General features: G+C 36.3%; 8 protein-coding genes across 9 annotated transcripts; all 8 read right to left on the reverse strand.

The window, feature by feature from the left end:
* Positions 1 to 15,046: 15,046 nt before the first annotated feature.
* LOC127419853 (homeobox protein Hox-C4a-like) lies at positions 15,047 to 79,647 on the reverse strand. Of its 2 annotated transcripts, XM_051661622.1 has the most exons (4): positions 77,942 to 79,647; positions 74,453 to 75,746; positions 33,340 to 33,390; positions 15,096 to 15,235 (listed from the first exon to the last, which is right to left on the reverse strand). In XM_051661622.1, exons 1-2 carry the CDS (start codon positions 78,672 to 78,674, stop codon positions 75,472 to 75,474), a joined length of 1,008 nt encoding a protein of 335 aa, XP_051517582.1. In that variant the 5' UTR covers positions 78,675 to 79,647; the 3' UTR covers positions 15,096 to 15,235; positions 33,340 to 33,390; positions 74,453 to 75,471. The 2 variants fall into 2 exon arrangements, with proteins under 2 accessions (XP_051517583.1, XP_051517582.1); XM_051661623.1 differs by lacking the exons at positions 33,340 to 33,390; positions 74,453 to 75,746; positions 77,942 to 79,647 and adding exons at positions 28,874 to 29,240; positions 29,746 to 31,016 and having other exon boundaries at positions 15,047 to 15,235.
* LOC127419858 (homeobox protein Hox-C5a-like) lies at positions 38,756 to 42,034 on the reverse strand. Its single transcript, XM_051661628.1, has 2 exons — positions 41,376 to 42,034; positions 38,756 to 40,461 (listed from the first exon to the last, which is right to left on the reverse strand). Exons 1-2 carry the CDS (start codon positions 41,863 to 41,865, stop codon positions 40,247 to 40,249), a joined length of 705 nt encoding a protein of 234 aa, XP_051517588.1. The 5' UTR covers positions 41,866 to 42,034; the 3' UTR covers positions 38,756 to 40,246.
* On the reverse strand, positions 43,226 to 45,941 carry LOC127419859 (homeobox protein Hox-C6a-like). The gene is made up of 2 exons (XM_051661629.1): positions 44,929 to 45,941; positions 43,226 to 44,319 (listed from the first exon to the last, which is right to left on the reverse strand). The coding sequence occupies exons 1-2, from the start codon at positions 45,326 to 45,328 to the stop codon at positions 44,018 to 44,020; spliced, it is 702 nt and encodes a 233-aa protein (XP_051517589.1). The 5' UTR covers positions 45,329 to 45,941; the 3' UTR covers positions 43,226 to 44,017.
* LOC127419857 (homeobox protein Hox-C8a) lies at positions 55,860 to 59,817 on the reverse strand. The gene is made up of 2 exons (XM_051661627.1): positions 59,094 to 59,817; positions 55,860 to 57,582 (listed from the first exon to the last, which is right to left on the reverse strand). Exons 1-2 carry the CDS (start codon positions 59,527 to 59,529, stop codon positions 57,266 to 57,268), a joined length of 753 nt encoding a protein of 250 aa, XP_051517587.1. The 5' UTR covers positions 59,530 to 59,817; the 3' UTR covers positions 55,860 to 57,265.
* Positions 62,748 to 65,970, reverse strand: LOC127419856 (homeobox protein Hox-C9a). The gene is made up of 2 exons (XM_051661626.1): positions 65,062 to 65,970; positions 62,748 to 63,939 (listed from the first exon to the last, which is right to left on the reverse strand). The coding sequence occupies exons 1-2, from the start codon at positions 65,627 to 65,629 to the stop codon at positions 63,695 to 63,697; spliced, it is 813 nt and encodes a 270-aa protein (XP_051517586.1). The 5' UTR covers positions 65,630 to 65,970; the 3' UTR covers positions 62,748 to 63,694.
* Positions 79,648 to 86,074: 6,427 nt separating the features above from the next.
* On the reverse strand, positions 86,075 to 89,082 carry LOC127419852 (homeobox protein Hox-C11a). The gene is made up of 2 exons (XM_051661621.1): positions 88,244 to 89,082; positions 86,075 to 87,029 (listed from the first exon to the last, which is right to left on the reverse strand). Exons 1-2 carry the CDS (start codon positions 89,073 to 89,075, stop codon positions 86,797 to 86,799), a joined length of 1,065 nt encoding a protein of 354 aa, XP_051517581.1. The 5' UTR covers positions 89,076 to 89,082; the 3' UTR covers positions 86,075 to 86,796.
* A 9,882-nt stretch (positions 89,083 to 98,964) lies between these two features.
* LOC127419855 (homeobox protein Hox-C12a-like) lies at positions 98,965 to 100,580 on the reverse strand. The gene is made up of 2 exons (XM_051661625.1): positions 99,979 to 100,580; positions 98,965 to 99,205 (listed from the first exon to the last, which is right to left on the reverse strand). The coding sequence occupies exons 1-2, from the start codon at positions 100,578 to 100,580 to the stop codon at positions 98,965 to 98,967; spliced, it is 843 nt and encodes a 280-aa protein (XP_051517585.1).
* A 7,847-nt stretch (positions 100,581 to 108,427) lies between these two features.
* On the reverse strand, positions 108,428 to 111,891 carry LOC127420155 (homeobox protein Hox-C13a-like). The gene is made up of 2 exons (XM_051662205.1): positions 111,228 to 111,891; positions 108,428 to 108,684 (listed from the first exon to the last, which is right to left on the reverse strand). The coding sequence occupies exons 1-2, from the start codon at positions 111,889 to 111,891 to the stop codon at positions 108,428 to 108,430; spliced, it is 921 nt and encodes a 306-aa protein (XP_051518165.1).
* Positions 111,892 to 144,179: the final 32,288 nt, after the last annotated feature.

Below are 144,179 nucleotides of genomic sequence, written 5' to 3' on the forward strand. Positions count from 1 at the left end.
AAGTCCTTCATTTCATCTGTTGTTGATTGCTCAATTGGAAACATTTTATTCTCAGATCACGCCCTGGTATGTTTAGAGGTGTTGCCACATATGGAGAAAAGGAAATCATATAGTTGGCGCTTTAATGTGCCCTTTTGCAAAATCCTGAATTCCAACAAATGTTAAAGGCTGAAATCAGTGTTAATATGGAGACAAACTGGTCCTCAGTATCCTCTGTGGGTGTGGCTTAGGAGGCACTTAAGGCGGTTCTTAGGGGTCGGATCATACAGTATGCATCATTCACCAAAAACTCCAAAGCACAAGAACTCGTGGAATTGGAAGGGAATATTAAAAGTGCCGAGGCAGAGCTGAAGCGCCAAATGTCATCTAATGGCCTCAGAGAATTGACATGACTGAAATACAGATATAATACTATTTGGTCGCAGAAGGTGGAGTTTTTCTATTCAGGGCAAACAGTCATACTTTGAGTCTGGGGACAAGGCAGGAACAATTCTGGCTAGATATATAAAACAGAGAGAGTCTTTTTCTACATTCCCTCAATGAAATCTGCTGGTGGTGAAATATTTACCTCAGCCATTGATAATAATAATGCTTTTAAAGAATTCTATCTTGATCTCTATATTTCCACGTCTTCATCTACTGATGAGGATATTAGAAACTTTGTGGAACCATTAGTTTAGAACCAACTTTCTAAACTGACGTCTGAGCAAAAAAATTCTCTTGATTCAGAGATAACCTTGGAGGAGCTTGGCGAGGTAATTAAGGCCTTGCCTACAGGCAAGTCTCTGGGGCCAGATGGCTTTGCCGCTGAGTTTTTTAGATCTAATGCTACAGAATTGGCTCCACTTTTGCTAGAAGTTTATATGGAATCATTAAAGAATGGAAAGCTTCCGCCAAACATGATGCAAGCCCAGATCAGTCTGATTCTTAAAAAGATCCAAGCGAGTGTAAGAGTCACCGTCCAATTTTGTTAAAATATTGTCAAAAACTGATTAAGTAAAGTTATGACATTTCTTATACATATAGATCAGGTGGGGTTTGTTTGGGGCCGTAGCTCTTCAGATAACATTAGGCATTTCATCAATATCATGTGGTCAGTGGCGAATGATCAGACTCTGGCCGAAAAGGCATTTGATATGGTAGAATGGGATTATCTTTTAAAGATTTTGGAAATGTACGGGTTCAGGAATACTTTTATTGGTTGGAGTAAGTTACTTTATAGACACCCGCGGTACAAACGAATGGATTAATTTCAGATTATTTTACTCTGGATAGGGGCACCCGGCAGGGTTGCCCTCTTTCCCCATTATTGTTCTGTCTTGCCCTGGAACCATTAGCAGCTGCAATAAGAAAAGAGGATGATTTTCCAGGGGTGGTGGCGGGAGGTGTGGCACATAAGCTTTTGCTTTATGCAGATTATATTTTATTATTTGTCTCGGACCCCACTAGATCTATGCCTTGCCTCCACAGAATTATTAATTCCTTTTCTAAATTCTTGGGATACAGAGTTAATTTGTCTAAATCCGAAGCTTTGGCTCTGATTATGCCCGGTAACAGCTTTTCAGCCGGGTGCCTTCCAGTGGCCCAAACAGGGCATTAAGTATTTGGGTATTTTATTCCCAGCAAATTTGTGTGATTTAATTTTGACCCTTTAATAAAAAGGTTTTCGAGCGATGTGGGCAGGTGGGCTTCATTACATTTATCTATGATTGATTAAGTTAATGTTATTAAAATGAATTGTATTCCAAAATTCATCTACCTGCTACAATCTCTCCCTATAGATGTCCCCCTCTCTTATTTCATGCAATTTGATAGCATAGCGAAGTCCTTCATTAGGAATGGTAAACGTCCCAGATTACATTTCAGTAAGTTGCATAGGCCGACTGACAAAGGTGGGCTAGACCTACACAAGATTTTGTTTTATTATTATGCATTCGGCTCAAACATTTGGATCATTGGTCACTTCCACCTGAGGGAGCCCCTCCCTGGTTTTGTATTGAACAGGAGGTTCTTGCCTCTATTTTGCCATTGCAAAGCCTTTCTATTAAACTAACCGGAGAAGTTACACCCCGTTATCTCGTATTTGCACTCGGTATGGACAAAAATGTCCGGAGTGTTTAATTTGGATATTCATTTATTTACATGTTGCCTCGAGCATATGGCTGAACCCAAAATTATGTACGTATTAATAAGTCCCCTTTCTGTTGGTCAAGTCAAGTCACTTTTATTTGTATAGCGCCTTTCACAACACGCATCGTTTCAAAGCAGCTTTACAGAAGATCAGGCATTAACAGAAGATAAAACTGTAATATCTATAATGTGTAGTTTCTACTGGTTGTTTAGATCAGTTTTACTATCAGAAATAACTAATAATTATTTCTTTAGTTATTTATTAATATTTAAATTAAATAATAGAATCTAACTCATTAAAGCCTCATACGGGGCACCAGTAAATGTAGTGGGCTACATTCAGGAGTGGGTTTGGTTATTAACAATAATTAATAATTATCAAAGATAATCATCAGTTATTAAAATCAATAGAACACTGATTTGAATCAATGTTAGCTCTTTTAATCCTTCACATCAACAAAGATAACCATCAAATTCAATAGAATATTAATTATTATCAAAGATAATCATTAATTATTAAAATCAATGGAACATTGATTAGAATTAACACTAGCTTACTGATCCTTCAAATTCAACAATCATAAAAGATAATTATCAATTATCAAAATCAATAGAATATTAATAAGGATTAATATTCCTGGGGCACCACCCTGGAATCAGGGACTAATAACCATACAGTATAACAGTCTCAATATTAGATTGTTCTCTTCAGAAAATCGACATTCAAAAGGAAACAATGAAGGCTTGAATCCGAGCACTGACATTTTATGTGTGACGCACACAAAATGGCGGACGTGACTCTCATGGAGAGTACGTCACGCGAGATTTCCGACCAGAGAATATGGCCGTGAATGTGGGCGGAGAGAAGCCGGTTAATGGCGTCTGCCCGTTTACCGCGTGTCTCCGCTTGTACGATAACTTAGGGACAAAGCTGAGCTTTATCACGAAGTTATCTACTAGCCAAAAGTGTGTGCGAGAATGTTTGTGAGGGGTCGCGTGTGTGTGTGGTTAGTACGAGAGAGAGAGAGAGAATAAAGTGGCGGCACTAAAGCTGGTTTCGCGATTGTGGGAGAGAAAGCAGCTGTTAGTTTATCACTTAGAGATGGAACACGCGTGGATGGATCATAAACCGTCCCGCGGTCTTTGGTTCTTTAATGGATAAACTCAGTGTGCCGGTCTCACCCGCGATTGCGGAAATACACAACAGTCCAATGTGGTTGGACTACAACACAGCAGATTTTTATTCGTGCTAACAGTACATTACAGTAATACCTTGAGTATTATTAGCAGCAATGAGCGGACTCGGCGGTCCGTAAACTGTACAAGCAATAACCTTGATACACAAGAATAACACACTATAATATTCTATCTCTGCCCAGACGTAAACCTCTTACTTGAATCGCATGAGGATGCAGAATGTGTGTTCATCCGTCCTTTAACTCCGACTCAGTTCCTCGAGGCTCGGGTGATGACGGGAGGCTGTTTCCTCGCTCTGTCGGCGGGTGGTACGGCTGCTGATTCTCGGCGGGCTGGTGGAGAAATCAACGACGTCGACTTGATTGAAGAGGGAAGAGAAATCTTTTTCTCTTCACTTCTGCAGGCAAACGGATGAAGATGCGGATTGCTCGGCAGTCTCCTTTGGATCCATTAGAGTGTTCGGTGGAACACAGAGTAATCTCAACTCATCCAGCAAGGTGGAGATTGTATGGCCACAGTTTCAAGTTGGATGTTACTTCCTTGTGCCACCTGCGTCTACACAGGAAGAGCAAAGTTGCTGGAAGCAATGCCCGGAAGGGTCTCAGAGTAATTTCTACTTCCGTTGACGTCATAGTTGAGGGCCGTTCTGTTGTGTGCCTCATCCAGTAGGAGTTGAGAGTTTAATCCTTTAGTGAGCAAGGCTTCGTGGGATTTGTAGTCTGTTTTGGACTCCCTTTGTTTGATTTTGGCGCGGTTTTTATCAGTAAGATTTATGACAGTGTGTGGGCCTCACTCAGGTTTTACAACTGTGTTAGGCCTGCCTTTGTCTTCTATCTGAATACATGAGGCCCAACAAATGTCTTAGAGTCATCATTGTGTAGTTTGAGAAAATACAATTGTGAATTGTTTAAAAATAAGTAATTAAATAATAATTGTATTTATAACCCCAGTGAGCAAGATGAAGGCGACGGTGGCAAGGAACACAAAACTCCATAAGATGTTGGTTAATGGAGAAAAATAACCTTGGTTGAAATCAGACTCACTGTGGGAGCCAGTTCCCCTCTGGCTAAACAGCATGAATATAATGCCAATATTACTTATGTATAGTGCAAGTAATGGTTTAAAATTATTAAACTAAGTAAGTTTTAAGGGTCAGTGTTTAAAACAAAGATTTTGTATGAACTGTAAGATTAATGACTAATGTCTTTGAAGTTCATCCTGGATTAACTGCAGAAGTTCACATAGATGCAATTGTCCTTGTTAGTTGTCTGATGAAGGGTTTTGTTGGCAATTAATTGATAGTCTATGTATTCCATTTCAAGAGTGTAGTCCATCATTAGACCGTGTTGATGTAGGCAGAGATCAGTTAGGTGCATCGCAGTTCAACCTGGCCGGTAATTTCGGTGAGGTCTATCCTATGTCCAAGGTTCAGGCTATGGCATATGAAGTATCCTGTGTCTTATGGTTGGACTTGGCATTAGTTCATCCTCTGAAGTCCATCATAATAAACTGAAGTGATGTTTGGCTAGCACCGGCTGCTTTTAGTCATCATCACACTGCAACATGTAGCAGTGGAGTCCAACACCAAGCAGGAACGGAGCTGGATCTGGCCGGTTCTGGTGACCTCAGTATAGGAGTCCCGAGGTTGAGACAGGGAAACAAATAAAATAATATTAGCATAGATGCCATTCAATTTATTGCAGAGTTATAGATCATGATCACTGTTTCTGGTTCCGGCAGACCTAACTAAAGCAGCCTAATTGTGAGTTGAAGGATAAATTAGGTGTATGCCTGGCTAAATAGATGTGTCTTTAGTCTAGACTTAAACTGAGTGAGTGTGTCTGCATCTCGAACAGTATTAGGGAGACTATTCCATAGTTTAGGAGCCAAATATGAAAAGGATCTACCTCCTTTTGTGGATTTTGATATTTTAGGAACTATTAACAGACCAGAATTTTGCGATCGTAATGAATGTGATGGAATATAGCGTGGTAGAAGGTCACTTAAGTGCTGCGGAGCTAGAGCATTCAAAGCTTTGTACGTAGTTAACATAATTTTAAAATTAATACGAAATTTAACAGGTAGCCAATGTAACGATGATAAAATGGGGCTAATATGATCATATTTCTTGGTTCTCGTCGGCACTCTGGCTGCTGCATTTTGAACCAATTGAAGTTTATTTATTGATCTTGCTGGACATCCTCCCAGTAATGCATTACAATAATCTAATCTTGAGGTCATGAACACATGAATTAGTTTTTCGGCATCAGCAACAGAGAGCATGTGTCATAAATTAGCAATATTTCTTAGGTGGAAGAATGCTGTTCTACAAACATTGGTAATTTGATTTTCAAAGGACAGATTGGTATCAAATATAACACCTAAGTTCTTCGCTATTAAAGACGATGAAACAGTACATCCATCGAGAGTCAAATTATTATTTTTTTTTAATTAACATTTTTTATTCAATCTTATAATAACAAGAAACACACATACTGTATATATATATATATATATATATATATATATATATATATATATATATATATATATATACACACAACATTTAAACCCCACAACCCCCCTCCCCATCCCCCAACCCCGCCTCCCCAAAAAACAATCCTGTGGTCACACATAAGTAAATATATACATACACATACACATACACATATATATATATATATATATACATACACACATACACACACATACATATACACACATAATAATCATACTCACTTAAAAACTATACTACAATACTCTCTCCACACCCCACCCGGGAGCCCCCCCAAAAATTCCAAATACCTGCCCCATTTCTGGACAAACATCTCTAAATCATCCCGTCTTCCCAATGACACCTCTTCATAAGCTGCTACCCTCCCCATCTCCGTGCACCACTCCGGATATGGGGGCACACCAGCTGACCTCCAAACCCTCAAAATAACCTGTCTGGCGATCATCACACAGGTCAGAACCCAGTTCTAAATATGGCCATCCCCCACATCGATGACCGCCCCATCACCCAGAACACAATTTCTGGGGCAAAACGAAACCCGAGTGCCCACCACGTTGCACACAAAATTCTGAACCTTCGACCAGAATTTCTGGATCTCGACACACCACCAAAAAACATGGGCCATGTCTCCATCCTCCGATTGGCATCTCCAGCAGGTGGGTGTATATTTAAGACCAAGCCTATACAGTCTAGAGGGGGTCCAATAAAATCTATGCAAACTTTTGAATTGTATAAGACGCACCCTTGCATCTCTAGATGCAGACTTAACATTTTTAAGAATCTTAGCCCACACTCCTTCCTCCAATGCCAAGTTGAAATCTTTTTCCCATACTCTCTTGAGAGAAGTTAAGGCTCCATCCCCGAGACTCTGAATTTACAGGGAGTAGTACACTGATGCCTCATGACCTTTTCCAAAAGCCGCAATCACCTCTCCCAAAACATCTGCCTCCTTAGGGGGGTGTGTGCTACTCCCAAAAATAGTACAAAGCAAGTGGCGCAGTTGTAAATACCTATAAAACTGAGGTCTGGGGATCCCAAAATGTTGGACCAAGTTTTCAAACGATCTCAACACTCCACTTTCATATAGGTCACCGATTGTAGCAACTCCCCTCACAATCCACTCTGGCCAGCAGAAAGGGGACTTGCCAATACACAATCTTGGGTTCAGCCATATGCTCGAGGCAACATTTAAATAAGTGTCCAATTTAAACAATCTGGACTCTTTAGTCCATACCAAGTGTAAATGCGAAATAACGGGGTGTAACTTTTCCGATTAGTTTGATAGAGATGCTTTGTAATGGCAAAATAGAGGCAAGAACTGCCTGTTCAATAACAAACCAGGGAAGGGCTATCTCAGGTGGAAGTGACCAATGAGACAAATGTCTGAGACTGAACACATAGTAATAAAACAAAATCTTGGGTAGGCCTAGCCCACCTTTGTCTATCGGCCTATGTAACTTATTAAAATGCAATCTGGGACGTTTACCATTCCAAATGAAGGACTATCATGCTATCAAATTACTTGAAATAAGAGAGGGGGACATCTACAGGGAGAGATTGTAGCAGGTAGTTACATTTTGGAATACAATTCATTTTAATAACATTAACCTTCCCAATCATCGATAGATGTAATGAAGCCCACCTGCCCACATCGCTCGAAAACCTTTTTATTAAAGGGTCAAAATTAACACTAACTAAATCAGTTTGCTGGGAATAAAATCCCCAAATATTTAATGCCCTGTTTGGGCCACTGGAAGGCACCCGGCTGGAAAGCCGTTACTGGACAGTGCGCTGTCAGAGCCAAAGCTTCGCATTTAGACCAATTGACTTTGTATCCTGAGAATTTGGAGAAGGAATTAATAATTCTGTGGAGGCAGGGCATAGATCTAATGGGGTTGGAGACGAATAATAAAATATCATCAGCGTAAAGCAAAAGCTTATGCCCCACACCTCCTGCCACCACCCCTGGAAAATCATCCTCCTTTCTTATCACGGCTGCTAACCCTGCCAGGTGCCCCTATCCAGAGTAAAATAATCTGAAATTAATCAATTTGTTTGTACCGCTGCTACAGGGTGTCTATAAAGTAACTTAATCCAACCAATAAATGTACTCCCGAACCCATACATTTCCAAAATCTTAAAAAGATAATCCCATTCTACATATCAAACGCCTTTTCGGCGTCAAGTGAGATGGCAGTGATCGGAGACTTATCATTCGCTACTGACCACATGATATTGATGAGACGCCTGATGTTATCAGAAGAGCTGTGGCCCCGAATAAACCCCACCTGATCTATATGTATAAAAGATGTCATAACCTTACTTAATCGGTTAGCCAAAATTTTTGACAACATTTTTACATCTAGTTGGATCAGGGAGATTGGATGGTAACTTTTACACTCACTTGGATCTTTGTCCTTTTTAAGAATCAGACTGATCCAGGCTTGAGCCATGGTTCGAGGAAGCATTCCATTCTTTAATGTTTCAGTATAAACTTCTAACAAAAGTGGAGCCAGTTCTGTAGCATAGGATCTAAAAAATTCTGCGGCAAAACCATCTGGCCCTGGAGTCTTGCCAGTAGATAGGGACTTAATTACCTCATCAAGCTCCTCCAAGGTTATCTCAGAATCAAGAGAGTTTTTTTGCTCAGTCTTCAGTTTAGGAAGATCTAATGGTTCCACAAATTTTCTAATATCTTCATCAGTAGACAAAGATGTGGAACTATAAAGATCAAGATAGAATTCTTTAAAAGCATTATTAATATCAAAGGCTGAGGTAAAAATTTCACCACCAGCAGATTTCACTGAGGGAATGATAGAAAGAGACTCTCTCTGCTTTATATATCTAGCCAAAAGCTTCCCTGCTTTGTCCCCCAACTCAAAGTATGACTGTCTTGCCCTGAATAACCAAAACTCCACTTTCTGCAACAAAATAGTATTATATCTATATTTCAATCGGGTCAATTCTCTGAGGCCATCAGATGACATACGGCACTTCAGCTCTGCTTCTGCACTTTTAATATTTCCTTCCAACTGAAGGAAATATGCTGAAGCAACCCCAGATCATCACCGATCCTCCAACTGGTTGTCTTATGATTAAATGGAGACCTGGAGAGGCCTTCAAGCCACAGGGTCTCACACCCACTGTGAAATTTGGTGGAGGATCGGTGATGATCTGGGGGTGCTTCAGCAAGGTTGGAATCGGGCAGATTCGTCTTTGTGAAGGACGCATGAATCAAGCCACGTACAAGGATATCCTGGAAGAATACATGCTTCCTTCTGCTCTGACAATGTCCCCAAAGTCTGAGGACTGGTTTATCTAACAGGACAATACTCCATGCCACACAGTCAGGTCAATAAAGGTGTGGATGGAGGACCACCGGATCAAGATCCTGTCATGGCTAGCCCAATCTCCTGACCTGAACCCCATCGAAAACTTCTGGAATGTGATCAAGAGGAAGATGGATGGCCACAAGCCATCAAACAAAGCCGAGCTGCTTGAATTTTTGCACCAGGAGTGGCATAAACTCATCCAACAGCAATGTGAAAGACTGATAGAGAGCATGCCAAGACGCATGAAAGCTGCGATTGAAATTCCACCAAATATTGATTTCTGAACTCTTCCCAAGTTAAAACATTAGTATTGTGTCGTTTAAAAAAGAATTTGAACTTGTTTTCTTTGCATTATTCGAGGTCTGAAAACACTACATCTTTTTTGTTGTTTTAACCAGTTGTAATTTTCTGCAGATAAATGCTCTAAATGACAATATTTTTATTTGGAATTTGGGAGAAATGTTGTCAGTACTTTATAGAATAAAACAAAAATGTTCAAACACATACCTATATCTCTGGATTTACCAGAGAAACTGATAATTTTGCAGTGGTCTCTTAATTTTATCCAGAGAGCTGTATATATATATATATATATATATATATATATATATATATATATATATACACTGGTGGCCAAAAGTTTGGAATAATGTACAGATTTTGCTCTTATGGAAATAAAAATTGGTACTTTTATTCACCAAAGTGGCACTCAACTGATCACAATGTATAGTCAGGACATTAATAACGTGAAAAATTACTATTACAATTTGAAAAAAAAAATTCAGAACTTCTTAAACTACTTCAAAGATTTCTCATCAAAAAATCCTCCACGTGCAGCAATGACAGCAATGCAGATCCTTGACATTCTAGCTGTCAGTTTGTCCAAATACTTAAGTGACATTTCACCCCACGCTTCCTGTAGCACTTGTCAGGCATTTCTCACGCACCTTACAGTCTAGCTGATCCCACAAAAGCTCAATGGGGGTTAAGATCCATAACACTCTTTTCCAATTATTTGTTGTCCAATGTCTGTTTCTTTGCCCACTCTAACCTTTTATTTTTGTTTTTCTGTTTCAAAAGTGGCTTTTTCTTTGCAATTCTTCCCACAAGGCCTGCACCCCTGAGTCTTCTCTTTACTGTTGTACATGAAACTGGTGTTGAGCGGGTAGAATTCAATGAAGCCGTCAGCTGAGGACATGCGAGGCATCTATTTCTCAAACTAGAGACTCTGATGTATTTATCCTCTTGTTTAGTTGAACATCTGGCCTTCCACATCTCTTTCTGTCCTTGTTAGAGCCAGTTGTCCTTTGTCTTTGAAGACTGTAGTGTACACCTTTGTATGAAATCTTCAGTTTTTTTTAACCAAATTAACAATTTAGCGTGATTTCTCAAGGATAATGTGTTGAGTGATGGCTGCTGGAAATGGGGCCTGTCTAGATTTGATCAAAAATTATTTTTATAATTATTTTATATTATTTTTTGAAGAAATCCTCACTATGCAACATTTTTCCCAAGTGCCTAAAACTTTTGCCCAGAATTGTATATATGATTATTAAATATACTACTACTACCGCTACTACTACTACTACTACTACTAATAATAATTATTATTATTAGTGATGTTGGAAAGCTCAACATGGCTAACCTACACATTTAAACGTTATTTCCTGCTTGTGCAGAAGTTTTATATTCTACGCTACAAAGGAAGTAGGCTAGGTTAGATACAGTTTAAACAACAGTAAAGCACTCAGCATTTCGTTTAGTTGCACTAAGGGGCCACCGGGAGGCCAACTCCTATTTTGCATATGGAACACTGCCGCGTGGTGATGGATGATAAATTCAGCAGCACAGAAGGTGTTTCATGCTCTGGTGGCCACTCGAATAAAATACGTTAGCACACTTAGCTGCGAAATACAATAACACATTATTTGTTTCTATGTTTAAATATATATTTAGAATGAAATTCAAATTGAAATAATCACATGCACATAAGCACATGAATGGTATAAAGGGCTCCAAATCTTTTAATTATAGATGCAACCAGGAAACAACCAGCCTAAGAATTTCAACGCTTTAGCCAGTGATTTATCATGTAATGTTGGTAATAGTCCTGCAATCAATTAGGCTACCAATTATATTGGGTCTAGATTGATCTACGACCGAGATTGGCCGAAATGAAATTGCTCAATTAGTTAAAATTTCAGCCGAAATTAATATTTTTGAAAAGGTAGATTTTTTGCTTTTCCTTGCTTAGCTTATAAAATGACACACGGTCGACATCCTAATTAAACATAATTAATCAAAATGAGTCATCGCCTACCCTGCCAGGGGCGGTGCCCACAAGCGATTTCACGGATAGCGTTACTGTAGTCCTATTATGCTATAATGTAACAATAGATACTCTTTGTAAGAAATGAGAAACCCAGATCTGTTTTATTTGGTTGTGATTCAACCCATATGCTGAAGAAAAGTGCGTTAGAAGGGTGGAAGATAAGAGCACTGCCTGTCACTACGCCCAGCGGGTTGAACGCTTGGAGAGAGAGAGAGAGAGAGAGAGAGAGAGAGAGAGAGAGAGAGAGAGAGAGAGAGAGAGAGAGAGAGAGAGAGAGAGAGAGAGAGAGAGAGAGAGAGAGAGGGCTTGTCTAAATGATTAATGTGTGAGGTTGGTAGGCGGGGGCGGAGGAAGGCATATATGTAAGGTTATGTTTTAAGAATACAAAGTACAGTATTGCTTAATGCAAAAAGTATCACAGTAAAAATCAGAGAGACAATTTTAAGATAAATTAAGATTAACTCTCAGTGGTTTTCAAGGTAATCCTGCTTTGACCAAACCAACAAAGAAAAAAAGAAAAAGAATGACAACATTGGGACAGATTATTTTATTGACTTACCAGAGGGCCTTAATTAGTATGCAGCTACCACTTTTCAGTTTTTATATCCATGCTTTCAATCCGATGTGGCCAATTCTGATCACTCATCATGTATATTAAATAAAGATGGCAATAAATAGCAATGTATAAAACAATTTACATTCCAGTTCTACATTTACATGTACATGAATGTAATGACTGCATAGGTATGATATAAACAATATACATTATAAATGCAAGGATACAGTACATTCTGATATTGTTGTGGCTTTGGGACATAGTGGATTTCTCTTTTGTTGCTGGAGAGATTTTCATAAATTCAGATTTAGATGAATAGTACTTTCAATATCATGCAACAACAGCAAACTTGAATTCCACACTAAAGAAGTTGTGTGAAGTCAAACTCAAAATAGAGCAGCATTAATATGAGAACAAGTCAGTGGGATTCAACATGGTTTGAATATTTAAATATTTCTCACCATTGTAATCAACATTCTCTTGGGAAAAGTCTCAGCACATGCCTTGGGAAAAATAGCATATAATTGTGGAGTAATAAAAATATGAACTTACAAAATTTAAGAGGATTTTCATGCTATGTTAATGGCCATTCAAAGTCACTAGTGCCCTTTCAAAATTTTACTTTCTGTGCCTAGGAGATAAACTTGCATCCATGGGTAATAAATCTTGGTGCTTTGCAGAGATATTACTCTAGAAGTATATGCACAATGTAAACCAACTCTGTTGTACCATGTACTGGCTGATAATAGGTAATCTGGTTCTTTGCCTGTCAGACTGATAGACTTATAGAGTGAACTTGGCTTTGCAACTCTTCCAGGTTAAATTTTCCTGGAAAAAAGCCTGAATACGACATTACATTTTGACTTATGCACATAATGTAAGAGAGCGTTACATTGGGAGCAATGACCAGCATTAGAACACGTATGTGTAGTGGTGTAAAAGTTTCTTATTTCATTCTTATAGAGTTCATAGTGTCAGAAGACATTCATTTCCTTGAGAGTTGACAGAGGTCATGTTTGAATCATACATATGTTAGTTCTGAATTACCATTTGTCTGTAGTGTAGACATGACACAAGAGAAGCACAGCTTAATTCTGAAAGCAGAAGTCAGTCGCTGGTTGTTTGAATTGTTGTAGTTTCACCAGTGGCTCTGAGAACAGTTTATAATGGACATTGGCGGTCTCTCATTGATGTATTGGAATTTTGATGGCACTGGCACAACACTGCCACTAAACACACAGGGCTGGTTACCTATGTCTTGGCAGGAGTAGGAGTAGGACCATGCCTTTGATCTTTGCTTGTGATCTTTCTTGTACTTCATACGACGATTTTGGAACCAGATTTTAATCTGGTGGTCAGTGAGCTTCAGGAGAGCAGCCATTTCAAGCCTGCGTGAGCGACACAGGTAAGCGCTAAAGTGAAACTCCTTCTCTAGCTCAAGCAGCTGGGAAGAGGTGAATGCTACACGTGGCCGTTTACTGTTACAAAAACCACCATCCCTTACTCTCTTTAGAGAACTTGCTTCACCAATGCTGTACCTGGAATCACCTGGAAAACATGCAGATAAAAGCAACTGTAGAATTACGGCATGTCTGACATTGGACAAATATGCATTGAGTAAATGTTCTCCTCCCAGGCTCAGAAAGTGAACAGAACTCTCATCCCAAACTATTAACCACGATAATAAGCTTCAGACTGTAATAAGAACAAATTACAGATGTATAGCATAGTCTTTCTTGTTGTCTGAACTATGGTGAAAAAATGTAGCATGACATCCTACATACAAATCCAGTTTAAACCCCCAGTGATAAATCAGCATACTGAGAATACAGCACACTATCTGTGGGCAGACCACTGTTGGTAGACTAATCACTCAGTTAATTATCCATTCCCTATTATTTCTACTGTGGTTGGATTCCTAATGATTTGTGCATGGATTATTTTTCATTCATTGTCCTAATTATCAGTGTAAGTTTTTCAAGTAGTGACCTGAAATCCATCTTAATTGTCAAAATGTTCTATTACTGTACAGTTTGATTGAAATCCTCCCATACTTATATTTACCATGTCAATATTTTTTCAGTGACATTCTGTACACTGCGTGCACCACCTCAGCCTAATTTAAAAAATATATATATATTTTGGAGAACTTATTCACCAATGTGAATGTATGGATGTAGCTTAGGCTAAAAAATTATTTGTCTTATCTTTGTACATTATTTTCTTTGTGACCCAGAAGAGCTTAGCTTCAGACAATTTCAAATGAAGACTTTTTTAATGCTCTTTAGTAAAGTTTAAACTTAACCAAGTTTAGAGAACATCTGGCTGTCTCAAGAAAATATTATTTCCTTACAAGTGCTCTTCTTCTTTTTCAAAATATGTTTCACACACTGAAACATTATAACTACTGTTTGGCAACATTTCAAATTCTCTGTAGTTCAGAGATATTTGTTTCATTGTATTTACAGTTCTGTCAATAAGTGATAAGCATTTATGAATGTATAAATGCCAATTTCTTGTGTTTACTCATCTTTAAATTAAAATAACCTTAATTGATCAAAATGGATCTTAGCTTTAGACAAGGCTTAGGTGTTGGAATGCATACTTAGCCAAGTTTGAATTTTTGCCTATACTTCTGAGCTCATTTTCAATTTAAGAGGGAAGGAAAAACACTGATAATTGATTAATCACTGTGGTTCTCATTGATTTCAGTCTTTGACATCAGTGTCTAAGTGACAAATCACATTGACATACAACCAAATCTGACAAAGTTGTTATTTGTTATCGACTAAAATATGGCCGACTGATCAGATTAACTGTATTTATAAACATTACAAATCAATACCTAATTTTAATCCAAAACGAGTTCTCTCACCTGATTCCCTAACATTAATGGAGCTCAAGGGTATAGCTGGTTGTGCCTCTCTCATCTGCTTGGTTGAAAAGCAGAAAGTTGACAGCTTGTCCCCCTTGTCTCTTTCCATAGTATTCACATAAAAAGGTCCTCCCTTCTCCATGTCCACGGAACTGATGTTAGGTGCTTCATTCGTGGGGTGGATGACATCAGCAGAGGGGAAATAGGAAGGTTTTTGAAAGTTCCACACATGGCCTTCATAATGTCTTGTCAAATGCTTGTTTTCTTCACCAGGTTGTGTCCATACAGAGCTGCTCTCCTGCAGAACACAAGGGGAGAATTGTTGCTCCATGAAAAGATGAGATTTATTGCAATATATCTTGTGCAAGTTGGCATTGTTAATGAGATATTCGTGAGAAAAAACCTTTTGCATCTCTAAAAGTCCTGATCACTCGGGTTGGATTATTGATCACACAAGGTGTAGGAAAAACATAAACGTTCACTCACTCGAGTCTTTGATGTTTTTTTTTTTTTTTTTTTTTTTTGCCAACAAGGGTAAACAACGTAGTCACGTGAGTGTCGCCTCCAATAGCCTCGCGCACACAGGGCTTAAGTTGTGAAGTGCTCGAAAGCAACCAAACGAGGATTCAGTTTTCCCACTGCACTCTTCAACTATTTTGCGAAACCAGAAGTTATACCAGCAATGCTCAGGCATTGGGAGGGGGGCAGAGAGAGAGAGAGAGAGAGATCCAGTTAAAAAGAAAAAAGGCGGGCATGTCTGGGATCGCTTTTCCTTATTTTCGCCACAATGGATTGCAGAAAACAAACTTCGTTTCTGTGATAATGCATTTATAATGAGTGTTTGTAACCTTGAAAGACTGACTTTTCAGTCCTCTTGTGGTAGGTATTTAAAAATAATCGACTTTTTTTTTATATCGATTTTAACTAATTATTCCTATAATACACTGCACAAACCAGCAGCACCATAAGTGTTGTGTTATGTATTTTTTTATTTATTTTTTTCTTTTAGTTTGCAATCAGCCATGAAGAGGAGTTAGCAATGGTTCTTATTTTTTTAAATTGACAGCAGTGTACTACATTGTTTGTTTTTCTCCGTCGTCACTGATGTATTATGAAAAGCATAACGGTCTGTGAATTCTGCTCGAAAAAATCCAGCACACATGTTAAGCGTTACAAGTTAATGCTAAGGACGTTTTTAAACATTTACTGACGTGCTGCGACAGTTCTTTTCGTTTTTGCATGGTGAAAATCCACATCAATAAAATCATGGGTGTGGTCAAACAAAGGGATTTTGACTATCACTGCTGAACTGATAATGCATGTAAAAAATAATCATGTCTTAAAGAGTAATGATATTATTGACTTTTCCAGTGAGAGAAAACAGCTGCAAAGACTGCCCTCGTGTAACCAAAGCAATAATTTCGATTGGTCATCTATAGTTAGAATTGCATTATCTACTATTTAAAGCAATGCCTTGATGAACAAAGAGCAGTAACAGCCCAGATTTGCCCTAAACAGGGAATAATAGGGCAATACAAAGGACTTCAGAAACTTGTTAAAGTCGAGTAATGTGTTGTTTCAAAGTAACGTTAAACAATTTGTCACAAAACCAAATAGCTTTAATTTCACAATATAAATAGCCTTTGTTCTCTGACGTCATATAGCGGATGGAATGGAAGGACGAGGGTCATTACTGAAGGTTTACTATTCAGCACCTAAGCTGCCCGGGCAGCTGTAAGGATTTACTTTTAGCCCATTACGCGAATTAAAACAACTCCTTAATTAATACACTATAGCCTACATAAAACATTCACGTTGATGTTAGTATCCCCGTAGTAAAGGGTAACAAAATTCTGTGTGAAATGAGTCTTAACATGAAAGACATCACCCATCGTTACAGCAATGTGAAATCTGTGTCTCGAACTTGTGATTAATTGTGCACAAGGACTAGTCCCTTTTCATTTACTCTCCCAGTGCCTTGTTTAAATATTTACTCAGACACTCAGCTATGTCAACGACATGTCTAACGTATTTTTTAAAAATTCTCTCAACGATTCACTCTGTTTCTTTTAATTTAGGCATAGTATTTGTTCAGGTTTATAAAGAGCTTAGAGGTAGGATTAGGTTGGGAGCTAAGAGCTTCCAAGACTCTAGTGTGGAGGAGCAAGTTCAGTATGGGCAGGTAGCACATGTGCAAGGTTAACTTGGACACTCTATAAAAACAATCACATGTAAATTTGGAGTGTAAGGACAGCGCCAATCGCTTAAACACGCACAGTCTTCTCGCCTCTGAACATGTAAAAGGCTTATCTTTCATTTGGAATACATGTAGTCAGGCCATAACGAACCGTTCATATGCTGTTTATTAAAGAAGAATATCAAGAAGCCATGGGCTATCCTCTTTGGTTGTAAGGCAAAATCAATCTTGTTTTAAGAACGATTTGTTATTTTGAGTTCAGTGAATTGCTGTCACAAGCCTTGTCAAATAGAAGCATTCACTATGCATATTACAAGTCCGGCATCTGCCGAGCTGCAGCGCCATTAACATGAAATATTACTGCGTCCGAGTGTGCATGGAATGCAAGTGTACTCATACTATAACCACAGATGAATTATATATCCAATAAATGCTATTAAAACCATCTTCGATGATGTTGACCAACATGCTTCTGTGTTCTATTGTTATGTGGTCTAACAAATAATACAAATGTTTATTATTATGATGATTATTATTATCGATGTTCATGGTGGTGTAGGTTAAGGGAAGGGTTTTTTTTATCCCTTGTACCTTTCATATTTCTAACTCTTACCGTATTGTTTGAAAGTCGTCTGTGATCTTGGGAATTTTCCAATTAAGGTAAGTTTGTTCCCTTGTCTCATGCCGCTGGGTCCATTCACTAAATCTAAAAAGGAATCTTTGATGTAGTGGCTCAGCAAGACCATAACTCAGCGCCTCCGCCGGTACACTACAATTCTCAGTGAACTCTGTTTGAACCACGTTGCTAGCAATAAATCATTTTTCTTTCTGTCACAAAAGCGCGCCGGTCGCTCTGGGTGTCAACCTTTTTATAATTCCTCCCTACCTTCTGCGCTCTTGTGGTTGCTGATACAAACAGCTGCATAAAACATCGATAAAAACATCGCTGTAGCAATTTAATGCAAAAATATCTCATCTAAAGAGGCTAAAAACGAGAATAAGGCAAAAGTGGGTAATAATAGACAAATGAAGCGAATGCACATAGGGCCATGGGTTGTGACGTAACCTAAAATTGTTTGAGGAAAAAAAAAAGCCTCAACTTCTGTATGGGTTGATCTGATCTTAGAATGAATGTAAGCTGGCTGGTAATTTTGAAACTCTGTACTGGAGGGTAGAGTTTAAAAAAATAAAAAATAATGGTATTCTTTAATCAGTTTTTTTTTCCATTAGTACGTAGGTACATTTGAAATCCACAAGTACCTTAATACTTTTGCTTTTCATAAAAGCATCACAGTCTTCTCATTGTTTCTGCGCAACGCAACGGATTAATTTATTCAATAAACATTAGTAATATAATGAGATTTTGAAGCAGCATAGGAGAGATAAGAGAGTGAATCTAGGAAAGGGTTTTAACGAGCAGAGGATGTTGTCGGTTATAACGATGCATACAAATGGGCCTATCTCTGAAGAGCAGAAAATTGATGTATATCTTCGGTGCCCTGCGTTGCTGTAAACAATCTGTACCTAAATAAAAGGACTGAAATTTACATTGATCTCTGAAGTATTCCTGAGACTTGAGCTGCGGCCATTTTTTTTTTTTTTTTAAAAAGAGCTTCAGTTGAGGGTCTGCTGCTCAGTTAGCTCAATTATAATTGTTCATTATTGTTTCCCCCTTTTCTTACTTTCAAGTGGACCATGTTCCCAGTATCCAGTGATGCCAAATTACTCGACAGCTCACACCACGTCAATTTAGTCGACTATTAAAAACATAAAAGTAGGAAATATGGAAAATGAATAGGCTACAATCCATACAATGTCACAATTTGTTAAAAGTTATCTTGATAATGTACGACATAACTCTACCAAGTATACTTTAGCTTTAAATGTAGTTGTTTCTGCACATTCAAGACAGAACAAACTCTGGTGAACTCATAGATAAAATGATACCTGCCACTATGTATGTCAATGGGTCTTTGTTGAAATACAAAGTTTTGCGTTTTATTTTTGAGTAATCTACACCTTTACCAATTCTTATAAGCAATTGAACTGAATATTGAATTACTGTCATTGTCTGAGTTGTGGCTGTGCTCACACCAAATATCAGACAAATGTCATGGATGCTGGCGTTGAGGAACAGGAGCTCATTTCTAATAAAGTAACTATTGTTTAAAAAGTAATTGAACATTTCTCTTTGTCCATCCCAAGCTAAAGTTGTCCAACGGCTTTGCGCATGAATGAGCTGTGAGGTTTACCGTTGGCAATTAAATATTGTCAATAAGATCTACGAATATCCAAACTACGAATGCCATTTCTCTTTAGAAAAGATGACATTAATCATTGCGACGCAGCAGCACGTCTAGTGACCTTCTCATGACCGCATATGTTTAGACACATTGCAGACACCCCGGAGGCCTGGACAATAGCCTCAATAACACAATTCTACATCTATACCGTGACACTGGGAACTTCTCAGTTGCACCAAGGGAATCTTTCTTTTAGGCTTTGAGAGCAGTCAGCCAATGTGATTTGACAATGAATATAGAGTTTTAAATTTATAACTCTCACACTAAATAATTGTTTATTTGTGTATTTATTTATTTATAAACTACTAAAACTGGGTGAACATAATTTTTCTCAATGTCATGGTATCACATGTGGCTACTTAGAGTGCCCCTTTGTATTATTGGGTGTTATAGATTCATCCTGAAACACAACATGTAACAACGTCACATTAGATTTGGATGAGTAGGAGAAGTGATTTTACATAACTTTCAAGATTCTTCCGTCTTGTTGCAAATGTGTCATGGGACCTGTAACCTGTGTTAACACTAGATGAGAACACTCTGAAATATCAGCTCTTACATTCATTTTCCCACCTCTAGTTGTCCTTTAGGCCCGTTTACTTTAGTTAAAAGGACGGAAGTTTAAGAGCAAACCAGTCTCATGAAAAGGCATTAAGATTAATGCTTATTAATATTATGCCCTTACCTAAACCCCTTATCTAAACCTAGCCGATCAGTAGAGTGTGTAAACAAGACTGGAAGCTGTTGTGTGTGACAGAAGCAAGTAATAGCGACGTCATTGGCTGTAGTGAAAGTCGTACGAATTCATACGAGTGCAGTCCTGCTATATCATACAAATAAGCCATATTTAGAAAAGTCACATGAATCCTTACGATTTCGCTGTGAGAGTGTGTAGGAAAGAGAGCACTTAAAACACCAGATGCTCACAGGTGGCCCTTCATCCATATGTCGACCCTTCTGAGTTTTAAACTGCATGTGCCACTCGTTTCTGTGCCAGATACATAGAGATTTGATTCTTCATGTGTAGTGCAACTTTAGAGACGGAGATAAAGGCTACAGACTTGATAAAAAACTAATTTGATAAAATCTTCTGTAAAATTCTAACCTTTTTTGTAGGTAAGGGATGTTTTACTCAGGGATGCAGACTACTCACCTTTCAGCTAAAACCACCTTTTCTGAAGCTAAGTTGCTCAAATTGCTTGGTAAAATTTTCAAAAATTTTCTTAAAATCACTTGAAACGTGTTACTTTAAGCTTAAAAACTTAAAAAAAGCTTTAAATACAACAAACAAATCAACTAAAAATTCACATCTGGAACACCTGCTATGGTTTTCTCACCTTTTTTTCCTCTCATGAGTTTGCATGCCTGTTTACTATTCCGTAAACGACTCTCCTGGCAACTTGAACCAATCACAGTATCACTCATCTCTCTCAAGACACTTATCTTCAATAATCCAGTAATAAATAAATATATAGTTTATTTAAGAATAAAAATAATTATGTGTCTGTGATGAATAGTTATTTTTGTAATAATAAACAGTCAGTAGCCTCATTAAAGACTATCTTCAAACCGATTTTTATTTCAATATGTTGAGGCAGTAGTGATCTAAAGTTTTAGTGTAACCTTTGTCGGGAATAATGTACGTTTTACCAGCTATTGGTCGGGTTTCCCAAAAAATGCTGAAAATCAGGCTATACGTTATTGTACGAAGGGACAAAAAAAAAAAAAAAAAAAAGGAAGAAAAGAAAACAAAGACCAAGAACAGTCACTCAAACAGGGTCATTCAAATTTCAGGTGTTAACATTTATTTATTTATTAAAAAATAAAAAATAAAATAAAAACTGTTGCAGGATCTCAAATTATTTACTTATGCTTATTAAAGTATCCATGTATAAAGTTATATCCTGTCTGTCTGGTAATTTTAGGGGCCTATCACGTGGTATGCATAAACTGCGCTGTCCTTTAAAGGCTATTTTTGCAAACGATTTTTTGTTGTTCTCCGAAATAGTGGCTTTGCAATAATCATAATGCATTGTTTATATTGTTTGTGTATTTTGTCTCCGAATAAACTGTGAAGGCAAGCGAAAAGACCCAGATCCAAAGATTAAGTTACACGTAGTTAGGAGTAATCAAGGGCTCTCGTTAATTTACGAACGTTTTCGCGTACTAAATAACGGAAACGTGCTTTAGAGATTAGTTACTACTGACGCGCTACTAACGTTCTAGAGCTTCGGAAACCCGGACCTTGTTAATGACAATAAATAAAATAAAAATTGTTGGGTTCACTGAACACTCCAAAGAAGACTCAAGAAATTATCTTTGCCAATGTCGCAAACCTTCCACCACTTTAGTGGTGCGTTTTCTGTAGCTGCAGAAATCGACGTGAATCTATCCACGAAGTTTTCATCCGGGCATATAAGATATTTTAGAATGAAAATCACAGAGCCGTTTTCCTTGGCCTAGCCAAACTGTGGAATGTTTTGAATTTTTGTCCTGTGGTCCTCTCTCTCGGTCTGCTTTCGTTTGAGTAGCCATTAGGCATAGCTTCTGAGGTCATGTTGAGGGTAAAGGTTAAGGGGCAAGACATCAGAACAAAGATTATGGAGATGAGCCCTATGCAGACAATCTATACTCATGCTTTTCGTTTGAGTAAAATATAGATAAAACATCACAAAAAGTGCGAAAGTTTAATGCATGGATAGGCAATGGCATAGGACGCCTATCCATGGAAAAGATGTATATTTACCAGTTCATGAGTAAAGCGTACAGTCAATATCAGGGCTGCTACCTTTCTGCAAAATAACACGATGACCCCGGATTAAACCTTTTTGCGTCGTTTACCACGTCTCAGTTTACACAGAGTACCTCGTAACAATGCTAAGAACTGAGACCTTTCATCACTAACTTAATTACATTGAGAAGACACTTATCTTACAAAAGGGGTTGACAAAATGTATTTTAGAATAAAAAGACAAATAAGAATATATTCAGTGGGCTGCTTTATAGAACAATTACTTATACACGTGGTTACACCTTTTGTATTGTTCTGGGAGTGTTGTTTATTAATAAAAGATGTATAACAGTGGTTCTCAATCCTGGTCCGGGAGTACCACAGTATTGTGGTATCTGACACCCAGTTTAGTTTATGGGTCACTTACTAATGAGCTGATGAGATGAATCTAGTGTGTTAAATAAGGGAGACATTCAAAATGTGTCCACGCCAAGAACACTCGCTTTGAGTGGGTGTTTCAGTACTGTGAAATCACAACTCCACTCCATTTTACGACTGCATAAGTCTCTTAAGGTTGCATCAGTATTTGTTTTTGAGATTCAGTTAATGGATGCGATTTTAAGACTTTCCACAGATTCGACGGCAATAAATAACACCAAAATACCAGACTGTGTATTTAATATCATAACTCACTGAACGATGAATTCCTCTCCGATTCTTATTTTAGCACTTGTTGCTTTGAAACGATGCTTGTTATATGCTGCTTATATTCGGTAAATTGTATAGATACTGTGTCACTAACTTTACAAGTGTGAGAAAGACACTGGTGAAACTTGAAAATCCCAATCAGCGACAGAGACCCTGTAAAAAGTCAAACTGTGCAGTTAACCTATTGTTGCAGGAGCTGGTTCTTCCTGATCTGACCTTAAACGATTTATTTCATTGATGCAATCTTTTTTAAGTTAGGTTGATTCAGTCATATTAATTTTTTTTTTTTTTTTATTTTTTTTTACTTGAATAAAATCAATTCATTCACATGTTAGCACATGGAGCACATTTTTGGTTACCCGACAAACATTTTTACAGTGCAGGTTAGGACCAAAAGCCCAATTCACACTAATTAGCTACCTCATGTCATCAGTTACAAAGTCTCTGATGTTTTACAATACCAGCCAATACAGAATCCGTCAGCTATTCTCATATCAAATGTATGTCTTGTGGTGTTATTAACATTGTTACAATTACAGTATATAATTGGCAGTGTCAGGATCAGCATACACGCAGAAGAAAGTGTATTGATTAATTTCCCATGTCGTTGAAGTTTTGTTTCTTTGCCCAGTGGCTCGAAAGTAGAACTTCAGTGTGTACGTGCTATTATATTTTTAAGGTATGTTTCCATAAACCTCCTTACCTGAGTTGCACGCTAAATGTTAGATTAAATTAATGAGAACTTTTAACCACTCGTTGGACTGTAACATGTAAGTATAAATAGACCCTTCCGCATCAGTGTACTGAAAAAAAAAAAAAAAAAAAAAAAAATGACTCAATGCACTTTACAAATGTGAACACTGCAAAGTGAATAAAAGCCATAATGTAGGCCTAAACAATGTTTACTATATTTAAAAGCAAATAGTTGATAATTTAGTCTACAGACAATAAGTTTAAATCTTACATGTCATAACGAATCATAACCAACACAATGAAAGGGGATAGATATTTTAATAAATGAATAATATATTCATTTGTGATCATCGTTGTGTTTTACACTAACTAACTAACTAACTGACTAACTAACTAACTAACTAACTAACTAAATTCGATAGAGCGGGTGGAGAGCCTCGATTCTGCAGACAGGTGAGTATCTTGTTGTTCAGTCTCTTCCTCCTCTTCTTCCTACAAAAGAAGGTCTAAAAGCCTAAGCACAACAATTGCTGCATGGCAGTCACAGCACTTGGACGGGACAAATCATCAATCATTCAGGTGATGTATGGACACACATAAAGAAATGTCCACCTCCTCAGCGATACAGTTCACTACAGTGCGAATGTGGTCGTAATTGTAGCCCTCTACTGTGTCCTTCTGTGATTTTTTATAAAGGGGGTTATAAAAAATGTGAAATGCCCACATTAAATGATCGTTACTGGGCTTCTTGACAATGATAACGTAACATTCAACATCATTGTGTGTTGAACTTTAATGTAGCCTTCACTGCTGATTATCAGCTGTCCATCCAAAGGAACACAGCTTTGAGTAAGAAATGCAAACGTTATAAGAATCCACGCTGAGTTAGTTAAAAATGTGCAATTTCTAGGGCTCACAGTCATTAATATCCGTTAAGTTTTACATTTGAACATTTACATTCACTTTAACACTCCATACTTTTCTTCATTTATTCATTCACCAATTCTTTGTCACTTTCAGCGACTCAAAAATAAGACAGCCTCTATAACACGACCGTGTTGAGATTTGTTTGTTTCGCAGTGTTTTCACCTTATCGCACTACTTCAGGTTGGGTCTCGAGGTTGTGGCGAAAGAGCACCATTGGGTCTGACAGCTCTTGATCGGTGTCTTTTTGTTCAGTGTTATAAGCAACGACCAAAGCGCTGGTTTTGGATACGATACTACCCCATCATTAAATAATATTCGATATAACTTAAAATGAACGTAAAAGAGTGATTTGCAACTTTATCAGAAAACTTAACTTTTTGCGCCATGTTGTTCACCCTGCTTAAATCACATAATTGGGATAAATCTGTCCTCTATATTTGTACACTTGTTTCATTACTGCATCCAAAGGCGTTTGATCAGTTATGAGATGAAGCAGAATCCCTACAATTTAACAAAACACCTATACCAAACTTTCTTAAAGCATTTCTTAAATGACTGTCTCAAATCATTTCAAATAATCAAGTGTAAAATATAGGACTCTCTTAACATAAAATCTTAAAATATTTGGAATATTTAACATAAGTCTGCTTGTAATCTGATTTAGGCTACATATTTCAGCAACTAAATACAAAATAATATAAGCATTGCAGCATAGATCCCTAAAGTAGTGTACTATCTGCCTTATCAAATCATAAAACTATGTTCCCCAAGCTAGGAAATCCATTCATATTTTAACATTAACTTTTTTTTTGTCCGAACCTATTATACGTTAGGATCTTCTGCAAGTTACACACTTTTAGCAACCACGGCTCATTGCTTAAAAAAAAAAAAGTTTTGTCCGGTAACCTTATATAGTGCTTCAAGTGGTAATATGATTGAATGACCGGTTTTAGTCAATTTAAAAATAAAATTGAATATGACTGACAACCTGACTAAATTCGAATACACCAACGAAAGTACTTTCAAGGGCCAAAACAGGTAGAAATAGATCATTAAGGTAACAATTTCACGTTTTCGCTTTTACAGTGCTGTGTCTAGCAACTAAAATATAACGTATAGATACGTTTCTTTTACTTTTCTATTACTGTGTAATTTTTAGCGACAGAGAAGTGGCTTTACATCTGCCAAAAATCAAAAGAGCATAGGCAGTCAGTCAGTGGCGACGCTCCCCCATAATGAGAGGATTCTCACATTTTCAATACTGCTATTGTCTCATTAAACAGGTTTCACTTGGGCTAAAAATATCATGCGTTTAAAAGTTGTCATACCTGTTTGCCTATCACTGTAATCGAGCAAAAAACGAATGAAAGACCTCTCAGTAAAAACTAGTATAAAATAGGCCTAGTTATTAGTGGATGACAATCTATTTGTACACATAAGTTACAATTATTTCGTCCACTTTGTGCGTGATAATTTGTTAATGGCCATATGCCGATTTAGTCTTCATCTTTAAGAGCAAAATGTTCTTCTCTACTCAAGTATTTAAATCTTACATTACAAACACACTCAGTATGACTTAGTTTAACACGTTACACCAACAGTCTTTCGAACAACTGATGCCCCCTAAAGAAAAAATTACAAGATCACACGCTAAAGAAGAGTCTTGTTCTAGAGTTCACCAATGTCGTAGGTTATTCGGTGCAAAGCATCAAAGGAGAAACACATTCAGATGTCCTTCGTCTGTTTGCACATCGATATAATAAATAAATAAAATCACAATGAAAGCTAGAGACCCTAGTAGGCCTGTGAGGGTGCACACAAAAGTACACGTTGAGAGAGCTAGTGGGGTCACGGGGTGGGAGAGGTCGGTCGACCCGGCTGAAATGAAACTAATGGGACAGAAAATGTGTCCCCAAATTGAACTCGACTTTTCTCAGTTGCCACAAACTTTAATAAAGTATCTTTTCAACCTCGCGACATGGAGGCGACAGCATCTCGAAAGAAACTGCCGGGATGCTACAATTTAGGCGTACACATTCATTTCTCTCTGCTGTTTAGTCACATAATGGTCTCTGAATGCACCTATTTTTTCAAGTGCCTTTCCAAAGTCATGGCCAAGCTGAAGCGATGGCCAATGCCTTTCTATTCATTTAGGTTTGGACAAACTATCCACTGAAACATATTTTGGTGTGACGCTTTTGTGCACAATTTAGTGCCTGCACAACTTAATACATTAGAAGTACAATTGACTATTGCTGGCGGACTTGATTGATGGTTTAAAATGACTCACTCCTTTGTGCTTCTCAGCCCCCCACTTAGCAAACCGTTGTGTAATCTTCATTCAAGTCTGGCAGATTTTCAATTATTCAAACAAATGTATTGTTTTCTGTACATTTTTGTGTATCAATAGAGAGACTGAAATGTTCTAAATAATTTAATAAAATAAAAATCTGTGCATTTACAACTCAGTATTCAGCATTAAAAATCGATCGAATGTCACAAAAAGGCTACCAAAAATTCACAGTGGAGCATCCTCTCCATTCCGCATCGTAACTGTAGATTTTGGATCTGTGTGTCTAGTTCTCAAAATCTGATATGGCGATGACGTTGCTTCGAACATAATCTAGCGCCACTTTTAAAAAAAGGCACAAAAGGAGTGGCCTGAACCATAACTTTGAAGTACACCAAGGGAGGATATTTTACCGTATATAAATGACTTATTTTAAAACACCAGTATGGACATAGTCTATAGCCTACCTGACCGATAATTCAAAATTACGGAACAACTTCGAAAGGACGTTTTTACACCTATTGTTTCCATTGGTCTTTTGACACACGTATACACACGTTTTGCCACCATATGTATGTATGATGGTTAGTGTGTGGCAGTTCGAGCCAGACTATGAAGCAACTGAATCTATCCAGATTTATTAGCATTTCTTTTAAATAATAGCGAATTCCAAATAGCTATTACGAACAGCTTAATTGTAAATTAAGCTCAGCATGATCATCGTAACATTTTCAAATATTTGTGTAAGACCTGTAAATGCTCAGTGAATCTCTCAAATTAGCCAGAAGTTCATAATACACATTAAATGTTTAAACAAAATATTTTGATTAATAACTTATTCTCATATTGAGTTTACCTGTGAAAATACGGTGTTTGGGGAGATATAGAAATGAGTTTGTTATGATAGCGCGCATGTTAAAGATAGTCAGTGAAAAGTGCTAAGAAATGCAGGAAGTGCATAACTGGACTAAACGCTATAATTAATTTCTTGAATACCGGAACTGATTTTCAGAGACATTTGTAGCCATGTTGATATCAGTAATAAACAGTCATCCTCCGGAATGAAGTGGTCCCCACTGAAAAGGCCCGAATTACGTGGCACGTTAATCGAATGCGTGAGATAGTACACAATGATGATGAGTAGACAACCTATACTAATGGAGCGCTCAGATATGAGAGACCCAGTTGTAGATATTACAAACAGTTTGCAATAAATAAAATGGTCCATTCATTCTCTGCAAGAAAGAATGTTTTAAAATAAAAACTAACCCCACTCAGGACCACTGGTGTACAGTTTGCTCTTAAATGTAGATATAACATGATTTTACTTTTGGGCCTACGTTCGAATTTTCAGCTGTCTACTAAAATGTAAATCTTTACATCTCCTGTTAAAATATGGAGAAAACATTTCGCTATTTATGCGCGCATTTTCAGTCTACATTGTGCATTAATAAAAATTCACCCAAGTCTAGGTAAAACTAATAGACACTTACGTTTTATTGACCAATATAACTAGCACAAATACACTAAACTGGTTTTATTGCATCTCACAACAATCTGCTGTTAATAGCCTAAACACAACGCCAACACAACAAAACGAAATGATAATTTAAAATCGTAAACTTTCCATACGACAGATAACCCACAGCATGTTGTACTTTTAAGAAAAACAAATACGTTTAAGATCTATCGATATCCACGATAGTGTTTTTCATTTACAGTACAAAAAAGTATCCCCTCTCTCGAGTAAGAAATAAATAGATTAGTTGTGCACTTCATCTTGGCAGCTGGGCTAAGAAGGGCCCACAAATAACATTTGAATAAATTGTCCATAACCTGCTTCGTCCGAAACACTCCTCCTGGAAAAAACATCATATTGATTCAGTTTTAGATAAATTAAACCCTGTTTCGCGTAAAAAATAATCCATAGGTATTCGCAGTAATCCATGCTATATAACATGCATTTTATATAACTGTGGACTTAAAGGAACCCCCTTTACGCACAAGATACCTACGAAAACAAAATATATTATATTTTATAAATAATCAGTCATTTTGATCTTTCCTTGAAATAGTTCTCTTATAACCTTGTAATATCCTCGCCACGCTCGGTTCCGGAGAGGTCCTCGGAGGCTGACATGGTGTTAGTGGTGGAAGCTGCCGCCACAACGCCAACCGATGAGCTTGTGTTGGACCCAGAGGAAATGCCCGTAGAAGACGAGGATCTGACTTTGGTGTTTGGCAGCCTATGGTCTTTTTTCCACTTCATCCTGCGGTTCTGAAACCAAATTTTGATTTGCCTCTCCGAGAGGACCAAGGAATGAGCAATCTCGATTCGTCTTCGCCGTGTTAAGTACCGATTATAGTGGAATTCCTTCTCCAATTCTAAGACTTGCTGGCGAGTGTAAGCAGTTCTAGACCGCTTGGGTTCCGCTCCATTGTAACTAGAGTTCACTGGAAAGAGGAGAAGCAAAGGGAAAGAAAGAATAGAAAAGAAGCAGCAAGGGAAGGATAGGGTAAACAAGCGTGACTTTAACTGAGAAATGGTGGCGACAGAGCGGGGCGAGGGTGGGTTAAAATATCTCAAACTTATGTAGCTTTCTACAATAAGGCTAAAATCACTTTGGACTCAGCACTGAATTATTAATTTAACATTATAAAGCTTAGTTTTTCTCTGGTCCCAGGTCTCTCTCACTCTCTCACACACTCATAACAAGAGAAGCCACATGGTGATACGACTGCCCAGAGTATACCTCGGCTATAAAATTTATGGTGGGTGTAATTACCAATGCCTAGTCGTAAATCCGCCTCAATTGTGCCATTTCAAAGGCTTCTATCCTATCGTAGCAGAGGCTGGCCAGGGGATGAGTGTAAAAAGGAGTGAGGCAGACGGAGAGAGAGAGTTAGAATGAGGGGCGAGCTTTATAGTGCTTAAGAGAAATACACTCAAGTTGCCTACCGGTGCTGACGTGAATTTTCTTCATCCATGGGTACACCACGGGTTGTTTGGCAGAGGCTGAGCTGTTGGGATGCTCCGGGGTGGCTTGATTGCAGGCGGAGGATGCAGCCGGAGGAGTGGCAGGAGAGAGGGGTAACGGTGGGGGCTCACAAGAGGCAGATTGCCCTTTTCCGAGCAGGTGCCCCGCATGAGGCAATCCATGTCCTCTTTGAGTATCAGGTTCAGGGATGCTTGCACAGTTGTACTGACGCTCCTGGTAGCTTGCCCGTGGAGGGTATAACTCCTGGTGGTGATGCTGGTAGCCACTGTCTCTTGCACGGCTGAAATATTCGGGGCTATGTTCGGGAATGTAGCTATTTTGCGAATATTCCTCGCAAGGAGGAAATTTCGGATCGATGTAGTTAGAGTCCATCAAATACGAGCTCATGATCATTAATTTCTGGAGTGGAAAATAATTTTTCTAGCTTTGTCGTTTTTCTGCTCCATAAAGCCCTCCTACTAGCGAGCAACCCTGTAAAGTTACTTTTACCACGTGATATGATGGCCCAATGGCATGGGGCGATGTAGTCCCCGGATAAGGAACCAGAGCATTCGCCAGAGCATTCGCCAGTATACCTTCAATTTTCCGCCATTGTGCGAAATCTCTCTCTCTCTCTCTCTCTCTCTCTCTCTCTCTCTCACACACACACACACACACACACACACACACGCACGCATACACACAATGGGCAAATCCTCTCGTTTCTGTTTCTAGAGTTAACTAAAGGAGTTTCATCACTGACATATTTCGAAATAAGAAATAAGCCTACTTTAACTTAAATAACGGATCTACACTACTCTTACTGCTAATAATGATAATAAATGGTCAAATGCTATTTCTGACACGTTTTATTGCTGCAATCCAGGCAGGTATCCATTAGAATTAGCAGGATATATTTGTAGGTATCTCAAGAAAACGTGTAATTCCATAGGCATGTCTCACTCGACGGTTTATCGAATTTTTTTGTACGTAATTGGTGTTGTAGCCAATTAAAAACTTAAGAAATTATGTTTGGACCTCAGGCAGTTGAATTATTTTATTGGGGAGCATTTGGTGTTTTATTAGGCTATAAAAGCTTTAAATCAATCGTTTACAACGGATGGCATGCAGCACATTTCCGCTTCTACGTCCTATACCTTTTCATCTCAATATGTTCATGTCGTCCTGTGCTAATTATGTTTTTTGAAACCCATACGATTAGTAGAGCACAAAACTTTTATGGAAAGTCACGTGCCTCAGACTAAGACGAATACAAACCCATCTTGGCGTTCGAGGCTTTTAAGTCGCCCATGTATTCCTGTAGAGACGTATTTGCGATTTTCATGTTTTTGACACAAATTCGGTTCTACAGGGTACATATAGACGACTACTGACTTTCCTCTTCATCTTGAATAGGACTAAAGCCTTTTCTGGGCAAAGTATTTGTGTGTGTGTGTGTGTGGCAGAATATTGTGGAACAAAAGTAATATTTACTTTTGCTATTATTTTTTTAAACATTCAACATGTCGAAAAGTAACCAATTTATTATTTCACTATAGGTTTGTTGGATTATTTCCCATTGCTATTAGTCTCATTTATAATGTTTTAGCTAATAAGACTTAACAATAAGTACTGAAACCAATATACATTATACATTTCTTTTTAAAAACGGATTACTTGTAATATTTTTATTTATTTACAACGAATTCCATTTTTTTTAACCCTCACTTACTATTTACTCATTTTCAACACACTTGGTCCTCCGTTTATTAGGACAAAACTTTAAATGGTTTCGTAAATTCAACACAGTTTGTTCCTTTTTTAATTTTAATTGTATTTTATTTGACCTGTTCTGCCTTATTCACGTTTTCCAAGCCTGTGGTCTTTGCATTATCGTTAGGTTGAATAAAGGAGATGAGAAAGAGAGTGAGCAAGAGAAAGAGAAATATTTTTACCATCAAATCTGATCAAATCTCGAACACCTAGGAGCACCTACTTGAAAATTCAGTCACAAACACGTTGTGCACAAAGCGGACACGTGACAGCACAGATGAAAAATAAGTTTCTTTTGTTCCGGGGGGTTTATTGTGCACGCTATTACCATATGACCGCCCGGTAACCCGCATCACCGTGCCCAGCATTTCTCTCTAAATTTTATCTAAACAGGCACAGATAAGAGAAAAATAAGGACGCGCCACTTTAAAAACTTTAGGATTTAAAAAATAAAGGAAATTGTGTATACGCAACAGAGCCTACGTTTTTAATTCCGAATTATAACCCACCAGAAATAATAAAGAAAACATTTTTATTTTTCCATAAACATGACAAAAATACAACCAACTGCAACAAATAGACATGGCACAACTCTTTGAAAATTAAATGCTAAGAAACAGCCTTCTTGCCTTATCACCTATATATTTTTACTTCTAGACCCTACAGATGTGATAGGGGTTTTTGTCCACCCCCACCAGCCTGAAAACGCCCCCATCCACCCACTCCACCCTGCTTTGCGGACGCATTTTAATATTAGTTAGACAGCCTGACCCGCATTTCACCCCTCGCGTTCGACTCGTTCCAATAGTTCACTGCCAAGGAGTTATTGATGAGCAAAAAGCGATGAATTCCCTCTACACACAAATGGCCTCGGATCTTGCACCTAGCTCAATAACTAGTTATAATGTAGAGACTTAGAAAAATCTGTACCCGCCGGCGAATTTGCTTGATTCATTTGTATATTGGTGAATTCCCCCTACACGCAAACAGACAGACAGACAGATAGATAGATAGATAGATAGATAGATAGATAGATAGATAGATAGATTATGAAAAGAAAGTGGAATTTAAAATGGAAGGGTATTGCTATAACCAGGGTTTTTGGTGGGTACGCTTGAAGGAATGCCATTTTACGCCAGTATGCCATTTTATATATCCCATTTGCAGTAATTCTGAATGATTTCATTTTCGCGTGCAATTTTCTTTATAGTCTCGAGTTAAATTTAGTTAGTCACCGAAAACATTTATACAAGATAAAAAGGACAAGGGAATTGGAAAATTGAGCCTTTTCTACATATAAGAGTTTCAATAAATTCCAATAAACATGTTTATGTAATTGTGCAGTTCTTATGTGTCCAGTAAATAGCAAAATCATCTAAATTCAGCTTTTGTCTTATTTATTGTCTAAACTATTATTCAAAAACTCTTACTTTTGTTTGTATTATATATAATTGTATTTACATTTTAATCCAGTTATCCTAGTTAATGTAGTTATATTTACATTTATCGAAAAATAATACAGGTTGTTTTCTGTTGACAGCTTATTTATGCAAATAGTGTTGAGTTTTAGAAAGTTGTTTTCCTCAATGCAATTTTTTGTCTTGCTTGCATAAAGCTTTATAGCTCACTAGCACAACAAATTGCTCAAACTTCACCTCCTTGCCACTAACAGATGGCAAATGTGCTTTAGTTGTCCCCCTCTATTCTCAGGGAACACTGCCCTCTCTGTTTACTACGCAGCGAAACAAGATGGGACAAGAATATTGTACTTCTGTGCTGAAGAAAACAACGGCAAGACTTACCAGTTTAACGACGCGGTCCTTCTTTCCCGATGTTCATCATTTCCTCATCCGCTAAAAAGAAATAAATCAATTTAGAATAAAAATAAATAGATCATTTAGTGTAGACAGGTTTTGTAAGGGATCAAATTATATCCTATCGGAGTGCATCAAGGAATGCATATGATATTAAAATTGTGGAATTGTTGTGATGGAATCCTGCACTCTCTCACAACCCTGGTATAAATTAAAAGGCTGAATGAATATGTAGAATGTATATAACCATATTAAGGCTGTGGAAATTCATTTAAAATGTGTGGAATGTGTAAGTAACAAAAATGCAACTCAAAGTTAGCAATGTAACAGCTACATTTCAATTCTGGATTGTTTTTGGTTTTAGTACAGCTTTCCTTTGTCTCTCTTTGAGGGTGAACTGTCCAAAGGCATGATCCTTTAAACTAGGACAAGGCTATGTATTTAGCACAGGTTATTTTCAGAACTATTTCCTTAATGAATGTAGTTATTTTTGCAAAAACAGAGGACCTAAAATGAGATCCTACTTACTAAGGTTTACATGCAAAAAACAATGTGGGTAAAGTTGCCCACTCTTTGTCTATGAGATGAATGACAAAAGTGGCCTGATTTACCTGAATTTACACTGCTAAAGAGGGCGGAAAGAACATTTTAAAAGTAATTTTAGTCAGTTAAATACAGTGTTTTTACACAGAGGGAAAACGTAACTTTGTATATCAAGACAGTGAATCCAACCAACTTCGGTCCTCGAAGAGAGCAAATCTGCCTCAATACTACAATTTTTCATTTTCAGCACTGAAAAGCTCTCACACAATAAGGCCCATCTAAACACTCTGGTACAGACAAAAGCACTATGGTATGTTACAACAAAAGGTCTAATTCGTAAATGTAGTAAATGCAGCCCATATTGTCCCATGACCAAAAGTTCCCTTGATGAATCATAATCACGACAGTGGTTTTATTACGATAACCACCAGCCAACCTACAAATTTTTTATTTCCCAACTCTGTTTTTTCTTATGCATTCAACTCATTTATACAGTTCACTGAATGAAGAAAATTTAGTCCACAAGAGGACAAAGGTACCGTCTTGGAATATTCAGATTGCTTTTCCAAACAGAGATTGTCTACAAACAGAATGTGGATTGTTACTAGAGGCTATTTCAGCATTTAAAGAATTGCCCTGGTTTACCTCTGCATGCAACAGCATTAATGCCTTTAAAATTCGGTGTCATTTATCCATTCTTTTCAAATGTATTTATGTAAACAGCTCTCAAGGACAAATACTGGCACATTGTCCAGTTGTAATCTGGTAAATGGCAAAAGTAAATGGTGAACACAGTGTAGTCTGCACTGCAAGAGAGGAAAACAGAGGAATATAAAACTATTGCCCCCTATTGGCAGTTAATGTTTTTGACACAGTATTAATAGAGTTTTAATCATAGAATAAAAGAAAAGGGCGCACAGAAGGGAGAGAGGGTTCACTGAAAACAGTCAAGTTAAATGTACCCTTAATTATAAATTGCAACATCAAATTGAAGAATTCATTGAGTGCTCCTGATATACAAATGTATGTTGTAAAGAGAAAAGAAAGAAGGAAAAAGGTGTTTCTTTTTACTAACACTGAACATTTGCTACAAATGTTTCAATGGATGTTTAGTTGGACAACGTGTTCTTTGTTACACCACAGTGAACACTACATGATCCAGTTAAGCTCTGAATTCCCTCATTTTAAACCACAATAAAATGCTCTAAATGTATCGTGTTGATTAATATAATGTTATTTATTTGTATGTGTGTGTGTGTGTGTGTGTGTGCACTCAAAACACATTTTAACCTATTTTTAAGATTTATACATTTAATTTTCATAACAACATTTAATCAAATTAATTTTAGCTAAATTAAATTAATAAAACTTTTATTTTTATTTTGTTGAAGATTACTCCATTTAATTTGATGGAATTTTGGTATGAAATTAAAAATGCATAAATCTTAAAATAATTTTTTAGAATGTAATTTAACATAAATATGCTAAATTAACTATTTAATTGTACAACCATTGAATTAATGTTGTTAAATGGTGCTAAAGTACTGTGTAACATGTTCTTGAACATAAGAGCCATACATGTCATACATATGAGCCAGTGTAAAATTCACCAAAGTAATAATTGATTACCTATAATGGATTGGATGAAAGAAAAATTAAGTAATCATTTAGCCAATGCTTATGCTAGAATATCACATAAGCTAAACTGCATTTTAACATACAAATAACCTATTTTCTTGGATTAATGAGTTAGCAACTTAAACGTTTTATCAAGTTCACTATCTTTCAAATGACACAACCTTTGTTTTGATGTCAACTAAAACTATTCCCATTTTTCTTAGTGCCAGTTCTGTCTACCAAAAATGAGAGGTATTTCCTCAACACTTAGCACTGAAGAAAAGCCTTTGGAAAGTCATGGAATTTACAACTCAGCGGTATTTACAACCAGAAGCAGCCTTACAAGACAAAACTGCTGAGTTAAATAAGCCTTTAGTCTAAACTCTATTGTTTTCTAAAACTGGACATAACAAAATTTTAATCAGCAACTTATAGGGAAGCTGTGCAAAGTAGTTTTGTGAAATGTCTACAAATCTGGTTCTTATATTCACATCTCAGTGTAATGTCATGTTCAGACTGGAAATTGTTACTCTTGTTAGAGAAGAAATATGTATAATTTATAAGTACTTGAGAAGCAATGGCATTTAGAGGTTTGCTTTAACAAACACAGTATAAACTGAACTAAACTGACGGAAGGCGTGATTCATTGGAAAGGAAAATGAAGGAATATTAATGCAATCCACAGTTCCCCATTACAACTCTTATGAGATTGCAATTCTTTTGAGGGACCTTACATATGGAAACAAAAGCCTTTTCAATTCTTCACTAAAATAATATATTTGAGACCCTTCAAAAATTGAGAGTATTTTATTAATTATTTACTCTGCAAACTTATCTAAAATATCTTTCATTAAATATAATCATCACAACACTGGAGATCTCCTGTTATGAAGCTCTTCCAAAATGTACACAAAATCCCCTATTATTTACTACATGTTTGGTAAAGATAAATCTGCAAAAATGATTGAACGTCAAAGTATTTGGGGGACAATAACCTTTTAAATTATTTTTCCTTCACTGCAAGTGTGCTGTAGAGGCACACAATGGAGAGTTTTGGCATATGAAAAGAAAGGAACTACTGTTTCTTATTTTTGTTCCCCTGCAAAATGTCTGCACAGCAAAAGGGCCTGAATTACTTTATGCATTTGTTCTCATTATATTTCACAGGTCTCCACAAAATCGTAACAGCAGTATGGCAGTGGAGTTCCAGCTCAACCAATCTCAGCCTTATACACAGATTATAGTGAACATTCTGAATGAACAGAGCTGTCTGACTTATTCTGTTTCCAAGCACAACATCATAAAGTAAGATATGGCTTAAACTTTTCATACCATGATTATAATGGTTAAGTGGAGCCTCATCTGTCAAATAAAGGCCACTACATATCCAGTGGTGAAAACCAGCAAATAACAGTGATCAAAAAAAGTCATATGCTCTGTATAAAATATACTTTCTCATCCGCTGACTTTGAACCATTCAGAGCCATTTCCTCAACCATACACGATATAGTATATTCATTATTTAATATAGTTAGTTATGTATTTTGTGTTTAGTTAATCATGTGACTGCCTCACTATCCATACTGAACTGTACACGACCCCACCACACAACACCACATCATCTCTGCCCTGCACATGACCCCATATTATGTCCAACCTAAAGATCTATGCTCTCATTTGCAAACCAATACAACATCGCTTAGCCTCTCGCAGTCCTTCATTTTCACTTTCACCACAACATACACATCCACATACAACAAAGTAAACCATTTTCACCGATCAAACGTGGGGTGTTTTAATACGCGCACATTCTGTGATACCAGCACACAAACCTTTCAGTGCATAAAAATTGCTATCCAAGGCAAAGCACTTCCCCCTTTTCCCCCTTATGCATGCACAACTTTATCTTACTTCAATCAAGATATATTTTACAGAGTCATGATATACAGAATTAGATTTGAAGACAATGTCAACTAAACATATCAATGTCATATTGACAGTAATATCAGCGATATGCAACTATTTAAACGTAGACTCTAGTGCCTACATTTATCCAGTTAAAACTGAACAGAAGAGGACACATTGCGCACCACTTGAAACAATTTTTCAAGGAACTATTAAATTACAACATTTATTAATTCCCCAGGGTGTTACGGAGGAAAGTAAATATTTAATTAAAAAGGGTACAACAAGATTATTAACTTACTGCAACCACCTGGGATCCATTTTGGAGAGTCGAACTTTAGCAGTCTACAGACCCTGGCGCGAGTAACCCACACTAGGCTCTAAGCCGTTCTCTCAGAGATAAGACTAGCTAACAGCTGCGATTACGGACAGTTGACATTATATATGATGTAAATATATTGAGGGTTTGTCAGGTCTTGCAGGCCATAAAACCCACTTTAATGACCCCACGTGCTCTCCATGCACCACTCACTGGTCCTGCTTTGGGCAATTGGCATAAATAACGCTGAAAACTTCTAAATTCGTGGCTAGCGAGCTAAAAAAAGAGGGGTTTGTGTAAAAAGCAACATAGTCACAGTAACTCGCAAAGTGCCTCTAACAGTCAAGACAGCGAGTGTAGAAATTCAAAGAAGCACGGGAATTTACAGTGAATCTCCAATATAGGTGAGTGAGACAATTCTAAAATGAAAGCACATTTGGAACAGTAGTAGCCTATAAATGGGATAGCTGACTGTTTTGATTTTTAGTTTAGTTTGTTTTAATTGTAACATGCACAAACCTCAGAAACATGGTTATTAAAATGGCCGGTGCCATTATAAAATCAATGAAATGGCTAAGAGGTAAGAATTATGAAGGAAAAAAAAAGTAGAATCTCTGAAACCAATAGTATAGCGAAAGATATCACGCGTGTTGAACATGCTAGTAGAAAATTAGCGTTTTGTACACCAAGACAACGCTCTTGCTGTGTCCTCTGTTTCAACTTTATTGCCATGGACTTGGATTACGTGATAGTTCTGCCCACAGAATAGCTTATAGCCTGCATCATAGCTTCATCTAAATGACATATTTCAACAATAACGTAATAGCAGTAGCAATTCACTTTGCTTAACACGCAAAACAATACAGTTGTAGGCTGTCTTACAGAGATGTCCTGCAAGATAGATAGATAAATAGACAGACAGACAGACAGACAGATACTTTATTGATCCCTTGTGGAGAACTGGGGTAACCATTAATAAAAGAAAGACTAACAATTAATTCGTTGATGTAATGCGTGGAATACTTGATTACATATGCACACCATTCTCTTGTTTAGGGTTTTATACCAAAACGTCACTTTGAAATGTTTGTGTAAACTTCCGCCGGTTTGTGAAAAGAGGAAACAGTTGTCAGTTTCTGATGGGTGAGAGGAAGCGCTGTAAAAGTTTATTGGGGTCATAAAGTTTTATGTGCCTCCGTCTAGGGCTACTGTAAATAAGTGGCCAGAGTGTTAAAGCTCAATCATGCCTCATCACTGGAAGTATACACATGAAGGCGGGTCCTCGATGGATACACGAATAATGATCAAAATCATATTAATAGTTATACTGCACAGAACGGTTTTTTCCCCCTTAACTCTGCACGCAAAACAAAAAGTGTAAGCATTTTTAAACGACAGACCAATTTTCACTTTTGTTCCTACTGTTTTAAACAAACAAAATAATGTTCACAATCTGATCTTCTGAAGTTTCAACAAGTTTATTTACATTATAACTACATTGTTTTATTGGACATAGATGGGTTTAAAGATAGAGCTAACGAAAATGGGTGACATGTTGCCACTGTTTTGGCATGTTTAGCCATTTAACAGTGAATAACTGATTAGGGACTGGAAATGTATTCATGTGGCGTACCAGAGAAACTCGAAAAAAAAAAAAAAAAAAAAAAACAAACAAAAAAACAACCCACAACGATTGGAATAACACAAAAACTGGATTTGTATTTTAATTACAATTAGCAAATCCGGTTCACACAAAAGTACAGTAGGTCGTGTAGCATGTTTGGATTAAGATGTGTCAATAAGCACTCATTAGTGGCTACAGCGTGGCATATATACCACTGACGAGTCTAACAAAAGTGGATGCTACCTGCCTTAAAATTAGCCCAAAGGAACCATTTACAACAAAAGAATAAATGTTCTGATTGTACAGTATTTGAACAGACATAATCCCCAAGAGAAAATAACCATAGGCTCCAGGCTAACAGATAATATGACACACAACCATTAATATGACATTATAGTTGTTGCCCTATTAGCATTGTGTGGATATTATAGTTAATGTATTTAGGAGAGACAGTACAATAGATAAAAAGAAAAGTCCCATCAAAATGCAAAATACAGTTGGCATATTGATGAATGTTCCAGCTTATAGACCACATTATTTGCATTTACATTTAAGTCATTTTAATTGGATGCAGGCCTGGCTTGGTATATTATGGAAAGACTATAGTTACAACCGATTTTAGCAAAGCACATTCAAACAAAGTTTCAGAACATACATAATTCAAATAAGCACTTCCCGCACTATAGTGAGGGGACCAACCCTTTGGAGGGGACACTACCAATAAATATTGCAAATGTGGACATATTCACATAACAGCATGGTATTGTAGACAAATGAAAGACATTATCAACTGTTGTGGAACAGAAAACTCTATTTTAATTAGTTTATTTCAGTAAAAATTAACCTTGTCTTTATTTTCAGACTGTTGAAGCCGTACAACACATTATTTATGGTCCTCCTTTCACTTTCGACTTTGAGTCCTTCTTCCACTTCATGCGACGGTTCTGGAACCAAATTTTAATTTGGCGCTCGTTCAAGCAGAGGTTATTGGCAATCTCAATACGTCTGCGACGTGTGAGGTATCGGTTGAAATGGAACTCTTTCTCCAACTCCAGAGTCTGGTAGCGGGTGTAACTGGTTCGTGACCTTTTACCGTCAGATTCTGAAGTAGCATCAGAAAGATATTAGATTACCTTTACGGAATACTTTTATCTACTGTCGTTATCATGCATATTAATATCAAATTAATCTTCATATTCATGCATATGAATGATGCATATGATTTGGTTGCCACCATAAAATTAAATATGGACACTACATACAATGTGAAATCTAAAATGAAAACAGTGGGCGGATGGTATGGCGCAAATATTTATTTATTTTCTGTGAAATCACAAGTGTCGTGCAAAAAAACAAACAAACAAAAAAAAAAAAAATTACACAAAAGTTATGAAACATAATCATAAATGTGAGAAGGCCTTCTATACATGTCCTGACCCAAATATTTTAAGAGCTAAGGAAATAAGACTCAGAAATTAGACTCAGAACTATACTTGGAGAATGAAAATGGACACTACCAGTAATAGTTTCACTACACTTTAAAAACGATGATGCAATTTAATCTTAATGCAACTAACCGGTTTATTCATTGAAACATAAATGATTACAGTAGTCTCTCTGTTTAGGGTCATTCTGGGCAAAACAACTGATATGTCGCCAACAAAGATTCACTTGAAATCCCGTTACACCTGAATGACATACAAACTCCCTTTAATTCTTACAACAAGAAATAATACGTAATTTTGCATGTTTCCCCGTTTTTGCTTTTCTTAACCAATTATATCTCCATAAATTTAACGGAAATCACCTCTTCACAGTAACAGGACAGTTTTACGAGCAATAGATGCCTTTGTCATAAAATTTACGGCCACTAGTTTTATTATTTCCTGCGTTTGGCCTATAAAACTCAAGAGGAAAAATATGGAGCGACAAAACAGGGTAGGAAGTGGATGCAATGACGAGGATGAGATGCGTGCAGTTTTCCTTTCTTCTAAAACATACATTAAACAACGTTACCGTGGCTTATGTGTAGTTTTGTCATCCACGGATATATCTGCGGCTGCGACTGGTTCTGACGCTGAGACTGAGTTGAATTAGTTTGTTGCTTTATCGCCGAAGTAGTCTCCATTTTGATATCGCCTGTACGGCTGTTGCCGCTGGGCTTCTCCATAACTTCCATATTCCCCTCGGCTTTTTGGCTCAACAGTCCGTGACTGAGGGGGCTGTACCCGCGAGTGCTTACGAAGCGAGAGCCCAGAGCCAAACAGGACTGTGGTCGCTGAATTGCTGCACTGATCCTTGCACGGTCGGTTGTGTTTATCGCCTCCCGTTTCAAAGAATCGGAGGGGATTTGAGAAGTGAAGGATCCGCTGAGATCAAGCCCTTCGTACGCGTAATTGGACTGGTGGAACTCAGAGAGTGATCCATAGTTGCCAAAAGTGTGCATTCTACAAGAGGAGGCGTCTTGCGTTTGCTTAGAAAGAGACATTCCAACGTATGCACTCATTATATTTCCAAAACAAACTAACCTGAATCACAAAAAGCAATAGGACACAGCAGAGACTGAATCAACTTATAAAGTATATACATACGTTGTTTAGGAGTTTTATTTGTTTATTGGGTTTTATTTGTATTTCTTGGGGACGTTAGGCTTGTCCTAAAAAAGGGCAGGATTTATAGGTGGAGGAAATCATTTTCTTTTTTTTCTTGATACGACGTGTAATGCCCAAATATGGGATGTTTAAATAGAATCACGTGCGACTGTTGGCCAGTCATAAATAGGCTTGATCCCCAGGAGGTTATTGATAGACAGGGAAACGTGTCCGATAACTTCTCGGTATGGAAATCATCCAAGGGCCTGGGCTTAAAAGGGCGAGACCGTTAGACAAGAGCGTCATCTGGTGTTTAATTCTGGACAAGGCGGATTCGCATTTCACCAACGCGCGCACACTCAGACATGTGAATGATGAATAAGATCAAATGCGATCCAATGTTATGACAAATCAAATGACATGGTAATATGAATAATATGGAGTATACGACTAGCATCAGTTACTTTTGGCAAACACGGGACTTATCTCTTGTTTTCTCAATACAATCTTGGGTTGTGTGTGTGTGTGTGTGTGCGTGCGCGCGTGCATGTGTGTGTGAGAGATCTATCTATCTATCTATCTATCTATCTATCTATCTATCTATCTATCTATCTGTCTGTCTGTCTGTCTGTCTGTCTGTCTGTCTGTCTGTCTGTCAGTCTGTCTGTCTGTCTGTCTGTCTGTATTGTGTATTAACCTCTCTGTCTGTTTCTCTGTCTGTCTTTCCCTGTCATTTGACCATTCATGCCAATTATGATCATTTAAAAGCCTTTAGAACATTTGAGGACTCTCCAAATGTTGAAACCAGGGCATTTGTTTAACGGCAAAGTTAATTTAAACTGATTCAGCGTTATACCACTGGATTTAATGCAACTTAGATGGTATTTTTTTTCCCGCCAACAAATCATTGCCGCTGTGTCATGAAGTGGTCATGTTTTATTTTGACTGAAACGTCGGAACAGACGTTGTAATAGACAATATATTATGTATATTAACAATTATTGTGTTGCAATATTCCATCCGAATTATTGGACGTCTATGATATGGAAAATGGCGTACAATTGACGGATAAACTCAATTTTGATTAAATCGTGGATTTGATCAACTCGCCGTTGTTTAATCATCACAAAAAATGTAAATAAATAAAAAATAAATAAAAGTTCTTAATAAAAGCTTTTTCAAAACAAACACGAGTGTGATGCCACATTTTTAATCGGTTAATTTAAAATTCCAGGAGTTCTAAAAAGTGGAGTCAACATTAGGACAATACAGACGTTTTTCTTTCAAGAATTTTATTAAATAATACACAGTTTACACAAACAATATAATTGTGTACCAACTTACAAGGTATATGTTTGAATTCATATGGGTGTGATTCTCACTTTAAGACAATTGTATATGCATACAGCTACAAGTATCATGAAATGTAATTTTGAAATTCTCTCAAAAGTTAATGTGCCAGTACAGCGGCATTTTGAACATCAAAAAACTGGCGAGGCAAAGGCAATATTAAGAAAACAATAATATGAAAATGTAATGCATCAAGGAGTAGGTAGTATAGTTAATCCCGTCAGTGCTTGCATCATTGTACAAATACGTCTGGACAAAAACACAGAATGTGCATACAAGTAGTTTCCTTCACTTGTGGAATGCTTAGGGAGCTGTTTGGAGGCTGAGTTAGTTGGGGAAAGGGGAAACGTAGCTTACTTACCAAATTCGAATACATTTTGGAGTAATTTTCTACTAGCCCTATAGCAATATGATAATACTAGAGCTGTCAACCGCACAAATAGACCATCTGTACCATTTTTTTGACCACGCAGACAAACAAGAATTATTTTCTATTCAAAAAGTATTGCACAATGGTGCATTTGCGACTCTCTTAATTTCCCCGTTTGTTTCTACGTGTGTATATTTTAGTGGCATGGTGGTAATAGTATGGAGTGGAAGTCAGAGGAGGCGGTCAAAGGAATAGCAGAGTATACAGTCCATGCATTAATATTTGCAATTTTCAGAGTTTAGGTAGTTACGTTGCAGTTAACGTTCGAGAACGAGAAAAAAGATAGCCTAATCTTTTTTTTTAGCTTCCTCTGTCTCCTCCTCGGTCTCCTTCTCGGTCTCCTGAGAAGCACCCGTCGACTCGGTCCCCGGTACAGTAGAAGTTAGATTGGTCTCTTTCTTCCATTTCATGCGCCGGTTCTGGAACCAGATTTTGATTTGACGCTCGGTTAGGCACAGAGCGTTGGCGATCTCGATACGTCTGCGTCTGGTTAAATATCGATTGAAGTGAAATTCTTTTTCCAATTCCAAAGTTTGGTATCTGGAGTAAATCTGGCGACCTCTTCTTCTGTCTGACCCGTACCCAACTCCTGTTGGGAGGAAAAATAAGATAAATAAAACAATATACACACAAAATCGTAATCAACATATTTGGCCGGAATCCTGGTGGAAGCACGAAGAAAATTATATATTTTATATAAAATTTATAAGGTTACTGACATAACATTTTGACAAAAGAATGCATTTCGCAGCATTCGACCCATATTCCGCCCGCAGGAACAAAGTAACGCGAAATTGTTTTCCAATTTTTTTATAACATTTCTTTTTTACAACTCACTTTACTATTTTTGTTACCACGTGTTATCAGAATGTACACTGGAAAGGTTTACTGTTAAAGTTTCAATTAAGTGATGATTAAAAAGATCAGGGCAAAATATATGCCATTTAAACGCACTTTTTTATTGTGCATTGTTGTAATTCACACACTTAAGGCACAAGTTTTTGAAATAATTTTGGCACTCGAGTATTAAAGGAGGTTAGCCAAATGGGATTCCCCTCTCTGAAAAAGGGGGCTTTTATAGTCTAATGATTTAGTAGTGGTTTATGAGGCCATAAAATGTAGCTACTCTGTTGATAGGACGTATCGTAAAACAGACCCATTCCACCAGGATATGTCCCAAGTCGTAGTAAAAACTTACCGCTGTGCGAGTTCATACGCTGCATCCATGGGTAGATCTGAATGTTCCCTTTCTGTTCTTGTGTTCCTGCACGAGCATGTTCCAGGTTGTACTCCTGGGCAACGTGGCTCTGCGCATTGAGTCCCATACTAGTTTGCCTGCAACTGGGAAGCACATCCTTATCTTGGAGAAACACGTTAGATCCATACTCGTATGGTCCTCGACTTGATCCAAACACAACGTTATCTTGAGGTGAATAGAAAGGGGACGCATAAATCCGGTTTTGGGTCACCGTAGTGCCATAAGATGAAAAATGTCTGACGGAATCATACGTGGTCGTGTTCAGTGGCATGTTGGGCAAAACCTCTTGCCCACCAGATAAATGGCAGGAGAGCGACGGGTTCGCGAAATACGAATTCATACCTTCCCTATCGCCCTCTCATCAACTCACCCTCCTATCTTTTTTCCTTTCTCAATCTTACACTCTATTTTGTTGTGCTTTGGGATCTGTTTCCTCCTGTTACATACACACGTCTCCCGTCTGGTTTCCTAACTCTCTTTAAAATGAACTTCAGAAGGATTTCAATAATATTAATTTCCAGTCTCCGGTTAAGACGCGCAAACCAAGTGTTATAGCCAACGCTTGGCTAGTGGAAGGACAATATGACAGCGTCACCTGACCACTTTCAGCCAATTGAATGCGCTGTGTATGGAGGAATATCGAGCTTGTAGCTTCTTATCCCCGTGGTTTCAGTTGATAATGTTTAAATAAACACACACGCATACATAGAGAAATGCAGAATCACATTCACACTGTCTTTTTTTGTGCATTCATCAATAAGCTTGTTTTGTGTGCTGAAATAAGAAAGCTGGTCTCATTGAATCACGTTAAGCCTGTCTACGTATATTGTGAAAGAGTTTCTGGAAGTATTTGAGGAAGTGTTGATGCATTTTACAATTAGCAAAATGTAATCTCTATCAATTACCTGAACGATCCGTTTTTACACTTGCTGACCGCTTGTGACATAGACCAAACTGTACACATTGATACCTTGAATATAACATGATAATCCTAATCATAAGTACAGTTCTACATTCATAGCGTCATAAATTTATCTTAAGAATGTTCGCGTTGCGCCTGTTATAACTACAATTTTAACCTCACCTAGGTGATGTTAAATATATATATATATATATATATATATATATATATATGACCAAGGACCTATTGCAGATATATGCTGCACTTTGCATGTTATCTACGCAAATTTAGTTTGCCTTCCTTTTATTTTTTTTCCTTCTTCGTATAATCAGATAACCGAAACTAAATGTGCTGATACATATTTATTAGTTTTTTAATAGACATATTCACAGCTTTGCTATCAGTCAGAGTATTCCACTGTGGCGTAAGGACTAGACTATCTTTTTGTTATTCAGATATCTACCTAATGTTTGTTTGTATTTCCTTTCTCTAATTTCCTCGGGCTTTCATGGCGCTAAAGGGGAAACGTCTGTGCTTTTCCTTTCCACATTTGTAATGTATTGATCATTTCAGTGGTGAAAAAGAACCTGAGGAAGGAGGGGGGAAGGGGCATCATACTAAAGAATGCGTCAAACGCGCCTTGGTGCCATAAAAGTCACAAAACCAACTGAGGACTTCCAGCTCTGAGGCAATTACCCCTTTGAATGTATGGGGGCTGTGCAGCGTGTCTCTTATCTTGTGGATAGAAAGCTTCGCATTTTGTAGCATGTATTTTTAGCATGTAACTTTTGAGAGACGACGTAGAACTAATATATATATATATATATATATATATATATATATATATATATATATATATATATCATATGTTTCACAGAAGTGTTTATATATATATATATATATATATATATATATATATATATATATATATATATATATATATATATATATATAAACACTTCTGTGAAACATATTTGCAAAAGTCACCACATTCATATTTTTTATAAAGAATTTTTACGGATTTTTGCGACCATATTTAGAATGATGACCTAACTGTTGAACAATGCAATTACAACTAGTTCTTTATTAAATGATTGCAGCTATATTATAGCTATATGGTCCCTTTATATACTTATATTACATATTATAGATGGAATAAGTAGTGGGAAATTGTATGGTTTTAACCGAATGGTTTTGGGTATACTCCCTGACCTTAATGCAGGCCACATGACAAAAAGTGAGGCTAAAAACAGTGGTTTAGAAAGAGGTGCGCAAAACAAGAGATTGACAGAATATTAAAATTTATTTCCAGCCTGACAGTGAGAAAGGGCATTTAACAGCTATAAAACAAGCTAATCTGCTTATCGATTGATTAGGATATAAAGACATATTGTATCCATTTCAAGTTACTAAAAGCCGGGATTAATCAATATTAAGAATTTACTTAATATATTTTTGATAGGTTGTAATATGTTGGACAAAATATCTGATCCAGAACATTTTACTTTATTGGCCAGAGAGAATATAGCTATTAAACACGAACGTGGTAAGAGTTTTTAATAAGTTTAGGATTACTAAATATATAATTTTATTATTCCTATGTTTATCCATTGACAAAGGTTTGGATAATAATAATTCCGATAATAATAATAATAATAATAATAATAATAATAATAATAATATAGGTGATTTTAACAATGTTGCTATAAAAGTATTGATGTAAAAATAAATTACAGCAGCTGAAGTATTCAATAAATATATAACAGCCTATATATGAGGACGTCGTAACAAACATGGCTATTACTATGATTCCATTTACAAATACAAATAATATGTAATAGTCATAAAAATATTTCTTGCGGGAAAAGCATGCGCGATATTCTGTGTCATTCATAGCCAGTTTTAGACTGTGAAAATTGAACAGTTGCTAGTTCAAATATTTGAAACATACTTTACCTTTTTTTTTCACATTTATCATTATCTTTTAAGTTAAGCGAATTGTTTTGAAATCAGCGAGACAGGATAGGCAACTGAATAATCGAAAATATTAAGTTTTGGGAAGTTACGTTAAATGCTTATCAGAAATGCATTATCAATTCTTATTGCGTGCAGTTGCTTCTATAGCAATTTATGTCCTTCGACGCCTAGTTTGGCTGAATTTAGGGATCATATCCTAAGTGTACGTTGTGTCTATACATGTCGGATTCTTTGATGTTCAACTGTATTACTCCAACGGCTTTGAACTGAAAGCCTTTGATGGGGATATATTTAATATTGTGAACTATTTTACGGTATCAGTCCTGTGAATGAAGAAGTGAGTAGAACATATCACACTTAGTCTGCAGTTGGTATGCTGATGTGACTGGAGAGAAAGAGCTTTAAGTGTTTTATTGCAGCCCTTAAGACAAATCACATGGTTGTGTTTTAGCGTTTGAAGAGGCAATAAATAGACATCCCGTTTGGCCTGTATTCTCTTTACCCTTGACGAAACTAGGCACACAGAAATGCGTCGAAATCTTACTTACTTATAATGCGTAATTTACTATCTGTGATATTATCATCTGCACGAACGGAATGTTATCTTTGGCCTATTTATTTGTTACGGATTTCCACAATTACAAATTCCACCGCTGAGCAGACTACCTTAACTTGATATTCAAAGCTCAACTTTCCTAGCCTCTCATCTATGTCGATGTAAATATGCAAAAACCAAATCCATAATAGTAACGTGACAGCTGTAACAGAGATCTCATATGCAGCTAAGCACTTACAGCAACACACGAACGGCATTATGTTTTTTACTTGCATAAGATAATTCCGTGAAATTATGTGGCCGTTTAATGACCTCCACGAATAAGTTGTTTTGAAGTGGAGCGAATTCACATTGCCTGCGGTTCTTGTAAGGAAATGTTTGGAATTGAAAGTTCGTTTGGAATTTGTTTTCATTTTCATGGCAACTCTGAATGATGTCTTCTATTATTCAAAACCAACAGCAGTGGCAGACACAAGATTGGCTTCAAAGTTTACGCAAATTATAGTCAGATGGTAATAAATGTGTCAATTTCGTCGACTTGTTTAGAACGTTGTTATTAACATTAAGAATAACTGCAATACACAAATGAATAAATCTTAGGCTCCTTATGCGCAGAGACATGGATTACTTAAATCGGGGTAATTCTGAAATTTTGATGCCAGGCAAAAACTTTCCCCAGTTATTATCCGTGGCAAAGAGGAGACTCAGAGTAGACTCAGTGTTGTGTAAAACCCCACCCCTCCTCTCGCTATCTCTCTCTCTCAACACACACACACACACACACACACACACACACACACACACACACACACACACTAGTTTACTTGGCTGTCTAAATGGGGATATACCATAGACTTCTATTGTTTGTTTGTTTTTTCTTATACGTTTGCTATATCCATTACACCACAAAAACAATACACCACTATAATAATGCAATACAAAACCCTTCCCTTACCCGTACAGATACATTATACAAAGTAAACATGAGTTTTAGCACACTTCTGGGTACAAACTATAGCTATGTAGCCTACACACACATCCACAAGCCACATGCGAGCATTGGAAATGTGTTTTTAGAAACTTGGCTCTAATTAGGATTCTTTGTTCAGTACCTTTAAAAATCATCATGTGGTCAGAACACATACTCGCAATTTCACAAACAAAACTGAAATAATGCAAAAACAAAATAAAACATTCTTTCTGGAAAATGCATTGATATATTTGTCTTTACCAGAGGTAGTTGCATGTGAATAAAAAAAAATAAATAAAAAAAATGTCTTTCTGTTTCCCCCATACCAGCTTCACGCATGGACTTCAAGAGGGCCATGACGGAAGATTGCAGCTCTCGTTTATTGAACACTGGACAGTATCAACGGACTTTACTAACATTACACCATAAGAAATTAGAAAAATCACAGGCTATTATTTCTAAAGCTTCATGTCTGTCAATGTTGTCTCTGTTTTCATTACATGACATATGCAATAAAACTTTTAGAAGCATGTTAATATTGATCTGTAATCAAACACTCGTTGTCACCCCGCTCTCCCAGCAAGTTCAGGTGCCGAGACCATGGAACTATCACAAAAATAAGGTCTGCACAATGTCTTTAGAAGAAAAGTTGAATCATTTAGCAGCATGGGACTAATGGTTATCTGTATAAGATCATTAGTGAAGCAATGTTTTGCCATCTTTTATGATTTCATATTAAATATTATAATGTTACCATGTTGTACTTTTTAAGAACCTAATTTTATTTATATTAAAGAGCTACATATCTACCTACATATCTACACCAGCATATGTCAAGAACATTCCTTTATGAAAATGAAGATTTATGTGACCAGTAGCTCTCCCGCTCTGTGTAATGACTTGTATAAGGAGCGGGCACAAGGTGGCAGTGTTGTTTGATTTCGTCTTCATGGAATGACAGTGTTGGAAGATTGAACACGTGTATGTGTGCGTGTGTGTGTGTGAGAGAGATGGTGATTCTGACTACGCATATAATACTGAGATACATCTAGAGCGTTTAACATATTGTTTGTTATGTGTAACAGTTTACTCTGCTTAAAATACTTACATTTACAGTGAAAATGTACTCTTAAAATGCCATTAAGATGTCTCTCTTTTTTGTGTGTGCGTGTGTGTGTGTGTGTGTGTGTTTGTGTGTGTGTTTGTGTGTGTGTGTGTGACAGATACGAATAAGATAAATACAGAAGTTACACACCCTCTCTCTCTCTCACACACGCACACACACACACACACACACACACACACACACACACACACACACAGAGAGAGAGAGAGAGAGAGAGAGAGAGAGAGAGAGAGAGAGTCAGTGAGAAAAAAGCAAGAAAATGTATTGAGCGTGTATGCTAAGTGAATAGGTCAGAAATATGATAGTTTATACGACAATTCGCACACAACCAGAACACACCAGTTTGTCTACTTAGTTACTGAGACACGGGGTTATACTCTCTCGCTCTCTCTCGCTCTCTCTCTCTCTCTCTCTATCTTAATATATCTAACTTATGTCATACATATGTAGTGTAAATAATCAGGACTGAGGACTGATATTAAAATTAACCTACATTCCTCTTAAGACATATGGCAGAATGGGTACACGGCATAGTCACCAAATAGGCTATGGGTTGAATATTGTCTTTGGTGAAAGGCCTTATATTCATCGCTCTTCTGCAAGCATCTAATTAAAACTCAGATATCCAATATTCCAGTATCAAAAAAATCACTATCGTAAACAGAACCCGTGAACGTCTTATTTTCAGCCATTTGAAAATAAGCTTAATAACCCCAAACCACACAGGTTTGGACGGGACTTATCTTGCGTCTTCTTAAAAATCGTCAACTCATTGTCGTTGAGACAAATAATACAAACAACAGTATGACCAGAAAGCAACAGCACAACAGTCACTTTAAAGGAGGGGTTGTGTTTACAATCAGTTAAGTATTTGGGAACAGCCAGCGCAATAGGGTACGTTTACAAACGTTACATGCACAGCGCGTCTGACTCAAATATCGTTATAAATATAAAATCTCCAAGTTGTGTAAGTGCACGTTTGTTACAAGCCAGTAAGGAAAGAATCATTTACTTACCAGCTTTCTCTGTTGTCTGTGTGACGCACGTTTAGCGGTGTAGCAGCAGACAGATAATGTGGCACGGCAATAGGATCTAAGTCCCAATCCTCTGCAACATTTCTACGCTCTTAAAAATCGGTACCTTCCGAGAAGACATTATGATATTTACGTGCTCTAACCGTGCGCACTTCGGCTATCAGTGCTGTGTTTTTCCTCAAGGGGAACAGATAGGTAGAAAGAGGACTGGGGAGGCGGCGACGTCTGAGGACATTCAGTCATTACTAGCGAATAAGGAGAAGAAACAAAATGGTGTTTTAGAGCGTTTTAATTTCCGCCTGAGTTAGTGAGTAAACGCAAAACGGGAGAAATGTTTGGTGGTCTAGATCATTTCAACGCTACCGCGAGCTCGCTAGTCGATAGATGGTGAGATCTAGGGGAAGACAACAGCACAAAGTTCATGTTCATAGAGTGAGTACCACGTGGTCTGACGCAACCAATGACCGCGTGTATTCAGTCGTAAACTTTTATTACTTGGCTGTAAATTCCCCCTCTAAACAACTAGGAATGTGTTGCGTTTCACCCTCTCTCAAAGATCGTTTTCCCATTTTCCTCTTTTTTCGCACGGATTTGAGTTGATGGCAGAGATAACACTGAAAGCTTGTTTAGTAGTCCAATTTTAATATATACCCAAATTTAATGATTACAGTAAACAATGCTACTGGGTAAATCTAGAAGTATAATTAAAAAGTGTGTTAGAGAAGTGTTTTGGCCTCGTTACTCACAGACAACACAAGCTAATTGAGCCTACGTCTGCAACTTTTCCGAACACATAATATAAATCATTATACATTATAGAAAATCATAGAAAACATTATAGGTTACTATACTCACAATCATTGGGATACACATAGTTCTCAATACTTGTTTAAGATAAAATACTCTCATGATCCTGTCAACCCTGAAGCATTTGCAAGAAAAATAATTATCACAGAGAGAGAGAGAGAAGACTCATGTGTTCACTTTGTCAAAATCTTATATATAAAAAAGTCATAATTGTTATATTTTGATGAATTCATCATCTACAAGTGTCTCTGTAAACAAGCGCAAAATAATGGGTGAGCCCAAAAGTCGCACAGTATTGCAAATCTTTCTTTCTTTTTCGTTTTCTTTTCTTTTCTTTTTATTCATTTAAACAGCCATTTAAAAACCGTAAAAATCTTTCCGACTCCTTTTTGGCTGCTCTTGTGCTGTCAGATATCACCATTAGCTTCCACAACAAATAAAATGAATGCAAAAAGTGTCATCTCTTCACTAAAATGAAGTCTTCCCTCAGAAGTGCTTCATCAGATAAGCAAAAGTTTTAAAGGATTGGCATAACATTTTTTAAATTATGCTATTTTAATAATGTTCAAGTCTACCATTATGGCAGTACTGAAACTGTCATGTCTGAAAATATAAGAGTGTGCACTTCAGTGTAGTATTCTGATGCAAGTATGTGAAAAACGCTCAGTTTATTCTAAACTATTACATTTTTATTTACGAGCTGACGCTATTTATCGACAGAGTTACTGTCCATTTGTTTTGTTTTTTTTAAACGAAATTCGTTATATGGGCATGACTGGTTAATTGAGTGCTATCTGAAACATTAATTGGAAGCTGATATTATTAAAAAAGTACATCTGCATGTAATTTCTTTGAAACATCCTTCAAAAAGTTATTTGCAATATATATAGGATGCAGACAAGTCTGTTGTAATTTGTTTTGTAATTAAGCATGAATTGTGGATTTATTAAACAGCCAAGGCAATATAACGCTAAGGCTTTTGTTCAAATCAGCTAGACTTTTCATAGTAAAAATAATCGACAAAAGTTCACAAACTTAAAAAGTTAAAGAAAGCATCCAGGAGCCATCTGTTTTTTTTTTTTCTTTAATTCAGCCCTTTTCATTCTTCCACTTTTTTAAAAGTCTGATAGCACAAACAGACTGCAAATCAGAATGCATGTTTTATATATATATATATATATATATATATATATATATATATATATATATATATATATATATAAAACTCACAAACGCATGCATGCACTCTTGCACACATTCACTTAAAAAAGCAGCCCCACGTCCACGTTGGCTTCCTTGTCTCTTGTTCTAGTTTGTCTGCACTGCACGGAAATCAAAAGGCAAAAACGTCTGCCCGGATACGACACTGCCGGGTTTACACCACCAATAAACTTTACTGCAGGTATAGTAAAGGCCTAATTTGGAATGTAACAGCAGTGCTATATACAATGGCAAGGCGGATGGACAATGATCACTGCAATTGTCACTACCACAAGAACGTCCTGAAAATGCCTATTCCCCTAAACTATATATATATATATTGTATATTTAAAACAGTGGATCAGCTAACGAAATGCCATACCAACAAAAGTAGAGTGAAATGGGTAATAATGTTAATCCTTATTGTCAGTAATAAAACCTAGTTTCAATGCTTTTGCAAGAAAACGAATTTTACAGCATTTTGTGAAACAGGCAGAAAAGCCACAGGATGTCTGAAAACGTCTTTTTTCGTGATCATTATCATACCTGTAACTTTGAAGCATTCGTCTCGATTTTTGTAGTTTTGAGATATTTTTAACGAAATCTTGATATTCGTTTAATCAACAGGAATTTGGTATTTATCCGCAGATATAAATATTTCAATATCAAGCATCTGAAATGCCTTTCTTAGGTCTTTCATGTTTGCTTTTTGAGTGCCATATAATACCAATTATCCTTCCTTGGTGTTGAAGTTAAAATCTGACATTGTTCACCCTAACTCGCTATGATTGTATTTATTTAGGTATTTGGCTCAGATGTCCCCAATTACGACTGCTTTATTAGGCACTAGACCCTTGTTATGACCTCTTATTACATGTTGTAAAGGAAACAACACTTTTCAGAACTCGCACATAAGGTGGGCCTCACCAAGATTTTCACGACGATAGGAATGTTTTTATATATTTTTCAACATTTTGTATGAAAAAAAAAAATCTATAGCTACTAATTGGATTTTATTCGCTCACACCTCAAATTCTGTCTGATTAGTGTTGACTGTTGAATAAATACATGTTTCTGTGAATCCCGTCGTCTTTGAATAAGAAAGACAATGACATTGAAAACATAGCTAGGCCACTAGCTCTTGCATACTTCAGTGCACAAATCTATCGTCGCTCTAAGTAAGTCTTCTAATCCGGTCTTTTTGTACAGAAATAGTTAATAGGCTATATAAATAAGACATTCCTCGGTCATGGAACGGGAGGTTAATGACAGTGAGTTTTGTTGGCCAACAGTTTGGTCAGATTGCAGGACAATACATTATACCTTGTGTTCGTTATGGGTTTAAGGTACAAACGGGGAAAAACTCTTTGTAATTAGCCAATATAAAAGAGCATACACTAATACAGTTCCAGGATTTATGTTACTTTCAAAAGACTATCAGTTCTCTCATAGAAGACCAGCACAGGTGCAGACAAAAGAGATCTTCTAGATGTCTCCTAGCAAGGTCGTGCAGTGAGTACATTAAACGCGACCTGTCGCTTATATTATAGCTTATACTGTTTGTTTCCCTGTGCTGATATTTTGTTATTTTGCTTTAAGGAAACTTTCCCTGTAACAGAAATAAAACCCATTTATTGTCATGTAACAGACACATTTATTTATTTATTTATTTATTTTTTAATTACATATTTGTGGCCATTTTTGTTGTGGGATCGGTTGGTTTTCCCGGTGCGAAGACTCATAAAAATATATTTGGGGTAACATCTTGAGATCTTTGAGAGAATGTATATTTTCTGTGCTTATAATGATTAATGTTAAAATTCGACATTCTTGATAATGAAACAACAGATTAAAAGCATGATATTTATTCATTTGCACAACGTAGAACCTGGATCTGCTTTAAATTGTGAATTTCATCAGACACCATTTAGCTTGTGATGATAACGATACTTCTCCTTAAAATTGAGAATTAAGTCAAAGAATCAACTCTCGTATGTCTTTCACAACAAAACTAATAGTCATCACTTGTACGAAGAGCTCCAGAAATTGAGTTGCATTATTAATTTCTTCCTCTGAACGGTGAAGACACATTTTGTAAGCTTGAAAAATAATAAGGATATCAACTTTTCAGATATATTAATGTCCAACATAGCTTTCAGTTATAAAACAGATCATAATGGTGTTGTACTTTTGATTTTATTTTGCCATTTCATACATTACACAGATTTGGAATATTATCTACAACAATATTATAAGAGCCCTACTTTCGTATTATTTGACATGTATTTTTTTAAACAAACAAACAAACAAACAAACAAACAAGCAAAAATAAAATTTTCTTTTATGTATGTATACCATCTGAACTTCATCATTGTGGTTGTTGGAGAAAGAAGCGGTTTCTGGGACTTCAATGTCTTGTCAACAAGTAGAATCAGGCAAAAAAGAGACGTGGGAGAATGAGCCAGCTTGTTTATTCTTCCATTGATTTCAACAACAATGGCTTGGACACACGAATTTCTATATTCACACGAGAAACACCAGTAAAACGAGCATATTGATAACAGCAAGATATTACAAGACGTACAAGGTTATACTCAGTGCAATTCAAAATCTACGCTTTAACACTAGCACGATAAAATGACTTTCTTTCCTTATAAGGTAGGGTAGTATTTAGTGTGTTTGATCATCTACACAAAAATGTGCATTTTCTATAGGCAGTTTAAGTTGTTGGGGGAAATGTCTAAATATTTTTAAAAAAGAAGCGCCGTAGCATGTAGAATAAATTAGCAATTCATTCTTGCTAGCAAAGCTTTGTTTTAGGTAGTGCCGTAATACAATCTCTTAGAATTGTTAAACTGGCTTTGAGCAAATTTTGTCTTCCTAAGATCTCAGAAAGCTCGACAACAGTAAGTGTTTAAAGGGTAAATTACATAACTTAGGTTTAATACACTAAAAAAGAGTATATGAAATCTCTAGGTAGAAATGTATATTGCAAATTTCCCACGATTAGGTAGCTTCTCTCGAGATTTTCAAACGATTGCAATCTCTGGTGAGTCCAATAAAATAATCAGAAAAAAATAAAAATACAAATACAAATGGTAACCTCGCCTACTCACATAGAACAATAAAGAACAGTTTAGTAATCGATAAAGTATGTGTAATACAAAATGCATTTTCTACATTTGCCATCTTTCTCAGCAGTGGCACTAATGCAATATTGCCATATTCGGATTGCTGAAATAATATTACACCGAATACACAATCTATTCTTCATGTCAGCATGTTGTGGCTTTAATTTTATATACAAGACCAATAGTTTTTCTTCAGTGACAAGCGGATACAATTATTTCAGTATTTCATTTTATAGTCACTTTTTTATCCCCCAGACATATCAAGTATGAAATAAATGTTAAACGTCGTTGTATCTGTATCATGCTGCTTACATTTCCATAAATATAATGATGGGTCATTGTGTTTCTGGTAGACGGCCACTTTGAGTAATTTGTCAAACACACGTCCACTTTTCGCTAATGGTAAAAGTCCTCGTGTTGGTTAAAAAAAAAGAAAAAAGCGCTTTTCCCCTTTGGGCAGGTTTTAAGGTACTTTTGTATGGAGGGGGATTTTCTCACTTTTTGTCTTCTGTTTCATTGCCCATTCGCGAGACCTCTTCAATATCTGCCATATAACCATAAAAAAGACCATAAAATCACTCTTTGCTTTCCTCTTTCTCTTCCGTTTCCTTTTCTTCTCCTTCCTCCACCTCACCGTCTTCGTTGCCTTCTTCTTCGGCCTCTGCCTCAGCCTCTCCTCTCTGGCCCGGAAATTTGTCTTTGTTATTCTCTTTTTTCCACTTCATTCGGCGATTCTGAAACCAAATCTTCACCTGCCGTTCAGTTAAGCTCAGTGCGTGGGACACCTCAATACGGCGCTTGCGGGTGAGGTATGGGTTGAAGAGGAACTCTTTCTCCAGCTCAAGAGTCTGGTAACGGCTGTATGTCTGTCTTCCATTGCGTCTCCCAGGAGCTTTGGAGTGAAACGAGAATATCTGTCATTTACACGCCTTCATTGCTTCCTTCTCTTTACATTTGGGCCTACATATTATTGTATATAGTTAAAAATAATGACATATAGGAAACATCAGTACTAAGGTGCTAGATGTGTATGTTTGTATGTTTAAAAATATGAATGAATTCTCAGTGGTTTTGTTTCAATTTTTTTATCAATATTTAACACACACATACACACAGAGACTCTCTCTCTCTCTCTCTCTCTCTCTCTCTCTCTCTCACACACACACACACACACACACACATACACACAGACACACACTTCAAGCAAGGCACACTGAAGAAACGCTCTAGCACAAAACGTGAAATGTCTTGTGCCCTGTTTTGCCTTGTAGTCTATTATATTGTCCCCAATTCCACCATTTGCCACTATTATATATATCAAGGAATATGGATGGTGGACAGTCATTTGCTAATTATTGCTAATCCAGTAATTCGAGAAAAAACAAAACAAACAAAAAAAAAAAAAAAAAAAAAAAAAAAAAAAAAAACAACAAGCTTCGTCAAGCTTCTAAAGGTTTTCTTAATGGTAGATCTATGCTGTCATTTGATTTCTCCCATAAATGCCTTGTCTCTATATTTGAGGTTAGACAGCAGTTCTAATTAAGGTCAGTAACGCACGCGCCCGTGAGCACACACACAGACTCACACACACACACAGACTCTCTCTCTCACACACACACACACACACACACACACAAACAAACACACACACACACACACACACACATTCAAAAACACACGTAAAGGTCTTTATTGTATCCGTCACTCAATCTCGTTACGAGATTGTTTCTAATTTTGACTTTCTAATTTTAAAACTCGGATACACTTGGTATTAGTATGCCTTTTCTTTTAGAAGATAATTTCATTTACTTTAAACTATATTCTGAAATATAACGAGTTTTAGACTAAAATTTGACGTTAAGAAATGTTCTCTTATACCTGTTTTGCGTCAACAGTAAGGAAACGCCTAATCGACTAAAGACACTTTAATCAAACAAATTGCATGACTGTCACCTGTCGACCCCTTACAGCTTCATGCTATTAATTTGTATCATTGCTATTACACTACTACACATTCAAATCACAAATATATCATCGTGACCCATTAATGGTCAAAATGTGGCAAGGCAGGTGGTTATTTCAAACTGTGGCGAGGATAATCTGAGTTCGGATAACCTTCATCTCTTTGACATTACAGAGCAACTCATTCGCAACACAAAGTAGCCAACTGTCAAAACCTCTACATTCGTTTTACTAAAAAGCAGTGATTACCTGGTGAGGTGAACAAATGCAACGTGCTATTTTGCAACATCAAAAGGATATTCCATCTGTGTCTATATCTGTCAGTGCAGTTGATAAACACTGTACGCTACATAAGAATAAGGCTTTAACACACTGACTCACACACAGAGACAAACAAACGACATTTAATTGAACAGAATGTAAAATAGTAATTATTCTAACCGTGAGGCCGCATCCATGGGAACAGGAGGCTCGGAGAGGAGTTCTGACTTAAGTGGCCTTGTCCTTCTCCAGGGTTAGTGCTATTGGACGATTTACAGTCTGGGTATTGCGCTAAGCTTGCCTCTTGCTGGGTACCATAAAGCGGTTGCCTCGGAAGGGCTTCATATCCATAAAATTTCGTTGCGTCTCCATGACATGCCAATGCACAGGGGTTCTGTTGATAACCAGGGTTGGAGATACCTGTGGTTCCATGATGAAAAAAGTCCTGTACGTGATGCGACGGGTGTTGAAACCCCGGTGCAGCTGCTCCATGTCCGTATACAAGCGTGTGGCTTCGGGCAACGCTCTGTGGAAACCTGCAGTCGTAGTAAGTTGGCTCTAATGTTTCGCCGCCTTTGTATTTGGAAAAAAGAGGATTAACAAAATAGGAGCTCATGTTTATCTAGCATTAAAAAGAGTCAGTCTATTTGAAAAATAGTCCACGCTCTAAATGGTGGCAACCTATTGTTGCCGTTCCAAATGGCATGCAACGCAGACAGAGCAACCGGAACTTGATGGAGAAATGCTGCCCCTTCGGACAATCTGAGGCAGCTCCCACTTCAGCTCCCCTCGCTTAGTCTCTCTCTCTTTCTATCGGCAGCCTTTTCCTTTTGCAGCCTCAAATCATGGCGTGAACAGTGAATGTGTGTTAATGTTAAAGCTGGCTAGCTCCGACTGCTCAGTCACAAGCTCTTACTTTTTTTTTTTTTTTTTTTTTTTTTAGCCTCCCACCCAACCACCCCCACTACAATGAGCCCCCTCCACCACCACCCCTTGTCCCCACACCCCACCCTTTGCCTCCTCATCTTTCCAGAGCGTCTACAGGCGTCTACCTTGAACAGGCAAACACCGTTTACTGTTTTTTTTTTTAATTGAAAAAGAACAGCTGTAGGTATTAAATGAGACTTGGTTGTGGCATCACCGCTCTTTTTAGCCCCACGGTCACTTTAAAATAATGTATATGATATAGCATGGTATAATTTTATTTCAAAAGACCACATACGCTCCGATCACAACATATGGGCCTACACTCTCTTTAGAGAGTTTATAAAGTTGTGTATCGAGCCATAGCCCACAGGAACTACGTTACCCAAGATTAACAGTTTGAACGGTTATTAGTCCAGCGCCAAAATATGAGGCAATGTCATGAAGAAACGGCTATGATACCGCTAAATAAATTGTAATTCTTTAATATTAGAAAAACAGTGATTACAATAATAATGTTAATAATATAACATATTATTATTATTATTATTATTATTATTATTATTATTATTATTATTATTATTATTATTAGGCTATGTCAAATTGTGAAAATTGATTTTGACGGACACTTTGATTATTTGTATTGTATTATACTGCTAATACACACACACACACACACACACACACAGAGAGAGAGAGAGAGAGAGAGAGAGAGAGAGAGAGAGAGAGAGAGTTGAACACGCAAGCCTCTCTTGGCCCTCCTAAACCGTACTAAAAAGTAGTAAATCTGCCGCACTGACACAATAAAATTGCGCAATAGGTGCCTCGTTATTTTACTAGACACATTATAGCTTGTTGTTTATTTCAACTTGGCTCATTTAGGGTCCTTCCCAAAATATGTGCACATGGTTTTGTGGCGTTATTTTACAATTTTACTCTTCGTTGTTAAACGGTAGAGATACACACAGGAAATTTATAGACATCCCACAGTCTATAAAGATGCAAATTCTGGGTCATTGTTTGCCTCAGTTGTAACATTGGCACTATGCAAAAACAGCAATCATTTGTTATGTTTAACTCATTAATAAACACATTTTATATCAAATTTTATACAAAAACAAAACATCAGTTTATTCATTCAGTTCAATCGTTTACCCATTCTTATTTTAAATAATTTAACACAATGATTTTATTAACAAATGTATCACTTTGTTGTTGTGTTCTCTGTTATATGTTATGGTGTCTGTTCATTTTCCTTTTTTATTTGTATTTATGTTTACCTTCTTAATCTGAAATTTAAAACCATAATTATTAAAACAATTTAATATGTTAAGCGTTCAGTGGAATGTCATTTAGGTGTCCGTTGTCGTGTCTAGGAGTTGGTAAGCGAATCAAAAAAGCAGCATGGATAAACTGGCCCTTTTTTAAAAAAATAAAAAAGGAGTATCCAAATAAATAAATAGAAAGCCTATCCAGTGATTTGTAAATCAGAACTCATACGAGACTAAATGTTTTGTTAGTATTTCTCAGTGACTTCAATAAATTACACCAGCTATAGACGACAGCACATTATATAGTGTGGAGGTTAAAAAAATCCGACTCGTTGCTTTTTACAGCCATCAGTGAGATATACTGATTTTGACAAAACAAAAGAAGAAAAAGGTTCGTAGCATTACAATTCGAGACTATTTAACAAAACTACAATAAATGTATAAAGAACATTTGTTTTAATGTAACGATAAAGACGTGCATGTAAAGATCATTGCTTAAGCGTGTCGACATTTCGCTTTTATTTTAGCCGAAACGTGATTAACAGGGATGGCCAGTCTTTCAGCACTTTTCTTGCAGCCCGCTCCCAGGCCTCAGCAGCCCAAAATGCCTAAACTGTGAGTCAATAGCGCCATCTAGTGTGCTTGGGGGAACTTTTCCAAACTATCATTGACTAGAGGCCAAGGCCACAAATTGTGCCACAAAATATGGAGTAATCCAAATAAAATTGGACAGTGCCAATTAGCCTATTTGAGGCTAAATATATAGAAAATTCTGTACTGTGAAAACAAGTAAGGCTCTTTGCCGTATTGAATATATGATTTAAGGCCAACACTCATACAGAGACTGGAGTAGTTTTACAAGCACGTGTTAAGTGAAAACTAAGCTTCTCGAGTTTAGTGTCTTTAAATGGCTTGTAGTGGCTCTTCAAGGCATCTGTGTGGTTGTTGGTTGATTGCGGTTGCCTCTAGTAAGTCCAACGGACAAAATGGATCTCCACAACACTGAGATCGTCCACCACCAACGTCCATTAAACCATAAAGTAATTTAGCCTAGACGTCTAGCCAGTTAGCCAGGTTTTGTTCGTCTGCATCTGAGACAAACAACACAAGCACCAACAGGGTTGTAAAACTAGCATTTTTTTTTTCTTTTTTTTTTTTTTTTTGTTCTGGGCGGAAACGTAGTAGTTTGGCCTTTGAAATCACCGCATCCTGTTCGTATTGTTAAGACCCACAAAAAGGCAATTTCAGCCGAGCGCAGGAAGCCAGTAGGCCTACTAAAAATATTAACTTTAATTATATCAATACCATAGCTGCTATCAATTGATTTTACCATTCAAACATTGTAAATTAGGTCAATATTTCAATAACTGTTGAACGTTCACCAATGCCTTCAAATACTCAAACTATTTCTCTTTAATGATAAAAAATAAAAATAACTCATTAGTGTTGATAAAAATAACTCATTAGTGTTGCATGCATTTTTTGACATTTCCAAAGTTGTTCAAGATGCACCGGTGACTCACTATTTTGTTCATATTTTTTCCCTGTAAAATGTAGTCATATTAATGCATGCGTAACTAAAAAAATGTCTATAAAATTGCTTATAATAATGCAATTGATAATACTATTAAAAATCTGTGAATATAGTTATTTAATTTTCCAAACCAAATAAATTCAAATATAAAAAAGACAAGGCTCAAAATTAAGAAAACAATGTTGCAGTGCTAGGAAACAGGTTTCCAATTAGGGAAATATGACATTGTGCAAGGCAAGGAGATGAGGCCTTCCAGGCGTTTCGGAGTTTGATCTTTTTGGGTTGTGCAATTTTGATATTTTGGCATATGGTAGAGCCAATTTACAATGGCCTTTCCGTCGTGCACTCATTCTGTCCTTTATAATTTCAGATGGGAACATTGCATGTGTAGGCCAAACTCTAACTGGACAGCATATACTAAACTCATTCCTGAACGCTATTTTTGCTGCGAGAATGTCCTCTATATGCAGTCAAATGATTACAATAAGACACAAAGTCATATTTACATGTTTGCATATATTTGAATATATCTACAATCTATGATGAAACTCTTTTTACAGTTTAAAGAACGTAAAATACACAAACAGGTACACCAGAAACAAACTAAGTACATCGACGTGAACACCTATATTGTGTTAACTACAGATTTGTTATTCTTTATAAAATACTCGGCTTTCGGACCTCCTGCAAATAATGGAAGCATAGAAAAGAAACAGTCACGTAGAGAGCATAAATTAGGAAGTTGAAAATAAAGTTCAAGTATTTTCTCGCTGAAACTTCGGGCATCTTCACTGTAGAGTCTACATTTGTGTTTGTGAGTAAAGAAACGTTATGTAAATCCAAACCACATTTACTATTAATATGACTCAAGGCAGGATGGTGAAATTACACTTATACTAAATCATACATGAATCACCATATTGTGAAATAAATCCAAATAGAAGTTCGTTTTCTCTGTTCCTGATATGGACCGAAGGTGCTAAATGTTAAGACTCCTGACGATACTAAATGATGAGATTCTTTCAGTCTGTGTCCAACGAATGACTTTTGATTTATTGTTCTTTACTATCGTTTTTTTCTTTGTTCATTTTCTTCATCTTCATCCTTCGGTTCTGGAACCAGATTTTGACTTGTCGCTCCGTTAGGTTCAGGACCCTTGCTACCTCATATCTCCTGTCCCTTGTGAGGTACATATTGAATAAAAATTCCTTTTCGAGTTCGAGTGTTTGATACTTGGTGTATGGACAACGCTTCTTTCGAGTTGAACGCGCGTGGATCCAGTTTGCCACGGGATTATCTGAAAAACAACATTTAAAAACATGTAATTAGGGGCTGTTGTAAGCATGACATGTTGTCCAAAACAGATGAATGTCCCATTTAACCGGATTATAGATCCAAGAATTTTCTTTCTTGATTATGATAGGCATTACTTGTGTACAAAAAATATTTATGAACTGTTGCGCCAAACCACAGTTCTTATTTAGGCAATCTTATTCAGCAACAGCATTTTAAGATTAATACTTATAAATAGCAGGTCATTTCATAGGTAGTCCCCCTCAGCTCTATTTGAAATAGCTTTGCAAACTCTTTGAGAGAAGTGGCGCCGTAAACTAGTGAATGTACCTATTTGCTTTATAGGCCCATAAAAAGAAGGCTTGTGACTCAAGCCTTCACAAGTCTACGCTCAAAGTTCTGCTATGCAATGTATGCACTGTGAACATTCCACGTGTTGTTTCACGACGTAAATGTTACATGTTAAATTTATGTGTTAATTGTATTTAATAGAATGGTTCAAAACACCAGTTCTAAGTTTTCACATTTGTAATTTATTTGACACTTATAAATATAAACAAATATGTTGGCTGTAGCCAACAACATGTATAATTCAAAACAAGTAATATTAGTATTCATAGTTTATAATTAAATATGTTAGTCTACACTTGAAATCCAAAATCGCATCCTCTACACCAATTTTAAATGTGAAAGATTAATACGCATCTTCCCGTATTTAACAGCTTGTATATATATATATATATATATATATATATATATATATATATATATATACATACAATCCTAGACCAAAAAAGCATATAAATATAACGGTATAGTAATATAATAATACTTATTATTATAATAACGGTAAGTCTATTTATTAAAATCACATGCAACAACCTTTGCCAGACTTGTCTTTGAAGGAGACCATTTTTATAGCCCACTACCCGTTTTACAACCCAATTCTATGGCGTTTGTCATCAGTGGATAGCCCCAAAGCCGACTTGAGTCGGCCGAGTACAGCACAGAGGATGAAAGAGTATAGAACTTGGTTTTATGACGGACAACAGCCAACCACCAAGAGAATGCAATAAACTGAGAGGCATCCCGTACCCGGTTGTAAACAAGAATGGTTTTAACTTACTTGGGTCTAATTCAGCCTTGTCCTCTTTGTGCTTCCCGGAAGACAGGCTCTCCGTCTCCGGCGATGGTGTGTTTTGTTGTTTTTCTCTAATGTCGACGGCGGAGCAGTAAAGATAATCTGTGTAAGTGCGTCCGTTCGAGCCCAGACAGTCTCCAGCGCGAGGATCCTGGAAGGTATCGGGCTTTAGCCCATAGTGCCTGCTGTTCCCTGCATATCCTGGAAAAGACACGGTACCGGGAATAGGCTCCAGCCAAGAGCGAACGTACCTTGTGTCTGTGCCTAGGTGAGGTTGATGAGTATATGGATGGTAAACCACGGACGACTGAGAGTGAACAGGGGCCCAAGAGGTAGTAAAGACTGGTGGTTTCGGGGCAAAGCTGCAGGACGGGTAATCCGCGCAGTCCGGTACCAGGGGCGTCGGGCGTGAGCTGGAGGATATCGGACCAGTGGCTGAGAAACGACTCGCCAGAACATCCTCGCTCTCATGGTTGATCAAGGAATCCACATAATAATTACTTATGGGACCCGTAGCCGACATAGCGATGTCTCCCTTCCCTTTTACATGCATCCGATTATTATATGGAGTGTATGTGTACTTTTTTATCTGACCGTAGAACAATCAAGACAGGTAATTATTTCAGAAAGCTTCCCCAGCTGGGATTGGACGCCTGTGGAACACGTGATAACATTTACCCCCTGAAAAACTGCACAGCAGATCAATGCGCGTTCTCTTGGAACGGCAATGCACTACGAGCTTCCAGTAGGTTGCTTAATTCTAATGTTGTGTTTTACATTGAGCCTAAATACATGAACATTCATGTGTTTTAATGTAATATGATGCAACTGATTAACGCGATGTGTTATTTGTAGTCTTAAAGATCACGGTTTATGTTAACAGTCTTACAAAGGGCACTATTTGTTGGTGTAATCAATCTCTGTCGAGTGTATGCTACTGTGCTCTAGCTAGCCTTGTTCGCATCCCTCCTTGAACAATATGAATTATTAAAAGCAATTAGAAAAATACAATTCTTTTGATTTTCTTTCTCAGGTATTTATTGGTATACGTTTGACAAATAAACTGCTCTTACGCTGTCCAGAGAGTTCCCTTTACCCATGGAGTCCGATTTTCCACTAGTTTTAAATAAATACAATAGGGATATCCCTCATAAAACGGAGTTTAAAAAAAAGGCGATGGGAATAGTAAGACGCCTGAAAACGCACCACAACTGCGGCTATATTCGTCAAGTGGTCGTGCATGCTTTTATGTCCTTCAGTAAATTTTTACGAGGACCATTTGATTGTTCATAAACGTGTCGTTAATAAAACTGCAGTTGAGTTCCTAGTATAACATAAAACCAACACTTGTGAAAGAAGTCTAATCAAACCTCTGTCAAATACACTGTGAAAAGAAAGGGTGACTCTACAACTCTACAAGCTCTTAAAATAGTAACGGAGATAAAGGTTTGAACATTTGTGCTTTTTCATCTTTTATCAGTGCGATTTCTGAAAATGCACCATAATCTGGATACATTTTGTAATTTCTTCATAATTCCCTCTATCTCTTTTTTTTTCCTTTTCGTGTGTATTTCTGTATTTAGTAAATGTATCTTGTAGTTATTGTAATGAAACAGTTTGGTTACCTGTAAAATAACACTACATTATGGTTTTGAGGTTATTTCATTTGCTTTGACATTGCTGATATAAATGCATTGGATTGATTTTGTTTTGTAGTTTCGAATTATTACCCGCTCACACTTTAAATATACTGTATATGTAATCTGATATAATTTATTTGTGCAATAGTTAAATGCCATACCCCATTTGACGCGTAGAAAATGACACATTTCAAATACGTTACAGTTAACATGTGACTCGTTACATTTTTACATTTAGTGTTTGGTCTAAGCATATTTCTACACTTGGAAATGTTTTGATATTGGTCTGCAGTCATGTCAGTGTTAGGCCCAGTATGAAATCGGCCACATGAGGTCAGGCTTTTTTTTTTTTTTTTTTTCCACCCTGTTTTTTGAAGGAACATCAGATATTTCTCAAATAAAAACCATATAACAATACGTGGTTTAATATTCAAACTTTTATTATTAGCTAATGTTGCACTAAAAATAGCTATTGAATCTCTTTGCTCAAACAACCTTTTTAATGTTATGTAAGTAGTTTTAATGTTATGTAAGTAGACCCGAACCAAAATAGGCTAATTAGTGCCAATATGCTCCACTCTTTCAGTTTAAAAACATCTAACTAAAGCTTACAACTCTCGCTTCAGCAAAACAACGGAAAGCATAATACATATGTTGATTAAACGGTAGATTTTTGGTATCTAACGTTTCATTAACTCGTGTTTTTATAAGAAGGTGTGACCGCTTGTTGATAATAGCGTGAATCTGATTTCTACCTCATATTAATTATTTATATATATTTAATATTTAATATATTCTGAAACCAAAGTAAAATCTAATGCCAGAGCATTAATAATATAAAACCTTGTTGCGTGGTTTTAGCGTATTGTGGGTATCAATGCATGCAATCAAATTGTCAGAATTATTAAATTCAACATACAGAACATGCAACCCGTAGGTTATGTGAAACATTCAACTACTACAAAAAACGTTATGCTGTTCTTATAAAAACAGCGGAACATTGCAGTGAATTAGCCTTTAGCTGTATTTTTTAGAGGGCGTGGTACTTGATGCTAAGGTCGCTGCCATCACAACTGTTTACTTGTATTGTATTAATTTTTTAATGAATTTCTTAATATTCTGTACTTAACATTTTTCATGTTAGTAATGTTAGCACTGACATTCACATTTGATGTTTTGTAAAATAATATTGTTATTAATAAAGAAAGAATAACCTAAATAAATGTGTTTCCCCCTGTCTATCTCATGAATGTCTTTAACATTTCGAACCATAATTGTAATATTTTATTTCTTATTTTAAATATATGTCCCTTCAGTCAGTGAAGGTGCTGTATAAAATGAATTTCACATTAAATTAATTAGCTGACTAACAGGGATGTTTCTCCACACTCGATTTCAACATTCAATATATTATGGATTTTCAAACCATTTTTATTTGCTGGTTTGCTCTCTCCCTATAGGCCAAGTAGAATTTTATGTTAAACAATTAAAATGAAGGCGTGGTGTCATTATGTAATCGCCTCGATTCATATATATGGATAACGGCCTTGTCGTGTTTTAAAAGGGGGCAGCTGGCTCTCAGTAGACCTTGCTCTAAGTGTACAAACTAGTGGAATATAAAGTTAACTGGTGTCCTGGCACTGAAGCTATGCAGGATGACTTAGGATAAAACTGAACCATGCAATGCACACGGCACATGCGGAAGCGATAGTCTGAGCTCATTGACTGTTCTATCTGTCCAAACATTTAGCTTTAAGAACATCGTAGATTTTATACACATTTTCTAAAACAAACCTGTCGATAAGCTATTGTGATTTACAAGTACCTAGCAATCACATGCATATATAAAATGATACTTTCTACAGTGAATAGCTAAAACACAGCAAAATTAATGTTTATGTGGTAACAACCAAAGAGGAGGTGTGTTTTCACCCGTGACCCCACAAATGCATTTCGCAGTCTCATGTGACTATAATAAAGAATAGCTTAATAATATACGCATACATTTCTCTTGTATTAACATAATGTAAGCTTTCAAATGGATTTTTATGTTGTTATTAGGACAGTACGTGCAGCAGGCTATCATAGCTAATGCACTTTAATTTACGTGATATCTCATCATTAATCTCCAACATTGTCTATATAATGGTGAAATGAGACTGAAAATGACGCAACTACTGACTTCACTTTGATGGACTGCAATATTTTACTGTTAGATCGCACGATAACAGCTTACACAAGTGCACTTCTAAGTCAGGAGCGGGTTGAAAACGCATAGGCATATTTTCTCCTATTGTCCAAAGAAATGACATGTTTTTATCTGGATCTGAAAAATGTTACGCGTTGTCTTAATGTTGCAATATACCCATACCATTATTTTCCAGCGCCAGTGGGACTGAAAAGTCTAGTTGGGTACACTACGACAACATGGTGGTGTTATTGATATTCCCACAGAAATTTCGTGTTTTAGAGATTTTCCTCTAGATTATTCAACATAATTTCACTGTGCCTTGTTGAAAACTAATACATTTGATTTAATCCTATTCGCAAGACAAAAATCAGATAGGGCTTCGCGACTTTATGTGCGATGAATAAGGAGCGGCATTGCTTAGGGTTTTGTTGTAAACAGTTGGATATCCAATGCATAATGCATTAAAGTTTTAAAACTGAAAATATTCTTGCTATTTTATCTCCAAATGACGTGGAAAGAAACGTAGCTACTAAAAAATTTCTTCCATGGACCTCCTGATTTTGAAGAAACGCTGAATTATCCCCATACACAATTGCTCCTGATTGTATATGAATAATATATGTACAATATATTTGTAAATGTTGTATTGCATCTAATTAAAATAAATGTTATTTTAGTTTCAAGCATTAATTATGTTGTCTGTTTATTATTATTAGCCTTTTATTATTATTGTTATTGTTATTATTATTGGGGGGGGGGGGGGGGGGGGCACATACAATAATCAAATCAATCAAATCACTTTATTGTCACACAGCCATATACACAAGTGCAATGGTGTGTGAAATTCTTGGAAATACCAAACCATATTGTTGTGTGTGGCCATAGTACATTAAAATATGGCTGGTCTGTGAACTAAACAACTAAGATAAATTAATATATCATCAAATCAAGTCATTTTTAATTGTATAGTGTACACACATCTTTTCAAAACAGATTTACAGAAAATTACGACGTAACAGAAAATAACGCAGTCATTTTTCAAAAGTTCTCATTGAGCAGTTAAAATGAACACATGATTGAAAATCATGCTTTAAAATTGTTTTGTCTTTAGGCTCCCAGTGAGCAAGCCAAAGCAACTATAATGTATCATTTGTCCGGCCCAGGTAATAAGAACAACATATGTATCAATGCATTACTTGTTAGGCTGTACGTTAAATGAATTTGTTGTGTTATAAACGCAGTATTGATCACTTGCCCCAGTAAATAAAAATCCTTTATTTAGCATAGTGACTTGCCTGTGTCACAGTGCTTTGAAGCTGTTTTGAATTGGAAACCCTTATTTAAGTCTATCTGCAATCAGACTTTGATCCAGACAAACACGTAAACTGAATGCAATGTAATGTAAGCTAAATGTAATATTCTGTTTCCAAACTAAATACAATAAACGTTTCAATATGTAATGAAACGCAAATTGATAATTCGTTCAAAATGTCATTGTGTTCCCTAGCTGGCCTTTATGTTTATTTGATGAATTATAGGCTACTAACTAAAATCGCGTAAGATAAAAGTTGGAATCAATTGACAATGTAAAAAAAATAAAAAATAAATAACAAAAAAAAAAAACTTGTCACGGCAAAATAAATCATTCTCATTGTCCCTGGATGCTCCCGACAACCTCACTGAAAACTGACCAGCTTTAATAATCCATATTTAATTCCCGTCAAATACTAACTGGGCGTTAGTCCATTCCGAACTAGGGAAAGGCCATTGCTAATGCTACAGTCTACTACAGTCTGCTGCAATTAATTCGCCACAAGTATGATATTGGCACTATGCTTGTGAATGCAAGCAATGAACTTCACTATTAAACATTTCAACATACAGTTTATATTGAGTAGGAGTTGATATTTTGATGTCTACCAATCCTTAAGCTATTTGAAGACATTGCTGCTATATTGCTGCTATATCCGCATGCTAGGCGGCAGTGTCCTGTGGGGCCATTACGAGTGCTGTAAACTCTTTGTTGGTGACGCATTCCACAGGAGAACCCCATTCACTCAACTGAATGAAAATGACTTTGGATTCCAGACTGTCTCCTCCCGTCGCAGAACAGCTGAAGGCAGGGGTGGGGGTTAAGAAAACAAGCAGATATGGTGAAATCCAAACTCTCCCACAAGAAAGAGGACTAGTCGCTGATGAGCAAAAAACAACTGTCCATAAAAATGTGCTTAATTACAGTAGCCCTGTGACATACAATACAGTTGTATTTATTTTCTGTTTTAGAAGGCATTTGTACTTTATTACTGTATAGTGTAACTAAAGACTGAGATTCTCCCACACAGCAATCTGGTTGTAACCATTACACTGTAAAAAATGTAGTGTATGTTTACAGTAAATTCCTGGCTACGAGTTGCATGACTTTCACAGTATATTTTACAGTAGTATTTCTATAATTAAAAGACAACTGTATACTGTGACTTCACAGTGACCAGGACCAATAAATTACTGTAATGTAGCAGTGCTGTGTTGTGGAATCACAATGTTGAGTTTATATGCTGAGTGTTGATATCTTGCGTACCTGACTGACAACTCATGATAAAAAGTTAATGAGCGATAAAACCAACCATATTTTAGCATAGCTTTGCTTGTTCTTTAATCTGACCATTTCTTTACTTTCAAATGCATCATTTGGTGTAGTTTCTACATAATGGGCCAACATAAAGTCAACCACTAAATTGACTATTTTTTCCCCATACATCACAATATAATAAATTGTATTCTTAATCACGATCGCACCATCTGGGAGGAGCACATATAGAAATAAATTAGATAAGGTCCCATCCATAAGGAACACTAAACACCATAATGGTGACTTAAAACAAAACACAATTTTCCCATAATGCACTGCGATATTCAAATTTATTTTTTCACAGTAATTTGTTGTTTTGTGACAGAAAATGACCTAGTAAAATGTTTTAAAATAAAACGTTGTAAGAAATTACTGTTAAATCTTGTAAAATCCTGCCACTTTTTTTTTTTTTTTACAATGTATGTAACTTAGTACCCAAGCCTTTATTCAGATTGTTTTTTTTTATTCATATTCAGTACCTGTATAGTATAAATAAAGACTGACATTTACCACGCAACAATGGCTCTAATTTCCATGTGGTTGTAACAATTATGCAATTTAGTAATCAAGCCTTTATTGTGATTTTTTAAATATTCAGCACTGACTGTAGTACTTTTGTTTTTGGCCTGTTTACTGGGGTCTTAAAGACATTAAGGCACGATTTTTTTTTTTTTTTTAAACTGCTTCGAAACTGTATGTATGCGAAAAGCGCTATACCAGTACAAATAATTGACTTGACTTGTTTTTGATTATTCTATACTATTTCCTTTAGTTCCAGACCTGTCCATCGTTTTGCAAGCGTACGTTAAACCAAATAGGTTTTCGCAACACACTCTCACGGCGAAATCGTCAGGATTCGTACAACTTTTCTAAATTTGGCTAATTCTTATAATAACATGCAGCGATTTGCAAAGAAAGAAAGAAAGAAAGGCATGCACTCTAAATTAAATTGTACTTAATGTACTGATAAGTAGCTCATTTACACTGGTGTTATTCAAGTTGGAATATTCAAGTTATATATATATTTTTTTCAAGTTATACAATATTTATTTTACAAAACTCAATCAACCTGACAACATTAGTTTGCACCAACAAAAAATGTACATTTTAATGGTCAGATGTGGTAGCAATAGCTCCTTGTTTAAGTTTCACTTTTTGCAGTTTCTGAGGTAGCTACAGGTCAAGCATAGTTTGCCTTTGATGCAGCCACAGCAAGTGAAGTAGGCCTATGTATTGACAACGCTTTTAACGTGTAGGCTAGCTGGTACTGGCTACTGACCACTGACACTGCTCACTACAACTGCTCCTACCATCATGATGTGTATTATAATAATAATGTTTAATTGATCATTTACAAATGCCATGGAGGTAAGGCGCTGACAGGTTAAATGGTGTTTGGCTGCCAACATGTGAGTGAAAATGTGTTAAACAGAAGTAAGGAGGAACACCTGATTCCAAACGAATAGTTAGACTTAGCATTGATTGGTCACGTTTCAAGCAAGTACAATGTCAAAACCAGACAACGACATTTGTCGCAAGATGTATCAAAATTTGCAAATGTGTTTCATGTTTGACTTGGCCCATTGTACGTATGCACACACAAGTATAATTTAATATGTGGAGAGAATAAACAGTAATTCACATGAACCCAAAGCGAAACACCACCTGAAAACAGAGTATTATAAAAAGATGGCGTTGTTATTATGATTTATGTTGTTGAATAATTATGAGGGGGCAAAAAAGAATGTTCTGTTTTGAATGACATTCGGATTTGTGTCCATTCTGATAGTTCCATCCATCAATCCATCAACTCTCTTTTGTGCTCCCTTTGTCTCTTCCCTCTTTCTATGACTGAATTTTCTCTGTATCAATCACTACCAATATAGTGTTGACAATGTGGGTAAAACTCTTGAGAACAGTTTGAAATTAAATAATGAACTATATTTGGAACAGACAAGTTTGCCCCATGATGTTTACAGTCCTTTCTCCCTCTGAGAGTCTAAATTCTTAGCTTTTACAGCCCGACACATAAAGGCGAGCAAAGGAGAAAAAGAGCCCGCTGTGGCTATAATCGTTCAGTTCATTTACAATGCCATTTGCGAAGACTTCATTGCACAGGGTGTAATTTAACGGCAATTGTCGCCCTTGATGAAGACGAACTGACGTAATCAAGGCAGTTTCTTGTTGTCGAGCCAGGAAGCCAATCCCAACAACATGAAACTACCTAAACCACGCATCAGCCGCGCGTAACGGCGTTATCCACAGGACAGGAGAAGACAAGCAACAAACGCTGCACAGTTAAGTAAGGATTTTATTCCATTCCTCAATGCCTCGATTGTCAATTTTGATATAAGCTTGTCTGTGATGATTCTAGCTTGCCGGACCGTCCATCGCTTTAGGTAGTTTTAATAATTAGCTCAAAAGCTTATCATAAATTCTAGCAACCCGCATTAAAATGTCTGACACGAAAGTGTCTAAAAATCAACAGAACAAGTGAGCCACACTGACATCACTAGGATGCAAATATACGTAGATCTGCAACAAGAGGAGATTGTCAAAAGAGATTCCTGTGGCTTTTTTCCAGAGACCAAAACGCACCCAAGGACAAATTATAATCTTACAAATTCCAGAAAGGAGAGAAATGGTCCTTCAGTGGCATTACAGATAACCCACATATTTAAATGACAACACAGTATGCTATTATAGGTCGACATCCACAACTTTAACTTGTGATTGGAGGTGCATTATCAACAACTGTTAGACGTACCTAAAGCAAAGTGCACATCTAACGTCCTCAAATAAGCAACTTTCGTTCAAATCAAAACTGTTATCCATTATCAGCCATTTAAACGCAGGAGGTATCGAGAATAGCCTCCGTCGAGCTAAATGGAAAAAATATGGAAAACATTTTCCTACCTTGAGTTTTCTTTACATGGTCTGATAAACGTAGCTCATAGGATCCACTCATTCATTCACTGTTGTTGTTGTAGTTCTTATCATTTATCCGTGTTCGGTCCATCGCATCATAGCATTCCATTACTCCATATTGAAAGTTCCGGGTTCCAAAACAGCCAGGCAGACCGCAGAGCGCGTCAGTGAGGCCAGCACATTGCAGTGCCGAGTATGTGAATTAGCCCTCCTCCACTCACCTTTTAATGCATCTTTACTGCAGCAGCACATTATATTTGCAGATCATAAAATCCACCCCCAGCGCTTCCAGGACCGTCATGACATTACAATTTTATGACCTTGACTTACTGTGGTCACCTGGATAATATTTAAATCAACGTTATAGGTCTCCCACTCATATTGGAAGTGCTATGCACGTTCTCCTTCTACCTCTCTTTTCTGTCTTCACCAAAGTTTCTCTTTGTCAACAGAATACAGGAGAACATAGGCAAGGGGAAGGACATACCATGACATTAGATTTTCCCATCCCCTGTTTTATTTATCAGCCTCTTGTGTTAAACATCAAAATGGCAAGTACACTTAAAAAACAAAGCATGCAAAATACAGAGCACGCATTGTGTAGGACAAGCGCACTGACGATAAACAAGCTAATCTAAGACATCATAATCTCTTTCTAAATATATTCCGAGTTGAGGAGTTTAGTAATACAAATCTATCACTAATATTTCCATCAAGCGTCCTTTTAATCCTCTTCTGGCATATTTACAATGCTATTCTTGTCTGTTCCTCAATGATAGGTTAGGTTCAAGTGCTGACTAAATGTAAAACTGCTTGCAAGAGATTTCCAGTTCTTTTGCAACTGGCCAGCGTTTTACCCCAGTAGTGCTTTGATATTTTATATTTTGAGTATATGTCTGTGAATTAAAGAGAAGAACTGGGAGGAAAAAAAGAGAAATTTGCAAAACGGGGGGAGACCAGAGACAGTATGTATTTGCTTAATTCTTCTTTTGTGTGTTTTTTAGCCATCAGTTGAAGCTATAGCCAGTTAGCTCCCGGACGCGACTTTCTCTGTTGAGCTTCTTTAGCTTCATCCTTCTGTTTTGGAACCAGATCTTGACCTGTCTGTCTGTGAGGTTGATACACTTGCTGATCTCCAGACGGCGCTCTCGAGTCAAGTACATGTTGAACAAGAACTCTTTTTCCAGCTCAAGTGTCTGATGCTTTGTATAAGGACATCTCTTCTTTCGTCCACTTTTCGCTTTTAGCCAGTCTCCAGTTGCTTTTTCCAATTTATCCTCATCTGCAAAAGTATGCAAAACACAACTGATAAACCGAAGTATGAGTGCTAGTTAACAGTATTGACTGTGACGCTGCAGTTGCTTATTTTACATACTATGTAGCCTCTAAAACAAAAAGTATTTATATCTAAGATTGTTGCTCTTTGGAAGAATTAACATCATACCAACATGCATATATTTTGAGTCTGTAATCTAATGGTTTAATCTAAAATTCCCTCGTTCTTAACTATGTAAAACTATGCAGAGATGCCGTTCCTTCAGTTTCCACAATTTAACATGCCTGATATTTTCGTTTATGAATTTTTGAATCATTAACTATATTGTCAATTGAACGTTTTCAAGTAAAGTTTGTTTCAAGTGAAATTTCCAATTGTGGGGCTTCAATCACTGCACGTTGTAAATCGCAATTATTTTTAATTGATATTAAATCATGGTCCAAGGTAAAGGGGAAAAGGCAATATCCGTAATAATGCTAATATATAAATGTTAGTATATTTTTTCCTTTAAATTTATTTTATATTATTAACAAAATTGATCAACCAGGACAAAAAGCGTACGTGTTTCAGACGGATTAACTTCAAGTGTGTCGTTGAAATATTTTCAGATTTTAATACTAGATTTCAATACAAGGAATAAAATAAACACAGAAATTTGAGCATCATTACATTTTATATATAGAATTTAACAGTTCGTTGGAGCAATTCAGTGCTAAATTAGCAAAAAGAAGATGTCTTGTCTATTTATAACTTGCTTAGTTATATCTCGCTTATTTTAATATCATACATTTATTTCATATTTCACTAATACAATTTGAGTTACATTTCCTTTCAATTGTTAACAAAATAAATCAACCAAGACAAAAAGCGTCCTTGTTTCAGACGGATTCACTTCAAGTGTGTTCTTAATGCAGATTTCAAAATTTTTCAGATTTTAATACCAGATTTTAATACCAAAATTAAAACAAACACAGAAATTTGAGCGTCATTACATTTTATATATAGAATTTATTTAACAATTCGTGGGAGCAATTCAGTGCTAAGTTAGAAAAAATAAGATGTATTATTTATTTATAACATGCTTAGTTGTATCTTGCTACTTTTAATACCATATATTCATTTCATATTTCACTTACAAATTTTGAGTGATATTTGATTGACATTTATAACAATAAAAACATGAATGCAACGATTTAAATAGGATATGTTATAAATCAACTAAAATATATCACATTTAAATTAAACGACAATTGCTGTTTCGTTAAATGTCTACAAAACCCCATAGTAATATTTTAACATATCAAATTGTGTAGAATCTGTAATACTTTTCCAAAAATGTAATTCAAATTCTAACATATAAAAAATGACTTCCACTCACGTTGAAATCGCAGGCATTACTTGGACCCCAATACATATATTCATTTTTGGGGTCATGTTACTGTATCGGTAGATGCGCATTAGTAGGCATTTGAATATTGCATTACAAAGTTGTGGATTACGAATAAAACCTGCATTGTATATAAATAAATAACACAACCTACATCTAAAGCAACTGTCTAAATTAAAATCGCTGTGGTGGAAAAAAAAGAAAGAAAGAAAATAGGCTACGGGTCATGTTAAGTGTAAATCTATTGCCAGTGAAGCTATACGACTGTAAGCTACCAACTGCTGTGTAATAAAAGTCTAATTTAATGCAATTAAGATTGGTGTGTATTGTTTTATTTCGCCCTGCTGTTCTTGGATGAATGTGTGTAGGAGCGCACTAAACTCTGTGTGCTAGCGTAACCCTGGCTCTCTGTGATACTGTTTATATGCTAATACTGGACATTTTTTATTTTTGTAGGTGTATTAAATACCGTTTCCATGAAAAAAAAAAAAAAAAAAAAAAAAAAAAAAAAACACTCCTCACCGTGAATTTTGTTCTTTTACTTGCACTAAAGATAAATAACTCATCTTGGCCATGTAACACACACATTGTTAAGATGTACACAGGGCCTAACCAGCCGTCGGTGCAAATAGCTAAAAGGTCTTCCATTTTTATGTGCAACTTAGTTGACAGTTCACATGCTGTAGCTACATACAATAAGCGCGCTGTGATTGTGTGTGTATGTGTGCGCGCGCGCGCGCGCGTGCGTGTGTGTGTGCTTGTGTGTGTGTGTGTGTGTGTGTGTGTGGCAGAGAGAAGGCAATAGTTGTATTACCTTTCAATTCGCTCTCGGAATCATCGGTACAACTGTCTGTTTTTAAGACACTCTCCTCTTTTCTAGATGGTCTCTTTTCCATGTCGCCCTCCTGCGTATTCCCTGCCATGTCTTCTGGGTCCTGCCTTGCTTTGCTGGCTTTGACATAAGAATCTCCTGCTAGTGCCTCTACCGGCGTTGAATTTCGGAGTATTGGGTTAAAGTCCGAGCCGAACTCATCTCCATGGTGGCCCCTTTCACTGGTGTACACCTGGCTCCGTTGGAAATAATCGGGGGTGGAGACGGTGCTTTGATTCGTGTGGCTGCTATTGTCTCCCAGACGGATGTAGGTGGATTTCTCTTTAGCGCTGTCGATATCAGTCTGGTAAAGACAAGGGATCGCTTCCTCCTTCACATTACTGGCTGGAAATGAGCATGGGTGCAAAGCCTGGGCAACAGGTTGTGAGCCTCTGTAAGTTTTAGAGCCTACGGTCCAAATGTCCCGCTGCGACAGGTAATGCGAGTGCTGGTAAGTGCTGAGATGCATCCCACTCGGTTGCAGCTCATCCCGTTTGGAGAGAGGGGTACCAACAATGCCAAAACTACCCATCATCATGGAACAACCATATTCTGCAGACGCTTGCATATACATTCCAGAGTTAGTGGAATAGCCCTCACCTCTGTAAGGAGATGTTCCTCCCCCCAGCGAGTCCACCAGGAATGTGTTGGCTGCCACGTTGTTCGGGCATGACATTTTGCTACTTAGCTTGTTTTTCTTCTGATTTAAAACAATCTGCTTTATGTGGAAGAGGATAAGGACAGTAGGACGCTGACATCTTTTGGGGGGGTGAAAAACATCAGCAACATAATTATGGATTCAAGGCACCTTGTCATGTGATTTTCAGACCAATAGGGTTTTGAAAGTGGCCTTGATGCGCCAGACCGTCTTGACGTCACTGGGGTCAAGTTGGTGAATTTATGTAGCACAGCATGGAGCAATGGCGCCATCTAGCAGATTTTTTCGGACAAAGAAGCCAATAACAGAACAAAGAACACTCGTTGTCTCCAGATATACAGTTTACGTGTATTTTGCGGCTGCAAAACGAACAAGAAAGTGAGGCAAGTAAATTAAACACTTCATGTAATGAAAGGCAAATGTCATAATCTAAGTGAATATAACAACAAAGATGGGCAATACCACACATTTGACAAGAAAGTATATGCAGGCCATGTTTTTTAAAAATGATCATGGATTTTATAGAACTGGTATGTTGTTGACTCCTTGTGTCTACTGTCTTGGCTACCACAATGCTGTCCGACACTACTTAATCACTTTTATTTATAAAGTGTTATCAGCTGTTTTAGCTCTGTTGCAAAATCAATTTGGCAGATTAGTTGGAAAAAAATATGCATTGACGTAAATGAATATATTTCTGTTTTAGGGATGCTTGTTTTATATTTGCCAGTATTTGTTTCTGCGTAGGAAATGTAAGCCTCGTATTTTGACTAAAGGTAAAGAAAATGGGATAAGGTTGGGCCTATTTAGAATTACAAAACAATGGTATTCGTTTGCCTTATCAAATAGCACTGAACATATCAAGTAGCGCATTTTTTGGTTAAAATATTCAGTCTTTCGCTTGTGTTCTTTGAGATGCTTGGGCTCTGTTTTGTTTTGGTAAATAACTGTACATTATAACTGCATTTGTGAACTTGTGAAAAAATAAAAATGGAATAAGCCTTTCTTAACAGAGTGAATTACATGCCATTGTGAATTAACAAAATTAACATTTTCTTGTTTGCGTTAGCCGCTTAATCTTTAGTCACTACAGAATATTTATCTGACAGATTAATAGATATCCACCCTGTTTGAATTGGAACATTGACAAATTTACACATATTTTCGTGCCTCACCATACATACATCCATACATAATTTGTCTAATTTAGCACTCATTAAAAAACAATTTTTAAAAAATAGTTAGAGAGTGTTTCTGTTCTAAAAAATGCTCATATTGTCTGCAAGAGTTTCGGTATTACTTGGCCGCATTGTTTGTCCGTTTTATCACGCCGCTGAACAGTCTGCATACAATTTTCACAAATGTCACAAATTTGCAGGAAAATACACTGAATGTACTGAAGGTAAAAACGCTTTTATAACTCCATGTTGCTACTATGTCAAGCTTACTTTTGCTATCGGAAAACTTGCTGTTACTTATATAATACAAAAAACCCGAGATTTATATTTAAATCAAATACAAAATATCCAATTTAAATTAAAGTTCACTTTACTGACCTAGGCCTCGTTTCTAAAAAAGCATCGTAAGCCTAAGTGGATCGTAGAAACGATCGTACGAATCATTTTAGAATTACTGGCTGTTTCCGAAAAACATCGTAACTTAAGCAGTACTTGAAAATCGTCGCAGATCTGCGAGTGCTTTGGAATAATAGTCGAGAATCGTAAGGACACAGACACCTGCAGGGCGATTGCGAAATTACACTTAAAACAATTTAATACAATTAATGTTGAGATTCGTACACTTAATGCAGTAGGATACAATGTGACCATGATCATTTAATATTTAAATATAATATAATTATATAGGTTTACTTATCATATCAATTAACCTATTTTTATTATCTAATATATAATATGCTACTTTATAATTATAGCCTATAGTTTAAAATAAATGCATAAAATGGATAAATGAAATAAAATAATACATTAAAAATTTCTGTATGATAAAATAACTGAGCATAAATAGATAAATATAACTTACACGGATCTGCGGCATGATCACGTTGGTAAAAAGTGGCTGCATGATTGTATAACAAATTAAATTTAGAGGGAATGGAGATTTTGTAGAGGGAAACTGTCTATCTTGGCTCGTCTTCCCACCTTCGTCATCTTCTACACTCTCCTCATCTTCCTCTCTGACACCCAAAGGCGCGGTCGCCCGCACCGCATGTTGTTGTGCTACATTGATCATGTCACCGGTATCATTTTGGGAGCAGATCTCTACTTGATCAGTTATATGTACATGTACCCTGTGTAAGTGCTTCCATGTTCCATCGTCCTATTGTGCACTTGAAAAAGGCCTGCTGCCAACACTGTAAACCTCATTATATATATTTTTTATAGTCTTTACTGACCCTGCAGCTTGCACCTCGACCCACAGATAAATTTGTGTAAACAAAACATTGCAAACCCACATATGATGAACAAAGCAGTTATTGTGTAAATATAATAATAGATCGTACCGAACAAAGTAATTACAAAACTATATACTAAATTATGTAGTTAATATTTAAAAGAATAATTTTAAACATTTTCCAGCGAGGTAAATTGCAAGTATTTATAATGTTACGTCCAAAGCTATAATTAAATTACAATAACGAGCGACACTATACGTGCAATTTAAGCACTATACACATAGCGACTCTTAAGAAGCACTTAAAGTGTATCGTTGCGCGGTCCTGTTAAGTGCAGTTGAAAAAGGAAAACACGTTCGTACTTTGTACGTGAAGAACGCTATTAAGAGCTAAGCTAAATCGTTCTCGGCAAACGAGGCCCAGTTCAGTGTTTGTTGGCCCAAGCATTTCTCCTCCCTTAACCGCAAGGGCACCAACTAAGAGGTCAGTGCTTGTGACCCAGGCACCCAGCGTGAGACACGGGGGATTGTTATGATTGGTCTATTCATTTGTCTATCACTCTGCCTTCTCCATAAGCCTTTCAGGGGATTCCTCTGGAACAGTCATCTAAACAGCCAAATACACGCAGTTTTATGCCATAATGTGAATTTATTGAACTGCAGGTATAATATATCTTTGTTATCTTACTCAAGATTTTGTTATTTCACCTTCAAATCAGTACAAGCATCTTGCCTTTCATGTCCCAAAATATTTTAAACGTTTTATTCTAAATACATTTTTTTTGTTTTGTTTGTTTTTGACAAATAACTGGACATACTTTGTTTTTCTTGGTGAGTAACAATGTATCCGTGAAGTGAACAATTTCAACAGAATTAGCAAACTATTCCTGGCACATTTATATACAAATGCACATTTAACAATTATCAGATTCTAATAACGTGCTAATTTTTAGAGGTTTATTTATATTTTTAAGTCTTTACATAGCTAAATGATCGTATTTGAACTCTTCATCAATTCTGCAGAGTAGCGAAATATTTGCACAGATTGTGAATGGGTGTACGGTCAATGGTAAATGGGAAACTGGTGTTTAGAACAAAAATGCAGAAGTGTCCTAATAAGTTATAGGTAATGCTAACATCCTACACTTGCTCGGTGACTTTCTGATTCCAGATGTCAGTACAATGATAAGTTATTACAGAAGATACATTTGCATATTTAAATCTCCTTTGATATTTGGTCAATTGTACATTATTAATTTTTTATTGGTATTATTTTATTTATTTTTAAAGTGCTACTGCTTTTCTCAACAGCGCAAAGTGTATTATTTACATACAGTTTGCTTACTGAAATATGTAGTAGGTCCCTGTGTTTTAATATAAATAAAGAGTATAAAAGACCAGTGGTTCTTCTGTTACTTATAATATTTTAAATACAGCTCACTCCATTTGTGAAAAAAAAATCAAACCCGTTCTATTTTATTGTTCACTCTGTGAACCTTTTTATTCAATTTTGTGCTCGTATATGCCGACAAGAAAACAGGATAAGGATCCGAGCTTTTGCAATTACATCTTTCTCAAACATGCTCTTAGCTTCGAATGACGTTTGTGATAATATATTGTTGTTATATATATTAAGTTAACATCTACAATATCTTGAGTTGCTGTTGCAGAAAATCTATAATTCTATTTCAACAAGGAAGTGTGTATGACAGTAAAAGCTATAAATACTTTCTTCTATGGTTGTGTTTTTTTTAAAAAAAAAAACATTTTCCTATTCCTATATTAAAGCTTTAAAAGAGATTAGAGATGGATTTCTTATCATGTAAGGGTCAGTAAATGTGCTATGGCACAGCAAAGAATAAATAAATGTCTTTAAACCGACTTTCAACTCTTGGAATATCTGAAGACTTTTAGAAAGTGGAAGGCTACACATACAATTTCACCTGGTAGGCCTTTAACTAAGTCTGTTGGCCATAAATGGAATATAAAGAGTGCCTGTTTGGGAACTGAAACCACCATAAAATATATTTTCAGTTTAAAGCAACCTTCTTTTTAGCCGTTTCCCCTCACCAAACAGGCACCCACCCGCAGAGCTCTATGGAATTTTATGGTTGATGCATGATGTAATGTATTAAAGACGTTTATAAATCAGAAAGTGGTAATCGAAAAGCACATCAGCATTATATTAAATTTTAATATCACAAAAAATCATTTAAAAGTCTAGTGGGCACCAGTGGCATGGTATTTACAGCTTTTCATCACATTCATGAGAGCTGAAGTAAGTAACGCCATGCAATGAGTGTTAATAGGCTCTGTGCAAAGTCCACAACTGTAGGGTTTGGAGCACTCACATCAGAAACTGCATATGTTGTCATGTGATGTCAAGAATAGTGTTAGCATCAGATTCCTTATAGCCTACACTATAATGAACTGTGTGATAATACTGAAGTATTGCCTAAAGTTTAATGATATTCAGATATGAATATGTATGATATCAATCAGATAAATCTGTAATTACACTTAATTTTCATAAATATCTTGAACGTTTGTTGAATTAAGGGGAATCCTACTTAAAACTGAAAATTCCCGGGGAAAACAATCCAAAGTCTTATGCTGATGCTTTTGAAGCCTCCGCCATTTTTCTTGCCCTTAGCTAAAAGCGCAGTCAAAAGTGTCCTATCGCGCGCTTGCTTTCTGCCACATAATAGAATGCATCTGAAAACAACATGCAAATTGTTTTGAAAGTCACATGCATCAATGAAATGAAACCACGGCCTAATTTTTGCATTCATGCGTTGTTTATAAGTCTACACGCAGAATGCTTTGCTGGCGACAAAGACGAACTGCATCTCTAGCGTTCGATAGGACCTTCCAAGATCCTGCTCCTCAGTGTGGCAATAGCCTACAAGAGAAAGACATTCAGCACTGTCACGTCACTGAGCCAGGGCCAAGGTTGGTGGGTGTGACAAGAGAAGTATTTTAGCCTTGATCCTTGACTATGCTACCTCATCCGCCATTTCTCTTCCACAGTTATACAAGCAAAGATCCGTGGCAATGAAATCAGTGCTTCACACACAGTCGTAGGCACTAGACATTCTCTATATTTGGAATTTAGATAGGAAGGAATATCTTGTGTGTGTTTTATTACAGTTAATACAAGTAAATTTGTTTACATCTCGGTAATAAACTAGTACACTACTTCAGTTCAGTGCGCAAGGGACCTCATCCCAGTATACATTTTACGTTTAAGAAGCAATGCATAATTACTCCGATATACACTGAACAAAAATATAAACGCAACATGTAAAGTGTTGGTCCCATGTTTCATGAGCTGAAATAAAAGATTCCAGAAATTTTCCATACGCATTGATTAGATTAGATTAGGGCCTAATGAATTTATTTAAATTGACTGATTTCCTTAAATGAACTGTAACTCAGTAAAATCTTTGAAATTGTTGCATGTTGCATTTATATTTTTGTTCAGTATATGTTTCAGATTTGCCAGGAAGAAAGAGACGATGTTTCCCGCTCGCAAACACTCACAACCAACCAAACTTAAAGGTCAAAGAACATGCCAAAATGTCATTAAATATTTCATGCATGAAAATATTACATTTTACAGACACAATAAAGTGTATTTAAAGGGAGTGCTAAAGTTGGAAAAGTTACCAGCTGTACTTTAATGTGAGAGGACAAAGTGTTACTTTTAAGACATTCCTTGGTCCTTTCCCACTTGCTCTGATTGGTTCTGTCCTGTTCAATATGTTTCCTGACTAAAGGGGCTCCTTGATTCCGCTTTATTGCAATGGGTTAAAGGTGAAGTCCTTGACATTATTGAAGTTCAAAGACAACTTTTAATTATATATTTTCCTTCATACACACTAGTGCCAACAGAACACTTGCAGGCTCACATGTTGTGACAAAATGCATGGAGTGATCACATATAAAAGCACGTGGGGACCACTTGCAACACACACACACACACACACACACACACACGTTGGTGCGACTATCCTTATGAGGACTCTAAATAGACATAATGATTTTTATACTGTACGAACTATAGATTATATCCCCTAACCCTAACCCTCACAAAAAACTTTCTTCTGCATTTTTACATTGTCAAAAAAACAAATTTTTTTTTAAAGCTATTTGAATGATGGGGACACTAGAAATGTCCTCATAAACCACATTTATAGCATACTACCCTAGTAATTACCAGTTTGTAACCTAAAAAATGTCCTCGTAAACCATCCAACCCCCCCCCCCCCCCCACACACACACACACACACACACGCACACACACACACACACACACACACACACACACACACACACACACACAACCACACGTGTATAGGCGAGAAATGTGTGTTGGCAGAACTGTTAAAGTGTATCCATGTGATCAGACAGGGCTGATTTCACTGGATATGTTAGTTTTTAAACGTGTCTAAGAATTTTGTTCTAGCAGCCGGATTTTCTTGTTTACTATTTACTGCGGAAATGAACATTCCCTCGAACAGACGGTGCAATTAAGTCAGAAAAAGGCAATTTAGGGCTCTGGCTTTATTGCAGTGTCTAGACTACAAGAGTGGCGATTTCAGGTACTAAAAGACGTTGCAGAAATTCTCCTTGATTCTTTTACGTGTTCAAGAGCAGTTTCATGCATCCCTTTCGTGGTCACGTTTTTTTACTTTATTATTTATTTATTTATTTTTGTTGCAAGCATTCATTTCTGCTAACCCGTCCCTGAATGTTGTTAAATCTTTTATATTAGCCAGCTGCAATTGCAGAATAACAGCTATAGCTCAATATTGATATCCACAGAGAGAGAGAGAGAGAGAGAGAGAGAGAGAGAGAGAGAGAGAGATCATTAATTGGCAGTGATTTTGTGTATTTTCTCAGTTTCTGCACTGTCACACATTCCCGAACTTTTATTTATGTTTTATTGAGTCTTTGTGTTTCAATGCTTTGAAATCAAGTCACAGTATAAACAGTTTTCCCATTATCTGTGTTTATTTTTGATTAATACGTGTAGTACACAGGCCAAATCTGATCAATGAGCTTCACCTCAGCAAAACAGGAGAAGTTCGGGCGTACAGCAATACAGCAAATAATTTAAAGAAACGAACAACAAAGCTCACAAGGTTACAAAGGCAATGTAAAGAAAAATAGCAGCAGGGATAGGGTGAGAATACTCAAAATAAAATTATATTTACAGTCACGAATGCACATTGCATGATTTCTGTACAAGGATACATTATTACAGATTGTACAAGTCACAGTTCTAAATGGTAAAAACATAATAATGTATGACACCTCCAGGTTCGAGTCAAGTGTGTGTGTGTGTTTTAATGTACATATATACAACCAGAAAAGTATGTTATAGTAAGCTATTTTGTGACCATTTTTAAAGTAAGGATTTTGAACATTTTACGTAAAAGACGTGACATGCACATAAAAAATGTAACTGCAGTTTGTGAATCACAAACTAGAAATGCCAGTTTATTTGGACACTTTTTTCTCTGCCTCATTTTCCTAACCCTCCATCATTTCTTTCCTATTTCCAATAGTTAAAAATGCTTAATACACTTGAGAGCTGTTGATGGCCTTTATAAAACCCTATTATAATGGTTTAATTCAATTGTTGAGAATATATTATACATATGTATTTTTCTTTTTTTTTTTCTTTTCCTGAAATATAAAATAAAAGGAACAATTTCAACAATTACAGCAACGGATTCCCGGAGAAATACTGCAAGCGATCTCTGCTTAATTTCTTTTCTTTCATTCTACGATTCTGAAACCATATTTTGACTTGTCTGTCAGTAAGGTTTAACATTCTGGACAGCTGCAGCCGTTTCTCCTTGTTGATGTAAACGTTAAAGAAAAATTCTCGCTCCAGTTCTCGAATCTGAAACTTGGAGTATGGACACCTCTTCTTTCTTGTGCGCGGGGTACCTTGGAATAATGAAAAAGACATCTTAAATGATTCAATAATACATGTATCTTTTTCTGCAAAAAACAAAATGGAATTTTCTTCAATACATACTTTTTTTTTTCGACTGAAAGACTAGAATTTACAATGTCACCAAATGCCTTTGTCATCATTCATCAGGCGTTACTGATATGAGGAAGCAGACCCAATACAACACCACAGCATCGACCACCATGGATAAATTGTATTATAAATGCTTAATATGACTAAAAAAAAAGAACTAAAAAAACACACAATTAAAACGCATAATGAATGCAAAAAGCAATTGCAGGTGTTTTTTTTATTATTATTATTTATTTTGACCTTGATGTGTTTTTTGTCTGTCTATCCATTTATCCTTTTGTGTCAGATAAATGAAGTTGAATAAATGGGCTGAATTTACGCCTCGGAAATTAAAGGACCCTTGACCATATACACGGAAAGTTTGCTTTCTTTGTTAATACTCTTAATACTACAAAACAATCCATCTAACTGTGGGCCTAAGGTACTGTCTTCCAACCCTGTAAATGACAGTGAAAAGCATATCCTTTGGAAAGTATACGTATACATTTTAATGATAAAAGTTCTGGTTGGTGTATCTTTTTTGTTTTGAGGCTATATTTTACATAGCAAAGAGTTTCAATTAGGATAAATGTCTTTCAATTATTTGACGGAAATGCAAGCGTTGGGTTATAGATAGATAGATAGATGAGTCATACTAACAGTCATAAATAGCACAGGACCACTAACATTATGGTCATTGACTATTTACATCAACCCCATGGTAACTCAAGTCACAGCACATTTAAAAGCTAATAAGGACTTTGCTAGTTCGCACTCAAGCTGCTAAAACCAAAACACAGTATGCCAAAAGTAATGTTCTGCCCAATTGGTTTTACCCCCGACAGCTAAACGAGAAAATCCCCTGAAATGCTCAACACAAGTTCATGATCAAAGTTAGCATTTGTCACAATAGCGCGCTCTTAAAATTTCACAGACTCTGGGATAGTAGCGTCTGTGTATAACATCCTTTTTTTCAAAGCGCTTTCCCATCGTTAAAATTCTTTTCGTTGGAGGAAAGAGCTTTGTAGGTTATAATAAAATCCTTTGAATGCTTATAAAACTCCACATAAAATCTGACCGACAAAACACCGGGCTAGTCCCTTAACCTTTCCCCATTTACAGCTTCGGTACCTACTCGAGTGGCTGCTCTTGCTTGCGTTCCCGTCCTTTGTAGTTGCTGAAGTACATGATCCCGAATTTGTATGTTCCTCGTCATCCTCTGGGTCCTTTTCCGGCTCCTGCCCTGCCGAAACATCTGCGGGTTGCTGGGACGAAGTCTCTAATTTGTTAATCTCGCTCTTTTGTAAACAATGATCTGACTGATTGTCCGTGCTACAATAAGCTGTTTCAAAAAAGCGTTCAAAACCTTGAGGAAGAACGTTATTTTTCCCTACGCCGGCGTAGAAACCGGTAGAGGGGTGGTTAGAGTTCGGATGATGATGCTGGTGGTGGTGGTGGTGGCTGTACACACTCTCGTTTTTCATGAGCATTTCTGTCATGGTGGAAGGCGGAAGACAGTCTCTATGCACCAGGTCTTCTCCTGAGTAGCAAGAGGCATAGTTGGTTCTGTGGTGCCACTTGCTGGATGGGTCCAGACCATAAGAAACATCTCGCACCGGTTGAACTTGAGATAGATTTGTGGAATAGGGGTACGTGATTTGCCGCGAGGGGCCCTGTGGAAGGAACGAAGAGACGGCGGAAAATTCTGGAACGTAGTAGGTGCAGCTGGGGAGGTAGATGTTGGAGGCACAGCCCGTCCTGTCCCCAAACTCGGATGTCCGGTCTTTACGCGTCTGGGAGCAGAAGTTGCCCAGATTTACCGAGTTAAACATCTTTCCCCTGTAGTCCGTACTACAGATATGATGTTTTGGATTCGAGCTGCAGAAGGAGAAAATTAGGGAAGGCGAGATGACGCGCAATCCGTCTAAGTCGCCCCGCAACACGTGATCGAAAGTAGATATTGTCATATATCAATTTGGAACACATGCATGCGTAGGAGTGGTTCAGTTGGGTAAGATCTGTGAGATTCAAACGATTAATTTTCAAATCTGCAAGACTATACTGTACATTTTTTTTATAGATTGATAATAGTTTTAAGTCAGTTTTAGAAGTAAAAAGTATTTTCTATTCGCGTGTGTTAGTGTGTGTGTATGTTTAAACCGGCATACTGACTAATCCATGGCTTTTGCGTGTGATACACTTAAAATAATGACATTTAATTTTAAATGTTGTGATCTGTTATTGTATTGCTGATTGCTACGCCAATCGTGATTAACTTCATTGCCAAGTTTCCTTTTTTCAGTTTTGTTCACTCATTTTTGTTCAGCAATTCAAACATATATATTACACATGGCTGGAAAAGCAAATATGCCTTATAGCTGTCACGTACCAGCTCCACCCAGTTCTGAAATGTGCATATGGAATTGTTTTTTGTTTTTTTTGTTTTGTTTTTTTTTGGGATGAAAATATTTGAAAACGATCTTCTGAAAAAACACTATCCATCGACCCGAAAACGTCCATCGCCACAAAGTTAATGCTGATCTTTTTATTTTATTTGTTTGGATATGCTTTCGTTTTAAAATATATCAAGGGAAACAAGGAAGAACATCTAAGTTTCTTAAAGATTCTGTGTTTTGATGTATCAATTAATTTAATCTATAAACGATGGCAATGTGCATAAAGGGTGACTTTACCGTGTATGTAAAATACTGTCTTGTATCAAATAAAACGAGAAAATAAAATTGTCTGGAACATACTATTGTGTTCGTCCTTTCTTACACCTCAGGACCCCAACATGTGGCTTTAAACTTGTGGAAATAGTAAGTTAAAAGATCCCCTTTAAGATATTTAAAGATCTTTAGAAGATATTTTAGATATCTGTGACCATTTTATGAGAGGCATCTATTAAAGGCAAAACACTCAATCAAATGTCAATTTTTACCCTTCAGCGCCCATCAAAGCAAACCCAACATTTTGAGTTTTGTCGCTGATTGTTGATAAATACAAAATATTTTTTATATATAAATCTTTTTCACTCTGTAGAAACATATCCTCACCTGATAATATTTTAATATGTTCAGCCTCTCAAAAATGTGTGAAATAAAGCCTTACTTTTGCAAACAAAAGATGTTTTGGTTAATTTCGAATCCTTCAAATATGTGTCTAATGTGGACAATAATTTTTTAATAAACTATTACCTCATGTACATATATGTGTAGATCTTTAGATCCATCATGAAAGCATCTCACAGAGGAACATATATAAACTAAAACATTTGCAATTGTTAATGTCACCAACTTTTTATAATAATCTATCCTCAGGTGGAAAAAAAAAAATCTTATTTATTCAAAATAGCTTTCTGGGTAACCATATTCTTTTACCCTAACATTTAAACACTAACATGGCTTGTAAAAAAAGCACTTATACTGTACTTCGTAACCAAAATGGTTTATTTTTTAAAGAAACCACCATGTTGTGTATAGTTGAGGAATATGACAATGACTTTATGAGCCCTCTTTAAGCTGACAAAAGGTTGGCGTGCAATATGCCTGCAACCAAGTACAAAGAAAGCAGACAGCTGCCCAGACCCAGCACTTGAATTTGACCACTAAAATTCTCACTGCGGCCGCCATAAAAGGCCGAGCAGCGGAAAAGCATGAAATGCTTTGTTCTACAGAAAACAAATAAAAATCAATAGTAAAAAAGCTCATGGAATGGAAAAATCTAATTAATAATAATTCCGAGGCAACAACCTGCAGAATGGCTATGCAGTTTACAGTCATCTAGATCTGAAAGATTTGACTAGCTCAAACTAAAACCATGTCACTTATTTCAGACAGCTTTGTTTTGAAATCATTCAATGAGTAGGAACAATAGAGACTTTTCTCAGAGTCGTATAATCATTCTCTACAGTATATGCCTACATTTGTTGAATTTGGGAAATAACTACTACCAGCGTGACATGCTGCTGCATGTGTAACACACACGTTCACCATGAACACATGAAGTCCACGCTGTGTATAACATTAACAAGAATAATACACGAAATTCAAAACTAAGCGAGAGAGTGTGTTGTGTAGCCTACCTATACAAGACGAAATAGGCAAAATGCTTAAATAAAATTTTTTTAAAAATAAAAACGAAAAGAAACCGTATTGTTCTACAGAGTGTATTTGAAATGTGTGCCAACTATTTAGATTTACATTAGACAGCTTTAACACAATTTATCCTACTAGCAATATGACCCTGAAATTCAACAAAGACGCGGCCATTTCTTTCTATAAACAAGCACTATATCCTCACAAATGCTCAGCCCCTGCTGGAGACTTCAACAATTGTGGATATTGTGATGCAGCAGTTGAATTGAAAGGGCAAGTTCAGCTGGGAAGAAAAGCCAGAAAGGCGTTTAGAGTCTAGAGAGACAGAGGGACAGAGGTGTTGTAAATGTTTGTCATTCTCCTCCTAAAAACCATCACTAAAAAGAACAGTGGGCTTTACGACTATGTCAGCGGAATTTTAGCAATGCTTTGCAGCTAAGTCTATAATTATAGAGTTAAAATGAAAGTGCACTGAGTGTCATAAATGTTGCTCGGACTAAAACGAGGTGGTAACCAGTTGCTTAAGACATATCATCAACGCAGTGCAAAAAGTGCTTTGCATCATTTCTCTGGACCGTCGACATAATGAGACATTCAGTAGTCGTGATTTTGCAACAGTTGTAGGCAACACTCGAGGGCCCTTCTATTTACCTCTAGGGCTAAAACGTCACCGGGGCTAAAAAGGGAAACTGTGTAATAACATTACTGTCCCCTCATGGCCTAGATAAATTTAATTGGATGTAAGTCGGGCTGTTAAACTCGCTCGTAGGAGCTGTGAACAGTTTCAAGCAAAAGCAAAAATGGCCCTTGTTTTTACTGAGCTCTCATCTAACTGTGGAGCATTAGCACAAACAACATTGCCCAATTATATCAATTAGACTTTGCAACCGCAGAAATCCCACTTGATTAATTTGACATAGCCTTCACTTGAGTGATATTATTTTGTTGAACGAAGTACATCTGATCCAGAAAATAACTTCACCATTCAGAGAGAGAGAGAGAGAGAGAGAGAGAGAGAGAGAGCAATTTTCATGAAATGTTTGATGGGTTGTATATTGATGAAACACAGTTTTCGTATTGAGATAGGCTGTCGGATTTAAAAGCTAACAGCTACTGCTAATAGCTATTGATGCAAAAAAAATAAATAAAAAAAAAAAATTCTCACATCAATTCGGTTACGCTTTCTACCTCAGAGGCTTTTTCTTTGCAGAATAACAAGTTATTTGATATTTTTTTAACGTGGAGTTTCATTACAACATTGTTCTTTTATACAGGTGCTAAGCTACACAAAAGTGCTATTGCTGTGAGCAATTATATTTTTCATATGTTATTCCCTATGCAAAACAGTTACAAATCTAAAACTCTATTTTTGCAGTAGTTAGCCTACTGACCATTGCTATTTATTCCGAATAAAAATCTCTCAAAACTTAAAGAAACCGAGTGTTTTTCTTTTATAAAAGAAGTATGATATTGTACTTAAATAAAAATGTTCCAAACTTTTTTAAATATGGCATATATGTATTTTAAAACTACATATATTCAAATATGCATTTCAAGAAAAAAAAAAAGAAAAAAGAAAAAAAAGAAAAAATTCTGAGTTTTCTCAATTTATCCTTGTAACGTTGAATAAATGGCGCAGTAAACTACACATATTGTCAAATATTAGGGATGCCATAATGAAAACTCTCCACAATATGCATCGATGTTTCATCATGTAAACTTGTTCACTTATTTTAAAATATTTTTGATCATTAGTGTTACCTTATCGGGTAATTTGCACACACACACACACACACACACACACACACACACACACACACACACACACACACACATATATATATATATATATATATATATATATATATATATATATATATATATATATATATATATTATGCGTATCAACAATGCATGAAATGACCCCAATTATGTGATAAAAAAAAGGAATATCAAACGGAAATATAAACAAATGTACAGATATTTGCACTTGCTAATTGTTGTTTTCCTTACTATTTTCTATCATAATTGTGCTCACTTTAACTGAGCAGAGGGCCAGTTCAATAGGTGGCTTTACATGGCCACGTAGGTGTCATTCGTACACAAATCTTTTCCACTATCCTCGATTTGGCTTTTCTGCCAAGACGAAAAGTTGGGAAATAACTGTCGAAACTGGAATATTTAGCTTCGGGGTGTTTATACGTTCTCTCCGTAAATATAATTGCGGTCAGATGCTCACATGATCTATTGTTTATTTAATATTTGTTGGTCGACCTAATTACTGGCAGTTGTTGCTGAAACCAGTTTTTGGTTGATGACAAGATAAAGGTACGTACTTGAAACAAAACTTGACTAATGCGACACTACATTGCTCGTGCACTACTTTGTTTGCAAGATGCAATATAGCGCTTAAAATAATAATAATAATAATTATAAAAATAAAAAACACTACATAGCTCCTTTTTCAGAACCCCAGCGTTAAAAGTTGACATGGTCGAGAAGGGTCATATTTTGTCAGAAATCATAACGTTTTATTTGAATGCAATACAATATATATGTATATGGAGTTCTTAAAACTAACTGGATAACCACACAATCAAATTGTAATGTAAAATCACGGTAAGTTCTCTTCTAGACAATACTGCAAAGCTGACTCACAAAAACCTAGACACTGATAACTTCTGATGTTTAGAACAATGTTTGTAAAAATGGAAATAGGAATGATTGTCAGTCCCGTCCACCAAAAGCAGAAAATACTTTGCTTTTGCATGCACTGCACTTTTGTTCAACACGTGTTAGGCTACGGTTCATCGCAAGAGAATGTTTCTTTCCTGCCAAAGTTTTTCAAGAATATAATCCCTTATGAATGGTGGGATTGTAGCCTCATTTGTGATATGAATTCCTTTTGTAACTCTGAAATGAATTTACGTTTGTATGTGGTAGGCTACATTAAAATAAACTAGTTGATTCAATTTAAATATTTTGTGTACCTCAAATTCACAGTAACTGAATTGCTAATTGAATTTTGTCTACACCAATGGTATTGGACACTTCGTACCTATATATGGGACACACTAACTTGACCTTCAATTTGTACGTTGCTCCCACCCACTTAGACAGAGCTAACGCGAGGGGTGGAATCGAAAAGTAGGCCCCAAAATGTTGTTCAGACAAAAGAATTGTTTAAGGTTATTTTTGTATGTATTAACAAAACAAAACAATCCTTCACGATGAAGTATTGAACGCGTGCTGGCACTGGCCTAATTGTGTCATTTGGTGCAATTCATTTTTCGTGTGTCTTTGTTGTTCAGTGCGGATCAAGGTATGTATTCGCTATTTTTCGCTGTTCTGCATACAACGCCAAGTATGCAAGTTGACCAATAGAGCTAACTATTATGAGCCACAATTTATATGCGCAAAGCTTTTAAACAGTTATATATATACTTGTATTATTTTTCTTTAATCGTGTCCTTAAATGTGCCGCATTTAACATTCTCTAATGACTTTTATAGAGATTAATGTAAAATTATAGTATATAAACTACATAAAGTGCCTGTTTCCATGTTTTTGTTTTGTTTGTTTGTTTGTTTTTTACATTGTACGGAGGCTTTGTAGCGCAAGATTTGACATCCTGCGAAATTACGAAAAACACAATCCAATAAGAGATTGTGATGCTTAGGCTTAACATATTTAATTGAAATGGCATGCAACCCACAAGCAAGTAAGGTGCCAATAAGTTGAAATGTATATATGTTGTTAGGAAGCAACTGAACACCATTATATTCATACTTGTACACGAAACTCCCGCATATATCACTACGAATGGCGTGCATTTCACGTCTAACAAAACCACCATTCAGTTGACATCACTGCGAGTTGCAAATCAACAGCGCTGAAACAGAAATAACTTGTCTTTCGATGATGCCAAACATGATGCCAAATTTGTTGTTTTGATTATATCTTTACGTCAGTAATAAACCTGAAAATCCCTCTCAGACAGGACATAAACAATGCAACTAAAATCAGAACGAACAAGACACCACAGTAATTACTGAACAAAATACATAAACATTAGACAAGGCTCAAACAAAAATTACATGAGCTGTACAAAGTACAAAGACTCAAGACTTCTAAATCAAAGGCCATTGTTAAAAAGCCGTAATAGCAGTATTTTAAAAAAAAAGGTGAACTAGAACTAGAACTTGAAAACAACTTGCAATGAGCATTTGAGGTTCGCATACTGAATTATCACATTTATTTGCACAATCAAAGAAAAGTTTCATGTTTAAGAAAAGAGAACATTTGAAGTTATTACTTCAGCTAGATTCATATTTTCTTAGGCCATGCAAATATTGACACTGCTCGAAAAAGTAAAAAGTAACAAGACCATTGTATAAGCAAAATGCTCAAGTTACAAGACATATTTTAAGACGGGCATATACGCTTTCATAAAGAGGGTATTTACTTCTGCTCGTTGTCAGGAAATGAAAACTCTTTCTCTTATAGTTTCACTCACACGCAAATCCCCCTCCACACAGATACACACTTATACAAACGTGTGCAATGTACACGACGCCAGAATTACTCTTTCCCATCTATACATGTCTGTGACAGGAGCAGGGACGACCGAGTACTAAGTAAACCACATGACTGCACAAGTTTTGTGTGAAGGGCACGGAGGTGCTCAGTGACCTCTGAGCCGGGGAGACAAGTCGCCATAAACAGATTTGGTCAGTCTCAAAGTCAAAAGCACCGCAAGCACATAAAATGCCATTGTTAAGATTGCACTGCATTTGCTTTGAAGGAAGCCTATTTACTTGACACGAGGCCATAGAACCATCTCTACACTAAGATCCACTGTAGCTCCATTCAACTGATTTAACAGTTGTTGCTACATGAGACTGGGTTGGTTGCTCTCTATTAATGTAATTATTAAAAGTAGGCACTTAAACAGAACATGTTATAAAGAATTCACACTATGTTATTTCATTTGGTCTAACGATGTAACACAGGTTGAAAATGTAATATGCATGTTGCTTTTTTAACACTAACATTTTGAACACTAAGAAGCTCTAAAGTCTTTTCTTTGGCAGATAACGGCAAAGGGTATATTTGTTTCCTCTCACAGTGGACATTCTCAGCAATGAACTAGCAAAAGACTGAAAACTTCACAAAAACAATTTAAATCTACTCCAAAAGTCCCAAGTCCAAAATCTGTCTTGAACATCAAACAGGTAAAAGCCAAATTCTCCAAGGAGCCTGTTATGGCGTCTGTTCCGTTTATCCACTAGGTGGATGTCTTTACCATTATCAACCACTGAATACAGCATATGCAACATAGTCTCATGAGAAGAATTCATATCGATTATACTGCACTGCATGTAGCCATGCTGGCAAACATTCAGATTAAATCTTTAGTTGAAGTTTTCTCGTGAGGGAGACTACAAAAGGTTTGATGTTATATCCAGATCTTAAACTGAATCAACGAGAGCTAATGTTGTTAATTGTTAATTGCTAATTGTTAAACAAAATAATAATAATGCGCATGACACTGTATGTGTAAAGGTTTGCCTTTTTTTTTTTCGTTCAGAAAACGGTAATTTAAACTTCAAGATGCAGTCGGCTTTCCCACTTTTGATGAAAAATATTTTTTTTTCTTATCCTTACATTGAAATTCAGCAGATGCAAACACTACAACACATTCCCATTCTAATGCAGTGCTATGGTTTATTTAAATATAGGCTAATTAACATGCTTGCCAGCATAAAGAAGTGGACAAATATATATATATATATATATATATATATATATATATATATATATATATATATATATATATATATATATATATATATATATATATATATATATTAAGTTCAAAGACTTTATTCATCGGAAACTGTAAGTTACACATATATGGGTACATTCATGAACTCGTAACTTTATTTACAAGACGTTTTTAATCACAAGGTACAAAGGAATGCGACATTGATGCACACAGAAAAAATATACAACAGAGACAAATTCACTAAACAATCCAAAAAGGGGAAATCATGATCGATCATTGTTATGTATTTGCTGATAATGTCATTCATTTTATTTAATATGGATTTTCTATAGATTCACAAAACGGAGTGTTTAAAGCAGATTTCAGTCGCCAAGGTCAAAATCAGTCACAAAACAACAAAAAATAATGTAGCACCGACTTTACTAATTGTATAACTTTCATAATAATAACAATAATAGCCTAATAATAATAATAATAATAATAATAATAATAATAATAATAATAGTAATACCGACATTTAACCAGCTGTCATATATTTAAAACATCCTTTTCAGATAAGGTGTCTTAAAATAATACATGCGCCATTTGACAATAAAAAAATAAAAATAAAATAAAAAAATCTGTAAACGCATTTGTTTTTTTCTAACTACAGTCATTACAATCATGCAGCAAATATGATGTAGTTCACTGGCATATATTCGATGATCTGACTAAATAACGTTTCTAATGACATGATCCATCCCGCTATTTAGAAAAACACGCTTTTGAACATTTAAATTTGAGTCTCTTCGGTTTCATTGCTACTTCCATTATTCTTATAAACGACTTCATCTTTGCTTTCATTTATGTTTGCTCTTCTTTATTATATTGAGTGACGATGCATTTCTCTCCCAAAAGCATTGTTGTGGTGGATGAATGAAGTCGACCTAAGAGAATATGTCCAGATAACGCAGATCTGGGGACGAGCAAATGTTTACGGGACATTTAGGCAGTTAATAATACAAATATAATGAAGCCACGTATAACATTCTTGTTATATGAAGATAAAATATTTTATTAGCAGTAGCAGCAGTCGTATCTGTACGACTTAGCTGCAGGCCAAACAATTTACACCTTGGCCAATGCGATGTCAATGTCATTTCAAATCCAATATCAAAGTCTATTCATAAAAACTGCCCTGTAATCGCAGGTTAGTTGTCAAGGGCCAAGATACAAGGTGGCCACTAACTTTTGTGCCCGTGACCGTGAACGTGCCAGAGAGCACGTGGTGATGACTGCGGAACGGATATAAGACTGAGAAGATCTTGTTTGAAATACTCATACTTGGCAATAACTGGCTAAATAAAAAAAAAATTACAAAAACACATTTATTTTTAATTTTTATTATGAACAGTTAAGAATTCTCATTGTGACCATATATGGCTTTTCAGTCTATATTTGGAGCTTATGGGTAAGACCATTTGTTTAAAATCACAAAACAGAACACTGACTTTGACTCGAAATGATTTTACTATGCAGTTTTGATAATCATTTTAACACTCTTGTAATAAATAGTTTCATTTCAATATCATTAAGACAGAGAAGAAAACGTTTTTATTTATCCGAAATGCTATCTCACAGCTTATATTTGGCTGAATTTCTAACTAGCAGTTCATTGCAATAATTAATAAAGTGAGAGTTGACTTAGACGGCTTGTTTATTTCAAAACTTGGAATAAGACATTCTCACAAATACCCCAAATTGTTGGGCACAGTCACGTTTAAATAAACACTAGACCACAAATAGAGTAATAGCAGAGTTTTAGAGCCATCGTTTGGTCGCGTGCCCCTAAAATGTTTCTGAATGTTTCATATTCGCGTAGCTTTCTTAATAAAGGGCAAGACTTTGAAAGTAAAATAGGCTAATGCCAGATTACCATTAAGTAAATACTGCTACTGGACTACCATTAAGCAATGGATACTAAGTATCTCCTTAAAAGAAGGACAAAGCTTGCTCTCTCAGCAACAGTCTCTTTTTCTTCATCCGCCGATTTTGGAACCAAATTTTAACCTGTTGGTCGCTGAGACTGAGCCTGTCAGACAGTTCCCTACGTCGCTGCCTGGTGATGAACTCGTTAAGCATGAACTCCCCCTCAAGCTCGGCCAGCTGCAATTTGGAATAGGGCTTTCGCTTCTTGCGGGTCCGGGTGTGCATCGGGTACCACGGGGCACCTAGAGGGGGCATAACACGGGTCATGAGAGAGCTTGTACACATCTGCTAGGCCACCACTGTCCATCAAAATCTCTGCACATCCTGCTTCCATGCAAATTACAAATTTCTCGTGCACACATGTTTTGTTGCATTGTGAAGCTGTTAATATGGCAATTGGTCATGATTCAGTGGAAACCTGAGGTGTAATGTAAGCTGTCGATGTAATGAATTTATATGTTTACCGAGAAAGAATGCCTCAGAATGTTTTACTGTTCTAGTTAAATGTAGCCTACATTTACGTGATAATTGTCACTACCTATTTAGCGGTTGCAAGGCATATTAAATTACTTCTTGCTGCACGGCAACAGATATTAATTCAGTTTACGAGTCATTAAAACAAACGCCATCTTCTCTGTCAACAGAGCAACTTTCATTTTACAAATCTGTTCTACTAGCTAAAATAAATTTAAAAAATCTACATTTTTAACAACAATACTACTTTCTGCTTTTTATGTAAGCAGCGTCAAACATTGTCAACGGGTCTGTTGAATTTTATGATGTTGTGTTTACTGGTTGTATAAATGACTGTGCGCTTAAACTGGTGAACGTGGAGCATTTTAGGGCAACCCCTAGTGGCCTTGAACCACCACGCAAGATCCATGCAGGGAAATCAGAACAGTTGCCAGTGAATCCACAAATAAATTGCCCTGCAATAATGTTGCGTGAGCAAGAGCTTACTGAGTTACTGTACGTGTTACAAAGACTGTGTGCTTCTGTTGTATTTCAGCTGTGAATGCGAGGGACAAACCTCCTCCACTGGCGATATTGCTTGCGTGGATTCCCTGCGATCCAAGGGTTGTTTGTGGGTCGCTTGCTGAAGTCTTCCCTCCTTCGTTGAGCACTGAAGAACTGGAGTCAGACTCCAAAGATTGACAGGATGGCGGGTCTTGTGTCAGATGCTCAGTGCCATAATCATACTTTGAGAAGGTGCCACTGTTGCCCATCCCATTGTGCATCCCGTGATCAGACGATACTGATGTATCTCTTGCTCGTTCCTCTCGCTTGAGACTGTTGCTGTCTGAGCAAGTCTCTCTGGTGCTGCTGGAATTGCCATAATAACATTTGCTTTCCTCCAGTCGGGTTATTTCGCAAGATCGATTAAAAGAGGGGTTAATGGATACGGGACTGCTAAAGTAAGACTGAGGATATCCATTGCACGACTCCGATGGATTCCACGGGAGAGAGCAAACATTGTCCCTTCTAGGGTACGAGAGAGACGGTAGCCCCGCCAGCTGTCCCCCTGAGGCTCTAAAATTCGGGAAGTAAAATCTGTCTCCAGTGTGGATGTTTACCAAAGGTCCCACAAACCCAGGATTAAGAAGATTATGCTCGCCCATTTCCGCGGGCCAGACCAACAGCTTCTAGTTTATTGCAATCTGACATTTAACGTAGTTAAACCTGGAGGTGCACCTGATTGGTCATCTCCACGTCACGTGGTTGAGCTTACTCGAACACTGGAAGGTACCACCCTCTTGGTCCATTTCAAACAAAACAAAACATTAACTTCTGTATTACGGGTTTTATATGCTTTTTAAAAAATACTATAAATATCTTATAAAAAATGTAAAAATCTTTATTTTATTTTCCTCTAGACCACAAGTTCTTAACTGATTCTCTTTACACTTTTCTGTTTAGAAGTATATAGAAGTGTCCCTAGTTTCATTTAATATCTATTACCTGGCAAATAAATAAATAAATACAACGAAATATGTTCTCTCTCTCTCTCTCTCTCTCTCTCTCTCTCTCTCTCTCTCTCTCTCTCTCTGGAGAAAATGTTGCTTTTATTCTTGAAGGAGAGAGTGCTTTTCACAATGTTTTCAAACAAATTATGGTTGAATTCAGTGTCATATAAAGATGTGATGTTCATTTTTTACAGGCTTGTTTTAAAAGAAATACTGATGCTCAGTGCTGAACTTCACTCATATTTACTGTAGTGGGGTCAGCAGGTTGAAACCATTGGCTCCGTAAAAGAAGATTATATTCTATAAGGTTATTTTAAGACCATAGCCTATATTTCAGATAATATGCTCTCGCACACCTCACATGAACAACTTTAACAGATACATCCTATAAATACTCGCAGCCAAACTCCTGTAGGACTGTTGCACATCTCGCAATTCTTTTATATGAATTTTACAAGCTTGCAGAGGGCATTTAAATGATTCAGCCTCTCTAAATACACCAAGCAAGATCACATTAATTGAATTTTTATTGTAAATATAAGAAATACACGCAAATCTTCTTCAATATCAACAGTAGCGGCACAGCATAATGACGTGTGTATTATTTGAAGACCACAATGAAGCGAAAATAAAAATCAAGTTAACAAAGAGAGAATAATAACAGTCCGTATTAACATCCTTGTCTCAAAAGAGTGTAAGCACTTTGCAGAGTTGTACCAGTGGCAATTCAAGTGTTAGTTTAGTATGTTTATTTATTTATGTATTCATTTATGTATTATTATTTATTTATTTATTGCCTTACATTTTGGAAGTTATTTTTATTTGTATATAAATATATTAAATACATATTTACAAATGCACATTAATAGAGATGGTCAGTCTAATAAAGATTAGATTGCAGGGATTAATGCCACAGGATGTTGCTCTGGGTTACATATTTTGTCTCTAACTTGGAAGTGGAGGGCAAATAAACATTGCAAGTTGAATGTATTTAGATGCAGTATTTAGAAAGAATTTATTTAATGTATACAACTATATCAACATTTTCCTAAATGTTTTGTGTATGTGTTTGTTTTGTGTGTGCGCGCGCTTATCTGTGTGAGCGTAATTAATGCGCATATGTGTTGTCATAATTGGTAATTGATATTTGCATTGTTAAATCATTGCTTTCAATTTACATTTTTTATTCTACTCCTTGCTTATTGTATATTAACACCAGTAACTTTGCCTATGCTACTAATCTAAATCTTTGTGTGTGTGTGTGTGTGTGTGTGTGTGTGTGTGTGTGTGTGTGTGTGTGTGTGTGTGTAAACCAAAAAATAAAAAAAAAATAAAAAAAGCTAAATAACCACAAAGAACTAAAGTAATAGCGATAGGTAACTATAAGCTATAAATAATACATTCATAATCCGTAAGAGTGGTTAGCTCATTCAAAATTGTGACGTATAGCAGAGGCCCAAAACAACCAAAAGACTACAATTGTTCCTGGCAAATTCGAGACACACATGTGCATGCTTTACGGCTTAAACACAGTTCTCCATTAAGATACATGTAAGCAATAAACATGCAACGCAACATTCCGTGCATGCAGTTTTAAAAGCTCTGGGGTATTTTACAGAAATGTCGGTAATAGTCCAGGATGTCCTAAGTACAATATTACCAACGATGAAGCTACAGACACCTGACATTTAATTACTACTTTAAGATAACACTCATAATAAATGCACTAGTCAACACTGTTAAGGAAGAGTTAGTTACGTTTTAGCATAGGCGATTATTTAATTTGCCTCAAGAACAAAACAGCGTAACACAAGTTGTTCAGAGAGTTACTTGTTCCTTCTGAATGGCGTTTTAACAACTTAATTTCACAAAAAAAGTATTTGCCTCAAACAATCAAATGTTCTTAAAAAATATCGCTTACAAATCACAGAAAAAGGAGGATATTCTCTTACCGCAATGATTGCCAAAGTTGAAATCTCCAAAAACTAAAATAGTGGTTAGTTCAAGGTCAGTGTCTAGTGCACTGTCTGCGTCGCACTGAGATTGCTGTCTTGGAATCCCTTTCCGTCCAGACAGGGCCATAGAGTAAACAAAGGCCTTTTATTGTCTTTTATTTTTGGAAGACAGGTTGGCTCACTGACAGCCTTGCAGTGAATGTCCTCCATAGCTAAAACAAAAGAAAAAAAAACGAAAAAAAAAACTAAATGAATTAAATGTAAAATTCAAGTTCTCGGATATGTAAACCCGATCTGGAGAAAAAGGTTTGGTCAGGTATCCAGAGATATTAAAAACAACAAAAAAATTAACAATAATATTTAAGCTAATTATAACATACAGTTGTGACTAGAGAAACCTAAAGCGATAAATACCTTCACCTACGCTGCAGTCAACATCAATTTACCGATAAACCGTATTACGGGTTTCACAGGACCACACAAATGCAAGCAATGTGTTTTAATTGCAGCCGAAGCACTATTGCATGTTTATCGATTTCACTGTGGCGAAACAAAACGAAGCAAAAAAAAATTGTCATTATTGTCATTAAGACAATATAATCTGAGTTAAAAGAAAAAGGTAAGACAATGGTAACTTCATTAAACAAAATCTACAGGATGCACAGTTGTACAAACACCTTTGCATAAGGCGTTTGAAAATTGCTTGAGTCACAAAAACCTGAATTAAGTTGCTCGGGTGTTTGTTTATTTTGTGGGGATATTTTGGAAATATTCGAAGTTCCAAAATGCAGATGAAAGAAAATAATAAAAAAATAAATGGCGATGCAACCTTGGGTCATATTTTAAGAGATGCAGTTTAATGGATGTGTAACAGTATCTATCACATAAAGCCTACAAATCAGAATTAGACCAGCCGCATTAAATATATTAATAAACATCCAATCCAGTTATTAACATTCAGTATGTGTGTTGTATCTTCGTACAATGTGTTTTCCTGACACCTTAACAAATTCTTGAAATATGTAAATGAAGCTACGTAGTAGTAGTTTAATATTAGCCACCCTCAGTTTAAATTAAACCTTTATATTACTTTGCTAAGAGGACGCACGCCAGTCACAATTTGTCTATGTAGATTCCAAGACCAGTGTAAAGCATGTGTCTTCGTGTTGAATCTGCACTGCTCACTTCCTGATATTTCCACCAAACCGCCACCAGAGGTTATCAGCCCCCTTTCTCCACAACACACTGAGCTCTCTTTTCACATTCCAGCCGCGCTGTTTAGAACCGGGGAATAATAATAATAATAACAATAATAATAATAATAATAATAAACAACGTGTACCCCTATGTTCAGCAGAACAGGCCTGTTGCATTAAAAATATAATGCATAATAGTAATATATGCCCCCAAACGTTGTTATTGTGAAAAAGCAGTTTTCCCCCCTCAAATTCTGTATGATAGATTTGTGTTAACAAATAACGTGCCTGCTTTAAAAATGCGAGTCATTTGTTTATTGTTATTATTAATAATAATAATACTATTATTATTCATATTATTATTATTATTCAAACAATCAAGATAATACATTTTTGATTTTCTTTTTTAGTGCAACATCGTTTCCTGTTGACTTGCAATTAATAAAACAATGGTAATAGTAGTAGTTGTAGCAGTAGCGAAGTGTCTTACAAATGTGTGCATGAAATTTAAAACTCAGCTTACTATATTACAACAGCTCCTATGCAACACCAGCAAGCAGTGTAACAATGTCAGTTAAAACAATAAGACTATCTATAATTGTATTAATAGTAATAAATACTAATGTTTATTTACACTAACATTTAAATCTATGTTTGGTACACAAAAAAACAAAGCAAAACAATCATTTGCATTCCGACTTTAGAAATCCAGCAATTTATTCAACAATATAAGTTTACATACTTAAAAAAATTTTTTTGTTTTTTTGTTTTTTGTAACTCTAGAGCCTGATCTGAAAATTATGCGAGTGTAAATATAACAAATATTCCGAAATATGTCCTCTCACCCCGCATTGCTAATAATCGATATATACGTACATTGGATAGGACATCTGCCTAGCCAGAAGGAAAAACTGTTGACAGAACCAGTGCATAAATAAGACACCATATAATAAAGTCATTCAGTTTAATATTCATTAATTATCTAATAAGATACTCTTTTAAAATGTCAAGGTACATTGTGCGTCTTCATAGATTAAAAAAAAAAAAAAAAAAAAAAAAAAAAAACTAGCAGTACCTTTTAACGTGACTCTGAAGAGGATGTATCTCTTGATATTTGTGAAGTACCCCTCATTCCTCGCCGCGCGCCTATGGAAATAACACGAGATGACATGTCTGTTAGAATTGTCTATTGGAGAGATAAATGTACTACGTGTCTTCGTGGTTAATATAATCATGATAAGAGAATACAACTACTGGTAGTGTAAATGTTATACGGGCTAGGGAGCGAGGAAGAGAAAAATCACGACGTTCAGTGATGTGTGAGGGACAGAATATATACGCTGTGAAAATTTTCACCGTGAAAAGGACATTGGATATCTGTACTTTTTACCCTTTTTTCTTTTACCTTTTTATGTATTTATGGCATGTCATTAACACTCGCCGTCTAGACAGGGAAATAACACCTTGTTTGCCCGAAAAACAAAGCACAGGCAGTGGTGTCCAACCCCTCTGTTTATTATTCACAAGCCTCTGTGATGTCAAGGTCAAAGCGACTGCATAGTCACGGTCAAGGGTAACGATCACGTGACGTCAAAACCGAACGCCTAACTATCATGCAATTAAACCGCATAACTTCAATGTGACCAGCTTCAACACAATATACGTGACGCATGCTTCGGAACAAAACGTTTTGCAAATAACGATGATCTGTTTTGCATGTGTTGCTGACGAGACTAAACTGTCACGTGTCTATCTATCTATCTATCTATCTATCTATCTATCTATCTATCTATCTATCTATCTATCTGACTGTCTGTCTATTGTAAACACACACACACACACACACACACACACACACATACACACACACACACACACACACATTCTAATTAAATAAAATGATTGTCATAATTTTACAGCATTATTACATTTAGACAGTCGTGTGGGTTGCGATTTATATCTGGTCTCCCTGATTGAAAAAAGTATATATTTTAAAAGCAAACGACAATTATTATCCGACAGATTTGACACAGAAAAATCACAAAAACCATAGGTGAAATCCAGTTTGAAGTTTAACTATGTCTACTCCAAGTATCCATTAAATCCTGAATCTTCTCAAATATATTCAAAACCAAATATTTGTTTAATAATGTACATTTACATTTATTCATTTAGCAGACGCTTTTTATTAGATGTCTTAACGTCTGATTAATTTGGTCATTCGTTATATTAAAACTATAAGACTGCTCTTTGACTGTGTATTTTGACTTGTATTTTACAAACTTATAATAAAGACAGTTGACAGTATATAAGCAATGTGTTAAATGTACTCTGCTAAATTACACTTTTTAGTACTTCAGTCAGAAAGGATTGTTCATTAAAAAATAACTAACTTCGAAAGTTAATGGGAAATATCTTAAAGTATTTAATATATGTTGTACCTACAAAATACAGGTTTAAAAATTCAGATTTATTTTTATTTTTTTATTATGTAAATATAATAGTTACTTACTTTGTACGATATTCTTACAATACCTTCAGTGCCTTGTGTGATGCTGCAAGTAACTGCTAATCATTGTGATCCAAACTCCTATTGTGATGATATTTAATCAAAATGATGTCGTCGTAGATTCGGATTGGCCTTTTTTCTATTCTTTAAAAACATTATTTTATTTTTTTACAGATGCGTGAATTTAACATTGTGGACTTGCACAACCTCTTGGTGAAATTATATTACTTAACAATACAGAATACCATTAATTATATTAAAGAATTATATTAAAGAATAATATAGGCCTAACTATAGTGAATAATTATATTATTAGAAACTCTATTATTAAGCAAATAAACACTGCATGTCTAACACAGTGCGTTGCTGACCGTATTTAAGTTATTAAGGCCTTTCGGAAGCCCGTAGCATTTGCATTCTGATTCAGATAATATTAGCAATTAACTTTGTTGCCATTGTACTGTTAGCATACAGAGTATTATTAATAAGAAATAGATCATGAAAAAGTTTTTTTCTTTAATTATTATTCTGCCGGACCCTTTCCAAATGTCATTACCATGTAGTTCCAATGATATCTTGTTCCTATATATTTTATGCAAACCTAACCGCCACTACTGAAGCACAAAATTAATATCCACAAGGTAAATGTAAGCATTACACCCACTGAAAACTCTTCCCACACTTAATACATACTAGATAGTTAGATAGATAGATAGATAGATAGATAGATAGATAGATAGATAGATAGATAGATGGTCATAGACGGGCCATCTTTTTCATTGATAAATTGAATGCATTGACTCAACTAGCACATACTCAACAATTTCCATCGTAATTTATTTATGACATATGTCTCAATTCAGTACTTAAGTAATTGAACACCACAATACAGTTCACATACAGCACGAAAAGAGATACAGACAAGCTGTGTGAACAGCTTCAATGCTTTACGATATATTTATATATATAAAACAAAAAGAGTGTGCATTAACGTATAATACTACATGATATTTAAATGCTTACAATCATTCCAGTTGCATGGCGGAGTCATATCCTTCACTGCTAATAGGGACACATACAGATGATCTTGAAACATTCCTTTTTACAGACCTGTCATACGAAATCTAAATTAAATAATAGAAGCATTAAACTGTACAGTTAACATCAGCAGCCTGGTTTACCCCGACATTAAAAAGCAATGTATCCCACAGTGAACCTTTAATAGCTTTTGAAATCTCGCAGGCTCATTCTAGCAAAATCATTGTCATGTCCACTAAAAGCAAATGACGGTTATTGTTCGTGTCTCAGTTCAATATTTGCTTTAGCCTTTCGAGTTTATGCAAGTCCTGATTCATCCAAAGTGTCCGATATAGAATGTGACATTTTCTCTTCTTCTGCGTGCTGCACAACTTGAATGTTTTCTGCTGGTTTGCTGGCTTTGACGCATAAATGAGGAGATTCAGAAGTGTCGCGTCTCTTTATTCTCAGATGCACGTAAACCAGGTGTCTCTTTCATATTTATGTTACTTTAAATATTTATTTATATATGTACATTCATAGAAAAGGACGTAGTTGAAATGTTTTTTTTTCTTTTTTTTTTTTATCTGTATTTTCACAGTTTTATAGCATATGTCCAAAAAGCCAAAGAGTGAGCAGTAATGGTACTGTGAGCATATTTTAAATTAAATAAAGTGAAAGAAGACAGGTTAGGCGGTAAGCCGCCGGTATGTTCTTCATTCATGATGTATGAACAGAGGTAAATATCAGACTTTCTGGACGGAAGGATATAACCATATAAACTGACGGGATTTTTTTTTTTTTTTTTTTTTTACAAAACATAGTTCAAGTATGCATATGGTTATTTGTCTTGGATTTACTGACAAACTTCTTCTCCTTCACTCTGCGGTTCTGGAACCAAATAGTAACTTGTCGTTCTGAGAGGTTGGTTGTAGCAGAGATGCGCCGTCTCTTGTCTTTGGTGATAAACTTGCTTGCTGCGTACTCCTTTTCCAGTTCTTTCAGTTGTATCTTGGTGTAGGGAACACGTTTTTTGCGCCCTCGTCGGTAACTGCTGACTTCGGGCTGCAGCGGAACAACATCTGGAAAAAAATTATAATACGGGAAACATTGTTATAGCCTATCTGCCCAGTGAGCCACTGTCCAAAGTGGAATACAGTTCTGTTTAATTCCTTACCACGGGACAAAACAATGGGTTTTGTTAAATAAAGTATTCAATTGTTGCGCCAACCGTTTTAAAATCAATCGTGAACATCTCTAGAACAAAAATCACAATAAATTGTGAACATAAAGAAAAGTGTTAAAATACCTTGAAAGGAATTTTGGCCACTAAGAATAAGTGAAACTGGTGTAATAGAAGATGTGTGAGGAAAGATTCGGTACACATTAATACAGTTTAAACGTAATGAGTAAAGAGGCAGCTATGTTAAATTGTATTTCTTGTGTCTCAAAATAAATGTTAAATATTCATTAATGAGTGGGTGTTGGATATTCACTCACTGGTATTATTTGGCCCAGAATAGGAATAGCCTTGCAACAAACAAGGATATTTACTACATAAGTAACATAAGTAAGGCCTGGATGGTTTGAGAAAAGATAGAAACCTATTTTTAAAAACTTTCAAAAATGCCTGGATTGCAACGACAGGTGTTTGTTTCTGTCAAACTCCCGTTCCATTACGGTGCATTAGCTGTACTATTATGTGTAATTTCGTATTATATAGCTACTTTAGAACTATTAACACCTAACAACACATTCATTTTCAAATGTCAAAATTTTGCCGCGGTAAAGTAACATAAGGTGAATGATACTGGATTAATCTGGCAAGCAATGCTGCAATTCAGAAATAATGTCAATGTCACTGTCAATGGTATGATGAACTATATTTTAGACAGAACCTTGTCCACTCCCCTTCTGTCTACAGCGTGTTATTGTCTAACGGCTCCTTTTCCATAAACTTGAAGGAACTTGTTGGGGCAATGTAAGAAAACAGCACTTTAAGATGAGCAGAAGTGGAGTTGCATAAAACAGTCAATTTTGTTGCAGGTTATATATTTTAGTCATTTGAAAATATGCAAGCTACCTGTGTGTGTGTGTGTGTGTGTGTGTGTGTGTGTGTGTGTGGGCGGGTTTAGGTGGTTTACAAGGACATTTTTTTTAGGTTACAAACTGGTAATTACAAGGGTATTATGCTATAAATGTGGTTTATGAGGACATTTCTAGTGTCCCCATAATTCAAATCGCTTAAAAAACATACTAAACGCTGTTTTGTTTTTTGTTTTTTATGTAAAACTGCAGAAAGTTTTTTGTGAGGGATAGGTTTAGGGGTTGGGTTAGGGGATATAATCTATAATTCTTACAGTATAGAAAGAATTATGTCTATGGAGAGTCCTCATAATGATTGCTTCATCAACATGTGTGTGTGTGTGTGTGTGTGTGTGTGTGTGTGTGTGTGTGTGTGTGTGTGTGTGTGTGTGTGTGTGTGTGTGTGTTGGGCGCTCGCGCGTGCATGTCCTCCTTTAGGGGGGAGGGTTGCTAAACATGTCAGGGGAGCGTGGTGGTTGTGACAAGCACTCACTATAGCCACTATAATGCAACAGTATCTTAAGTTCAACAAAGACATTACAGTGCATATTAATCTTCTATTAACTGAGCTATCAGTACAGTGTTAGCCATTTTGATAACGTGTTTGTTTTAGTTGAGTCTACAAATCTGACTAACGATATAGAACGATGCCGGCGCATGTTATTTGCTCATATAGAATATCGTTTTTCCACTGGAGCAAAGCTAAAAGCTATAACTTGAATAAAGAATGACGGCTGCTCTATGAAAATAAACTACTCCCGGCATTTGCTAAATGTTCCTAACAGATTGCGGGGCACCAATCTCAGTCATTGCTGACAAAGATTATAAGATTTATAGGCGCCCTACAAATAGGACGGACCTTCTGTATTATCGTACGGGAGGAGCAAAGGTAGGCAGTATTGTCATATCCCTGTTCCAAACTGCGTGACTGTAGCTTAAGAATTCCTGTAACTTGATAATAATAGAGTTAATATATGACTACGCTCAGTACAATGTTTGAGTGACATATCTGAGTTCAGTTTTATGTGCGAGACTGTAAATAAATGCTATATTATATGGGACCTTAACTCTTATTCAAGCTTGTTGAGATTGGGATTTGCTCAAACTCTTATTCTGGAATGCCGATTGAAGTAACCAAGTAACCATACCGTCACAGGTCAAAAGTAACTCGAATAAAATTAAACATCATCATAATCATCATAACCACCTGCTCAACTTCAATAAAGAATATATATATATATATATATATATATATATATATATATATATATATATATATATATATATATATATATATATTTAAATAAAAGGAAAACTTTCAATTGACAGTTCAATTTACAGTACGTGAAATGCATACCTTATTCTAAGAGGATGTCAGTTGTTATATTTAGATGCATGTCCTTATTATTTCATATATATATATATATATATATATATATATATATATATATATATATATATATATATATATATATATATATATATATATATATATATATATATATATATAAAATGGTTCCACAGCTATGTTGAGACATACCTGGAAATGGAGATTTCCAAAGATGAGAAGACTGTGTTTGTTCCTTTGAACAGTACACCTGCCCATCCCAGCCATTCGACAAAGCCCAGTGTTGATAGCCCTCCATGGGGATCAATGCATCATGACGTGGTTCGGGATGTGCACTAATACTGGGGACCACCGACATGTCTAGATATCCTGGAACTGCCTGATACGAGCTGGCAAAGCTCGGGTAGAAAGCAAACTCCTTTGCCCTGTTGGAGAGCTCCTCCGTGGGCAGAGCGGTGCTCGGCTCAGCGTATTTTTCTGCAGGATGGTAGGAGCATGGTTTCTGCTGTAAATTCACGTTGTGCGAGTGAGATAATCTGCAACCATAGTAAGGGTTTCCAAAGGGGTAGCCGTAACTCAGAGAGGCGCTAGATGAAGTCTGAGGAGCGGGGCACTGTCGCCCAGTGTCAGGGGAAGATATATCCGAGTACACTGATCCCTGGTGAGTCGCTATGGTGCCGGAATGCCGCCCCAGCGCGGGGTGTGAGATCAGGTCCCTGCAATGGGTCGCAGGGCAATTCCCACTTAATCCCTCCATAATTTGGCTTTTATTCTGATTATTTTCATTCGGTCTTTTTTCATACACGTACATCAAGGTGTCCGCCCAGCGTGGATGCAGGACCAGCGAAGTCGTCATATCACGGGCTGCCGATGCTTTTTAAAAGTCGCCTACTCCAAGACGGATACCTCATTTCCAACTACATTTTACGCACGCGCATGCGCACGAATAATTCCATGTGTCCAGTTCATTAAAGCGCAGGCACGTGATATGCTAACTACTTCGAAGAGACTGGTGTTGTGGGTTGGAAGAATAATCCCTTTAAACCACTACTGGCTCAAGTTTCACGCCTGGCTTCTAAGGTTTCCAGCGCCCAGGCATTGGCTAAGAGAGTTCGTGATAACCATCCTTAAAGGGAAGGCTCCAAGCAAAGTGGGACAAAAAAATAACCTTTTCAGCCGACAAAAATCTGGACACTTAACCGTAAGCACTGTTCGTTGACTTGAATCTCTAGTATCAACAAATTTAGAGGTGGAAAAGCATCTGCAACATCATAAATACATACAAACAGTCCACATTCAACCCAAAAATTAACACTCAATGAGTTTTACACAATAGGAGTGGCACAGTCAATTGACCTAGAGTCACATGAACTCATGTATTATTCTAAAATGAATCAATCTATTTGCAATGAAATACAAAGATGCGAAAATATACATAATTGTTGATTGTGTTGCAGCAAACGCAAGTGATCTAACCTGTAATAATATTCACATTTCCAAACGCATTTAGGCTACAACTGCTTACAAGGTTGGAAAATACTTTTGTTAGTCAATCCTCTAGGTCTGAACAATACTGTGTTGTAAAATCATTTTAGGAATGTATTAAAAAGAAATACAATCTGCAAAAACAGTGCCAAACAGACATTACTTTTATTTGATATACTTTTTGCTTGAATTGCCTCCTAACTTCAAAATAGATGGTGTCAGTTTGTTCTATCACTTTCAAAATAAAATCAAATGGCATGCGAGTATACCTCTCTTGTAAGTTTTGTTTTAAGATCAACATGTACTTTTAATAACTATTTTCCACGGGCTGTCTGGCGCTTTAGACCGGGTGTGGATGTGTGCGTAGGTTAGTTTGACTTCTAACTACAAATGAATGACAATCAGTATAATGTATGGGTAAAAACAGAGAATACATTTGAACTGAAATGTGGATACATTAGTACTGTCTTCAATAATATTTTTCCTTCTCAATGACTGAAAAAGAAAAATACACAGTTCACATACTACACAGTACACATGAAAAAAGATTTGCAGTTTTCCATGTATAGTAGGGATTTATTCTGTCATGCTACATATTTATTTTTATTCGACAAATTAGAATACTGCATAGTAATTAATTACGCCCAGTTAGTTTAATGAGAAGAAAGAATGCAACCGACACTGCGTCAGAAGAGTTTCGTCCGGTCTGGTGTTGCACATTTTGCACCTTTTGCAGTACAATGTTTCATGAGAAATGACTTTGAGAGTCCTATATTGTTTAAACTCTGTTATTCATTTTAACTATGTTGTAGCGACGAGACAGTAAAAGATGGTCCTTGGGTATAAGATAGTCGATAGCTCCAAAGCTTTTTTGAATGTTGTTTTTACGCTAGATATAATGTTGAAGAGTTCATTGATTACTCTTATACACAGAGACACGTCAAGCGTTGTCCTCACAGGTTGGCGAATGGACGTATCTTACAAAAGGCAGCTGCACGGAAGTCCAAGGTCAAGGTAAAAAACGCAGACAAACAGGGTCGTAATCAGAGTCTAGACAGACAAGATTGAACTTCACACTCGTATGCATGCAAACTCACTGTACTTTTAGAGACTTTGAGAAACAACTTGGGAGAGCAGGGAAGATACGGGCAAACTATCAAGTGGTCCACAAAGTAATTTCTACTTTTTAAAGAGCACCAGCAGCAGTTAAACGAGTAGGAAGTCAAATACGTCTAACAATACAGAAATCCCCTTCCGGTGAATCTGCTTTTCATCTGCTTTTGAACATGTTAATTATGGAAGCTTTTAGCGTACTCAATACTCAGACTTAGCTAAATTTGTTGACATGGAATTTTGCTACAAGGACCATGTTTGCTACAGAGTAGAATATTTAGAAATGCATAGCCTATATAATATATATTTTGCCGTTTTCTGACTCGTAATTTGTTGGTTTGAGGAAGAAAATGTTAAGACGCTGGCAAGTGAGAGGGTGTTGGAAGGTTGTCAGAATATTTCCTCTGAAAGCATCATCGATCTTTTGTCAGCTTATTTGTCCATCCTATGTAGGTTTAAGCTTGCAGAACACAGCAGACAAGTAATTTGACCTTGGATGAATCTTTTGAAAAGTTCACACTAATTAATTTGTCAAAAGTAGTTGTAAATACTAAAGTTGTAATTATAATAGCAGTACATTTCGTCTAACACAAAAACAAGTGAACGCTATTACAAGGCATTTGTTTTGAACTCTGTTGTCCTTAACTTACCCTTAAATAGCCCTGTCTGTTATCTTTAAGCCTAAGAAAGTTCGTAATATAACATACAGCAAATCACACCTCTTTTTATAATAATATACTTTTTGAAATCGCAAAGGATATGCTAAGTAATAGCATATAATACTTCTCAATAATACTTCAAAAGAAATTTCTACCATTTATTTATTTACAGCACATGCTCGGTGATTATATTTACACTTTCGACGCATCTGATTTAAAATACAAGCTACAGTTTCAAAACTCTTTTTATATATTAACAACAACACATCAGCGTTTATGGTTCCTGTTATATTTGAATAAACTGCATTCAAAAGAAATTAAAGAAATGTTATTTATTTGAAAATCACAATTGGTATATTAATGTGTGTTTAAAACAGCCTTACGGAATAAAAACGGCTCCGTTAACAGAAACTGTTTGTACTATCCTTGTCTGTGGATATGCCGAAAATTGGACACGTGTTTGGAAAACTAGAAGTGTGACATTTCGAAACTAAAATTGTTTGCAGTTGTATGGTTTACAATCATGCATAAGACTGTCTCTTTTCTATAAACATCGCATACAAATATTAATTGTAATAATAATAATAATAATAACAACAACAACAGGCTATGCTTCAAAGATGTTCTTTACTGGCCATCTTTTTTAGATTTCTTTGCGTATTCGTTCATATTATTAGGCTGCATATCACCCTTTTATGTACATTTTGACCATTGTTCATCACCAAATATATATAAGATATTTACAATTCAGTATTAGCAAGTTTACAATCATATTATCGAGCACTGTTTAAATAATAGTAAGACAGTTAAAATTGCACAAGTTCCATCGAGACTTAACACAAGGCGTCTTTAAAATTGTGACCACAGTGTCAAACTGGAAGAGGGTTTGGTATGTCCGCGCGCGCTTAAGTGTGTGTGTGTGTGTGTGTGTGTGTGTGTGTGTGTGTATGTGAGTGAGTGAGTGAGTGAGTGAGTAGAGAGAGAGAGAGAGAGAGAGAGAGAGAGAGAGAGAGAGAGAGAGAGAGAGAGAGAGAGAGAGAGAGAGAGAGAGCGAGCATGTTTGTGGCTTTGTGCACGCGGGTCTGTGATTGGGGACGTGCACAAGCCTTTCCCTGACATTTTTGTTAAAAACAAAATAATTGTTTCTTGTTCATCCGGGCTATCCTTCTAACAGAACCATCCATTTGCAGTATCCATTATCAAAATGTTTTGTTTTTTCATGGATGAAAAAAACTAATAATACATAAGAGATCGAGCAAATAAAAGTCTGGTTTACGTAGTTTCTATTTCAGTTGTGTGCCTCCAGAACACGTCTTTTCAGTGTTCCTCTGCCACGCGTTTTCCTTAAATTACACTTTGGCCTAAATTACATGACATCATATAAACAGCGTATGCATAGTATGTTGTGTGCGTTTTGGTTGTTTTGGGAAAGAAACTGAGCATCAGTCAAGGAGTAGAGAAAACGTAGATTAAGTTAAAGAGACGGGCAGACAAACAGATAGTGGTATAACAAGGTTATGGGTTCGATTTCCGGGAAATTTGATAAACAAATGTATCCCTTAAATTAACTGTAATCGCTTTGGATTAAAGCGTCTACCAAATGCATAAATGTGAATATTCGTCAAATTTGCATTCATACATACAGTCTAATATACATTAGTGAAGCATGTGCACATATAAGAGGATGCAAGAAAGTGAGGAACAGAACGCATAACATTAAAAATGACTAAATGAATATAGACTGTCTTTAGCCATGCATATCCATACACCTATTCATTGATACGAAAAGAGTAGGAGTGAAACTGTTTTACTTGTCTGAGGTGAAAACAGGACAAGGATTTGGGAGGTGGATTGTTTGTACGTGTAATGCTTCACGACGAGGGAGTAGAGACTAAAGTGTCCATTCAAAATTTTCGATATAAGGCTCTTTTCTCTCTACATTTTTAACTGACAATGAATTTCCCAATACAATACTCGATGGTTTTGCCCAACGATACTATACGTTTAAAAAAAAATAATACAATAAAATGAAAAGCACACGCAACATGTTGTATGCCTTAATAAGCACCGCATGAAAAAGTGCTCCAGGCTTTTCAAAACCACACCTTCGCCTGCATGCACATTCCTGTGGAGAGAGAGGGAGATACTTCAGGCCTTGGTCAGGAATTGATTATTTTATGTAAAAAAATAAATTAAAAAAAGTACATCTTGCAGAGTATCCTGCCAATGTTCATGAATATGTATCAATATGTCACTGTAGTGCCACGGTGTACCAATAGCAATCCATTAAAGGTTAATGTCTAAGAAAAGAGAGGTCTATGGCTAAGTTAATAACTAATCTTTCCAAACAGAGCATCTAAAACTCTGTTTCGATGTGACCTTTCTTCTTCCAGACACTTTTACATTATCGCCATTTTCAGGGATGGAACACATCCTTAGTAAATCCCTCAAGCATGGACGTCATGAGAAGGCTATAAGTCCATTCAGTCTCGGTGCAATGCGGTAAAAAAAAAATGTGGCTGATATGAAGCATGTGAGCAAGTAAGTGGACCATTGAAATCTCTGTTCAGAAAGAAAACAACAAGAAATGGTAAGTGTCGTTGCGTTGTCTTAAACACACGAGGTCCATCCTATCAGTACATCATATATATAAGCAACCGGGTTTACGCTTACAATTAGTTATCTCTTATAGGCTATAGGTTAAAACTGAAGTGAAAATGCACAATTTTATCAAGGCCAAAAACATACAACAGAAATACTGATTATGTAGGCTATTTATGTGGATTACAGACATGTTTTCTGTTTTGCCGGACCATTTATGACTTTAAAGTCGCTGTTGTATTAAAATCCGAATGCATTCTTGCATGTTTTAACATTTCGTCCTCGTGTAGCTGCGAATTTGATGTTCGGCCTACACTAATTTCACCACGTTAAACCTTTCAAATCCAGGGGCTGCATTACAATGACAATTAAAGGTCTGTTTGTCAGGGCGTACAGACAAAAAGTCTCCCCCACTTTCAGACACGTCTAGTCGGAAGTCCAAGTTCAAGTTAAAGGAGGCGGTCGGTCAGTTCCTCTACAGATATGTTAATTGCTACAGCATGGCTCTAAGTGCAACTTTCTCTGTTTCAATATCGCTTGCATTGAAGGTTAGCTAATAAGGCATTTTCAGTAACGGCATTCCCTTCGTATCTTGAGAAATATACCGGTAAGAGCTTATAAATGCATGTGCCAGAAGTGGGAAGTGAAACTAAATCATAATGTGTGTTTACTGGTGAGCTCGAATATTTTAGACTAATTTCAGTTTATAAACATCTGTAATGAGATAAATTTTTGATCTTAATTGTATTTTTCTACCAATTTGAGTCCAATTCTCAATATTTCCATCTTCTGATCAAAAAAGGCAATGAAGCAAAACACTAGGCAACAGTAACCAGCAGACACAATTTTATTTCAAATCAAGTTATGCATGAGTGTAGCCGATTTTCTTAAAATATCCTAACTCGCCCTGCTGTAGAAAATTACACTGTAGAAAATAAGTATATTTTGCATTGCATACACACAGTTTGTAACAGAAATTATTTCAGGCTACGAAAAACAGCAACGCATATCTGTATCCTTATTTTAGCAAATGAACAGAAAGGAACGTCAATTACGAATATCTTACAGGAAAAAAATAAATAAATAAAAAAAATAAAAAAACCTAAACACTGAATATGACCCTCTGGATGCTGCCATTGTCTTTCAGCAAAACGCTAGTTACTTCCACGTGCGACTTTGCCGTTTTAATTTGATCTTTTTTAATAATATATAATTATGTTGTTGTTGTTGTTGTTATATTATTTTATTTTGTAGCAGCAGCTCCATCACAGCAAAACTAGAACATTTACTTCCACAATCATTTGTACACCATTAGCTGATCCTATTTATTATATATCACAAGACTTTCAGCCATTATTGTAAGAGTATCCAGAAACGTCATTTTGTTCCAGAAATCTACCAAATTATATCAAATTATAACTTTTTTTATAAACCAGAAAGATAGCAATAATAATCTTTATTTTTGGTGTTTTCCAACTATCTTTATCGTTCATTTAGTATACGTTAACTGCTATGCTATGCTTCTTAAATTATATGTTAAATAAACCAGAATCATACTTTATATGTACAAAATAGCGGCAAGTAAACAGACGGTAATATTAACGACGGTGCAATCTAATGTCGAGTACACAAAAATACACAGGGGTATGGGCAGATCCCTATAGCTCAGGGAATTTTGATTATAAAAATGAAAGTACTTACTGCTGTAAACAGTATTTGAAAGACACAGAAAGCTGAGTAGGCAACATAATCCTGGGAATGTACAGGCTTATTCAGACAGTCTGCTGGGAATTTCAGGAACAAACACGATAAGACCACGGTCTGCCCAGACTGACAAGACATTTTTAGGATGAATCTCAGAAATATCCAAGACAGACCGAGTGACCGAAGTATTTATTTGGACAAATAATGAAAGATGGTAGCCATTCGGGCCCCTGTTACCCTCATATTCATCAAACTGCAGGAAATTAATTTAGCTATCAGAGTACATAGAATTTACAAAGTTGCTGGTGTATCATTTGAGCTATTGTCTGGTACCACGACGACCTAACTAACGCAAAACGCGCACCTGTAATTTTGTCGTATTCATTTATTTCAACTTTATGGTTAATTCTAACCTCCAAGATCAAAGATTGTTGAATACAAAATCGACGTTAAAATAACGTTTTTATAACCAGAAATTCTGGGTTACACTGTGTTTACAGAACATTTTAAAGGTAAATTGCATCACAAACTCGTCCAGAATTCAGACAGCTATAAAATATAAAAGAACATTTTCCATGTTACATATTTATGCGCACCATGCGAGAAAATGTTTTATTTTTTATTTTTTATTTTTACTATTGTTATTTAACGCTGTAATTACAGAGGGTGTACTTTGCATTTAAGAAACAGCCCTTAAGTTTAATAGATTTTTAATGCGTGCCTAACGAAAAGAACACACATATATAAAATTAAAATGCAAATCGCCTCTGAAATAACAAATATTAATAATAATAATAATAATAATAATAATAATAATAATAACGTGTTATAATAATTTTCTTAAATGTAACCAAAACGACAATTCTTCCTCCCTCTGCTTTGAACATCCTTCAAAAAACATGATATGGTGAAGGTCAAGGTTGCACACTAAAAAAAAATAATAATAATAATAAAAAAAAAAGAGTTAGCTGAACTTAATAAAATTGAGGAAAACTTTTCCACGCAACTAAATTAAAAATTTTCAACAAAAATAGCACTGGTTTGAACTGACTTACTCTAGTTCAAGTTGTACAAACTTACATTAATTTTGTCAGAACAATTAGATAACATCTAATTAATTGTCTTAAGCTGATCCAACGAAATATATTTATTAACTATTAATATATGACAGGTGAGCAAGTGTAACGACATGGAAACTGTTGCACTTTGAGTTTGAAAGCAACTGCTCACAGCATTCATATCAAATGTCACTGAAAGTGAGAGTCCATCCTCAACCTCAGAACAAGCGCCAATCTTCACCACAATGGTAACTCCAAAAACTCCAGCCTAACAAACAATCCTTTTAAATGCCAATATAACACAACATTAAACATGAACAAATCTCCTTCTTTTCTTATTTTACTCTAAAGTGCATAAAATAACACTTAGTTTCAACCTTTGTTCACCTGCAAAGAATGCTGGGAAACAGAAATCCCCTGCCCAGTTTCATCAATGCTACAAAAAGTATTCATGTAATCCTAACTCAAATTGATTAAATAAACTTCAGTTTTACAAAGTTAATTGTATGTAATGAAAGCAAGTTATGTCAAAATGTTCTAGAATTGTGTTACTTTAGTTTATTTTAATTAAGTAATCTGAACAATCTGCAAAAATCATTTTTTTGAGTGCACGGCACTTGCCTTTCAAGTATCGCAAAGCATCAGTTTGCCTTTGCAGACTTCAATCACCAAACAGCATGGAAAGGTTTCTTTAACATGAGTCTTTGTTTTTAATGAAAGTGGCTATATTTTAAATTAAATGATCATCGGAAACCAAACAGCTTAAAAACAAAACAGAAAGAACAAAAACAGCAATAACAGTAAGTTACAAAACTTATTGCCTGTGCATTCTCTCGTGAAATCATAAGGATTCAAACGATTTTTCTAAATTTGGCTAATTCGTATGATATCGTAGGACTGCACTCCTATGAATTCGTACAACTTTCACAACAGCCAATGACGTCGCTGGACATTGCTTCCATCTAATATGCAACAATTACTTGCTTCTGTCGCACACAACAGCTTCCTGTCATGTTTACACACTCTACTGATCAGTTAGGATTAGGTAAGGGGTTTAGGTAAGGGCATAATATTAATATGCATGTCCTTAATGCCTCGTTACTTCCGCATTACACATCCGGGCATTTGCATATGATGAAATCGTACAAATTTATACCAATGAACGCCTATGAAATCATATGAAATAGCCAATTCGTAAAATATGTACGAATTTTCATGAGACCGGTTGGTGCTTTATGATATTATGATGAATACATAATTTTGACCAGGTTTCTGACCAAACTGTGTCAACATAATACCGGTTTTACATTTGTCCTCAGGAATGGTTGGTCACTATCAATGCATCGGCATGAAACTACTTTTCAGCCCTGCCTGTGCGCACTTAATGCCATCTGGGCACATATCCAAATTAACCTACCAAATTAAACCAATCGCAATGTTGACTGCAACAAATACTGGAACTATAGCACATTTTAAATGCTATCACACTGCAATATCAAATCAGAGAATCACTCTAAAGGACACACGAATCCTATCCGCATGCACAACACTTGTTTATATACGCGTGTCAATGAGATATTATGATTTTAAAGCGTTCTGAATAATGGAAGACTTCTGTTGTCAGTCAGTACTGGCTTTCAGATATAAAACCTTTAACCACTTGTTTCATATTTGGCTGGAGAGAGACAACAAGTAAAGTTCAAGTTCAAAGTCCCTCACAGCAGACAGCCAGGGAGAACGCGCAAGACCCCTTCACCTCTTACAAAATAAATCACACTATGAATGCACAACGTTCGCCTTGAAATTTTAAAACACGTTTCTATTCTTTTTATTTAACTTAAATAGTTCATTAAATAAATAGGTTTCATTTATTTAAATATATAAATATAGCCTATATATATATATATATATATATATATATATATATATATATATATATATATATATATATATATATATACGTTTCCATTTTAAGTAATATTTCCAGTGTCTACAGATATACAGTAAATAGACACTATTTAATAAGTGAATGTAAGTGAATGTAAAAATCGATTGTTGTTGATCAAAACAACCACTCTGGGCTGTTTTTGAACCGTTTCTGTATTTGTGATTTTGTGCGCCTCAGTGTATGTATTATTTTTGGCCCATGCTAACGACGATTGCAGCTACACAGACGTAAAATAGCAGGTTACGCTTAAACTTAAAACAGTAAGCGATACTCATCATCTCTCCAGTTTAACAACATTTTATCATTCAAAATGGAGTGTTTAAATGTTCCCCGTTTTCTCATTTACAACCAGTATTTTCAAACATTATAGACTTGTAAAATATATTTCTCAATAAAAAAGTGTACTTCTTGTTCTTTTGTTTCCTCGCATTAGATTCTATTTCAGGATAAAGAAGCCAGAACAAGATGGCAATTACAGTTCAAAACTTTTATACTTTAGTGATAATCTGGGGAGCCACGAATTCAAAAGCTCTTGGATCAATTCGACTGATTCCTCATAAGAGCACATGCTTTTGAAGTAAAGAAATACAGCAATTAGAAACGAATTATGTCTAAAATAGTAATACATTTATGCATCTATCTATCTATCTATCTATCTATCTATCTATCTATCTATCTATCGTGTGTACTTTACTTCATAAGTCTTAAAATTTGGTGACATTATCTTGCTGAACATAGAAAAGATGTAGTTTTCGCCGATAATCCTTAAAAATCTTAGTCTATTGAGACCAGATTAATTGTGCCCAAAAACGTGTGTGTGTGTGTTATATATATATATATATATATATATATATATATATATATATATATATATATATATATATATATCCACCACATGAGCGTCCAAAAGTAGAATTCACATTCGAAGATGATACTTTTATCCAAATCCTTCAAACAATTTAACATTCGTATGGATGGGTAAATCTATCGTGACATTACTCCGTTTGGAACTATACGGAGGCGTGGAGCGGTCATCAGATAAAGCTATTTCATCCTGAATACCAAATAAACATTTTAACTATGCTAAATGTGTGCCTCCAGTCCTCCGATTGGTTTTATTGATTTAATTGGTATGTTTAAAGACCTATTCTTGTTTGGATAAAAGTTGTTTTTCTCAGTCAATCTCGCTATAAATGCAAAGCAAATACAAACCAAATGTAATTTGAAATTAAAGCTTTTTTTATTAAGATATCCAAAGCGGTTATGGGGCATTGAAAAACCGCATTTTGCAACATTTCATCCTGCATGGGATTTTATGAAGAGCCCTGCAGAAGTAAAGAGCTGTGATTTTAAATTCGGCTATGTCAACAGAGAGCGCACACGGGGTCCTTAATTAATCCTGTGCTTAATTAGACAATTAACGCATCCTGTGGTTGTAAAATGACGTGCATGAATGAGATATTAAATGCTTGAAAAGACTTAACATGGATGTCTATTGCAATAATGTACAGTCATTCAAAGCTGGACAATATGTAGGCCTACGTGTCTACTGTCATTGTAAGAGCTTGGACGCTAGTAAGTGTACAAGCATGTGATGGTTGGCAGTGTCTGCAAAGTGTAGAAGCCAGCTGGAGGATGAAGATAAATCATACTTGTACTTTCGAATGTCCATGTTTCCTGACAAAAAATAAACTGTGTGCATAGAGCTCAGTACAGCCACTTTATAATGATATAACAAGGCTTGCAGATTATATGTTGGATTCTGCTGTGTATCAGATTTTCATGCAGAATGTTTTGGTAGAGTCCCTGGCATCCTTTCAGAAAAAGTTAACAATTTTCCAAACATTTTTCTCTGTTTGAGAAATGTTTCTTCACCATTAAATACTGCAATGACAGTGAATATAAGAATATGTTTCATACAGGGCAACAGGTTCGTTATGGTCAGAAGTAAAATCAGAGAATCAGCTGGTGGAGTTTAGTGTAATGTTGGAGAGCTCCGCTGGAACATCTTGCTGTGATTTTAGGTCACTAAAGTTGGGTGCTCAAAATCACTGTTGAGTCTGACAGAAATCAATAAGTAAATAAAGAACAAGGCTGATGTACCTTGATGGAAAAAACATAGTTTACATGATGGTCATAGCTTGTTGATTAAGCAATGGTACCATTAAAATTATATACACAGAGGGTCAAAATTATTGGAATAACATGCACTAATATTAATTACCAATAATAATAAATCCACTCTAAAATTGCTAGCATGGACCAGAACACTAATACTGGTCTGTTGAAGACTTGAAGAAAGTGTTTGATTGATGAATCTGAAAGTGAGGTTTATGAAATGCTGAGTATACATATACATTTGTTAAAAGTTGTGTTATTCCCACAGTCAGGCATGGAGAATCCAGTGTGGTCTGGGGATGTTTTGGATGGCTGAGCATAGGGATTTTATCCAAATTAATGGAATCATGGAGGAAGAGAATTTGAAAAAGTTCTCTAAATGGGGCTCTGTACCGAGAGCAGAAAGCTTGCACCAGACTGTGAAAGGGAATGGTTTGGCCATCCTATAGTGTCCTGACTGTTACCAGTTGAACTACTCTGGATGATGTTGAAAGGAGAGTGAAAAAGATGCAGATAAGCAACAACAGTTCATAAGTTGAGCAAGGAGAAATGGAACTGTATTACCAGACTCCGTGTTGCAGAAGATAGAACATGGCCAGAGAGAATGACCAGAATATGCCAGATAATTGCTGTCAAAGGAGGATATTTTGATGAAGCTCAAGTTTAATTTAACATAATGTCATGACATACATTAAAGTACAGTCAAAAAGTTCTTAAAGTAATTGCTTGTGAGAACTATCATTTGCTAAATTGTTGTTTTATGTGTACATAAATGGTCAAAAATGCAAATAATACCCATGTCCAAATAATTTGTGTGAAGGATGGTTTTGATGTTTTGATGTTCGTTTGTTTGTTTTTTTCCTAGCCTTATAGAATCACTCTTGGGAAACAGCCACAAACATACTGTCAGGGTTGGGAAGGTTACTTTTGAAATGTATTCCACTACAGATTAAAGAATGCTGTAAAATGTCATTTGTAACGTATTTCGTTAGATTACTCAAGGTCAGTAACTTATTTTAAATACTTTGGATTACTTCTTCAGCACTGGTAGATTTTTTCACTTGTTTTGACTATAAAAACTCTGCCAGAACAGTAAGACAAAATACACATGTTAAAAATACATTCTCTGAAAAACCTAAATATCTTATGCAGTGCTGTTTCTAAAACAAGATAAATCAAATTGATCTTGTTTTAAGGATGTTTAGATATTTTTACAGGAAAACAATACAAAAATTATTATCAAGAATACGATTTTTGCCCTAATATCAAAGGTCTTACTAGAAAAAATAAATTATGATCCAATGTGAATTTTCTTGATAAAAAAATATGATCGTGCCTGGTAGCTGACAATTTACACAAAGTTTATTTCTATTTCTTCTGCTCCAAACTTACTTCAAACGTACTTCTCTGTCTGCTCGTGTGAATGTAACACAACATAAGAAAGTGTTTCACCGCTGTTCAAATGCACTTTGGATGGCATCATTTATATGTATAAATGTTTTCCATCTGAAAGGACTAAATATTAAATGAAACAAATGACAATAAAATGCAAAGTAATCTCTTCAGTAATCAAAATACTTTTTGAATGTAACTGTATTCTAATTACCAATTATTTAAATTGTAACTGTAGTGGAATACAGTTACTTATATTTTGTATTTTAAATACGTAATCCCGTTACATGTATTCCGTTACTCCCCAACCCTGCATACTGTATAGAGAAAAACAGAAAAATCGGTTCACTGTGACAGCTGGTTCACAGAGTGTGATAACATGGGCTGTGTTTCCCTGAAGTATCGTATACTTGAAAATCATTGTAGATCTATGAGTGATAAAGTGCATCCTTGGTGCAGTCACCTGCAGGACAACCGCAAAATTATACCCAAGCTTAATAATGTTGCGATGCTTACACTTCATACAATATGACTTTAATATCAGATACTTTATTTGTATTTACTATTGTATTATACTTTATTTATTACACTATTTAAAACATTAAACATAAAATAAATGCAATACACAAAATGTATGCACTCACTGTGCACTTTATTAGGAACAGTACACTTATATATTCATGCAATTATCTAATCAGCCAATCATGTGGCAGCAGTGCAATGCATAAAATAATGCAGATAAGGGCCAGGAGCTTCAGTTAATGTTCACATAAACCATCAGAATGGGGATAAAATGTGATCTCAGTGATTTCGACCGTGGCAGACAGGCTGGTTTGAGTATTTCTGCAACTGCTGATCTCCTGGGATTTTCACGCACAACAGGGTCTAGAGATTACTCAGAATGGTGCCAGAAACAAAAAACATCCAGTGAGCGGCAGTTCTGCGGACGGAAACACCTTGTTGATGAGAGAGGTCAGCGAAGAATGGCCAGACTGGTTCAAGCTGACAGAAAGGCTATGGTAACTCAGATAACCACTCTGTATAATTGTAGTGTGCAGAACAAAATCTCAGAATGCACAACACGTCGAACCTTAAGGCAGATGGGCTACAACAGAAGACCATGTCAGGCACTTTATAAGGACCATAGTGTTCCTAATAAAGTGCTCAGTGAGTGTGTATATGCATTATACAGTATACTGCATGAATTGCGATCTGAAAAGGGAGAAAATCTATCAGTGACTTGCTACCCTGCAAGGTGGCCTCCTCATACTCAATTTCCTTGTCATTGCCATGACCATTCAGTCCTAAGCGCTGTCTCCATTCCTGCGGCAGAATATCCATACTTCCCTACTATATAGTATGTCAATGGAGTAGTATATCTGAAACCTTAGTATTCATAAAACAGTAAGCAAGAAATATCCGGATGACCTACTATTTCCGGCGAGATTCTGAAGTGCCGATCGACTTTAGGATCCCATAATCCCTCAGGAGCTGAGGCGACGTCATGTTCAGAACGCTGTATTTAAAAGAACAGCGGTGAACCGCAGGTCGGACGGCTGTTTTCAACTGTAAGTGCTATAAGAAAGTTGTTCCTTGTGCTTAAATGGTGCTTGTTTAACAAAACCAGAGTAGATTATTTTCGCAGTTGTTATTATTACGTCATATATGTCACGGGTCAATACCCATGTCTCCGGATGAAGTATGTCCGGAATCTATTCATACTACTCGTATGCATAAAGAACGTACTGGTTTACTGACCGAGAAGTGCGTCCTTCATCAAAAACAGTACACGCGATTTCTGACGCAGGGCATGTCTCCACTGACCCTGGAAGCGTGTAACCTTGACCCTCAGATGAATTTGTAATTATTAAACATTGCAAACGCTCTTCGCACATCAGATGGAAGCAGTGATCGTGTAAATGTAATAGATCGTTCTGCACAAAATAATGTTTTATTATGTAGACAATTAAACTGAATATTTAAGAAAATATATTTGAATATTTATTTACCATGATAAATTACAAGTATTTAGAAAGTTACACAAAAATCCTTTTCTATGTGCAAGGTTACGAAAGTCCATTCCTTCACTACAACAACATCATCAACAACATCATCAACAACAACAACAACAATAATAGTAATAATAATAATAATAATAATAATTTGCGCATTTCTATTTAATAACAAAATTCCATCAAACTGAACTGAGTAATCATTAATTAAATCAAAAATTTAATATTTTAAGTTTAATTAATATTTTTTTAATGAAGCTGCAATTGAACATTCACCAATCAGTCCTTGGTCTGCTGTTTGCAAAGTGATAACGGTGACAATGTTGCACAACACTGTGGTGGTGATGTTGTAGCAGAGGAAGAAGAGGACGATCCAAAACATATGCAATATGTTCGGTTGTCATGTTCTGAAACAATACATTGATCTGCCCGCCCCCTTTACTTTATCAGTCTGCAAAGCACATCAGACCATTTCCTCTACTCCATCACCCTCCCCTCCCCATTTCCACGCCATCTGAATTTCATTTATATACAGTTCTTCAACTATCATAGCACAGCCGCCACTTTGTTGGTATAACAACTATGTGGCTGTCCACACAAATCAGTGTACATTATGCATTTACTCAGTAGGCTAATCTATTATTTCATTTATCAGTCCACTTAATTTATTATATTTAATGGTTGATTTTAATAGAAATGGATAAAATATAACAAATTCTGTTAAGGGCTTTCAACTCAAGGTGTTTATTTATTGCCATTAATTATAAAAAAAAAAAAAAAAAAAAAAAATGCCTTTAAAAAAATGTATGCCGTTTTTCATGCCCATTTACCTGTATGTAAATTCCATAATAAGAACTGTTCTACAATCGCAGCAATTCAAGATTGAAGTACAACATTCATGTTTTTGCAAGCAGCAGGGGGCAGTCGGTGCAACCTCAGCTACAGGTAAAGATTTGCCAAACCACATTTATTACTGAGAGCAGGAACACAAAATTAGTTGAGCTTTTCACACATGACACATTCTTGTTCAAAGACAGCTGGACTGAGCACAAGAGAATGCAGGGGTCTCGAGACTTTTTTATTATTATTATCTTCAAACTATGTTTAACTTTACACATGGTCATAAAACACAGTGTTTATGGTGCGAGACGCTGAAATGAGATGCGATGGAACCAAAGTGAGACGCTCCAAAACTTATGCACCTGTACATAGACCAACAGTTAAAAATAGCACAGACAGAAGACAAAAACACATCCTATGAGAACAGCCCTTAGGTCTACCTCGAACAGTTGGACGAACTTGCAAAATAGATTGTTCAGGGCTGCATTTCCCAATAACGATGGATAAATGCACTTAACACGAACACGCAAGAATGCGCTTTAAGAGCTACTGAAGTGTTGCTGTCTGTTTGTGAAGTGCTGAATTGTCACAAAGTTGCTCCTCATATTAACTTCATTATATCTTTTTGCGTAACTTTTGAAATACTTGGATTTGACCTTGCTATTGAAATGTTTACAGCTATATTCTTAAATAGTCAGCCTTATTATCTACATAAACATTATTTTGTGTAGAGATATCTTTAACTTTTAGGCAATCACTTTTTACACAATCACCTTCATTCATCTGATCCAAGCTTCCAGGGTTATTAATATAATATAATATAATATAATATAATATAATTAGGGCTGTCGATTTAACGCGTTAAACCAGTGCGATTAATTATATAAAAAATAACAGTGTAAAAAATTCACGCAATTAATCATGTCCCTGGACCATAATATGGAATATTACTTACATATAAGCAGTTCAAGCATGGAGTACCATCTTTTTTCTCCAGGTGGCAGTAAGTGAAACTCTGTATAGGCAACGCACAGCTCAAACAGACAGAGAACAACAAATCACACATACAGAGAGCAGACAACACAAGATGAGAACACGTTCTTGCATACAACATAGAGGTCAAATGATATATCGGTTTTGCTGATTAATCGGCATGGATAACAGATTTCTGGAACTATCGGTTATCGGCAAAAATCCACACCGATAGTTTTTCCCTGTTGCGTCCAGTGCTGGAGCAGCTGGGAAGGGTCCACTGTTGTTATACAGTATGAGAGCGGCACTTCACTGATGTCTTGTGGTGTTTGTTCTGACACGTGAGACTACACTCTGCATGGAGCGGAACACTTCAAATGCAGATTTAAAACATCAACAACGAAAAGGTATGTACACAGGACACTACAGTACACACTATAAAGTAATTAATTTGTTGACTAGATGCTGCATTAGTAGAGAACAGCAGTATGTTTGCAGACAAGGCTTAGAGGATGCTAACATTAAAGCTAACCTCAAGCAGTTAGAACAATGTGACAAAAATACCTGCAAGTCCTACCCAAATGTTTAAATGTCATGATTGTTACCATCTATTACCATCTATTTGCATTAGTTTTTATCCAGCTGGTCACGTTTAAGCAGTCGTTAGCCAGCTAAGTTGCATATTTAAAGTTATAGTGACCTGAGAACGCAAAAAAGACTAGACACAGCACAACAAATACAGTTTAACAGAAAGCAGGTGTCTCAGTGCTTTTAAAGTTATTTTTAATTAGACACATCATCTAAAAAACAGCGCTCTTGCACGAGATGCCGAATAAGCAAAAACAAAGGGAAACAAAGATGTACGTCTAGCTTGCGTTTACAAAGAAAAGCAAATGGATGGTTGCAAAAGCGTTCGATGTGAACAGCCCCTTACAGTAAGTGGAGGTCTTTGGCCATTGCATATTGCTCTCTTATAAGCGTTTGTCAGATTAAGCAATGAGTCGTTTAAATTAGATCCTCGTGTTCGGTTCCAGTCTGTTGTGTTCCGTCTGTTTGAACAGCACCTGGCCTGGGCTCATAGTCAGAGCCACTTCACAATTGAGTTCAGCCGAATACCACTGCTATCTGTGAATATTGTTACCCTACATACAACTGTAATGAATAAAAAAACTATGTGCTATTTCACTGTTAATATAGCTCAAGTCTGGGGTAGTATACTGTGGCATCAGTGCAAGTGACTTTTGAAAAAAACTTTTGAGAATATGGACCGACTAAAACTATTTATTTATTTATTTTATGCACATTAGTTGAAAATAAAATGCTTTTTTTTAACAGCCAGAATAGGAATGTTCTATGCAATAATATAATGGTGCTGAATGGTTTATGTTTTTATTGCACCCTCTTGTGGACTAAGGAAACAACAATATTAGTTCATATATATATTCATATTTATATAATTATTTCATTTAAAGAAGTACAATACATTTTCATGGTTCAGTCAGTACTGTTTATTTTTGTAATAAAGTTCAGCACTATTTTACTTTGAGTGTTATTTTTTCATTCAGTATCAATTTTAAAAACTATCGGTTGTCGGCAGGTACTGCCCAACTTAGTTATCGGTATCGGTAAAATCCACTATCGTTCGACCGCTAGAACAAACAGCTTGATGGCGCACAAATCCGAAGGCAGGGATCTCAAGAAGTGTTTTTCTAAGTTTCAAACTTCATTTAACTTGACACAGGGACCTAAAACAGTATGTTTATGACGCAACGCAACCGATATGGTCCAAAAGCATCCGTCTGACACAGGTGTACGTACATTGACGGGTCCTCAGACAAGACCTTATAATAAATCTCGGACTGATTGATGAATTGAATTGCAAAATGGATTGCTGTGAACTGTAGGCCAATGATTGATGTTAAATAATATGGAAATAAACAATATATTGCATTCTAAAGCCACTTTTTGTATTTTTTATTTTTTTTTACGCTTAACTTGTGTACCTAAATAATATAATGCATTTAAATTGTATTTATTATTATTTAAAAAAAAAAAAAAAAAAAAAAAAAAATATATATATATATATATATATATATATATATATATATATATATATATATATATATATATATATATATATATTTATTTATTTATTATTATTTAAATATAACTATTTATTATTATTCAATCATTATATATTGGATTATTGTTAATTGATGGGCTTCCTCAGCAAATATTTATATATGCGATTAATTAATTGGCATACCATGAAAATTTTAATCAGTTGACAGCCCTATAATATAATATAATATAATATAATAATCAGTGCTGGGTAGATTACTTCTGAATAGTAATCTAGTACTGATTACAAATTACATGAGTAAATTTGTAGTCAGTAGCGTAATCTCTTGGATTAAATTTTATGGTAATGTAATTGGTTTAAGATTATTTTTGGATTACTTCTGACCTAATTCTTGTTTATTTTATGTATCATGCATTTGAATAGGATAAAATGGTACCATTTTGAAAAAGTTGCTTAAATGTATTAAAGAAAATTACTTAATAGATCAAAATATGAGAATTGATATGATTTTGTGTGTGTGTGTGTGTGTGTGCTTTACCCGCCATTTGTCTGTTTCTGAGTGAAATGAAAAAGGCACTTGTTCTTACTCCAGCAATTTTGGCATTACAAGCACCATCCATGTGTGGTAATAGATGACCAGTCATTTGTATGAATCAATGCCACCCAAAACATTTTTATGTACATTTTTGAAGCCGAGTACAAAAGTTTTCAATTATAGCCAACTGGCTGATGGTCTCTGTATGCAATTTCACAACCCTCCCCCCTCAAGAAAACACTCAAAGGCTTAAACATTTATCAGCTGTAGGCTGATTTAGAAAAAAGTAAAAGTAAAATATTTAAAAAGAAAAAGTATTAGAGGGATCAATAAATTATGAAGAATTTACTGCAGCTGCCTGATCAATATGTACTCATGTAATCCATAAAAAAGTAACTGTAAGCTTACAATTAAATGTAATTAAATCTATTTACAAGCACATGATTTTGTAATCTTATTACGTAATCCAGATGACATGTAATCCATTACCACCCAGCACTGATTATAATATAATATAATATCAAAGTGAATAAAATATGAATAAAAGTATCTGATATTAAAGTCACATTGTATTCTGCATCAATTAACTGTAATAAGTTTATGATTATTTTCATGATTTTCCTGCAGGTGATTGCATGACTCTGTCTCCTTACAATGCGAGCACTCTACAATTACTCCAGAGTACTCATAGATCTACGACAATTTTCAACTACTAAGTTTCGACATTCTGTAATTCTAAGAAGGTTCAGACGATTGTTTTAACACATTTCTGGACATTTCACTGAAACTGAAGCAAAATGTGTAATGAAGTACGTAATTTCTTTTTGCAAATATGTTGCCACATTCACGTAATGTCCATGAGATTAGGCTTTCTGCACTGTAGGCCAGTGAGAAACGTATATTCAATAATATGAAAATAAACAATACACTCACTGAGCACTTTATTAATTCATGCAATTATCTAATCAGCCAATCGTGTGGCAGCAGTGCAATGCAGGTCAGGAGCTTCAGTTAATGTTCACATCAACCATCAGAATGGGGAAAAATGTGACCTCAGTGATTTGGACTGTGGCATGATTATTGGTGCCAGATGGGCTGGTTTGAGTATTTCTGTAACTGCTGATCTCCTGGGATTTTCATGCATAACAGTCTCTAGAGTGTATAAAGAATGGTGCGAAAAAAACAACAATCAGCGAGCAGCAGTTCTGTGGATGGAAAAGCCTTGTAAATGACAGAGGTCAGAGGAGAATGGCCAGACTGGTTTGAGCTGACAGAAAGGCTACGGTAGGGGTGGGTGATATCCCAAAATCTTATATCACGATATGAATCATTTTATATCACGATAACGATATATATCATGATATGGTTAAATAAATACAAAGTCTATAAAAAATAATTTATATATTAAATAACCATATTGTAATGCCTAATTTTAATAATCCATTAATTAAATTAAATATTTTATAAATGAAAACGACTTCCTCTTATATAATTTTCTCTTTATTTGGAACTTGAAAAACCCAACTATATATATATATATATATATATATATATATATATATATCACACACACACACACACACACACACACACACACACACACACACACACTGGCGGCCAAAAGTTTGGAATAATGTACAGATTCTGCTGTTTTGGAAGGAATTTACTTTAATTCACCAAAGTGGCATTCAACTGATCACAAAGTATAGTCAGGACATTACTGATGTAAAAAACAGCACCATCACTATTTGAAAGAAGTCATTTTTTATCAAATCTAGACAGGCCCCATTTTCAGCAGCCATCACTCCAACACCTTATCCTTGAGCAATCTTGTATATATAGTCATATATATCCAGTAAATATGTGTGTGTGTGTGTGTGTGTGTGTATATATATATATATATATATATATATATATATATATATACACACAGTTGCAATCAAAATTATTCAACCCCCCTGACCAGCAATACATTCTGGTGATGTGAATTAAAACACATCAACTAAAACCTCAGTAAACAGTCAAAGTAAGTTTTTAATACACATTTGAGTGATTTTGAGAACAAAGAGTTCAGTTTACCCAAATTTTAAAATAAAATATAACTAATTCTCTCCACAAATGTCATGTCAAAAATATTCAACCCCCAAAGTCAGTTATTTGTGGAGCATCCTTTATCCTTAATAACAGCAAATAAATGTTTCAGGTAAGTGTTCTCAGGCTTCGGACACCTCTCTATTAGAATTTTTACACATTTCTCATGAGCAAAAGCTTCCAGCTCATTGATATTCTTTGGTTTCTGTGTTGCCACTGCTTCCTTGAAATCCCAACAAAGGTTTGTAAAGGGATTTTAATGATGGACTGAAAGGGCCATTTAAGGACATTCCACAACCTATCCCTGAACCAGATTTTGGAAAACTTGGATGTATCCTTGGTGTTATTGTTTTGCTGGAAAGTCCAGTGATCACCGAGCTCCAATTTACACACTGAAGCCATCACATTTTTCATGCCAAAATGGCCTGATACCTGAAAGAATCCATGGTGTCAGTCACATAGTCATGATAGCTATTTCCTGCATCCACAAAACACCCCCATAACAGGAATGACCCACCTCCATGCTTGACTGTGGGGATGGTGTCGTTCTTGTCATCACCTTGTCATCTTACTCCAGACGTACTGCTGACCCATGGGTCTAAAACTCATTTTCAGTTTAGTGTCAACACCAGTTTCATGTACAACAGTAAAGAGAAGACTCAGGGGTGCAGGCCTTATGGGAAGAATTGCAAAGAAAAAGCCACTTTTGAAACAGAAAAACAAAAAGAAAAGGTTAGAGTGGGCAAAGAAATACAGACATTGGACAACAGGTAATTGGAAAAGAGTGTTATGGATCTTAACCCCATTGAGATTTTGTGGGATCAGCTAGAATGTAAGGTGTGTGAGAAATGCCCGACAAGACAGCCACATCTATGGCAAGTGCTACAGGAAGTGTGGGTGTAATGTCACCTGAGTATTTGGACAAACTGACATCGATATTGATTCTGAAAAGCAGTGGATCGATCTTTGCCTGCTGGGTCTGATTAACGTGAATCCTGCAGCTTAGGGTCCACAACTCCCAGGCGTTTGCGAGTGGAGCTTTTGCGAGTGGAGCACATCTAACGTGTACAGCAGGAGAAGCGGATGTAAACATGGAGATGGTGTGCAACAGCTAAATCCGTCCGTGTAGCACATGTTGACAGAGTACAACTATTCCTTGACTCTGTAGCCAGCAGTTATGTGTGTGTTCCAAGAGTGCTTGCGATGTGGATTCACGCAAGAATGCTCAAAAACGCTTAAAACGTCATCAAAATACCCATCTGGTGACTTATCAAGGTATGAATGTAAACACAGAGAATATAAATGTGTAATTCCAGCTCTGTCGCTGTCTAGCATGTCATTTATAATAATAAAACACCAATAACAAGAAAAGGAGAATATGTATGTATATATATATATACATACAATTTGAGGTCTACAGGTCTCCCCCTGCTGCTCAGAATCCTGTAGGAAACACTGAACTCTTATTTATTTTTAAATTGGTGTTCCATGTACAGCTTTAGAAACATCTCTCCAGTTAGTAGTATTGAATTTTCATTGTCTAATGAATTGATTTTAATCGAATCGAGAATCGAAATCTTGTGAATCGAAATTGAATCGAATCGGGACATCTGTGCCAATATCCAGCCCTAGCTAGATTGCCAAGGATCTGCAAAGATGTCATTGCTGCACGTGGAAGATTTTTTGATGAGAACTCTTTGAAGTAGTTTAAGAAGTTCTGACCATTTTCTTCAAATTGTAATAGTAATTTTTTACGTTATTAATGTCCTGACTATACATTGTGATCAGTTGAATGCCACTTTGGTAAATAAAAGTACCAATTTCTTTCCATAAGAGCAAAATCTGAACATTATTACAAACTTTTATATGCCTGCCAGTTTATGTTCAAGTATGATGTTTTTTATATCAGCGAAAACCATATATTGACATACATATTATATATTAATTTAATCATTCATTCTTTGACCTTCATCAATGTACTGGTGGAGAAAACCTTGAAAATGTCAAGCACATAGTGCATCCCAAAGAAACATTTGGGCTACAAAGGACTAAAGAATTGAATTTAGCAATGAAGATCATTGATCAGACTCTCAGTAACTATCACACTTTTGCAGCCATTTGGGGATCCAAACAATATTTTTTCAGTTTACACAGCACCTGAATTTAAAGTGCATCTTTTCTTCCATACGTTAGTCTTCAATCTTTATCTCAACATTCTTCAATAAAATTATATTCTGAGTTGAACCATTTGTCTCGAACCATACAAATGAACCATATGTTGTCAAGGCAGAAGTTGGAAAGATAATTCCAAAATGTACAAAGATTTGTGTGCAATGACTTTTTTTTTAGAATGTGCATCAATATTAGGCTTTAAGAATGCCAATAGGGGCATGCCTGATCCATGTTGAGTTTAATTTTACTGAAAATGTGAGATGAAGTAAAACGATCAAAAGTGAAAATCTTAAAGAAAAAGACTATCATAAAACATTCTTAATGATGTGTATCATTATTTTGCACTAATGCACTGCTATCGGCCAAGCCATGCATTTTATGACAATATTTAATAGTATCATTAAAATAAGAAAATTACCACAGCGTTCACCAAAGACAAAAGCAACGTCAGACTGTCACTGTAGTATTAACCAGTCTACACTTATCATCCTTCCCAGAAACCTTTGCCGTCTTTAAATGAATCGAAACAACCATGTCTGACCAACTCCTTTATAGTCTCCTGTCATGTCTGCACCAAGCATCAATTGTTATTCCACTCAACAGTAAAAACATTTTTTTAAAATGCTAAAGATAAAAGACTTTGTTGTCATGCAAAACAGACACAGTAAGCTTTTGGAAAATTGAGCATGGTTTGTGCCTCAAGTGGTGGAGGTCATGCCTCAAACCAAAGCAAAACTGCTGAAGTACTCAAGCTGAGCTCCTGGTCCCCAGTCATTACCCAGTAGGGGGAAAAAAATCTCTCTCGAGCCATGTCCATCAGAGGCAACCTGGTGTTATACCTCCTATGTTTCCTTCACTCCCTTCAGTCATTAATGTCTATAGTTCCTCCATCTTCTTTGACACCTGTATATGAGCACCAACTCAGTTTCCATTACACCATTCCCTTCTGTTAATTGGCCTCCATCTGCTTCCAGTTAAAAACACTGATGTCACTCCTCCCCCTCCCTGCTGTACACCACTCTAGAGAAACATGGAAACCATTAGAGCCGCCTCTAATTAAATAACCAGGGAGTGTTTGTCACTATCTGTGTCTCTTTGCTTAGCATTGACTCCCATTTATAGAATACAACATTTGGATATGGGTAGCACCTTTTACAAAGCCACATGTAATGTCTTGCATTTGAAGGAAGAGAAGAGGTCTAAAATGACTGGGTATTCATTTTTATGATTTAAAAAAAAAAGAAAAATGATTATCAATACAATAATTGTTATCTGTTTATTTATTTCATTTTGTATACACACAACCCCAGGGAATCCCAAATGTAATGGGATCATACAGATAATTTGTGATATGCAAAATATCCAGACTGACAGAGATACAAATATGCTTCATCATTAGGATAGGCCTCACAATAATTTTGCACATGAAAGTGAACATATTTAAAATGTCACAAAATGGAAGTGTCAGCTGCCAAGATGCAAACAGAACATTATCTCAAAACAAATGAACCTTACATTTTTTAAAAGATTTTAACAATTGCCGTGTAAAAAAGAGTGAGGAAGTAACTTGAGGATTAGTGGTTCTGCTTTTGGCTTTTACAGTGACAAATGGCAACCCAACGCAGTACCAAAATTGTTTATCACACAAAAATAAAAATATCCTTAAAAGTCAAAGACTGAAATGTATTAATATACCCATAAACTGCATAGGCCCAAAGTCTGCAAATTGACACGACAAATGAACTTGAAAATACAGTAATGTCTGATTGAACGCACAGCACTTGACGTTTATGACAGAAAATATAGGAAGTGTTTTATCGTTTTTTAAAATAGATGATAAGCATTTTTATTTTGCGATCCTAACTATGCACGTCGATTATATAGCTGCATTTTAATATTTTCATTTGCCATTGTTTTTCTCTGCTGTCCGTGACCCTATCAGAACAGACCTGATTCACCAGTTTGTTGATCCTCTTGAGGGGTTTGTTATTTCCATGGAATCAGAAGTTGTGTTTACGCATTAATCAGACTTTTTTTAAAGAGAAAAAGAAAATAAATAGTCGCTGGATATGTTAGATTTTATTGGTTCATGTTTTTGATGGATATTCTTGTTCATTTCAGTTTATCCATAACTTTGCAAATTATGTTCTTGAAATAGTCGGTACTTGTTACGTTTGGACAGCAACTGTGACAACAAATTCCACAGGCCTTGTCAACTAATTCAGGGTTCTCACACTGTTTGACCAATCAGTTTCCATGATTTTTCCATGAGCCTTCCAGTCACTGTGATTACTGGATAAGGAATTAAAAAAAATATTTAGATTCAGACAGACAATTGCTAATTGCTTATTAATGATTCAGAGTGATTTGTGAACAAATTTGACAGATTCATTGTAAAGCATTTACTCACAAGTAGGCTCACAAAAAAAATTAAAAATAATAATAAAATATCAGACATTGGTTTTACTTTGCATAAACTCTACCGAAAAACTAATCTAGCCAATAAAATGTAGAATATTTTATTTTCTCAGAGACCGATGCACTAACAACGTGTAAGGTCATGTAAATGCCTTAAACTGTCAGTGTTATATAAGGTCTCCATTCATCATTCTTAAGTGAATGTAAAGATACCTTCATGGAAATTGACTCAAGTAAAAGTCTGGTGCAAAATGAGTAAAAAAGTAAACAATATGAATTAGTGGTGGGGGCCTGGGTAGCTCGAGTAAAGAGTAAAGACGCTGACTACCACCCCTGGAGTCGTGAGCTCGAATCCAGGGCGTGCTGAGTGACTGCAGCCAGGTCTCCTAAGCAACCAAATTGGCCTGGTTGCTATGGAGGGTAGAGTCACATGGGTAACCTCCTCGTGGTCGCTATAATGTGGTTCTCACTTTCGGTGGGGTGCGTGGTGAGTGCCGCTGAGAATAGCGTGAAGCCTCCACATGGGCAATGTCTCCGCGGTAAAGAGCTCAACAAGCCACGTGATAAAATGAGCGGATTGACTGTCTCAGACGCGGAGACAACTGAGATTCATCCTCTGCCACCCAGATTGAGGCGAGTCACTATGCCACCACGAGGACCTAGAGCACATTGGGAATTGGGCATTCCAAATAAAAAAAAATAAAAAATGGTGAGTACATACCACGTCACACTGATCGGATTTACAAGAGGAGTACAAATGAACCTCACCATTAAGTCGTAATTACCAGTGGGATTTTCTTGGGGGCATATCAATTAAATAATCATGGCAAAAATCAAGCAAATTGGTATTGGACATAATTCTGTTTTACTTGTGGAGTTTGACTGTACAGTCTTATTAAACATATTTTTTTTTTACCATTGATGAAGAATAAAGTTAGTAAGAAAACAAGACTAATTCAGCTGGTTTATGAGGCTACAGGCTTGTGCAACAAAACAGTTACCATCAGTTTATGTGGCGGCACAAGAATGATAAAATAAGATAGATAAAGCATCAATTAAAAGCATTAAACTATGTGAAGTCTGCATTTTGTTGCATTTTGTGCTAAAAAAAAAATGAAAAAGAGAGAGAGAGAGGGAAAAAAGGAAATTGCAAAACGGGTCAATTCTTTCCTACTAAAATCTCTTGAACGTATATTAAATCACAGTTATGACTTCTTGAATGCAGCATAAACCACAACATAGCTGAAATAGTCTTTATATTGGTTATATGTTGAACATACTGCATGTGGATTTGACATATGATTGATATGAAGAAAAAAAACAGTCCATACCAAATTGGAACATTGAAGGAGGGACCTGTGCCATATTTAGTGACCAGAATAGAGACTTATGTGGGTGGGCTCTTTTCATTTGGGCCAGTAAGCAACCACCTGGCAACCACCTACCCTAGCAACTGCATAGCAATGTGCTACAACACAGAGAACATCAAAGCAACAACCTGGCAACCACCTAGCCAGAACATACAAGCAATCACATACTGTAGCAATGCCCTATAACACAGAGCAGAGCACCTTGGCAACAGCACAGCATGCCCCAGCAACCACCCTGAACACCCTAGTAACCACGCAATAGCAAAAAGCACTGAGAACACTTTAGCAACCACCCAGAACACCCTAGTGTGAAAATGTAATATCTCCTGTTACTATCTGTTTCAGGTTAAATTAGTTTTGCAAATGATATTGTTAGACATTTTCATGAGCACATATGGTCATTATATACACATCGTGCCTTGGTTAATTGTAAAAGGTAACTGCACTGATTGACTAAAAACTTGATATGAACAGGTCTCCTGGAATGGTGGGAGACTGATTCCACTTAACTTCATCATTATTTCTCAACATTCATAATTTTTAAGACATAATGTATCAATTTAATTTAAAGTCAAATCACAGATTAAAAGTTACATGAGCATTTCTCTTTCCCAGTGGCGTTGTTCGACCTGCACTTCCTTGTGATTTTGATTCAGATATGTGATTCGCAAAATGAATCATTCAGACCACTTTTTGAATCTTTTAGAACCATTCAAATTAATAAAATAGAAAAGATTCGACTCAAATGATTCTTTCACGAATCAGGCATCACTAATCGCCAATCCGCATGCAATTTACACATACAGCGATGTTATTTTTTTGCGGTGTTCAGTCGCAAAAGTAACGAAAGGGTCAGGAGTAATTTATCGGAGTAAAAGTATTACTTTTGAAAATGTAGTGAAGTAAAAGTGAAAGTCAAAAGAAATATTTATACTAAAGTACAAATATTCAAAAACTGTACTTAAGTACAGTAACTAAGTATTTTTACTTTGTTAATATACATATCTGTAAACTGTGTTCTTTTATCAACGAAAAGGTCATAAGTGGTTTAAGCAAAATGCAATCGACAAGTACTCCAATTTAATTTTGCATGTAAACGTCTTTATCGCCGTTCTATAATTTTGCATTGTTCACGTCTTGTGCGCATATCTGTTTGTGTTTTAATGTCAAGATTAAAGAAAACCCAGACATTTGTAAACCTCTGTGTAAACAATTTTGTGTGTGTGTGTGTGTTGGCAGCTTGATAGTTTCAGCGCCTTGTTGTACATTGCCTGTCGTGAAGTACTGCTGCGCTCATGTGATGTTCGCGTGTCGTGATATGTCACAATTATGAGTTTCAGGCTGCATCCGAAAACATAGACAGCTGGCATCACACTAGCCAATTTTTTATTTTTATTTTCAGGTGTTAGCTTCATTAACACCGGCCAGTGGGAGGTCGTTAATCACTTGACTGTTCGGACTCCCTGCTGAGTTTATGATTCCAGCAATGGGAAAAAAGGATCCAACATGTTAGAAAAAAATCGCTCTGTCACAGAGGCAGGCTTTTGTGTTCTCCTCAAGTGACCAATTCTTTTACTGAAGAACTGACAAGACATCAAGCTGAACTGAATGTCTTCTCACTCAGCTACATATCATCACAAACGATGACTATAATCCATATAATTCTGTCACCAAGTTGTTGTTTTTTCCTGCATTCTTCCCAACAAAAATGACTAATGAAATCAGAAAGCGGATGCACAACAATCTGTTTTTATTGAACGTAATATCTTTACTCACAGAAAGCTGCATATGGGCATACGTGTTCTATGGAAAGCCTCGATGGGATAAATACACAATCACACACTTTCACAAGGTAAGCTTTCTCCATGAATGACTTCCTAAATTGGGGTACTCCTGTTGTTATTTCAGCAAGCTCCATGTGACAGGGAATCAGGGAGAAAGAGTTGTGTTGAGTTGGTATATGTGTCATCCCACCACTATTTTGTATCAGAAAGTGTGTCACACCTCTGACTGAAGAGACTGAGATCTCAGCATAACAGTCTGTATGTGTGACACCCTTAGCCAAAATGAGTTGTTTTGAGTCTGCTAGTGTGGTGCCAGCTTAATGGCTTAACATTGTTTTTAAATAAATGGAAGAAAACTGGTCTAAGAACAGTTTAAAAAGCACCTAATTTGCATTCTGCCTCCATATGCAGCATCCGAAAGCAGCATTTTCCAGTTTTCAGACGCAGACTAGTAAAAACCCTCCATACATAGCCCATTGTACCAAGGTGCCTGGGTTTGTTCCTGGCAGGCTACAAATGCCCTAACCCCACCTCCATCCCTAATCTTTACCATATGGAGCCTGTAATAATGATTTTAGCCAGCAGGTAGTGACAAAAGACCATATTGTTTGTCTTATGAGCTAGTTGAGTTGACACTCCTTGAGTCAGCGAGAGGGTTTCTTTGAAGTCATTGTCATTGTTTCTAACTATATGATCACTCGGATTACTACTACACTACAACAGAGTTAAATTTACATCTTCAACATTAAGGCTTATCACAGCTGAGAGTCACAACAGACGAAGTAATCACACATACTCAGGGTGCTTACCATATAGCAGAGTTTCCATGTTGGGAGGAGACATAAACATTCAACATGGTGGAGAATAAGATTTCTATAGTGAATGACTCTTGTGAACCGGCTGCTGTGAAATACTCAGATGGCTATTTTTGCACAGAGAATATATGACGTATTTGACCAAAATTTCATTATCTTCGGCAAGCTGAAAAACACTACACTACAGCTGAGGAATAGAGTTAAACACCTGTTCATCACTTCTTAGAGTTGCGACAGACGCAGGTAATCGCACATGCTCAGTCTCTCTCTCTCGAACACACACATTTTTGTTTCTCCAATAACTTGTTAGAAACAGCCCAAGCGGTCATTACTAGTTCTAAAGTGTGGTTTTCGAATTAGTAACGGAAGCTTGGGCACATCTTTTGAATAAGCAATGGCAGATCCTGATGCATGGTGTAAGAAAGTAGTTTGACAAACAAGAGTGTTTTTGTGACAGACAGTCCTTCGTTTTTCCTCATTAATGTATTTATTTTATGGATAGACTTACCGTCTCTTCAATGGCATCCACTGTATACAGCTGTATAAAGCTCCTAGATCACATATAATATTCCACTCAACTCAAGTTTTCTGGAGTTTTTATCAACTGAAATTTCTTGGAAATATGTTTTTTTTTTCAACGTTTCATCAGCGGAACAATCCAAACTTGTTTAAACCACATTACAACCCATTTAAGAGACTTAGGGTGCTTTCAGAGTGCTTTGACGCTAGCACTTTTTGTGCACACCCAGTGTCGAATGACGCCAAAGTTTGGTACGTTTGGATAATGTGAACGCTGTTTTCCACACTTGGGTGCGCACCTGGGAACTGCACCCGGGTCTGCTTGAAAAGGTGGTCTGGGGTACGGTTCATGTGAACTCGGTACGGTTTGCTGCTGATATGAATGCAATCATACCAAATCGTGGAAGTGAACTGCTTGTGATGACATTAATATGCATCTTTGCATTCTCCCGATCGCAATTATTATGGTATAATGCATTTCTCATACCTGCTTGTGTCCAAATACACAGCCGCCAGAGAGCAGCTCACATTCTTCACATCTCTTGCAACACATCCACGGGCTCGTGGCAGACAAATGCTAATATTCATCACATCATTGCACATTCCGTGGGAGACAAACACAAGTGCTGTTCTGTTTATGGCAAGTTTTCATGGCAAATCCAAAGAGACAAACTTTAATACTTCACTTAACAGAGTGACGTCTTCTCGAGTTGTTACCTAGTTACAGTGGTAAACAACTGCCGCTTGTACTCGCGTCGATGATGTAATCGGACCATGGTTCTGACCCAAAAATATGATGTGAACAGAGACCAGCGGGGGCAGGGGGAGGAAATGAACTCAGGTTCGGTCCAAGCAATCGAACCAAGTGTGAAAGCACCCTAAGGCTGTGTTCACACTTGTAGTTCGGTTCTCTTGGTTCTCTTGGTCCGGACCAAAAAAGAAAATGATACATTTATTCCTGGTTCACTAAGCGTTCACACTAGAATTTTTAACACTGAACCTAAAGATACAAAACAAAAGGCATAAGGATAAGTTCACAACCTGATTGGACAGCTTTTATGACATATATTTTGCGACGGAAGTTGCCAGACATCCAAAGCAATGCTGGCTCCTGGGCTAAATGCGCTCTTTCGATTTATGTATATATGGTGGTATTTTTACCAGCTGAGAACAAACGAAGAGCTTATGTGTAAAAGGGTCAAAACAGCACCAGGAATTCCTCCGTTGCACACACAAACGAAGATATGCTGCAAGCAGACAGCGGTACTGTAATGGGCAACATACCTCCTATGATGAGAAGAATCAGGTATGCTTGAGATCAGTATTAGGCAAATTACTTCCTGTTATTGGTCCATTTAGACTTCTTTGGTCCATGCTGCATTCATATATCAGTCGAACTGCACCAGAGTTCATTTGGAAGTGGACCGAGACCTACTATTCAGGGGGTCTCGGTCC

The sequence above is a fragment of the Myxocyprinus asiaticus genome, chromosome 29 (assembly GCF_019703515.2).
Source record: "Myxocyprinus asiaticus isolate MX2 ecotype Aquarium Trade chromosome 29, UBuf_Myxa_2, whole genome shotgun sequence".
Lineage (NCBI taxonomy): Eukaryota > Metazoa > Chordata > Actinopteri > Cypriniformes > Catostomidae > Myxocyprinus > Myxocyprinus asiaticus.

Bases quoted from the DNA above. Each gene is read 5' to 3' on its own strand.
- LOC127419858 (XM_051661628.1), bottom strand. From the start codon at position 41,865: ATGAGTGCATACGTTGGAATGTCTCTTTCTAAGCAAACGCAAGACGCC. The intron at 40,462-41,375 runs GTAACGTTGTTT...ATGCTACTTCAG, and splicing joins AAAACTACACATAAGCCACG to AATCTGACGGTAAAAGGTCA.
- LOC127419859 (XM_051661629.1), bottom strand. From the start codon at position 45,328: ATGAATTCGTATTTCGCGAACCCGTCGCTCTCCTGCCATTTATCTGGT. The intron at 44,320-44,928 runs GTAAGTTTTTAC...TCCTCCCAACAG, and splicing joins GCGTATGAACTCGCACAGCG to GAGTTGGGTACGGGTCAGAC.
- LOC127419857 (XM_051661627.1), bottom strand. From the start codon at position 59,529: ATGAGCTCCTATTTTGTTAATCCTCTTTTTTCCAAATACAAAGGCGGC. The intron at 57,583-59,093 runs GTTAGAATAATT...TTCACTCCAAAG, and splicing joins CCCATGGATGCGGCCTCACG to CTCCTGGGAGACGCAATGGA.
- LOC127419856 (XM_051661626.1), bottom strand. From the start codon at position 65,629: ATGCATGTAAAAGGGAAGGGAGACATCGCTATGTCGGCTACGGGTCCC. The intron at 63,940-65,061 runs GTAAGTTAAAAC...GTTGTTTTTCAG, and splicing joins CAAGGCTGAATTAGACCCAA to ATAATCCCGTGGCAAACTGG.
- LOC127419853 (XM_051661622.1), bottom strand. From the start codon at position 78,674: ATGTCATGCCCGAACAACGTGGCAGCCAACACATTCCTGGTGGACTCG. The intron at 75,747-77,941 runs GTAATACAACTA...ATACTTTTGCAG, and splicing joins TTCCGAGAGCGAATTGAAAG to ATGAGGATAAATTGGAAAAA.
- LOC127419852 (XM_051661621.1), bottom strand. From the start codon at position 89,075: ATGACAATATCTACTTTCGATCACGTGTTGCGGGGCGACTTAGACGGA. The intron at 87,030-88,243 runs GTAGGTACCGAA...CATTATTCCAAG, and splicing joins AAGCAAGAGCAGCCACTCGA to GTACCCCGCGCACAAGAAAG.
- LOC127419855 (XM_051661625.1), bottom strand. From the start codon at position 100,580: ATGGGCGAGCATAATCTTCTTAATCCTGGGTTTGTGGGACCTTTGGTA. The intron at 99,206-99,978 runs ATTCACAGCTGA...TATGCCCCCTCT, and splicing joins GGAGGAGGTTTGTCCCTCGC to AGGTGCCCCGTGGTACCCGA.
- LOC127420155 (XM_051662205.1), bottom strand. From the start codon at position 111,891: ATGACGACTTCGCTGGTCCTGCATCCACGCTGGGCGGACACCTTGATG. The intron at 108,685-111,227 runs GTATGTCTCAAC...ATTTTTTTCCAG, and splicing joins TTGGAAATCTCCATTTCCAG to ATGTTGTTCCGCTGCAGCCC.